At 40.1% G+C, this 131,123-nt stretch overlaps 10 protein-coding genes across 12 annotated transcripts in view; all 10 read left to right on the top strand.

The window, feature by feature from the left end:
- Positions 1 to 27,682: 27,682 nt before the first annotated feature.
- hoxb13a (homeobox B13a) lies at positions 27,683 to 29,074 on the top strand. The gene is made up of 2 exons (XM_061224682.1): positions 27,683 to 28,334; positions 28,818 to 29,074. Exons 1-2 carry the CDS (start codon positions 27,683 to 27,685, stop codon positions 29,072 to 29,074), a joined length of 909 nt encoding a protein of 302 aa, XP_061080666.1.
- An 18,147-nt stretch (positions 29,075 to 47,221) lies between these two features.
- Positions 47,222 to 49,729, top strand: hoxb10a (homeobox B10a). The gene is made up of 2 exons (XM_061225032.1): positions 47,222 to 47,834; positions 49,455 to 49,729. Exons 1-2 carry the CDS (start codon positions 47,222 to 47,224, stop codon positions 49,727 to 49,729), a joined length of 888 nt encoding a protein of 295 aa, XP_061081016.1.
- Positions 49,730 to 56,557: 6,828 nt separating this feature from the next.
- hoxb9a (homeobox B9a) lies at positions 56,558 to 60,599 on the top strand. Its single transcript, XM_061225033.1, has 2 exons — positions 56,558 to 57,191; positions 60,114 to 60,599. Exons 1-2 carry the CDS (start codon positions 56,678 to 56,680, stop codon positions 60,347 to 60,349), a joined length of 750 nt encoding a protein of 249 aa, XP_061081017.1. The 5' UTR covers positions 56,558 to 56,677; the 3' UTR covers positions 60,350 to 60,599.
- A 6,220-nt stretch (positions 60,600 to 66,819) lies between these two features.
- On the top strand, positions 66,820 to 68,750 carry hoxb8a (homeobox B8a). Of its 2 annotated transcripts, none has more exons than XM_061223976.1 (2): positions 66,820 to 67,526; positions 68,220 to 68,750. In XM_061223976.1, exons 1-2 carry the CDS (start codon positions 67,097 to 67,099, stop codon positions 68,531 to 68,533), a joined length of 744 nt encoding a protein of 247 aa, XP_061079960.1. In that variant the 5' UTR covers positions 66,820 to 67,096; the 3' UTR covers positions 68,534 to 68,750. The 2 variants fall into 2 exon arrangements, with proteins under 2 accessions (XP_061079960.1, XP_061079959.1); XM_061223975.1 differs by having other exon boundaries at positions 68,217 to 68,750.
- A 1,643-nt stretch (positions 68,751 to 70,393) lies between these two features.
- On the top strand, positions 70,394 to 74,168 carry hoxb7a (homeobox B7a). The gene is made up of 2 exons (XM_061224007.1): positions 70,394 to 70,839; positions 73,423 to 74,168. Exons 1-2 carry the CDS (start codon positions 70,437 to 70,439, stop codon positions 73,680 to 73,682), a joined length of 663 nt encoding a protein of 220 aa, XP_061079991.1. The 5' UTR covers positions 70,394 to 70,436; the 3' UTR covers positions 73,683 to 74,168.
- Positions 74,169 to 82,575: 8,407 nt separating this feature from the next.
- Positions 82,576 to 85,139, top strand: hoxb6a (homeobox B6a). Its single transcript, XM_061223860.1, has 2 exons — positions 82,576 to 83,017; positions 84,288 to 85,139. The coding sequence occupies exons 1-2, from the start codon at positions 82,591 to 82,593 to the stop codon at positions 84,545 to 84,547; spliced, it is 687 nt and encodes a 228-aa protein (XP_061079844.1). The 5' UTR covers positions 82,576 to 82,590; the 3' UTR covers positions 84,548 to 85,139.
- Positions 85,140 to 87,089: 1,950 nt separating this feature from the next.
- On the top strand, positions 87,090 to 89,294 carry hoxb5a (homeobox B5a). Its single transcript, XM_061224798.1, has 2 exons — positions 87,090 to 87,751; positions 88,397 to 89,294. Exons 1-2 carry the CDS (start codon positions 87,169 to 87,171, stop codon positions 88,642 to 88,644), a joined length of 831 nt encoding a protein of 276 aa, XP_061080782.1. The 5' UTR covers positions 87,090 to 87,168; the 3' UTR covers positions 88,645 to 89,294.
- Positions 89,295 to 102,110: 12,816 nt separating this feature from the next.
- Positions 102,111 to 104,961, top strand: hoxb4a (homeobox B4a). Its single transcript, XM_061223500.1, has 2 exons — positions 102,111 to 102,607; positions 103,441 to 104,961. The coding sequence occupies exons 1-2, from the start codon at positions 102,196 to 102,198 to the stop codon at positions 103,761 to 103,763; spliced, it is 735 nt and encodes a 244-aa protein (XP_061079484.1). The 5' UTR covers positions 102,111 to 102,195; the 3' UTR covers positions 103,764 to 104,961.
- A 1,430-nt stretch (positions 104,962 to 106,391) lies between these two features.
- On the top strand, positions 106,392 to 127,971 carry LOC133114265 (homeobox protein Hox-B3a-like). Of its 2 annotated transcripts, none has more exons than XM_061223498.1 (4): positions 106,392 to 106,489; positions 119,196 to 119,262; positions 124,237 to 124,834; positions 125,788 to 127,971. In XM_061223498.1, the coding sequence occupies exons 3-4, from the start codon at positions 124,345 to 124,347 to the stop codon at positions 126,549 to 126,551; spliced, it is 1,254 nt and encodes a 417-aa protein (XP_061079482.1). In that variant the 5' UTR covers positions 106,392 to 106,489; positions 119,196 to 119,262; positions 124,237 to 124,344; the 3' UTR covers positions 126,552 to 127,971. The 2 variants fall into 2 exon arrangements, with proteins under 2 accessions (XP_061079482.1, XP_061079483.1); XM_061223499.1 differs by lacking the exon at positions 106,392 to 106,489 and adding an exon at positions 117,379 to 117,463.
- Positions 127,972 to 130,484: 2,513 nt separating this feature from the next.
- Positions 130,485 to 131,123, top strand: part of LOC133114644 (homeobox protein Hox-B2a-like) — a 2,525-nt gene continuing 1,886 nt past the window's right edge. Inside the window, exon 1 of the mRNA XM_061224195.1 lies at positions 130,485 to 130,896. Within this exon, the coding sequence (XP_061080179.1) occupies positions 130,485 to 130,896 (412 nt within the window). The remainder of the gene's footprint in view (positions 130,897 to 131,123) is intronic.

Here is a 131,123-nt window from a genome sequence, read left to right as displayed (position 1 = left end):
GGCTTTGATGTGTCCACACTCATAATTTGAGCTATTTACTATCTGGCGGCTGAGTCGAAGTGGCTGTGTGATTTGCGAGGAGCTCGTGCACGCGGCTTATGCAGACCTTCCGACAGCGCGATCTGTGTCTCCCAGCCTGTAAATACTTTGAGCGGGAGGACACAGAGTAAAGGACAACAGAGGTCAAAAGAGAACATTTATCTCAATAAATATTAGCTTTTGCTTCATTTGCTGTATTGTAAGGAACAAAAATATTTTTGCATGATGCTCAAAGCTCATACATTACATAAACACGTTGTGTACACTCTAATAACACACATGGATCAAAAAGCTAAAATAAAAATGATAAAAACACTGAAGATGAAATTAATACCATGATTCATAGCGTATTAGCTTATGGTGGGTGTACAATGCATAAACAAATGCTACCACCAGCCACAGGATCTATAATGAATGTAGGCTAGCTGTATATTTCTGATGATATCTCATATGTCCCCAATTAGAAACCGGTTTACTGCAGTTATGTGAAGCCGCCCATGTTTTCCTAAAGCAGGGAGACCTTTCTCTGCGGCTCTGGAGACAGTTGTCCCAGATTAAAACGAGGGCCTTTCACCTACAGCCAAGCGGAGTTTAATGAGTGAATTCAGACTCTTATCGCCCATAAAAAGACAATTGATGAAGTGGGATGAACTCGGGCTGTCCTGGCAACGTGGCGCAAGAGTTACGCTCCTGCTCGGAAGAGGGCGGTTCACTCGCTTGTTGTCGGGCGGTCGGCGGAGGGCAGCGCGGGAGCAGAGGATGCTGGGAGTTGCGGGGGGGGGGCACAGAGACATGTGTGGGCCGCCGCCCCCCCCCCCCCCCCTCGCTCCGTTGTAAAGACAGTGGGTGGCGTGTGAGCCGGCAGCAGTGCTCTCCGATTACAGGACCGACCTGCCCCATAAATGAGTTCACTCTCTGAGTGTTACCCTGCGCACACTCACACTCACTCACACACACACAGAGTTCACTCTCTGAGTGTTACCCTGCACACACTCACACACTCACACTCACTCACACACACACTCACACACACTCACACACACTCACACACACTCACACAGAGTTCACTCTCTGAGTGTTACCCTGCACACACTCACACACACTCACACTCACACTCACACACACACACAGAGTTCACTCTTTCAGTGTTACCCTGCACACACTCACACACACTCACACTCACACTCACAGAGTTCACTCTCTCAGTGTTACCCTGCACACACTCACACACACACTCACACACACTCACAGAGTTCACTCTCTCAGTGTTACCCTGCACACACTCACACACACACTCACACACACTCACAGAGTTCACTCTCTCAGTGTTACCCTGCACACACTCACACACACACTCACACTCACACACACACACAGAGTTCACTCTCTCAGTGTTACCCTGCACACACTCACACACACACTCACACACACACAGAGTTCACTCTCTCAGTGTTACCCTGCACACACTCACACACACACACACACACTCACACACTCACACACACACTCACACTCACTCACACACACACTCACACACACACTCACACAAACTAGCACTCACACAGAGAGTTCACTCTCTTCAGTGTTACCCTGCACACACTCACACACACACTCACACACACACAGAGTTCACTCTCTCAGTGTTACCCTGCACACACACACACACACACACACACACACACACAGAGTTCACTCTCTCAGTGTTACCCTGCACACACTCACACACACACTCACACACACAGAGTTCACTCTCTCAGTGTTACCCTGCACACACTCACACACACACTCACACAAACTAGCACACACACACACACACAGAGTTCACTCTCTCCAGTGTTACCCTGCACACACTCACACACACACTCACACTCACACAAACTAGCACACACACACACAGAGTTCACTCTCTCAGTGTTACCCTGCACACACTCACACACACACACTCACACACACTAGCACACACACACACAGAGTTCACTCTCTCAGTGTTACCCTGCACACACTCACACACACACTCACACACACAGAGTTCACTCTCTCAGTGTTACCCTGCACACACTCACACACACTCACACAAACTAGCACACACACACACACACAGAGTTCACTCTCTCCAGTGTTACCCTGCACACACTCACACACACACTCACACTCACACAAACTAGCACACACACACACAGAGTTCACTCTCTCAGTGTTACCCTGCACACACTCACACACACACACTCACACACACTAGCACACACACACACAGAGTTCACTCTCTCCAGTGTTACCCTGCACACACACTCACTCACACACACACACACACAGTACACACACACAGCTCAGAGTTAACTCCCCCAGTGTTACCCTGCACACACTCACACACACACTCACACACACTCACACAAACTAGCACACACACACAGAGTTCACTCTCTCCAGTGTTACCCTGCACACACTCACTCACTCACACACACTCACACACACACAAACTAGCACACACACACAGAGTTCACTCTCTCAGTGTTACCCTGCACACACTCACACACACACTCACACAAACTAGCACACACACACAGAGTTCACTCTCTCCAGTGTTACCCTGCACACACACACACACACACACACACATGCACACACACACTCACACACACACAGCTCAGAGAGATTTTGACAAACCTGTTTTATTGCTGCTTCTTGGTGGGTAAAAATCAATGTGGTCACTTCTAGTACTTGGAACTGTACTTCCCTCTAGGGTTTTCAGCATACTTGTCCCTGGTTATGTATTTTAACTTTATTGTACATTGCTCTGGATAAGATGTCAGGATCTGCAGTAGAACCTAGGTCACATCTCCACTTAGGACTGGGACTGGTTTGATGGTACATACTATATCACCCAAACATAATACTCATGATGAGGAAATTGAGTAACGTTCAAGATTCTAAAAAATCTTTTTGTCACTGACTGTGTAGACCAGTAGCTACACAACACCAAACCCAGCATTGCAACACCAAAGCAGTCTGAATACTGAATGTATTCGGTGCATAGTGCATTAGTGATGGTTGAGGGCCAGTATTTTGTGACTTTTAGGGTTTTCAATTTTAATTTGTAAATAAATAAGGGCAACCAGGACCCAAAACACAAAAGTACAACTCACTGAGTCGATGAGATTTAATATCCCCACTTTTAATTACTCTGAAAAGATGTTACAACAAATTTACTAAAGTTTTTAATCGAGATAGAAAACTGAGAATTTTTTTTTTTTTGTCATGATGGGAGGTTGGAGTAGAAGTGGAATTATCCTCATTTAGCCTCTCATATGGCCAGAGTGTTTAAGACAAAACAACACAATACGCCACAGGACTAGCAATGAGGAAATATCTGGCCTATTGAACAACAGGCCTGCGATGTTCTCCCAGACTGCAGAGCCAGGATCCAGACCCCAGTGCAGTCCTCATAAATACGCTTTATAGAGCATTTGTTTACACCGTCCTTTGACATACACCGATTTTATTGTGAAACAAGAAATGTTAACAATTTTGGACGCAGCACATCGTGCACATGATTCAATTCCTTGAATTAAAGTTCTCAGATGCAGTTTACAAGACAAATACCTTAAAAGCGTTATGTTGGCGTCACATGGTTGAAAGTTAAAATGCTCTCAGCCATGGTTTGTTACTTCAATAGCCCAGCTCACAGTGTGCGGCATGAGAGTTCTCATCTTTAAAAGCAGCTGCTTACTTATGAATTTTTTTTTCTCTCAGGTAAAAATGAACTCCTGCTTTTCAAGGTTACCTGTGCTGTTCACTTAGTACTCAAACCACAGTGACATTCCTCAAGCCAACATCACTATATAGGGGCACCTCCACGGATATGGCACATCATGAAAAGATACACCATGAAAAGATCTACCACACACTACCCCCCCTTACAGCGGCCCTGCTGTCACTACATGTCGATTCTTGTTGTCAGTTAATTAATTTTGAAACACTTTCCCCTATCAAACTAAACCATGATTAAATCTACAGCTAGCTAAATCTGCTATAAGACTAGAGTCTTAACTCCTTTGACTCAGTTTTGATTTCAAGCCACCGTTTTCAGCTGAGCTATGTGGCCAGATCACTTAGTGAGTGTGTTAGCATTAGGCTAGCATTTAAACCCAGCTGCCGTTGGGATGTGGCAGAGGAGGTGAGTCACGTGCGACGACAATGTTAGCGGTTGACGCTCATCCCCTCGCCTTCCGAGGCTGCTCCTTTGACTGCAGACGTTTTCGCCGGACTACCTGAGCGCAAACGTGTATTTACGCACCGTAAGTATAGTTTTACCGGCTGGCCTGAGTTCATCTGCCGTTGATACGGATAACTAACCCCTCTGAAGCCCCACTCCAGCTGGTCACCTGCCGATGTTTAGTCTTCTGCCATAATTTGTCACTATTTTGGGCCTGAAAAGAAGACAGCGTTGTCTATAATGTTTATAATGATAGGACATAAATACAATTCTAACGTCAAAGCACAACAATTTAATTGACGGCCTGCGAACGGGCAGTCGGTGTCTGGGCTTACCGTCACAGAACGCAGGTGGCGGGTAGCAGTCGCTGTAACAATGGATAGGCACTTGTGGTTTCCTCAAAACCACTACGGACACACAGCCGCAAATAATACAACTACAGAGCATATGATTCAAAATAACACGGTGCAGAACACCGATACACCACATCGCCATCCTCTCGCCCTTGGCCCATAGAAGATCCACCCATTTCTGTGCAATTAAACAAGGCTAGACATTAATATATAACTACACAGCTGTAGTTAAGGCACTGAACGGATGTGTTCCACCTTTTTTGCCGCCTCTTAGCCAACGACTTCAACCATTGTGCAAGTATCGTGAATACATTTATTTCTGCAAAGAATCAAGAATTAATGGTTTAGTATATATATATATATATATATATATATATATATATATATATATATATATATATATATATATATATATATATTAAAACATATATTAACAACAATTAATGTAACATTAATGATGGGAACAGTTATGATGGGTTTATTTTAAAAACGTTTGTAGCTCTGAGCTATATAACCTATATATTATTATACAACACATTAACTTTTTTAGTAGAGTGTGTTGATTCATAGAAAAATAATTTAACTCCACAAACATATTAAAATAGAGAAGGTGATCATGTTTCATAAATATTTTATTAATAGTATTTACAAATTCACGACATATAGAGTATAAATCATACATAACTGGAAAATATTCTGGCACAGTGATGCTACATTTCCTTTCCCTGGAGAAGGACAAGAGTGCAACTTTTTGCAAATGCAAATGCAAATGCAAAACAAAAAAAAAATAGATAAACGTTTTCTGATTTTATGGCAGGTTTCATGTTCAAACAAAGTGGGGAAAACTATCAAGTTAATATTCAAACATTTACTCAATAAAATGTGCCGTATATTACAGTACTGTATTGCATAATGTTCTGCATTATTACTCTCCTAGAAAACATTTAATATAATTCCAACCAGCTATAAGTTAAACTAAAGCACGTCTAAGTGATTTCAACTGATTTCACAAACACAAAAAAAAAAAAGAATTACAACCCAGTTTGAACAAATATTCAGGAAAAAATACATTATCAAAGAAACATCTAAATATCGATCCATAAGCAGCTTATTCTTGTACCTGAGTCCAACAGTAGGAGGCATGTGAGGGTTAGACGACATTCATTCTCAGTGGTAACTCTAGCTTGGTCAAAGACACACACTCTAGCTTGGTCGAAGACACACAGGGATTCAACAAAATAACAGAAACACCACATGAAAATTGACTAAATCACCATTACAAAGGCAGCTACACTGGTGACGCATATTAAACTGAATGCTGGTTAAACAGTATGAGTCAGCCGTACCAGGCCTGACAATTAGTCCTGTGATATGTGAGTTACCAGAGCAACATGAGGCGGCCAAGTCAACAGAGCTCCAAAGAAGTTGAGCCAAACAGTTGGTGCTCACAAAAACCGTGAAATTATTTAATGTGGCAAGGGGAACGGTGTCAAGAATTCTGATAACCTCTGCCAAACAGGCACAGGCACTGGCACAAAGAAGCAGTGGTCCAAGATGAAGCTAGTCGACAAACAGACACAGAACACCCCAAACCTACAGCCTCGAAAGTGACCGCAGAGTTTTGTGAGATTCTCAAGGCTGGTATTTATGGCAGTGGCCACCATTCTGGAAACCGCTGCCGTCCAAAAGGCTCATGCACAAAGAGGTGTAGCCTGGTGTATTGAGCAGAAACCCTGCAGCGCTGAGCAATGGAAAAAAAGCCTCATGATCTTACGGTAGTCAAACGAAGCATTCGGCCCTCAGTGTCTGTGGGTAGCCGTAAGACATGGCGAAGGATCTGGAATGGCATGGAATCACTGGGTCTGCAGTTGAATATGAAGCCATTTCACATGACCAGGTGCACTCTCTGGGGCAAGCACTGTTTCCTCCTGATGTCCCCATATTGCAAGATGATAGCACTAACTCCCATACGCACTACTAAACAAATTCAAGAGTGGTTTCATGAAAACCAGAACTCAAAGGCCTTCCATGGCCTCCACACTCACCAGATTGAAACATCGCTGAACCTTTACAGGAAGCTCTGGAGGACCAAAAGATTCAATAACTATAACATGCCGTCCTTTCCCAAGAATGGTCCAGTATCCCACTACACACAGCTCAGAACTTGTATGGCAGCTTTCTGAGAAGGACTGAAGCTTTAAGGAACCACACCAGTGATTCCCAACTCTGCTCCTGGAGATCCATTCCACTCTCCTGTACATTTTCGCCACAACCCTAAAACAACAACGCACCTCATTCCACAGATAGAGATCTCTTTGAGCTGTTAATCAGAATCAGGGGTGCCAAATTAGGATGGAAATAAAAACAGTTGGTGTCCAGGGACAGGGTTTGAAATCACCGCCCTACCCCTTTCCGTTTCCTTGATATTAATATTCCCGTATTCATAGGTACTGTCATTACTTTGTGCAACCCCTAACCCACAGGACAACCCTGAAGGTGAACTACGGTCTTTCATATTCCTAATCCATTTGAGGAAGTACTGTGCATTATGTTCTTAAGTTCTACTTATGAACTTGTGAACATTACAATTCAATTTGATGGTCCTTTGGAGTTAACCTGTTTTGGTAAAAAAGGGATTATTTGAAGGTATGATTAGTTTTGTCTTTGAGCTACTCGTTTTCCCACACATACAACTATTGTTCTTCATAACAATACACTTAAAATTATTTTTACTAATTTAAAAGACAATTATTTGCCTGTATTCACAGAAGAAAGCAAATACTTCTTTCCTTAACATTTGCCTTCTTAAACCACCTTATAAAATGTTACTAATTAGCTCTATCATATGTTATACTCGGTGTGTTACAAACACTAGCTTCCCGCACTTGCATTACTACAAATAAATAACATTTAAACAAAACAAGCAAACATTTAATATCATACTTTTCTTCTCACCTAAAAAAACATCTGTTACGATCAGGACGTGACTGGGCAGGCACTTTGGATGCAAACTGGAAAGGCACGTCACAACATTTGCCTTATTTGCTTAGTCATCTACTCAACTGTAAGTCACTCTGGGTAAAAAGCGGCAGCTAAATAACAAATTAAATTACCAATACCCCTAAAGACAGCTAAGCCAACGTCATTTGGGAAGGGGTGAACCTTCTGTCTTCACCAGGGCTGCAGCTTGGGGCTTGGGATTGAGAGAGGGCCTGAGAACGGTCTCCCCCCGGCTCTTGCGGAGATGGTCCGGCCCCCAGTGCAGGCAGACTGTGCAGAGGCAGGTGGCGGGATGGTGCATTGCGTGGGCGGGGGGGTAGAGCGGGGGCTGCGGCAGGCCTCCCAGCAGCTCGTGCCGGGGGTAGGGGGGGTGGGAGAGATGCAGGGGGTCCAGGGGCCGCCCGAACGGGGCTGGCGGTGCGGGGGGCCCCCCGGGGCCCATGGGGGTGTACAGGTGCAGGGGGATGGGGGGTAAGAAGGGGTACGGCAGGCTGGCAGCCGCCTGGCTCATCATGTAGGCGTAGAGGTTGGGGTCCAGCGGGTGGGGCCAGCTCAGCGTGTGCCTCTGTCGTTTGTCCTTCATGCGCCGGTTCTGGAACCAGACCTGGGTCGAACAGAACCACAACGCCGCTTAACGTCATCGTTCCGCCACATTTCACTCACGGTTAGACGCACGGGGGGCCGGCTCTGCCACCGTCTGCTTTCACGACGGCTCTGAGTTTGCCGTGTTGGCGAAGGAAAAACAAACAAATAAATGTGTGCGTATTTGTAATTCACAAAGTTAAGGATGTTGATTGAGCCGCGACTACACAGGTAAGAAGCATAATGAATCACCAGCCAATCAAAGCTCAGCCTCTCTGAGATTAGAAGTCATGGACCTCGCTATCTCCACTGTCCCACACCACACTCTCAGAAAAATTGGTTCCAAAAGGAACCCTGTGATTCCATAGAAGACCTCTGATAGAGGGTTCTATACAGAACTAAAAAAGGGTCCCTCTATGGAGACAAGCCAAAAGAACCGTTTTCAGTGTTCAGTACCTTCACGTAACAAATTATCTGATCCAGAGCCTTCAAATCCCCACACACAGCTCACCTAATACCCATATTTTCTTAGGTCACTGACCTGCTCCTGTGGATGGTCCTGACCTATGATTCTGTTCCGTAGCACCAAGTTCATTACATTACATTATTGGCATTTGGCAGACGCTCTTATCCAGAGCGACGTACAGTTGCTCCCCAGGAGCAATGCAGGGTTAAGGGCCTTGCTCAAGGGCCCAACGGCTGTACGGATCTTATTGTGGCTACACCGGGATTAGAACCACCGACCTTGCGTGTCCCAGTCATTTACCTTAACCTAGTTTACCTTTGCCCTAGTTCCTATGAGGAAGCCTTGGGGGCAAATACACACCAATACAACAAGCTTGGAAATCTTGACTGGGCATGGGCCTCTTGACTGGGTTGTACCCAATGTTCTCCAAACCCCAGGATAATCCTGTATTTTGCACTGACAAAACATACAGCCAGCGTTCTGAAGTATGTCCTTGTATGTTACAGCTCTACAACAAAAAATACCGCCATTCTGTATTCTGTATTCGGTATAAATAAATAGTAAATAGTAATGCTTTTCACAGCAGTAATCCATGCATTGCATTGCACGTGTTGCAGTGTCATCTCGCGGAAGAGGAAGTGGGGTAGTGAATCTGAGACTGCTTCCGGTGGGGCCCTGACATTGTACCCTGGAGCGAACAATTTAACGACTAGCTCCAGCAAAACAGCCAGCATTACGAATGAGCAGTAGATAAACGTAACATTCGCGTTCAGATTACGTACAATAAATGAGACAATAAGGAACGAATCAATGCCTTATTTTGAGCAAAAATAATGATCTGCCTGATGAATATGTTGCTGATAATGATCAAATTACCTTGTGCACTTATCGACAGGGGAAAGTAGCTTCCATCATTGCCAACACAAAGTTCCATTTGCAAGTACCATTCCTCAGCAACGAATGCCTGTTTTTTTTAATGCATAACATAATTAGAGCCTACTAAAGGCGAATCGGGGGGGGGGGGGGGGGGGAGGCAATTCAATATAAAATTCCCATGCCGTTACATCCTCGAAAAACGAAGAAAATCTGAAACCCTCCGACATAGGATGCTGTGTCAAACATGTCCAAGTCGCTCTGGATAAGACGGTTAAATGACAGCAAAGCAAATGTTTGGTTGTTCGCACGACCTTTCTTAACTGTCTGTAGCCTACCTTTATGGTCGTCTCTGGTAGGTTCAACGCTGCAGCCAACTCGCACCTCCGGGGCCTGGACACATAGCTCTCTGTACAGTACTCCTGTTCGAGGCGGGACAGTTGGTCCCGGGTGAAAGCGGTTCGGTGCCGTCGGTGGTCTCCGCTGGAGAAGCAGTGTTTCTCCGCTCCTTTTTCGGGCCCTGAGTGAACGGTTTTAGTGATGGGCGGCTCCCTATCTTCTGTCGGAGGAAGAAAATCACAAGCCTAAGTGTGTGCTTCGGACGTCGTTTAGAAAAGGAAATGTGTTCATATAACACTGTAAACAACCAGGCTACACCAGATAGCATATAGCCTACTTCGATACATGTCATTGGCTATAGCAGAACGGGAATGTTTCGCTGGTCGGTATTCAATCCAACCGCTATGTGTAGGTAGTCAACGAATTAAGCAAGTACCAAATACGGTATTACATTTTAGCCAATGTCTCCCGAAGCCCAGTTTAAAATTAAAGAAAAAACAGCATTTGACCACACTATGAAGCAAAGGAAACAGCCTGCAGGAGGTTAAACAACATCTTACGCATTCAGAAAATGTAAACTATGAACTATATCAAAATATATAAATTATATGATCAAAAATAATATTTGCCTCTGAAAATGGACCACTAATGAATTATTTATTTACGTGAATATAAAATCAACACAATCCAAGCAATAAGATTCAGACCACGTGTGCAAAATTAAAATCATACTTACGCATATTGTGCTGATATCTGTCATCAACTGGTTACTGACCATATATTCCAGCCCGTGAGGGAATTCACAGTCAGTTCTCAAATGTTCCCAATATCATCTGTTTTCTCCAGGGGATTGCCTTTCGGAATTGACCCGACACTGATTTTAAATCGTTAAAGAGACGGTTTGATATAAGGATTCCCAGAGGAGCAGGAACGTCGCAGGTATATCTTCCTTGATACAGTGGCGCCTACGCAACTCTTGACCTAAATTCGTTCGCGGCAGGTCGACCTGATTGGTTTTCACGCAACCCCAGTGCCTCCCCTAGTTCGCTCTTTTATATCTCACACGTTTCCCCATCCTCGCTAATGAGAGACGCGGTCTATCCGCCGAGGCGCCGCCTGGGCGCACCGTGAGACGGAGGTGTTAACTTGTTTAAGGCCCCAGACCTGCTGTCTTTGTACTTTTGTTATGGAGAATTAAAACAAACCTCCCTTTCTTCACTGTCACAGAAGCTATTCCAGAGAGATAAACCAACTCGTATTGCTCTGCGTCGTTTGATGTTTGTATTTTGGAAGTCAATCATTAGACGTCTAATGTCTGTATTGTACGTCTGTGTCACACACACACACACACACACACACACACACACACACACACACTCGACTGAGCAGTTATGCCAACAACCCCTTGTTGACGCCCGGCCTAAGAATGGATTTTTCTTTTCTTTTATCAAATGACAATTCGACAGCGACAAAATGTCGTTGCCACAAGTCTGCTATTGCGAAGTGCATCTCTCTGTAGCATGCGATTATCACTGACGTGATTACTCAGTTGTTGATCCCTTTGATCTATATCAGTCAAGTATAATTGTAGCGCCTTGGAACAGAAAAGCTTTTCAGTGGTTTCATTATAGAAGGCAAGAAAACTACCTATTTCAATCTGTATATACTTAATAACCGTCATATGAAAAGGTAGTGGAAGGTACTGAATTTAGTTTGTAATTTAAAAAGTTTTGAAGATAATTGCACTGCAGGAAGCTCATCATAAGCAACAAAATTACACACAGATATCGCGACAGGAAGCATAGCTATATAGCGCGGCAAACCCACATCAGATGCGCAATTGTCCATTATGAATTACCAATTTAGTTGACTGAGAAAAAAATATAAACTTTAATATAAACGGCTACCATCATAATATCCGGAATAAACTAAGGCAAATATATATTTGTGATTTCCATCTTAAAGGACATAGAGTTGAAAATGAGCCAGCTGAGTAATACTGGCACATTTGAGTAATAGCTATTGATGAGGGAGCAATATTCATACAACAACTTAAACCAAACAAATAAACAAATAAATAAATACATCAATAAGTAAATCAATAAAAAATAAATAAATGGTTTAATCGTTGCAATTAGATCACTGAAGTCTTCTAAAGTATAGGGGGTATATGTCTCAATTAAGCCCATACATCTTTGCATTTCTGTTAGACTTATATGCGCACGGTATCCAGACTTCGGGTCGGAAGAATTAGCGCACGCAATACAATTGATTTACTGATTTACGGATGGTTGTTAGGTGAAATGTTGCACGGGATTACGTTCAGGCGTTAATTACTTCTGACTGTTCGCTAGCCTGCAATTAGCCTACCAGTCAACAATAACTTTTTCAGACGCGGTCATCGATTGTCGGGGGTGGAGAGCGTCCTGACGTGTGAGTAAAGCTTGGGAACGGCGATTTCGTTGATATGGGCATAGAGGAAGCGCCAGTTCGCCGATCGCTCTGCAAATTAGTTGTCTGTAAAGACCAAAGCGTGGCCCCCGGGGATGCCAGGACCGCTGCGACACTTTTGTCTCGGTCCTCGGCACCAATAAACGTTACAGCCACGGCGAGCAGGAAGAACCACAGCGACGGGGGAGCGCCGTGGACGGGTGTGGCCAGTCACTGTACTGTCGTCAAGAGCGTGCGGTTCAGCAGGCGACATGGCACGACACGGGAATCAGACGAATCATCTTTGTCTGGGTCTAGATGTTTGCTTTAGCCTATTGTTAAACATCATCGCTTTGATACCATCTTGCACTGGCGCAATTAATGTCTGGTGCTCTGCGACTTCTGCGGGTTCACCGAACGAGAGACGCTCTCAGTTGAACAATTGGTGTTAAAACAGTTTATTGTGTGTGTGTCTGTGTGTGTGTGTGTGTGTGTGTGTGTGTGTCTGTGTGTCTGTGTGTGTTGCAATGTGAATTGTTAATATAAATACAACATTTATTCTTACAAAACGTTATAATTTGGCTAGTTGACCAGTTGTCTCCCGTTGTTTGTCTTATTGCAGAATCATTTTATATATTTATGGGAAACACGAAGGCCTGTGATCTCTTTTATTACAGATTCAGGCTCCAGAATTATTGACACCCTTAATAAAAATGTAGAGAAAAAACTGTATTTATAAAACAACAGATATGAAACTATAAGTTATGTTAAAAGATATAGGAAAACGAAATAGTTACAATAGTACATTTATTCTCACGTTTCAATCTTTTTAAATAAGCAATCTATTTTTTTCTGAAAACCATATGTATCAAAATTATTGGCAACACAATCACAATTATTGTAAATGAAATCAAACAAACTTAAATTTGCCATCCATCAGCAAGGGAAAAGCCAAAGAATTCAGAAGAGTTCAAAAGAATTCAAAAGAGACAGATGGTAATAGACCATGTGGTCATGGGTACAAAATACATATAAACAGTTAAACATACCATGTATCACTGTAAAGGCAACAATAAAACAAGAAACCCATCCCACCCTGGGTGTGTCCATGTGTCCCTGAGCAAGACACCTAACCCCCAAATGCTCCTGATGAGCTGGTTGGTGCCTTGCATGGCAGCCAATTGCCATTGGTGTGTGAGTGTGTGTGTATGAATGGGTGAATGAGAAGCATCAGTTGTACAGCGCTTTGGATGAAGGCGCCATATAAATGCCAACCATTTACATCAGGAATGGTTGCAAACTTGCCAGGAATACGATGCAAGTGCACAATGTTCCCACTGATGGTGAAGGAGGCAATAAGAACCCATTACATTACATTACATTACATTATTGGCATTTGGCAGACGCTCTTATCCAGAGCGACGTACAACAAAGTGCATACCCATAACCAGGGATAAGTTCGCTGAAAGACCCTAGAGGGAAGTACAATTTCAACTGCTACCTGTACAACAAAGATAAGGACAAGGGCCATTTTTTTTTTTTTTTTTTTTTTTGAACAAACAAACAAACAAACAGAGCAAAAGTGACCAAAGTTAACTATCCAAACACTGCTTACCTAGCCAACTAAGAACCCAAGGATCGCAGTTCAAGAATTGCAGACATCGGTTGCATCTTGGGGTCACCAAGTCTCAAAAACAACTATAGGACACAACCAGTATGTTTGGCAGTAAACAAAGAGTACATACAAGGAGAAGCACCTCTTACCAGTCAAATATGGAAATGGGTCATTAATGTTCTGCTGCCAGTGGTCCAGGGGCACTATTTCCGATCAATGGCACTTTCAACAAAGTAGCCTCTGCTAAGAGGATGGCACTTTGTCATTTGTGGACTTCCCAGCAGGACAATGACACCAAACATACTGATCAAAATCCACACAGAAATGGTTAGGTAAAAACAACTTCCATGTTCTACAATGGTCTGAACTGAAGACGGCAGTCCATCAGTTATATGAATGATCTTGATATGTTCTGCATGGAGGAATGGTCATAAGTCCCTCCAATTGTGCTCTCTAACCTTTTCACAAACTATAGGAAAAGACTCACAGCTGTCATCTTTGCCAGGAGTGGTTGCACAAAGTGATAAACCAGGGGTGGCAAGAATCGTGAACCATGGAAATTTGGAAATTCTTATTTGAAAAACGTAAGACAATTAATTGGTTGAATTAATTGACTTATTAATAAAGCACACTACCTTACACATGTTGGAAAAAAAGTTTATTTCAATGAAGGTTAATTTTTTTAGTTTACATTATTTTGCGCTTATTTATTAAACGTACCAATAATTCTGGAGCCCACTGCATGTTGCAAAATACCGATGAGTGATATCAAGGAAAAGCAATATTCGGCATGCACACGTACCCACAGGCACGCAGATTCCAGTGATAAAATAAAATGGAAATGACAATATGTATGACACAATAATAACATAGTGTAGTGGGCAAACTTCTCGAGTCCCGGGCCGAAATATGGACCTCAGGATTAGCAGAAAGTAGGCTGGCCAAGTTTGAGCCCCGTTTATATATTTGGCCTCCATTTTGGGCATTCAGTCGATGCTTTTACCCAGAGCGATGTGCACAACGTACCTTTCAACACATGTAATCCATTTAAACAGACATGCACTAAAGCAATTAAGGACAAGTGCACTCAAAGTGATTACTGAATATAATTATAGACAGTGGTGGCGCATAGTATTATTAAGCACACGGGACTTCAACAGATTAAGCACCTGTACCAAGTCTTTAATCAGTTGACATCACATACTTAATAACATTACATGCAGCCACTGTCTATAATTTCCGATGATTCGTTTTTCAGCGTGTTTTGCTCAAGGGAACAAAATTCAACTAACCAATTTACACAATTCCGGCTGGCGCGTGCATACAATCTTTAGAGGCTCCCTGCGCCCGCTTTCACACCTGGATAATATATCTTAGATAAGGTATTTCGTTCGTATAAGCCAGGCTTTGGACGGCTTACATCATACTGGGCGTCTTTTAATCTGTGTGAATATTTCACGAAAATGTCACCACGCTACAGTATTGCTTTATTGAATTAAAACAATCAGGCCTTGTCTTCCCATTTTGTGTGACGGGATACTGACGAGTTTTCGAAACGGAGAGGAAAAACGAAATCACACATAAAACAAAACGGAAGCCGGAGAAAAAGATCCAAACACGTTGTTTGATTTCGCATTTTTTGACACTTAAATGCATTTACAATGTAGCACAACTTCCACATGCTACTGCATACAAATGATAGCCTACATATATTTGCTTTTATATGACCAACCGTTTCCGAAATTGCACATCTTTCAATGTCTTTAAATCACAGTTAACCAAACTGCTTGCTTTTTATGAACTGAATTGAGGATATTACGATAGATCAAAAGTTTTATTTTTTTATTTACAAATAAATAAATAATGCCATGCCATGTTGTCATTGTACTGCTGCATAAGACATTTCAAATTCCATTACGGGTTTGCATTGATACCTGCTATTTGACTTCTTCTTTTCAGACTGACACAAAGATATTTTGACGGATGATTCAGACCTTTTAAACGAAAGTAGGCTTGGTCTATGCCCTTTTGAAAATTGGCATTATCTCTCAGTTTAATAACGTTCGAACACACCATCACTTGCTAGGTTAACTACCCATTCATTCATACTATTTTGCATTCTGCATAACTCGACTTTGCAACTGAAAATAAGTTGTCGCCTATTTGCGCAACACTAACATCAAACAATTAAAACAACGTTTTGCTTTACAGAAAGATATGGGCATATGCGGCTTAAAAGCAGTATCTGGATATGAACTTTTTTTTATCGGCAGTATTTTTTTTAATGATTATTTTGTATTGGCTAATAATAACAACAAATATTTAAAAAAGATAATGAATCTTTAAAATGAAATATATTCCTTTCCACCTGAGAGGAATAAAGTAAGTCCTGTAGCTGTAGAAATATGTTCTGTAGCTGCTTTGCACGATTAGAATTACGAAAATATTTTAATTCCTGTAATATAGGAGTACACGCCAATGACTGTGTGCATTTGATAATTTATTGCATATAAAATAAATCTTAACTGTCGAATGTTTACTGTTAAACTGATTTGCTAGTTAAACTACAATTTCAAACTGAATTGCAAGCGTAGCAACATTTAAAGGGGACAAAAAAAGTAAACAAAGAGATTTAATTTGATTGATAATTGCTTACATTAACAATGTTGCTTCTTCTCCATTAAGATGTAAAGAACATGCAGATTTAGCCCTGCTCAGTGCCACCCAAATATTCAAAAGGTTTATGAAGAGACTGCTAGTACCGTATGTCAATTTCTGTTTTTGCCTATATCAATGCCAACATTTCATATTTGATAAAACTAAGATTCTGGTTAATCGATGATGACCTTTGTGTTCAATATTGCAGGTGAGGGCCACAGAATGCTAACTGATGTGCAGAGGCTGTCGCGACATCCGCGTGACGTCCGAAGGCAACACCCGGCATCCGCCGCAGCGACGGATGTCAAAATACTTGATTAGAATGTTCTTCACCGCATATTCTAATGTTGATTTCACAATCACGACTGGTGCAACGGAGTTCTACTTTTGAAGAAACATTCCAAAAAACCAACAACAACCTGCTCTTCAAAGGGTTCCTGCTAACAGTAAGCATAAACAGATATACAATAAAAACTCATAACATAATTTAGCAAAGGATTTGGAAAGTTGATTAGGATAAGGGCAGTTTACAAGGAGGGTGCATGATTGTCAAGTTCTTTTGCCATGTTGGATAGGACAGGGCTGTTTTCAGAGATGGTCGCATGAATATGGCCAGAGACGATGTTGGACAACAGGTTACCTGAGTTTAGATACAGTTAAAGTGAAAGTCAGTGTGTATCTCATTGCCGTTTGATCCCTCTTCTTCTCTGGTAGGCAAAAGGCCATCTGTGGATGATTATGCTGCTGAACAGAGAGCAGCAGAGAGTCCAGTGATCCGAGCATACAGCGATCCAGTGATCAGAGTGTACAGTGACCCAGTGATCCAAGAGTACATTAATCCAGTGATCCAAGTGTACAGTGACCCAGTGACCGGAGTGTACAGTGATCCAATGACCCGTATGTACAGTGATCCAATGACCCGTATGTACAGTGATCCAATGACCTGTATGTACAGTGATCCAATGACCCGTATGTACAGTGATCCAATGACCTGTATGTACAGTGATCCAATGACCCGTATGTACAGTGATCCAATGACCTGTATGTACAGTGATCCAATTACCTGTATGTACAGTGATCCAATGACCTGTATGTACAGTGATCCAATTACCTGTATGTACAGTGATCCAATGACCTGTATGTACAGTGATCCAATGACCTGTATGTACAGTGATCCAATGACCCGTATGTACAGTGATCCAATGACCCGTATGTACAGTGATCCAATGACCTGTATGTACAGTGATCCAATGACCTGTACGTACAGTGATCCAGTGACCCGAGTGTAGACTCTGTGGAATTGGATGGTACTATACACTTTCCTGCTCTGTTGCTGTTTTCTAAACTATGCCACAAATTGCCACAGTTCAAACCACCTTTGTTTGACTTATCACACACAGAAGAAGACATAGTCAATTTCAGGTGATAACCCTTCAATCCCTTTTGAAAATATTTCCATCTCTCCCACAGCTGTTTTACATCTCCCAGGCTGTCAATCTGCCCCTTTTTGTGGTTTCAGTATGAAGCAAGTGCATACTAGCTGGTCACTCTCTTTCTTAGGAATGTTAAACTTAACTGACTGTAGGTAACTATACAGTATGAGAAACATGTTTTGATTATGTTGGGCAGAAATTACACCATTTGAATGTAGCCTAAATGGTAAATGGTCTGCAATTATAATGTCTTTATCCAAAGTGCTTTACAATTAAAGCCTCTCATTCACCCATTCATACACACTCACACACTCACACACACACACACACACACACACACACACACACACACACTCACCAACGGCGTTAGGCTGAAATGCAAGGTCTCAATCAGCCTACATCCATTATGAACAAATTGTGTGTTCAAAAACCACCTGTGAACACCCGACATGTAAAGAGTCTACATGTGAACTATAAAAATAATGCTACTGATTGACAAAACTCAATGTCACCTGCTTTCGCATGTGAAAATATCCAGTTGACTAATTTTCTTTTTGGAAGAGATATTTACATACCACAATGAAACAACAAAGGCACAGATTGTGACAATATAATAAGTTGCTGAAAGTAAAGGGCTTTCAATCTATCGAACCACATGCTGATTATTTCTGTATGTCCTGGATTTTGAGTATATTTGAGTATTTCTGTATGTCCTGGATTTTGAGTATATTTGAGTATTTTTGCATGACCTGGATTTTGAGTATATTTGAGTATTTCTGTATGTCCTGGATTTTGAGTATATTTGAGTATTTTTGCATAACCTGGATTTTGCGTATATTTGAGTATTTTTGTATGACCTGGATTTTGAGTGTATTTGAGTATTTTTGCATAACCTGGATTTTGAGTATATTTGAGTATGTCTGTATGTCCTGGATTTTGAGTATATTTGAGTATTTCTGTATGTCCTGGATTTTGAGTATATTTGAGTATTTTTGCATAACCTGGATTTTGAGTATATTTGAGTATTTTTGCATAACCTGGATTTTGAGTATATTTGAGTATTTCTGTATGTCCTGGATTTTGAGTATATTTGAGTATTTCTGTATGACCTGGATTTTGAGTATATTTGAGTATTTTTGCATGACCTGGATTTGGAGTGTATTTGAGTATTTCTGTATGACCTGGATTTTGAGTTTATTTGAGTATTTTTGCATGACCTGGATTTGGAGTATATTTGAGTATTTTTGCATGACCTGGATTTTGAGTCTATTTGAGTATTTCTGTATGACCTGGATTTTGAGTATATTAGAGTATTTCTGTATGACCTGGATTTTGAGTATATTTGAGTATTTTTGCATGACCTGGATTTTGAGTATATTTGAGTATTTCTGTATGACCTGGATTTTGAGTATATTTGAGTATTTTTGCATGACCTGGATTTTGAGTATATTTGAGTATTTTTGCATGACCTGGATTTTGAGTATATTTGAGTATTTCTGTATGACCTGGATTTTGAGTATATTTGAGTATTTTTACATGACCTGGATTTTGAGTATATTTGAGTATTTCTGTATGACCTGGATTTTGAGTATATTTGAGTATTTTTGCATGACATGGATTTTGAGTATATTTGAGTATTTCTGTATGACCTGGATTTTGAGTATATTTGAGTATTTTTGCATGACCTGGATTTTGAGTCTATTTGAATATTTCTGTATGACCTGGATTTTGAGTATATTTGAGTATTTTTGCATGACCTGGATTTTGAGTATATTTGAGTATTTCTGTATGACCTGGATTTTGAGTATATTTGAGTATTTCTGTATTACACCAGGGGCTCGGATGACCCCGGGGGGTCATTAAAGATACAGTTGGGGGTTCCTGGCCAGACTTGGTATGCAAATATATTTTTCAATATAAACAATGAAATATAACCCCTCTGCTGATTATGGGTCACCTGAATGCATGAGTTTGGATAGCAGTTCCCTCAATCAGAAAGGTCTGAAAGCCCCCTGGTGTATGATACAAGGTTCCATGAATTGGCATGAACTAATGTAGTTGTTAACTAACTACGAGGGAGATGTGAATCTGTTCAAGGGCGGCCTGTAGCGTAGTGGTTAAGGTATGTGACTGGGATGTGCAAGGTCGGTGGTTCTAATCCTGGTGTAGCCGCAATAAGATCCGTGCAGCCGTTGGGCCCTTGAGCAAGGCCCTTAACCCTGCATTGCTCCAGGGGAGGATTGTCTCCTGCTTAGTCTAATCAACTGTACGTCGCTCTGGATAAGAGCATCTGCCAAATGCCAGTAATGTAATGTAATCTGTACCTCTGTTAATGTATTTGTACGTCATTCATTCATGTTAACAACCACATTAGTTATTGCTCACTCATATTGGAATAAAAAAAGTCAGTTAATGTATTTGTTAATGGTTAACTAATGACAAGTTCATCCTATGGTTAGCTAATGTATAAATATCATGCAACAAATATGCAAGTTAGTTGTGCAACAAATGCAGTATTGAATGAGAAGTTAATTTCACACTTAATTAATGATAGCAACTACATTAGTTAATACTAATTAATGAACCGTATTGTGAAGTGTGACCAGAGCTTCCAGTCCTGGCTGTGGGGTCAGTTTGAGGCGGGTCTACTGTTGCTGGGTACTGCCTAACAAAGCTATGAGTCATGACACAGTTTGAGCAGATAGGAGCCTGGCACTCAGCAATACGTGTAGCTGTGCAGTCTTCTTAAGACACACAAAGCTCTTCGCAAGTAATTCATTATGTGTAACCAGTTTTTTGCTGAGTGAGTGGGAAGGATAAACTAGAAGTGAAATGTCATGGGTCACTGGGAAGTCAGTGAAGCCGAGAGGGAGACATTTCTTTACCTGTTATAGCCAGCTTCCCCCAGAGAATGGACAGACAGAAAGAACACAGAGAGATAAAAGAGAAAGGCTGACTCCTCCCCTGTGTATTATTTACGTGATGAACATGGTGGTATTTACAGTTGATATGAGACAGTTTACGGGGTACTGTCTATAGGGAATGGTTAAATTTGGTGTGTGGGCCAGGAACTGTGATGCCACAATGTCAACTGACTGGCAGATAAAGGGCAGGTTTGATTGCGTTGGCATGGGAACTGACTGGCCGTCGGTGAACCTACACGAGACATGGCAAAAAAACACAGCCAACTCCGAAGAGGTCCAGCGCAGCAAGTTAACCCTTTAAGGTGTGAGGTCACAAATATGTGATTAGAATGTTCTTAGTGAACATTCTAATGCTGATTTAACAATCACTACTGGGCTGACAATGGAGTTCTAGAACAATGAGCACTGAAAATTCTAGAACTACAATCTTTTGGGGTTTTTTGGGGGTTTTTTTAAATCCAAAAAACCTTCTCTTCAAAGGGTTACAGGTTTGGGATAGGAGCCAAAAGGAGGAGGCCGTCACAAAAGGAAAGTGCCATATCAGGAGGTGGGGTACTCAGGCATACATCTTTATTTCATCCCCGTTTGAATTGTCTTGTTTTCTTTAGGCGTGTACTGTCTGCATAGCTCCTCGGGGTGGGAGTCGGCCAGTGCAGTCCCTGGGCCGAGGGGAGAGGCTGGGCGGGTTCTGTTTCTGTATGACTGCCATACTGACTTCTGTGCTGCGGGCACCTTTAGTGTAGACTGGTGTCACGACAAAAAATAAAGCACATAAAACAGAGATGTCTGTCCGACTAGCTGTTTTGGAGGCAGGAAGTGACGTCATATATAATGATATTTTGTTTGGGCACTGTCAGAAATCTTTGGAGGCAGGAAGTGACATCATATATAATGATATTTTGTTTGGGTGCTGTCAGAAATTCTTGGAGGCAGGAAGTGACATCATATATAATGATATTTTGTTTGGGCACTGTCAGAAATCTTTGGAGGCAGGAAGTGACATCATATATAATGATATTTTGTTTGGGCACTGTCAGAAATCTTTGGAGGCAGGAAGTGCTTCTTTGCTTTTTTAAATTTCTTCTGGAGTGAGAAGATTAGAAGGATGACACATGTCAATCCAGCTCAGAGGCACTAAGACTTGGATTCATGCTGTATTTAAGCACAGGGAAATGAAGAGGGCTTTCAACAGTCCTGAGCATTAAACACCAACGTAATAAAGTAACAGGAAACTAACAATCAACAGTCAGTTGAGCTCAGTTGACAACATGGTTAGCGGCAATGCTAACCAGCTGGCGATTTCCCCAAAAATACTGTCAGGGAAATACATTCTATGAGTCTTTTCATAGCAACTGACAATACATCATGCTGTTTATGGAGAAAAAATATATAATTTTTTACACTGATAGCCAAAATTATATTGTCTTTGAATATCTGTGGAATTAGTTTGATCCCAATTTTAATTAACGTCATTCTGGTATTACACTCAAGAGCATTCAAACTATGAAATAAATGTACAAATCAACTAACCATTCATGCTCACCTCTGCTGAAGTTAAACAAAGCAAACTTTCTATTTAAGAAATGTACTGATAAGTGGAATGCAACTATTTGAACATGTCAAATGTATTTTACAAAAACCTTAAGGAAAATATATTGATGAAAAGATTGGTGCACTGGACATGTTACAGTAAAATTCTCAGTCGTTTAATATGTCAATAAAATATTTAAATACGCATTCATAAAATCTAAACAAATATGCATGTACAGTGCAGCCTGGAATTATTGGTACCCTCAATAGAAATTAAGAAAAAAGGATGCATACTAAAAGATAATAATCTGTCAGTTATGTTCAAAAATATGGGAAAACTATACTTATATTTCAGAACATTTTTACTCATGCTTCAATGTTTTTTATGATTTTTTGGAAAACCATAGTCAAAATTACTGACACCCCTAGCAATTATTGGAATTATTGAAATTGCCAATATTACTTAATGTCACTTAATTTAGTAAAAGGAACTAAAGGAACTGCATTGTGTCATTCCATCACTTCCTCTTTCACTTGAGTACAGAAATGAGGTAACAATCATGCAAAATCCCTTTGTCATCCATCAGCATGGGAAAAGCCAAAGAACTATCAATTGAGAAGAGACAGATGGTAATTAACTGTCACTGGTACTGGGTTTAAAAAAAAAAAAAAAATACATAAGCATTTAAACAATATTGGAGATGTTCTGCTGCCAGTGGTCCAGGGACACTCTCTAAGAGCAAAGGCATGATGAATTCAGAAAAGTACCTGAATTCAGGAAATTTTGGCAGAAAACCTGGTTGTCTCTGTTTGGAAGCAGAGACCTGGTCATCGGTTGACTGTTCTGCCGGACAATGACTCCAAACAAACATCAAAATCCACACAGAAATCCTTCCCGCAAAATGTGTTCTCTAACCTTATCACAAATTTTGAGAAAAGACTCACCAACTTGAAAATGTATTGAAAATCTTTTTGCGCATATTTATTAAGGGGGGCAATAATTATGGAGTCTTTTGTATTTTGTAGTACCGTAGAAATTACAGAAGGCCTATTATGCTGCTTGATTATGATACAATAAGAAACATACTAATTGGCCAACAGTAATGACTTCACACCCGTTTCCAATAATAAGTGGTACTCTTCAGGAATTGTTTTCATTTAAAAATTAAATAGAAATGATCATACCGGTCATAATTAGACCTTTGCTCGGGGTTTTAAAATTGATATTGTTATTACGTAATGTTCTGGGCAAAGGTTGTTTTCACGAGATGCTTACTCATCAAGTTAAATATTTTAACCATAATTCGTCTTCAAAGTCGCTTTAGGTTATCTGCAAATAGCCTACGAATTCTACCGTGAGTGGAATACCTTAAAGACTGACTCAATACAATCCCGTCCGTATCTAAAGAAATAATAGGCCTTCTTGATAAGACAGCTAATTGTGCACGATGAAAACGGAATCACAAGTGGGAGGCGAAAATTCGATTTACTGCAAAATGTAAGCTATTGTTTAAACCTGCATTTCACTTTTAACAACTTCAATTTAAAGTTTTAATATAGCCTACACTGAGACTCTATCGAAATGAAATGTAGTGCAAACTCACACTCAAAACCTAAACCTGAAATATCAGACTGTTGAATCGAATAGCCTAATGTCGAAATAAATACTCATTTCGAACTTAAGCGATGAAATGTGTTGTCATTGAATCCACAAATTTCATCATCACATATGAATGCCGAAATGGTGAGTGAACAAGTAGTCAAGAAACATTCCAGTTTCGTTTTTTCCCATATTAAACTTTCCCAATCTTCCTTATTTGAATAAAATAACAAACATCTGTCGTCCCTGTTACAATCAAATATCACCATCTTTGTTGTACCGTAATGCGACATTTTTTTTTGTTTGTTAAAGTGTAACAGATTGCAGGACCAATATTATAGGTTAAAAGATAAGACTACATAGATTGGCTTGGATGTTTACTTGGGACAATGTCCTATCCCAAAACACAACATGGAAACGACAGTGCGAATACCTGCATACTAAATTTGATCAAACACGGTTTAACTTTCCCCGTGAAAAGCATCTGACATCTGTACTATAATAAGTTAATTCTATTATATTGTATGATGTCATGCCTCGTCAGAAGGTAGAAAATGTAGGCTATCCCATATGAATCGTTGCAGATGCATTTGAGAATGAGGTATATTTATAATACTCACAAATAGTCATAACCTAGCCTAGGCGAACATTCGACCAGTTACGCAATAATACCTACTTTCTTTGCCCCCTCTTCCATCTCGTAACACAACTAGAATGCGACTGACAATGTCATTGCCATTAATATTGAGAATTAACAACGGTCGTTGTCAATGAAGTGGGAAAGGAATAGCCCTACGGTGGTTTCAATGGCTATCTTGACGCCTGCAATGCGTTTCTAAAATTGAGGACTTATTGATAGACGTGTTATTACTCTGCGTGAACAAATAGCTTAACAAACATCTGCCTCGTCTTCAAATGCACACTTGTCATTCCGTTGTTTGGTGCTCTGACGCAGCACTTGCAACGCGAAAATTCAAGTTCAAGAAGATGTCTTTTGACATCGTAGTACAGACTGTGTGCTGTGCGCGGGGGACAAGCCAGGCATCGGCCTGTGCTGCAAATGTGGAAAATGTTTTAATTTTATTAGCAGTACATATGCCAAACAGACACATATAAACTTTATATTACCGCCCAAGCTACTTTGAGGTTCGAGAAAATATGAATGTATTAACCAAATATATTCGCATTCCATAGGGCCAATATTAAATATTCCAGTGTTTCTATAATTCATGTGAGATCATTCATATGCGAAGATTAATTCCGACCATTTTTATCGTGCCTGGGTTCTGAGAGCGAGAGGGAGAGAGAGAGAGAGAGAGAGAGAGAGAGAGAGAGGGGGAATATGTTTGCACTGAGTGGCGTTGTACAGATGTGTCCATGTTTCTGTGTGTTTCTGTATACAGTACATGCAAACTATCACTGCGTTGCTTTGGCAATATGACTGCAGTTGCCCTGCTAATGAAGCGAATTGAAGTTTAAATTGAGAGCGAGGGAGATATAGAGACAGAGATTGAGAGAGGGGGGGGGGGGGGGGGGGGAGAGAAAGCGATAATGATTGAGAAAGAGAGCTAGAGGAAGAGAGAGAGGGGGGACTGATAGCTGGTAGGCCTAACACAAGGTAAAAGTGACCTCAAGATTATTTTATTGAGTTTGATCTAGTTTGTGGTTGATTTTCTTCGGTGTAAATAGTTTCTGAAAACAGAGGCGAAACAGGGGTCCGTGCGTTCGGAGGGACTGGCCTGTAGAGCTCGCTGGAATGGAGGCTTCATCGAGGCTGTTCGTTTTAAACTTGGCCTTGACCTTCAGGGTCATGTCTGACCCTTTATGTTCAGACCTTCGTCTAGGATGGAGTTGTGTGTCTGGGCGAGAGGGGGCAGGGGGGGCGGCTGGGCCGGTAACAGGGCAATAATAACTCCCAATAAAGCTACTCAAGGCACAGACCAGGGCTAATGAGAGGACTGCACCACTCAGGTATTATTATTTTGAACATATTTTAGTTCAATAAACACATGTGCCCGATAGTAGGTGGTCGGCCGCTTGAGTGGGTGATGGTGCGCTTTAGAGCTTGGTGTTGAATCACATTTATCCCGGAGAATACACAGGCGCAATCAGAGAAGCATTGCGCAAGATTCCGAAAAAAACATTTTTAATCACTTATTGTACTCTTACGTCATCTGTGTATTGCTGAAAGCGTCGGCCACTTGTACGAACTAGCAGGCTGTATTTTTTTCCTGCACACTCTGATATGAATGAATGTTTATCATAGCAACAGCTGCCGCAGTTCTCCATTTATTAGAATTATGTTGACGAAATGTATGTGAAATTATTCAATGTTGGCACATGGAATTGAAATAAGCCACGCCGGAAAATGAATAATTATTTTCGGAATTTGAAATTCAATCTGTAATATATACAGCCTATATTAATATAAAAAGGCCTACCACATATCCATGTATTGGTTACAAACGTACAATATGGAGTAAGTGTGAAGCAGGTTTAATTTAATTGATAAGGCAATTGATATTTTGTGAATTGATTCAGGTTTGTATGTCAATTTATTCAATTTGGCAATGTTACATTAGTCCCGTGGGCCTATACGAAACGAATTCATCTAAAACGGCCCCGAACTTCAACAACAATTAGGCTATTATTTGCAATACAACAACTACCACTAATAATAATAATAATAATAATAATAATAATAATAATAATAATAATAATAATGTTCTAAGATCACAAACAATTATACCCGTGTGGTGCACGTGACTGTTCAGTTATGTAAGCCTATCTGTTCACCGTCTTATCAACATTTAAACCGTCAGGTATCATTTACATATTGACTTAATTTAATTACAAAGTTCTGAAAACTATTGTGGTTAATATTTGTATTATCCACAATATACAACTGCTTTCATGGATAGGTTACAGCGAATAGAGTAATTATGTGGTGACGAAAATTGAGGGTTTATATGTGTGCGCATAAGTGTAAACATACAAACCGCGAAAAATAGTTTCTGAAACAGCTGTATCCTGGAACATATGCATACAATACTATTGGTGTATTTTTTTTCCAGAAGTATGACTTATGAGTCAGTTATTAATTACTAACTGAAAAATACATTACGATGTATATCCCCCACAGCTCGTGTTGAGAAGCAGTTATTTAATATATTTTAACAATGCATCTTAGCCAGCTATTTTTGATAGAAGGGATACGTACAATAGGCCTATACAAATATGAATATTGCATTTTTAATATATTGTATATTACTTAATATGCTCACTGAGATTTTTTGGTTTCTGTTTACATGGACACATTGGACTTATGAATGCATTACATGTCAAATGTATGAAACAACATTCAACTTTTCTGTCTTTTACAAACTGAAATGACGAATAGCAGTCTGACCCAAAGAAACCGAATTCCTCAAAACTCGTTTGAGGATTGTGCGGTTTCTCCGAAGCGATCAACGTTCCTCATTTTACATATCACGTGGCATGCTGCCGCCCAATGGAATCCCTGCCCTGGCTCCACCGAGTTGCGTCAACACAGCCGTGTGGATGTAACCGGGTGTCCGTCTCCGCGCGTCGGTCTTCGAAATCTGTAGACTGAATGGTGAGCGTGATATGACCACCTCCTTAGTCCTGAATCCTCGCTGGGCGGACACAGTCATGTTTGTATACGAAAACAACCTGGACGAGCTCAACAAAAGCATGGACGGCCTGGTTGGCACTGGCAATTACGCAGCCAGTCAGTGCAGGAATCTGATGGCCCATTCCGCGTTAGGGGGTCATCCGTCCAGCCTGGTGCACGGCTACGCCGCCGGGGACGTAGCTGGCTCCGGATCAGGCGACGCGGGAAAGCAGTGCCCAACAGTTCCTCAAAGTTCCGCAACGACCCCACTGCCATATGGGTATTTTGGCAACAGCTATTACCCTTGCAGAATGGGGAGGGGCTCGCTGAAGTCTTGCACGCAGCCTAGCCCCCTCAGTTACTCAGCAGAGAAATACATGGACACCCCTGTCACTTCCGAAGAGTACTCCAGCAGGACCAAAGAATTCGCGTTTTACCACGGTTATCCCAGCCCTTACCAGCCCATGGCGAGCTATCTGGACGTTTCCGTGGTGCAGACTCTCGGCACAGGGGAACCCAGGCACGACACACTGCTGCCGATGGACAGCTATCAGCCCTGGGCGTTGACAAACGGATGGGGCGGCCAAATGTACTGCGCTAAAGACCAGGGCCAGGCTGGAAGTATTTGGAAATCGGCGTTAGTAGGTAAAGACACCCAGAACACTGCAGCATGCATTCATTCGACTGTATTATATTCATTATCGCAGTAATAGCCTAATAGCCAAATGCATTCACGCTGAACAATATGCAACTATGGCCTATCTGCTTACATCAAATGCAAGGCGGTACGATGATACTCGTGGCAGTCTAAATATGCCGATCCGGTTTTAATTTCAGCAGTTGCATACAAAAAAAATGTAAATAGTATTTGCTGGTGTTTTATCTGGAAAACAAGTAGACAATATTTTATTCACATTATATTCGCCGCTGTTTCATGCATGTGTCTGTGGATAAACTATTATTGTGATAGGCGACAACATGGCCTGCAACTGTTAGAGCAAGATGGACATTGAGTCGACGGCTAGACCTGGAAAATTATTTTAACCATTTGAAATGTCATCTTTAAAATATTTTGAAACAAACCAGCCTATTCCAATCCAGTTATGCTAATCGTGTTATTTATTCCAGACGTAGTGGGTCACCAGCACGACGGAAGCCCCTTTCGCCGCGGAAGAAAGAAACGGATACCCTACACCAAGGTGCAGCTAAAAGAACTGGAGAAAGAATACACCGCCAACAAGTTCATCACGAAAGACAAGAGGAGGAAGATCTCAGCCGTGACCAATCTGTCCGAAAGACAGATAACAATCTGGTTTCAGAACAGGAGGGTTAAGGAAAAGAAGTTCAGTGCTAAAGCCAAGAACCCTGCTCCTCCGCTTGGTTAACCGATTCCCTCGGAACTCGCGGCTGACATTGAAGAGAAGGACTTTACTGAAGAGAAGGACTGGATTTGTGCCCTGTCGCCTGCACAATTACGCTGCATTCTCTGCGAGAAGAGGACGCACTCGTGGAAATCCAGACCCTCTAGCTGACTAGATGTAAACGGTCTGTACATACAGCAAAGCATGTAGCGAACATCTGCGTTGCAACATAACTTCTGCTTTCATGCATTTTTACCGAGTAACGTTAGACGTGCCAATGTTATCATTGCTTGTAGAGTAGAGTATTGTACTATGTATTGATTATAATCCAGGTACTGTGCCGTTTTGAATATGCATGCACATTTTTATTAATATGTATACTATTAAGCAATTCAATCATATATTAAAACATACATGACATTTTGAAAATGTGTTACACCATATTAAACATAGGTACCTACTGCTCTGCTGCTAATGCACCAGTGACGTCAAAAAAAGAAAAAAGAAAGTTGATATAATTTCTAAAATATAAACGTTTTAGTGACAGAGAAAGTACGTAATCTTTGTATGCAAATTCCTAAGGTGTGATTGTGTATCTCGCTTATGTGTATGGTCTCTATATGCAGACGTGTCCGTGCATGTGCGTGTGCTTGTGGTTGTATGTGTGTGCCTACCCGTGTGTGTATAAGTAAACATTTCAGTCTAAAAAGACAGTTTATTCCTTCATGTCATATTTTTTAAATGGGCTCGCAGTTTGCTGGAAAATGTTCCAATTGCATTTACAATAGAATATAGAACTCCGCACTTGACTCGCCACCTTGCACATTAATCAGAGATACAGTGTGCAATAGCAGTTTTAAACAACGTCTAGGCATTATCTTCACCAAATATAAACATTAACGTGAATATTAAGATTCAATGAAGTTATATGAACATTTTGAACGATTACCTATAAGTTCTATCTGTTGTTTTAGAAAGGTTTAATAGGATACCTACCGGAAATGGGCTAGGCGAAAGCTAAATCACTCAGCTACCATACTGTTAGGTATTACACCATTTTAAATAATCCCTTCATAAATGCCTCTACACTACTCTTACATGTAATATGACCTTGAGCTGCTTATAAAAATAAAGATGGTCTGCGAAATTGCCCTCTCGCAAAAAAAGTAAATAACTTCCATATAGGACGAGTTCAATTACGAGTTTGCGTTTCTCCGTGCACAAGGTTAATGAAATATCTTTCAGGTGACTGTGTAACTGTGAGGATGTTCGTTCGCAGCAGGGGAATGTTTGATGTTTGAAAAAAGGAGCACAGAGGTGCAGGCAGCGACCATAAATCAGCCCTTAACCTTGGCCTTGGACTCCAAATACTCAAAAGATAAGATATGACCTTGACTTCTACAAATTCATGAATAATCAAGCAGGGATCGTCAGGGACTGTTTATGTAGTTGTCTTGGCGAGTGATCGACCGACCACGACCCTGCTGTTTCTGCATCTGCTTCCTTTTTTTTTTTTACAAGCAAAATGTTTTATAAAATGTTATATTCAGACGCAGAGATGAAAGCTCGCCACAAACCTTGCCAATCCGGTCGTCTGTAAGACGTCTTTTCGTGACGTTTAAACTCGCCTACATCCTACATTGAATGGCATAGCCTATTTTCTCAGAGTTTCGGCCCGTACAGGTAAGTTGATTTGCACACTATAATCTGTTTTTATAGCCGTTTTGATGTGTGATTTACGCATCTGTCCTGTCCCGAACAGTTTAACGAGTGGACAATGAGCAGAGCAGAATTTTCACCCGGTACCCTATACTCATCGGCGTCCAGGCGCGTTTGGATGTAAAATGCACGTTGATAAGCATATGTCTAACATTACCACCAAAATATAATTCAGCTCCTTGCGCTATTTGTCGCGTCCTGCTTTAGAGTGGCCGCTGACGCGTAGCAACAACCGACATTGACAGGCCTCTATTGGTGTAAACAGTAGCCAGTGTATTTTAGTACTTTGCCGGTAGCGCGAGACAATTGGTAAAGTAAAGGGAAACGACTAAAGGCACCGTTACCCCGAGACACGTTCAGAGACCAGTTGTAAGTCAAGGTCTGGAAATAAATGACGCATTTCCGTAGTCCCTGTGTTAAACACTGGGCTACCATTCGTTTTCTCAATGAGTAACCTACTGTAAATGCCTACGCTGAAACTACGTCTGACGAGCTTCTGTAGCAGTAAGGCGATCCAAGTGCCAGATAGGATAATTCACTGTATATGGCCTATTTTCAAACCAACATTCATTACACATCCACAACGTTTTCTATGGAAATCTATACGAATGCAGCCAATTCATTCAATTTTTTTATGAACTGAATATTGGATGAAACAATTTATTGAACTCATCGATTAACTTGTTGTCATGTTCAACTTGTATGGCAGGCGAGCATATAGCTATAAATGTTTAAATTACCTGCATAAAAAAAAACATTTAAATACATTAATTTAAAGTGGATAATTTAACATGGGCTTTTGTGAGTTACATTTTGGTAACTCAAGACAGACGACACACATCATTTATTATATTTATGTAGTTCTTAACTTTCACTTTCGTTCACAATCTTTATATAAAGGGAAATCGTCGACAGACCATGTAGCATGTTACATTACATTATACAGCATGGGAAATAACTTGTGCTTGTGTAGTCCAAAACAAAGTTTTGTCGTTCTTTGATCATTTAATAAATATATACTCATCTGCTACTTTATAATAGATAATGAATGGCACTCCACTCATAGCTAAGACTGACATACATACTTGAAAGAGGCGTGCTTTGTATTTTGTCATATTGTGTGGATTAATAGTGTCTTCTATCCTCTTCAGACAACGAAACAGACAATTCTCGCATATTAACCTATACGGTAGAAAACGGCCACTATCAGTTTATTAAAGACGAATATTTCTGCCAAATTATTTGCCAGATATCTAATGATTATAACTGACAAGTCTTATGCATCTCTAGGCCAAGATGTTGTCGACGTCACATTTTCAAACTGAATGGAATGAGGCTTGAGTCGAATTTGGGTAATAATAAAATAATATTCTGTATAGCATTACATTCATGCTAACACGTAAGTAATATACCGACTATGTTTGCTAGTAAGCTATTTAAATTGAAACATTATTCAAAGACATTTGTATTCCATCTACTTTACCAATCGCAACTGTTTGGTTTATGTCGACCTATACCTACATACCAAAAAAAAAACAAACAGACAGACAGACAAACAAAAAAACAAAAAAAAACAATTAAGCCGGCATGATGGAAATGTAATTCCACCGTGTTTTTCTGCCTGCTCCTGTGCCGTTCCTCATTTCCATGAAAATTGACAGTAGAAGAGTCGAAAAGACTTATAAGTCTTATAAGACTTATAAGTTGTTCGTAACTTTCCAAATTGTATATATATTTTTTCAACCAATTGAATCTTTAAAATACAGTAAAATAATTTATGACTACAGTGGGGTATTATATAAATAATGTATCTACTTTAACATTTCAAGTTCAGAAGAAATAATAATACTGGGGTTCAGACACCATTTTTGTTCATGCCAATTTGTTTCACGAATGAAAATATGTCCAGTAACATGGACAGATACGCCAACAAAAGAGTCAGAAATGGATTAATATAAAAGACCAAGATTAATATGAAGATAAATATACTTTTTGGCGTGCTGCTATAGACTTTAGCCTTGTATGCCCGTCATAGACTCGTAGGTCTACACCCGTGAGCATGCTTCAAAGGGATGTTTCTCAAGTTCACGTCCACAGTCGTGCCCCCCCCCCCCCCCCCCCCCCCACCACCACCCCTCTCCCCTCTCCCTTCAGACACCCCCCACCTCCGTTTTCCGCAGTTAGGGTTAGTCTTTTGTCTCCTCGTTGACTTTGCAGTTGAACTTGAGACATCTTGTAAACAATAAGTTGTCTGGCCCCTGTCTGGCCGGCGTTAGTCATTGAACGCGGGGTGCAAAGGCTGATCTGGGAAACACAGGAAAAAAAGGTAACACACTATTCCAAACAAATAGCGCAACGGAGAGGAAACGGATATAAAATATATGGTGCCAAGCCATTTTCTACTACCCGATACAGCTATAGGAAGAGGTGTGGCGTGAAGAACAGTTAAAACACAACACGCAACAGGCTGAGGCAGACGAAAGAGATTTATTTCACAAACATCTCCCACAAACGACGATGTGTGCAGTCGTTGCATAACCATTTTATAAACATAAACATAAATTAACCATAAATGTCCGAAAGCATGTGTTTCTCATGTGCAGTTTAGCTTTTTTTTTTACTTTTAAAGTTGGATTCCAACATTTGTCAGTTTTACCAAAATTGGACTGAAATAATGATTTTGCATTGATTTATGTTTTCCTATTTGTTTTGCTGTAGCCCAACACAAGTGTCATAGAGGCCTAAATTCAGTCGACATGTGTCCTTAACTTGACTTAGAAATAAAAGCGGATGTTCGGCTATTTATTTATTCCCAGAGTGGTAGGGAAACCTCACAAAAAACAAATACAAATGGACAACGGCATTTTGTATAAAAGGTAAGCACATGGGCGGATTGAATAAAAATGTCCATTGGCGCGCTGTTTCACGACCGAAACAACAACAAAAGCATTAGACGTAATTACCAATGTATAAAAAATATTAACGAACGAACATATTAACGAAGTCTTCTGAAAGAATGTTTTCGCTTTTTATTAATCATGAGTTGCATATTGAAAAATAAGCCTATATCTTACTGAACACATTTCGGTTGAGCAAAACATTGGGTCTTAAAATATATATTTTTTAAATACAGGTCTCATTTTAAAGGCAGCACTGTGTTCTGTAATAATTCATACAACGACCTATATCAACAAAGAATTGACAAAGTAACAACGTAAGTGTTTAAGAGACGCACGCTTCAATAGCCTAAGACCGAACCGGTCTGGTAAAGACTAGAATCGTTACCGTTCATATACAGCCCTACTCTCCTGGAGCATTTTTATTAACTTAAGTAGGCCTAGGGCGTTTATCATGAATTTTAAACATCTTGAAAAATCTTGCATGCGCTTATACTTTGCATTTTAGCTCTTCTGATTGTGAATATGTGGCATTACAGTCGAAGTTTGGTGCACTGTGATATGCAATAAGAACAGGCGTTTGTGTTTGACGTTTCCTCGATGTTTGCAATCAGTTTATTTTCCCCACAGGACAGAATGTTGTGCACCAAAATCCAAAAATCCGTAATCTGCGGTAGGTCTAACATAGGCCTAATTAGCCTCTGTACAGCTCCAAACATTGAGCATACATTAATGTTCTCACGTTTTAAGTGACAAAAGGTTTAAATTCAATCGAGATATGCCATCTATCTTTGTGTTTCAGCCGCACGCAACGTGGGCCACGAAAATAGAAAGTATATGCATAGAGCAAATACAGGATGGGTGAGGACTAAGAATTCGACTGAAACGGGAGGGGAGAAGGGGAGAAGTCAAAACTGCGTTAGCCAATAGACCAAAACAATTATTTATGAATGAAAATTATTCATGACTCAGGAACAAGTAATCCGTTTTGGATAATGATTCTTAGTAATGAAAAATAGTTTCAGAACAATAATGTTCACAGCTTTCATAGCAAGATTTGAACATAGACTGCAGAAAAAAATATTTTAACCAATATCTTCACTTCAAATGTTAAGCAATCAGCAGTATCGCCGATACATCACATAACGTTACAATGCATTTCAGCCAGTAGCCTATATATTGTATTCATATGTTATATCTTGTGCAATGTGTGTCAGCTATCACGAGAATAATCTAAAAACATATTTTGAAAGTCTAGAAGGCCTATATATCCTAAAATGTTTACAAACGTGCATCCTACAGTACACACGATGGAGTAGGCATATATAAAAACCGATCCAAATCTGATACTATTAACTGATTTGGATACGACTCAACTTGGACTTTCGTATTTTCTGGCCCGATCGCAGAAATAGTCTTTACTGCATTACTGTAATTGGCCAGTCTTTGCAAAGCAAAACGTGCTCAAGTGAAGCTCGAGTGTAATTAAAATATTGAAATAAAAACGCTCAGGTGCATTTATCATGGCTAGGTAATAGAGAACCACTTAGAGCTGGAGACGAGTAGCCAAGCTACGATGAACCATTGCCTCCAGACATACAAAATCAAAGGGATGAAGAAATAAATATTTAACAATAATAATTAAATTACTGTGGTTCTACTAGTAGAAAGATCAAATAATTAAGCAAAATAATGTTTTGTTAATCGTTTATATAGCGCCATCAAAATAGCTTAGCCGAACCCTGATCATTTTAAATCCACCATTGAGATACCAAGTAATCTTATTTAATAATCGCCATAACTTTCACCATCGGCCTAGCCTACACCACAGGACAAGAAACAGCAAGTCGCTTTTCTTGTCCAAGGCTTTGATGGATTTCCTCCAAGCTTCTAAACCCCAAACCTCAAATTGGCAACGACAAAAGCTGAAAAAAACTGTTGAACGTATTTAGACAAAGGCATAGTAGGCTAAATGCAAGAAGGCAAAATCAGGAAGTATACTAGCAAAAGAAGCCAGTCAGTTTATTTTTTATTTTATTTATTTTTTTAGCAAGTTCATATGGCTGAGAACCTTTTCTTGAGTTTCAGAATCTTCTCAGATTGCCGGTTAAGATAAATGTATTCAGAGGATAAATTGTGCTCGAATGTGAAAAGAAGAGAATCCGTTTGACTTCGGAAAACAGAACTAGAGTCGCAACAGTTCTGGCGACTTAATGAATAGGCGAAACAGACCATCCTTAGCATGATGTTCATTGGAAAGGAATGTGCGCTTGCTTAAATCGAGAACAATATAATTTCAAGGCTATCCTGTAAAATAGGCACGGCGTATTGGCATGCAAAACACAACTCATCTGTGAAATTTTACGGGGCACTCCAATTATGCCAAGCTTATAAATCGACGTTGTTTGTGGAAATGACTGAGGCATTGCGTCGTGATGAACTGGATGCAGTTTCGATTAATTTATTTAGCGTGATGTACTTACATTCTAAATAATTGATCATCATTGCGCTTTGACGAATGTTTCCCATTTCGTATCCTATATGTTCATACGAAACATTCTGATCGCACGCAGCCTGCTCTGTACGTACATAAAAGTACACAACGCGTCAGAGGTTGGCAGCTAGAATTTGAAAGAAGGCTTTCTGAAGCGACAGCCCGTGGAAAGGGATTCTCGACATGGGGCAATAATTAGCACACATTCTTTAGAATGAATACTCTAAGGACGATGGCTTTTGAATTTTACCCAAAGTAACATTACAACACAGAAAATAAAAACATATTCATATTCAACCAGGCGTGAAATTCTTATAGCCTATACCAAGACTAAACATAGATCTGCATTCATGAAATGCAACATGTATGCTAACTCAGAGCGTTGTTTAGCCAGCTGGATTAATGATGTAGGAGTAATGATAAACTCAGGGATGTTGTGGCGGCTACAGTGCCCGCAGGCGGGAAAAGGATGTGGTGCACATGTACAGCGGTCGTTTTTGCGAAGCACCTTCAAATCCAAAGAGCAATTGACCTCCCTCCGCCTTTTGTCACCAATATGCACATTTTGGGGTGTTGTAAAAAGGCGCAATTTTGATTTATAGCGTGGTTGGCGATGCCAAAACTTTAGGATACCAATTAGGAGTGGAAGCCCGTTGCGCATGAGCAGGTGGTTGAAGTAGCGGATAAAAATGGAAGGAAAAATGATACATACTCATCGGTGAATATACCAAATATTCAAATTATTTCTATGTTCAAAACCTGAAGACAGAATGGAGTTTTTTTTAATAAGAACGCACTGAAGCGGGATAAGGCTCAATGATATGTTAAAGTGGCACACTCAGCTTTTGACATACGTCTAATTCCGCAAATTCTACTAATTCCGTCTAAATCCGCTACTTCAAACTTCATTGCAACATGTAGATATTTTATTAAATAAATTCACGATAATAGAACATTTTATATCAACTTAATTGGTCAAAAATGACTTTCCGCTTTGGAATAAACTGAATATTTCTATGCGGTCGAGTTTATCATGAGCAAGGTACTTGTTACGTCACGCAACGTGAAAAAATATTTCACAGAACTGGCTCACTAACGCCATCTCTTGTCCAGATGGAAGATATGCAGTACAAAACAACCACAGAATTCACAACTATACACTCAGTGAGCACTTTATTAGGTATATATTAGACTTTTTATTGTTATTATTATTATTATTATTATTATTATTATTATTATTATTATTATTTCTTTCTTTCTTTTTTACTTCGGCTGCTGTAGCCTATCCTCTTAAGAGGTTTGATGCGTTGTGTGTTCAGAGATGCACTTCTGCATACCACTGTTGTAATGTGTTATTTGAGTTACTGTCACATTCCTGTCAGCTTTGACAAGCCTGGCCCTTCTCCTCTGACATCTCTTATTAACAACGCCTTTCTGCCTGCAGAACTGCTGCTCACTGGATGTTTTTTGCTTTTCGCACCATTCTCGGAAAACTCTAGAGACTGTTGTGTGTGAAAATCCCAGGAGATCAGCAGTTTCTGACCCTGTCTGGCACCAACAATCATTCCACTGTCAAAGTCACTCAGATCACATTTCTTCCCCATTCTGACATTTGGTCTGAAAAACAGCTGAACCTCTTGACCATGTCTGCATGCGTTTATGCATTTAGTGGCTGCCACATGATTGGCTGGGACACACCTGGGGACTGCTGGAGACGTTAGCCCAGGATCAGGATGCTTAGAGAACCCTTGTTGATGGCCTATGCCCCAGAAGGGGTAATAGGCGTAAATCAAAACCAAAAATCAAAATCACATGATTGGCTGATTAAATATTTGCATTAACAACTTGTACATGTCTACCTAATACATTGCTCAGTGAGTATTTTAAAAAAAAGAAAATAGTAATTGCAATTCTTTGACTGCAAACATTTGAATGTATGAGCTGAAAAATCCTTCCCTACTTGTATTTTTAAAAACCGAGGTGTTTAAATTACAGCGGAGATTCCACACCCAAACTAGAAAACTACAGAATTGTTCCTGGTGAGGGCAGCCATATTGGCAGGATCTAGGATGCACCCGTGACCCGGGAACTAGACCTGTAGTCTGAATTGGTGTGTTCTGAGTTAGCATACAAATTCCTTCAGTTATTCTGCCATTTTAACTGTTGCAAGCATCTCGTTGACTGACAGGGTGGTCGTCACGGAGGAGAGGTTTTTGGGATGTGGTAAGTGGAGCCAGATGCAGGTAACACCCAAATCCCAATCATTTATTCATGTGATTTATATGTGATAGTACTGGGGTTTCCGAAATGCTATATATATAACAGGAAGGCTACCAGGCTATTGTCCTCACTTTTGCCTATCTATGAATCTCTGATGATGTTACACATTAAGATCAGTGTTCATGTGTCTCTTTGTGTGTTCATGTGCTCTTCATGTGCTCTGTCGTACCTTATTTAAAGGTACAATAGGTTATTTCAGACTTCCAACAGCCAAGAGAGGAATTTTATCCCTCCCCCTTCTCTGTGAATGTGCTGACATCAAAACGCCACTGGCTGCGGCAATTAGAACCAATTTTCAACCAATGAGCTTGAATTATTGTCCCGTTAAGACAATGTTTTGGTACCGAGTGTTGGGCTGTCAACTGCCTATTTTGAAACCCAAATTTAAAGACTATGAACACAGGCAAAGGGTGAGTCACCATGTCAGTGATCGGAAGGGATTTACAATGGTCTTGGAACAATGTTTTAACACAAAAATCTTACCTAGTGTACCTTTAAGAGCCATCATATTCTGTGATTATGGCCTACCGTGGCAAAGTTGTAGCCAGCAACAACAAAAAAGGCAGGAACTCTGACCTCCAGCTTCATAAACGACACTCTCTTACCAGTACCCCCTTTTAACACAAAGCAATTGAATGTTTGGCCAAAAAAAAGAAGCACGTGGCTTTATTTGAACTATTATTATAATCGATTATAATGAACTGTAACATTCAAAATACATGCAGTTGAATGGCCAACTTAAGATCGAAGCGTGAAGATGCATTTCTACACACCATATAGAGTGAATTATTGGCACCCTGGAAAAAAATGCACAAAAATACTGTAAACTAAAAAATAATAGTTGTTGACATGAGCTTTATTTTCCAACACGTGTGAAGTAGTTTGCTTTGATACTTATTCAATATAAATAAGAACTTTATTTCCCCACCAAACAGGTTTCACACATATTAGCACCCCTGGTTCAATACTGTGCAAACACCCCAGGCAAAGCTGTTAGTCTTTTCCTATAGTTTGTGAAAAGGTTAGAGAACACATTTGGAGGGATTTTTGACCATTCCTCCGAGCAGAACCATTCAGAATCATTGATATCCTTAGGTTTGGGCTTCTGGACGCCAGTCTTCAGTTCAGTTCAGGTTTTTGATGGGATTTAAACATCAATGTTTGAACATAACATATCAATTATTATCAGTGTGGTTGATTAAGGGTGCCAATACTTCTGGAGCCCACTGTATATACAGTGAACTCCTAGATTTGTAATCAGACAATTCACATGTGGTTAAAGTGCAGATTTTCAGCTTTTATTATCGAGTATTTTTATATATTTTGGTTTCACATATGTGGATGTAGAAATTACAGCACATTCTGTCCATGGTCCCCCCATTTAAGGGCACCATCACATTTGGGACAAATGGCTTCTGATTAGTCTGGTCAGAAACAGAAGTCAATCACTTTCTTAGTGCAGGTATAAGAGAGTCTTCCTTAGTGCAGGTATAGGTATAGGGTGGCCTGTAGCGTAGTGGTTAGGGTAAACGACTGGGACACGCAAGGTCGGTGGTTCTAATCCTGGTGTAGCCACAATAAGATCTGCACAGCCATTGGGCCCTTGAGCAAGGCCCTTAACCCTGCATTGCTCCAGGGGAGGATTGTCTCCTGCTTAGTCTAATCAACTGTACGTCGCTCTGGATAAGGGCGTCTGCCAAAATGCCAATAATGTAATGTAATAATAATGTAAAGGTATAAGAGAGCTTTCCAGTCTTGATTCTAGGCTTTTGGTTGCTTTTGGAAACTGTTATTGGCATTTGCCAGCACGGGGACCAGAGATGTGCAAGGCAGCAGGCCTTTCAAAATAAACTGCTTGGTACATCTTTAAAAAGGGCCCTGCTCGTGGGGGTATTTTCTTTTTTTATTAATCATTTTTTTAATGTATCTTTTGGGCCCCATTCTCACACTCATTCACACATTCAACGCTCAGCTCTGTGTATCACTACTATTAATAAAAAGTGCATTGCTAATACTTCAATACAATTAACATGAGCGCAGGACTTCACGTCAACTGTGGCTAAAGTGCCATTTTTAGTGAAGGCCATCATGATAATATTCAACTGGACGTATCCGGTCCTGAACCCGTCATAAATGGGCAAGTACAGACGAAGCGATGCAAAAGCGCGAATATAGCACAAGGGCAAATAGTCGTCTTGAAAAAGGTTATAGTCCCTTTAAGTAATCTCAGTGCAATGTGTAGAGAGCAACTATCACCTCCTTCACACGCTGATGAATTATGTGGTTTGAAACGGCCTTTGAAGGAGCGGCTTCCTAAACTGTGTTACATCGCCACCTGGTGGTCACCATTCAGTATACCAGTCTGAAGGCAGTCACCCTCAATTTATTCCTTTTACCATTTAAAGGAAAAGGCCTATGTCAAACGCTACTCGGTTCTTTTTCTCAGTGACGTAGCTGCACACATAGTATTTACAGTAAGTGCTCTCCACCTGCGACCTCTGGGTAAAATGTGGGGGTTATTGCCTATTGACGACAAGCCTATCAATTAAGATTCCAAATGTAAACGGGAGTTATAATTTGTAGTGTTAACCTAAAACAGTTGGCCAGTGTGTACATGAGAATTGTACATAACTACTTCATAAACACATGCACTCATTTATGGCGACCGTTTTTTTTGCATGACTCCATAAATGAGCACCAACGTGCATTTAAAAAAAATAGTTGGCCTGTAGCAACTATTGTTTGATGTTCGCTTTCCTGCTCAGAGTACTCGTAAGTACGTTTCCTGTTTGTGCGCAGACGATACTCGGGTTTTCACCATTGTGTAAAGGCACTTTCCTCTGTAATTTGTTTCTCTTTTGCAATTAACCCAGAAGATTATCACATCGCTAATTTGATTGTACTTGGGCAAGGAGATACAGTGCAGCCCCGGGTCTCCATGTTCACGGTGAAAGCGAACTATTGGCTTGAGATAAAGAGGAAACCTGCGAGAAATAAATATTGTTTTGCTTTTTTCTTTAATTTCTAAAATAATGTTTCGTATCTAAACGATGAATTCTTAAATGATTAGATTAAATACAAACATTCCATGCCACGTTACTGCAGACTGCACTTTGAAATATATTATTTTACCAGTGTTTTAATCACAGTTTAGGCTACGCAGTTAAACCATTTTTATGCATGTTTTCAGTATTATTACTCTTTGTTAAGAAATATTAACAATATAGCTAATAATGTATTTATATAGACTATATATATACATATACACTAGCCCACATAATTAAATAACGGGGAATCAGCAGAAGGCCAAACGAATATTTTTATATATTAATAATTTTTTAGGAACAAAAGTAAGAATACCAAATATAAATATTATAATAATTACTCTAGACTCATCCTAACATCTCTTGGAAGGTCAATGCTAAATGAGACGACAATCAAACCTAAACTCAAGTACTGAGTCATGAAAAAAACTATTCTATTTAAATAATATCTAAACTATACTAAAATATACTACTATAATATCTATTTCAATATGTGATGTTCCGGTGGGAATAATATTCGGCTTTCTTGCTGTGTTGCAGGCGGAAGTTGACGGAAAAGTCATTTTTATAAAAACATTTCCGAACTGGCGAAAGGAATTATTTTTAAAGAAAAAACATTTAAACATTTCCCACACTAAGGGTACATTTTGTTTAACAGCAGCCAGTAGTTATTAAACCACCCGATTAACCGGATTCTTATTTTTTACTAATTTCTAAAATATCCTCTGAGTAATTTAAAATGCTTTGACTAAAATTGGATATCTATTTTTTAAAAATTAAAAAATAAAGAAAACGCACACACACACGAAGGGGTATGCATGTTGCCTATGTACGTATACATATGCCCATATAGACACACACACACACACACACACACACACACATACACACACACACACACACACACACACACACACACACACAGTTCCCTGGCCGCGTGTCTGGTGTTTGTGTGTTGTTTAGCCTATTTTAGTTCCGCATCAGTATTATTTGAATTTCTGATGCTCTGGGCGAACAAAAACGGAATTGTCTAGTTTGTCCACAAAATGCTAAACATGATTCAAGTGTCAAATGCGTGTGGCGCGATACAGGGTAATGTTCAACTTCAAACATATGAATGCGAACTTGCATGATTCGTTCAGAGTGTGTTGGCTGAGAATGCTCTTCTTCCCAAAAAAAGTCCGTTTACCTACACACACCTTTGTATTGTGCAAAGGCTGCTTATAGGAGCATCTATAAAGTCTATCGTGTACCGTACATCTACACTACAATACTACGTTTTACCTTTTGTCTGTACGGCCCTATGACTGTCTAGTTTGATCTCTTTTGGGGATGGATCAAGGACGAGCAGTTGCTTGTTTTACAGATAGGCAGATGAGTAGATTTTATCGGATTATTAAATATTACTTCCAATGCTACCTTTTTAGTTTTCCCAGGAGGTCAATCTGTACACGGAACTGAATGAAAATTTGTATTTGTTCACTAGGTTCGGGGGGGGGGGGGATATTGCAATTTGATTGGTTACTGAAACGAGTGCCCTTTTTTCCTTCCTAGTGCGTTCAAGGACGGAAGCCGAGCTTGTTCGCGTTCATGTCCGTGGGCTACCCTTTTGTTATTTTAGCCAGTGCGTTATGCAGGTAACTGTAATGTCATTCCAAGCTGGCTTTTCGACCAACGTTACGAATTCCAAGATGGAGCACCATGCATCAATAAGTAACTGCATTATCCTGCATTACCATGATTATGAGACGAAAACAGCGACATTTTACGCACTGTAAGCAAAGGGAAGGAAACGCAGCACAATAACATGTTGGGCGAGCTATTTCAGTGATGCAAAAGAAGGTATAGAGCTGGAAAAAGAAATGGATACGACTTAACCCGCAGATTCAGATTCCCAGCTATGACGGTAATGCGTGAAATGTAGGCTATACTATGCCTACGGACAACATTCGCTATTTTAGTTTTTTTTTCCTGGGTTTATTTATCCAAGTAAAGTGTAACATATTTGATCGCAATAGGCCATCGCGTCATATTTTCTCAACATGGACCTGCCAGACATTTAAAAAAAAAGTTTCAAGTTTACTAGAATCTGTGTCGTTAACCTGTAGGTTTCTGGTAGCTATCGATATATGGCTATAGTACGATTTTAGCCTTTTCTAGGCACAATTAGACTAGCAAAAACTAAAACAAAGACAAACTAATAATTATTTGTTTTTACGCATGAACCGTTTTCTTTTACACAAATCTTTAATTATCATGGTTAGCCGAATTATTTAGTTTAAGAACCTCACACGGACAAGTATAAAATAACTTTAAAAGGAAAATAAGCCACCTAGATGTAGGCTAATATCGGTGCTTTTGGGAAAAGGAAACACATTAGTATGTAGTATTACTTTACAAACAATAGCCTCTTGCTTGAATTGTCCAAAATACAACGACACAGGGTAAATGTAAGATTTTAGAACTAACTGGACGGGTCGTACATAATATTGGCTTGGATGTCATTATTCTTGTCTTTAATTTTTGCTAACTACATTGCAAAGTCTGTGAAGAACGCAACAAACGTCAAAGCCAAAGGCGAAATCATTTTCAGAAACCAATATTTGAGTGCGACGTAGGCCTAAAAGAAAATTAAACATTCTCACACAGAAAATAAATGAAGGATAACTTACAATTTAAGCCAAGCCTCGTTTGGTAACCTACATATTGCTTGGTAGTGGTCCCGGGAACCATTAATGTGCTGTGCCATCAGATACATTTGTACAGATCGAATAATAATAATGCCAATACGAGATGTTTTGTTTTCGGGATATGCGCTTCAGTTCAAAATGGGGAATCTTCAGTCTTCGTGTCACGGGAAGCTGCAAAGCAATGCGTTTGTTTTAAACCTGGTGTATAATAGGTGTATAATAGGCAATTGTGTTTAATCAGTGTTACAATATAACTTCTACGACGTGCCCTTGTGCAACGTGTTATTGTGAGTGGGTTTTCCGTACCTGTCTGTCAACATGTGCTCTTGCAAATTGTCAGTTGTTTATGCGTAAAATGCAGGGTAACAATTCATATAGCACATGCACTTCATAAATAAAATAAACGTCTTGAAACATATTTTCGTTTATTATAATATGCGCTTCTTTGTTTGAAGGTCAGTATGCATACAATGTGATATACACTGTACCCAAAAGGGAATGTCATACTTGTGAGGTTATGAAAAATTATTACAGTTGCCTTAAATGTCATAATGGTATCCTTTCAAGATGGCCCACGTTCATATAAAGAACATTTTGTTAAAATAAGATTTGTATAAATAAATTCGATTCTTGATTGATGGCCGGTTTCCCTCTGAATATGAGGCTATTCACATTAAAATTATACAGAGAAATAATTAATGAATTTTAATCACACACTATTGTGTGCTTTGGAAATAGCTTCAGATTCAGCATTTCGAAGGTTCTAGAATTCTCCCAACGTGTAGGAATGCTGTCTATACGGCGCTCCCCCAATCTGCATTAATATGCTTGTTCTCGCTCTCGTATATGCATTCTAACGTTCTTTAGAATTATAGCGACATCTAGAGGTGAACTAGTCCATTTTTTGGCTCAGCCTTTTGTTTATATAACATCTTAATACAAAGAAACGGCTTGATCATTGCCTATGTCTTTTTTTTGTGTGTATCTTCTTTGTGATTGCCTATCTTTGTTCAGTGCTATGGCTGAATTTATAATTTTAAGTGAGTTAGTCGTAGCAGCAAATATTGCCCTGTAGGCCAAGTTGAATCTCGATTATTTTGGCAATAAAATGGCTAGTAATGTATCATTTATCGCACAATAAAGATATGGACACTTCTGGGTTTATAGCGACAATTTAGTGGACTATTCACGTATTATTTCTAGTGACTGAATGGGTGGAAAAGACAAGACTGTTGCACAGATAAGATTGAAATGATAGATTTGATGGAGCGTTTAGATTTGTCCCATTGCGCAGAATACATTTCATACCAATGGCAGATAGTTTTGGTTAATATCTGTTATCAACGATAAATAATGCAGCCTAATATGTAGACAGTCACAACATATTTTGCAGCTTTAGATTTAGGCCTAACGTATCACAATTTGATACGTCCGGAATTTAAGGCGGGACGTTCATTTCGTTTCCTTGGACATTAGTCATTATATTTCAGTTGCAAACGCAAAATATGTTACCACAAATGATTGTGCACAACAGACTAACAGCGAGGATTGTGTGTAGAAAAAACCATTTAAGAAACTACCTTCTATCTCCGCCGAAACACACTCTAATTTATTGTGGCAATGTTGTGATTAGAAAATATAGATTTTTAAATGTACCTTTCTTGTAGCTTCAGTCTCCCAGTTAAAATGTGCATGGTAAAAACGGCACGGCGGGCTCCAAAATGTTTTGATTAGCTTTTGATATCGGCCTGCTTTAGTGGTAAATGATTAACTCGTATTATCCTGTTGATTAGTTGTCCAAAACGGCGTAACTTGTTTCCAAGCTGTAGTTTTACTTGGTGGAACTATTTGTACTAATGAATTATTAGGATTTTAGCACTGTTGCTATTTTTAGACTTCAATATTTCAGATACAATTACTTTTTAAGGGAGCATGTTCCAATTAATTCCTAAAAAATGGTTTTCTAATGATTCAATCTTTGGTCATTTGTTCTTCGTCGTCAGACATCTGTGGTGCTATATTCATTTTCTGTGTATTTTTATTTAACCGCGTGAAGGCTCAAGCAAAATGAATTGAAATACATAAAACAAAAGCCAATATTTAATCTGCAGTTTCACATGCTATTTATTGAACTGTCGACTGCAATCACAATGTGAATAACCCATTGCTGCATTTGAAACAAGCAATAGAGCACGCATTTTGCAATATTTGCTGGTATTTTTCTATTCTTATTTTTAGATTTGAATGGAGAGGGGGATAACCCTCTGCTTTGCAGTTTCCTATATTCACATTGCTTAGCATCCAGTACAATAGGAGAGGTCCCATATAATTTCAAACAATATTACATTTTGCAGGGAAACAAACAGAAAAGGGCCCTTGAGCGCACGACAGGGGTAAATAACTACTAAATATATTGTCAAATGTGCACTGCAAAGAATATATTCATCTGAATATGTTTATTTGATCATCGTTGTCTTTGCATAGCCTCGTAAACTGAGTAGATGCTCACGAAAGAATGTGGCCGGATGATGTTCAAAATAGTTTTGGTAAAGGCATATCTGGCTGAGGTGATCAAATAGCTCCGTATCCGTGGGTTTTCTTCCAAGTGTCCACACCCCCCAGACGCGATACAGTAATCGTGTTGGAGGGGATACGAGAATAAATATGACATCTGCAACCCATTATAAAAATCAATTAAGCGCGAGGGTATGATTTGGAGACGCTGCGTCTTGAATTAAAGTAGCACTGCAAGGGGCGGAGTCTTTCTGTAACCAATGTCCTATTGGCCCCCTCACAGGAAGCAGCACGCAAACGGCTGTCTATTTGAAAAGCTGATTGTGAAGGACTCAGGTTTGCCGTTGCCAAAATATTTCCCAGCAATGTCATGCTCTGAAAGATCCGTTTTCACTGCGTTTTCCGTTAACTCTTTAATAATCGGCGAGCGAAAGGAGCCCTCCGACGCCACCTATCAGCCCGGCAATTCTGACGAGCACTGCCATGTCCAAAATAGCTGGGGGTCTGTTCCAAATGAAAGCATACGCGGGGAAATGAACCAGCACCAGGAATCGCCACCGCAGGAAGGCACGGCTCTGCTTCGACACGAATTCCACCAGGGGCTGGCAAACTGGGGAGAGCCGCGCGTGAGTCCTGGCCAGGTCGGCGCGTGCCATTACAGTGCGCCAAACAGGAAAGACGATTCCTCCTACTTCACACTGGACTCGGACAAGCCTTCTAATAAACCACTGGCAGACGTTTCAGCCTTCGCCAGACTAATGACAGACGCTGGGTCCATGGGCATCGGCGCGGGTCCCATACACAACTACTTCGGTGCAGAACAGCAATCCTACTCTGGGCCGAAATTCCTCGAGCACAGAACTCAGGACGTGTCCTCGGCGTGTCTCCCGGACGCGTCTCAGTTAGATACCCGACAGTTGTACAACCTGAGCTTCCCCGTCAAGCCTTGCCTTGATAAAAAGCTCGTTAGCGATGACTTAGAGGTCTGCAACACCGTGTGCCCAGCCCAGAGGAACAATACTACTATCATCCTCACCCTCAACAACAATCACAACAACGAGGAAGAAGTAGACCTAGGTTTACGGCAAGAAAAAGCCCTCTCAGAGAGTCCCGACGGCAATAAAACTCCCAGACAGCAGACACAAGGTGGGTAAATAGAAACGTCCTAAAAGAGATAAAACGGAATCATTGGCAACAGCCACACAGAACACGATTCTTTTCGGCTGAAACAAGGTGATTTTTATAAAGGCTATAAACGATCCTTCCTGGTAGAACAAAAAGGGTACCACGGGGTTCAAAATTAATTTATTGCACGGAATCGCCCTGGCTAGACTAAATTGCACTCAATTTACGGAGCTCTTTGGAACATCAAAACAGCGGAAGGCTCTTTGTGCGGCGGCAGTTAGAGGAGACCAGGTATGCAATTAGATTGAAAACAGGCATAGAATGGGAATACGCTTCAACTTACATCTCCAAAATATTCAAGGCAACTTCGAGGTTGCCGTCATTGCGCGGCGTTATACAGCGGTATGGACTAACGCAGTCACATTAATTAAATGAATCGTTAGCTCCAAAGAGAAGGGTGTTGGGGGGGTGGTGGGGAATCAAAGAATTTAAACGTTATATAAATTTGTCTTCAATTACCCTTTTTTCCCTGACACCACATCTGTGTGAAATGTTGTCTTGTTTATTTTAATGTAATAATACGATTTTCTCATTCCCTTCGATTCAACATGGTCATTATTGACACTATTTATGTTTTCCACATGCAACATCGGGTTTTAAGCTCATCGTGTGTGTGTGTGTGTGTGTGTGTGTGTGTGTGTGTGTGTGTGTGTGTGTCAAGGTTCATAAGTGAATGACATTACATAATTTTGGACGGGATGTAGTTACTGTAGCCTACTGCATGTTATGTGCAAGCTTCTTCAATTGTACTGGTTTCAAACTGTACACTGACAAAATGATAAGTAATGTTCAAACAAACAAAAAATGCACATGCATTTCTTGCCATTTCCTTGAGTTATAAACCTTATGCAAAAAAAAAAAAAGTATCACACGTACACCCCCCACACACACGCACGCAGGCAGACACACACACCCACACTCACTCTCTCTCTCTCTCTCTCTCTCTCTCTCTCTCTCTCTCTCTCTCTCACACACACACACACACACACACACGCGCTCGCGCGCGCGCACACATATTTTCTCACATGCAATTCATAATGTTCAGTTGCTAATAATATTGAATAATTCAGTCATTCAATTAACATTTGTCGTTAACTTTGAACTACAGAATAAAGAAAACAACTCCTCTTTTTTGTTCGTCAAAGTGAATGACAGATGTTGATTGAATCCCAGTCATGGCCTTCATAGTCTTAGTGAGAAGGAACAGTCATTTAAGTCATGTCTAATATATATGTTGATAAAAGCATTTACAAAACATAAATACCTTTGATAGTTTTACTCAATGTACTCTCTGGTCTCTCTTTATGGTGTCGTGTGTGCCAGATGTGGGATTTATTCCTGTCCTTCAACGTATAAACAGGGTAAATGTTGAGACCTTGAGAAGGAACGGTGGCATGAATATAAAGAATCGTAGATTAAAAACCTGTCCCTCGCACCATAAATGCAGAAGTGTGCACGACTTCTGCCAATCTTTTATTAGCTGAAGTGTTAGCCTTAGCTAGAGCGGCGTCTCAATTACAGGCTTGTTCGTTAAAATGCTGATGATACGTTTTTTATTATTATTTTTTTTCCATTTGACAGAAGACAGGAAATTGGAGAACGTTCCAGGCGGATGGTTGTCAGCGAAAGTGGGAAGGAAAAAGAGGTGCCCATACACAAAACAACAAACGCTCGAACTGGAGAAGGAATTCCTCTTTAATATGTACCTGACTCGAGAGCGCCGCCTGGAGATAAGTAGCTACGTCAATCTCAGCGACCGTCAAGTTAAAATCTGGTTCCAGAATCGCCGGATGAAGCTTAAAAAAATGACCAGAGAGCATAGGACCCTGGGCGTAAATGCACATTACTCTATCTGACACAGTTCTAGAGAATCACAATTCGCACGGCACAAAACGAAAACAAAAATGCTAAGCGAAGATGGAAAATGGAAAAAAAGGGTAAGGTTAAATGAAATATCCTACAATGAAGAACAACAGTACATATCAGCATAACGGCCTACATGTCTGACAAAAGGACACGGTCTTCGCTCCGTATTCCAGGGCCACGTGTGCCCCGCGACACAAAATACAAGCCCCTTTTAGTACATTTCCAAGCACTTGTCATTTGAATGTTTTTCTCTGTCGTTTGCATGGATTCAGTGGACACCTCAAAGATATTATTTGGCGCTCTGAAGATGTGTTGTTTACAGCTCGTGAGTATGAAAACACAGACTAATGCCTATTCTCTTTTGAAAACGACCGTTAAATAGCCTTTATTTCTTTATGTTCGCACTATTTTATTTATTTCAGATACTAGAGATATTTAAGGAATACTCATAAAATGTCAATAAAGGAAAAACAAATGTAAAATGTTTACCAACTTAAGCACAGTGTAGTATTGGGGGGAATTAACAGTGATGCTTTGGTTAGAATACGTAGCGGATACAGGCCAAACTGAAAATATTCACCAGTTCACTGCTCCTAATAACGGGGAGTTCTGTGAATTCAAAATGCGAGCTCGAATGAATGTACTATAATGTCTATCGCCAACTGGTTTCTCGTATTTTGCATTTTGAATTTTGAAAATCCCTGTAATTTTTTTATATATAAATGTTCTTTTTATGTTATGACCAGTCGTTGCGCTGGGTAGGCCTATAATGTGCTGAAGGATAATCTCTTCTGATTCAAGTATTTATAATTGCGTACATTTTTCAACGGTTTCTAGAAATTTGACAAATCCAGCATATTTGTTTCTAAGGAATTTGTCTTGTGTAATTTAATATCAGTGATAGACATCTTAATATAATGCTGTGCTAAGGATGATCCATCACATTGGGGAACTGTAGTGTGAACCCGTGGGCATTGGCCTATATTATTAATTTTGTGGAATGTGTTTTGGAACGCAGTGCTGCTTCCAATAAAGTTAGGTTTAAAAAAATAAGGGTGTACAATTCGTCGACCAATTTTAGTATGACCACTGTTTTCACACCTGAACTTTTGACCACTTTGTTTAGCTTTGAATATGATATAGAAATGATAGCATCCGCCCGACTGATTTTAAGGTTTTTACGTAGGCCCAACTGGTTTTGAGGAAGGATGGAGAGAAGGGTGCATACAGACTGAACAATTGAAGTAATATACATCAACATTTGAAAATATATAGACAAACTGTCAAACATACATATGTATGGCCATTCCGTATAAGACAATAGGACCATGCACAATATACACTTTACGAATGGCCTGGAATGTATTCCATACTACACAGAAAACGAGGAGATGGAAATTATTCCTGCTACGTGACAGAGTATGCGCGTGTGTGTGTATGTATGTGTGTGCTATATATATATATATATATATATATATATATATATATATATATATATATATATATATATATATATAGTGCAGGTAGCCGAATATTGATTACTGTTCTCATGTGATGTAATTACATTTTAGAATTGTATTAGGAAAATGTGCGTTCTGTGTTACATTCATGCGACATTCTGTGTTGTATAATTGTTACTCTTTTGTCTGTCTGTACCTTTGTGTTGTCCGAACCGCCATGTTGAGACTGCACCATTTTAAACGTCACCGATTGGAGGAGACTCCATAAAGTGAAGGGTTTTACTTCGTGGCTTGCAGCATCTGAGACAAGCTGTATGTATCTGTAAAATACATTTTGGGAGCAGGCTATTTTAGCTGCAACAACGTCGCCTTCTGAAAGCATCAACACAGTGTTTTCGTGCGTAATTGCATTTCGATTAAATAACATTGACTATTTTTTTAATTCGAAATTGAAATTCGGATGTCGGTTGAAATTGGTTTTACTGGAATACTTTGATGAACAGACAAACTTGTCTATCAGACCTTGGTCATCACTTATCGACTCCTTTATGGCTAAAGTTACGTATTCCGGCGACATTTAATTCGGGCTGAACTGTAACCTAGCAACGGTGTTGCTGGACTGACGCCGGAGGTATATCAGATGTCACCGTGGAGACTTGTCCAATGGCAATCCTGCATCGTCTGAGTCCGAGCAACTTTTCGCCTTTGAACCCAAGGAGGACCCTGCTGCTGTGTGTGATTTAGGTAGTTTCGAGTTGTTGGGCTGCAAGTTTAATATCACAGGAACCTGAAACTGCCTGAATGACGCCAGTTGTGCGCCCGGTGCAACGGACTCTAAAACGGCAACGTATCAGTACCAATATGAAGAAACTGGAGTCTTATTTTTCTTTGGAGGGATGAATCTTCCATTTTGTCCAAATAAAACTGAATAAAATCACATGTCAGTCTTTCAAAGTACATGTAGATGGTGCCCTTTTCTTTTTCGTTTGCCATATGCTTTATACGAAGCTTTTTGGAAACTTGAAATATTGCATGATATTTTTTATTTATGTTCCCTGATGCACTTGGGTATGATGAGCATCCATTTTGCTATCATCGGCGTATTGAAGCACAGCGTATAATAACACTAATAACCGATAATAAATCAACACCTAGAAAACATAGAACCCGGCTTACTTTCATTTTCAGAGTATTTTTCACAGCCCGTTGGGGAATAATAAGATAAAATGTGTTCCATTTCCTAACACAAATACACGAAGCAGTATTTACACGTATTCGGAATTACATACCTGTCAGTGTGTGTCATTTAAAGAAAAATCAGTGACGTGACGTGTTCCGCAATATTTACCAACGAAACACAAGATAGCAGATTTTCAAAATAGCATGCAGTTTATTTGGACAAAGAACTTTGCACTGATCTCTAAATTGAGTACACCCTATTGATACGCTGTAAAGAAACAAAGACAAACAAAAATCCAAATGAATCCATATCACATTTATGATTTGTACTTCTGTGTTCTGCACAATGGCGACACCACCCTGTTTTAGCCTATTAATAAATTATCGCAGTTTTTCTATACAGTTGTTCTCGATATCTACGCTAGAGACGTAGCCGAGGTGTTGGTACCTCTTAAAAAAGGCCCAACTGAAATATCAAACAATCTTTATAATCTTCATTTAAAAATAAAGCAAATTAAGAATATATAAGCAAAAAACCTTTGTGGATAATTGTGTAATGCGTGTCATATACATACATACATACATACATACATACATACATACACACACACACACCTAACTGAACAAGTAGTAGCATATATGTTTTTGCTGACGCTTGAATTTTTGTTTTGCTTCAATCCGCAAAAAAAAATCATGTTATATCTTAAGTATTAAGTCAATGATCTTCTCAATCTTGCACAAAATAGTGTTATACATCTTCTCAATACGTTTTCTTGCACGAAATAGACGCTGACCACACATTTTTATATTTACTCTTCTGAAGCGAAAATGAATCACTGTTTCAGTAGGCTATATACAATGATCGTGGAGGTGACGATTATAGTCATTTGTAATATTATTATTATTATTATTATTATTATTATTATTAGTAGTAGTAGTAGTAGTAGTAGTAGTAGCAGTAATTATTATTATGAATATTATTATTATTAGCAGCAATAATAGTAGCATTAGTAGTATTTCTAGATTTATTTTATACTATTATTATTGTTGTTATTATTCTATATACATATTATTATATTATATTAGTATTATATTATTATTATATTATTATTGTTAGTAGTAGCTTAGCCTACAAGCTCCTATTCTAAAAAAAAGAAATTACACAATGACATTTGGAAAGACACTACATCCTCTCAGTTTTCAATTATGGAGACCCATAAGGCATGTTTTTGAGAACGGTATCCATTTAATTGCACATAAACATAAACATTCTATATTTTACCTTCGATTCTTTCGGCATCAGGAAATGTACACAGTATACAACTAACATGTATTTTTGTTAAAATATTTTCTGACGAAATTGCCAGATCTGCCAGATCCGTCGTGGAAAACAGTCCGCGCTGACCTTCGAGTGCGGGCCAAAGGTCAAACGTTGCACTTAAGATAGGTTACATCTTCACCATCCACGCGGCTAGCTGACTTTTTTTTTCCCTTCACTTTATTTTTTGGTGCAATCCGGTTGATAGCAAACAATCCACTTTCAATATTGTCACCGTTGCATTAAATATCCACAAGTAATAAGTACACCGAGGTCTAGGAAATCAATGCCAATATATCTTTATCACGCGAGGGGTCCATTATTGTTCCTTCCCGTTATACTTGCATTCTCTCTCTCTCCCTCTCTCTCTCTCTTTCTCTCTTTCTCTCTCTCTGTCTCTCTCTCCCTCTCTCTCTCTCTCTCACACACACACACACACACACACACGGTATACTGATGGATCACGGATATAATGCATGCTTCCCTAAATGATATTGGGCGAGTTATTTGAACCCACGATTTGATTCTAAATAGATATAGGCTCTACTAAAATTAGATTTTAAACATTTAGTTCACGGAAACCAGGTCGTAACTAGAATATAAATGCATAATATATTATTTATAAGAACGGAAAGGGCACAATACCTAGACTGCAATGCATAAAACTGAAAATACATAAGGAGCTACAGAACGCGCTATACACAAGGCATATAAGAACGACATAGTATTCACTGTAGTCACGGAGTTGGTTTGTATTTAACAGATCCCAAACTTCCCATGAAACTGATTACACAGTAAATGAGGAATATTCCGCGGAAAATATAGAACAATCTAATGAAACACGTGTAATTTATTATTTGTTTGGCATGAGAACAGAAATGCACGAACGATATGGATATTTGTTTGTGAGTGAATGGGCTGAAATCGCATATTTATGGACGTCTGATTTAATAAAATACGACCGAGTCATACTTTTGACGTTTCCCCGTGTCATTCACATTCGAATAGTTCAAGCCATTCTATTTTTGTTGCAGAAACCCACAAGGGCAACGCTATGACAATCTGTTAAAATGACCAGTAAACATATAGACTATTCAACAGTTTACGCTTTTGATTTTTGAATGGCAAGAGTTTATGTGTTTATGTGTTGGTGAAAATATGTATCTCGTAAAACTGCCGGGAAAAAAAATGTTTTCCAAAAAGCTAGGCCTATGTAACATATTTTCTGACTGAATGTGTCTAAGGCAGCTATGTGATTGAATATAATATATCGAGCAAACGGTGCTAATTGCAAACGGCCAGTGTAATCCTTGTTAATTAAACATTTAAATGTATTTATACAGGCTGCATTATGTTGGAATATTTAGATGTCATGTCAGAAAAGGAATGTTGGTTGGATTTGTTTGCCTCCTCCCAGTTTAACATTGGGACGATTCATGCAGTCTGAAACTCAACTGGATTTAATTAAAACCCTGGGCTTATGTAACAAGTGTGGTTTGTAAAATTATTTCATGAAACATTCACTGAACATTTTGATTTGTAGGCACTTTAAAGGTTTCAAATTAGAACGATACAGTCGATGTCACAATCTAACTGAACATTTAGAAACTCACAATCAAGTCGAATAATTTTCTCCCTAAGGATTCGATGGCTAATGCATGGGCATAGAAAAGTGATTGTTTATATTAGCGCACTGAACACTCGCTGTATCTTTTCCGTTTCCAATGCCACTGTTGAACGCAAGACCACCGCAGCGTGGATTCTGGTCGTCCCGGCGCAGAAATAAAATGGTTCCTTGCGCGGAGGGACTTGAGACCAGTAAAGAGCACATTCGACAGCACCAGAAACGCTTGGGTGCGCAGTTGTGCCAGGTCATCCGAGAAACGATCAGAAAAAAAAAAATGAAATTGTATTCCGTTCCCGACCCGCAATGCCCTCTTTAACATTTTTTTGTTTGCATGTTACAGTTTAAGTCTCACGCGTTGTGAATCTTGATTCTCCTCGTATTTACATTGTCATTGTGGGTGTGAATGCAGCGAACGAACGTTTCCTCTTTTTTTCCAGACGGAATGCTACAACGGTGCCTTTTACGGCTCTCTCCACAGGCTGTATATCAAGTCTATAAAAATCAAAGCCGCCCGATGTAGTTTTTATTATACTATTTAACTACTGAAAAGTGTAAGTAGTTTCTTCCACAAATACAGAGGGGACGCCAAGAACTAGTGTTTAACGCACTCGTTAAGAAAAATGACAGTTAATTTTCCCCAATAAATCGCATTTTACATGGACGTTCCTAACGTAGAAAAAAAAAAAAAAAAAAAGCTGCGAAGCAAATTTGAAACGCATCCAAGAAATGCTATCATGAAACCGATAACACGACTGAATACACTCAGGTGAAAGTGATAAATAAAATAATAGAGATCTTAATTAGATTTTAAAAACGTCACTTCAAGCGCTCACACGCCGCATGCAAAGTGTTTTAATCATCCCCGAGTTCAATCATAATATCTTGTCATTTTGCGAGGCATGTATCAGTTATACTCGGGTGCCATTCTCGCGTTCATATTTGCGCTGTCTGGGCTGTAATGGTTTCCATATGCATTCTATATAATAATGTCAGAGCGACGCATAATTTAACGAGATAGACTATTTGGCGGATACTCTAGATATGCCGAGATATATGGGCTTAATCCTGTTTTGCATATTACATAAACAAAGCAATTTATTTAGAGAGGGAAATATGGATAGCGCGAGAAGAGGAGAGCTCTGGGCAGCCCCTCGGCGGATTGATTTACGCCTCATTGACGCTTTATCAGGCTCACGAAAAAAAAGTCTGTCCAATCAGTTCGCTAGGAGCGAGCAGCTCTGCATCCGTGGCTCTACTTTGTTGGCGACCAAGTTGAGAACAGTAGCATACAAATTTTAGTTCTGTCCTAAACATTTTTACCCTCAATGAACCGCGTTTTGTATAATGTCCGAGAATGTCAATTTCTGGAACTCTCAGCAATTATTATGTCGATTCCATCATAAGTCATGAAAGCGAAGACCCGACTACAGCCAAGTTCTCCGGTGTACAGTACTCCAGTTCCAGGCAGACGGCAGAACACAGTGACCATCCCGAATTCCCCTCCTGCAGCTTCCAGCCCAAGCCACCGGTTTTCGGCGCCTCCTGGAATCCTTTTAGTCCCCACGCCTCCAATGGTTTGCCCGCAGTCTACCATCCTTATATTCCGACTCAGCCCGTGCCGTCGACGGACTCTAGATACCTTCGCACTTGGCTTGAGTGCGCCCCAAGGTCCGAGTCACTGGCCGGACATGGGCAAGTAAAGCTCGAACCGCTTTTGGGACATCTCGGGGAACCCCCCAAAATCGGAGGACACGAGTACATTTTGGAGTCTTCCTCGGCTAGAGAGTTTAATTCCAATCAAGGCTCCGGCTTCGAGGACAATAAGGATGTTTGTGAAGGTAGCGAGGACAAAGAAGGTGCAGATCAAAGTAAGTTATAAAACGAGGAAGTAAACAGTCTGTAAAACGCTGTCATAAAAAAAAGAACAAAGGGCAAGACCTAAACGCACGGAGAAAAAATCGGCTTGTTGTAAAACCCATGTGTTACAATGTTAGTTCAAGTATGCGCATTTTCAAACGAAAACTCACGTCCACAGATGCATTTGACGAGCTGTTACGCAATGCACTTGCTTTAGTTTTAGCTTCTGTGTGCCGCGGTGTGTGATTTGCACGGGATTGCACGTGTTTGATGTTTATTATTTAACTTGTTTTGTATGCATAAAAGGGCACTTCGTGCCAAAATCGTATTGTGTTGTGCACTCTGAAATACTACTTTGTGAATAAGATATTTTCTCGGGATCTCCGAAGACTCCGAATACTGTTATTATGGTTTCTGAAGGGCCGGTTCGTTGTAACCAAGCAACTTTTAGCTCTCAATGACAAGGTATAACCAGCGTTATTTGGCGACAAAAAAGGAAAATGCTTTAGAGTATGAAATTGTTTTCTGGAAGTTGTCCAAGGTTCTACACGTGTAAATGCATATACTGGAGAATGGGACTGCGGTGCTTTGGGAAGATTGATGTTTTACGCCACACGTAAACCGACTTATGGAAAGGGAGTTAATACGTTGCCAGCCTTGTAGTATACGTGAACATTTCTTTTCCATCAGTAAACTAAAATATTTCCCCACGAGAGACAAGACAACTACTGGCAACAGCCAGGTCTGTATGTCTGCTTAACAGACCCATTCTAAGAATGTCACATCGTGGTGGTTGAATGCTTGCCCTGCCCGCATCGTACAGCGTATTTGGGGGACGATAGGTTACGGTAAAATAGAGACACGTTTTAAGAAATCTTTTCCAAGCCTGTTATCTAACAGTTGACTGCGTGATTCATTAGGCCTTGCGCTGAGCCGGGCTTGGACAAATACTGGGAACCAGAGATAAAAGAAAAATAAGATATTGGCGACATAATTCAAATAAGAGGGGGGTCAGCTTCCTGAATGGTGGTCATTTCGATATAGCCGTCTTCGACTGGTGTGGAAAAACACTGTTTATAATTCAATAAATGGCCCTCATACAACACGAACCATAAAAGATAGTGAAAAACAGCAATTCCCTCTGTGTTTCCCTGGGCGGGATTCCAGGATAAACTACAAGCAAGGGCAATGAAGTTCAGAATTATACGTCCCTCTTTGTGCTTGCAGTGGCCCATGAGCGAAAAACCATTATTTGCCCCTGAAGTTTATTAAGCTATAAGGGTAACAGGCACCCACGTTAATTCTGAAATGGAGGCACCAAGGGACATATAGCACACGACGAAAAAAGGAAATAAAACACTACGCAAACTTTACGGGGAGAGATACACGAACAAGCCGCAGCCCGGAGGTGAAAAAGGCCATTGTTCAGAACACTGCATCGCAACAGCGACTGGACACCTTCACAAATGTGACCGTGGCCGTTTCGTGCTGTTATGGTTACTTGCCAAACAAGTTTGCGTTTTTTAAGGACACAAATCTGTTTACGTATAAATCAGAGATCCGGGCTGTCTTCAAAGTATTGAGATAATATGGCCTCCCCCGACTTGTCTGGGGCGCATAGTGTTGCGGGGCATATATCATCCTTTGAAGGGTATTTCCCTTTAATCATATGAAGAGAATTGCGTCAGAACACTTGGGATATTGGAGACAGGTGATGTGCACGGTCAAAGCGTGGGTTTTTGGAATTTGAAGGAATAGACATTCCCCAATTGTGAAATAATTTGGTGGGGGGTTCAGCCCATACTTGTGCATCCTAAAGCTGCCCTAAAGCGACATCTTTGTAAGTTATATGACCTATTGGACAACCGAAAATCAACCGTTCACTCATATTTGAACCCCAAAGGTTGTTGGACTGGATTACAGGTATAACACGGCACATATGCGATTTTGGGAAATTGTAGAAAGGAAACTTATTTGCGTGGTACAAAACCTACTTCTCCCTCACTGGCCCCTGGACAGTCGCGGTAGCCGTGTTGAAGGCCATTAGATGGAAGTCTGGCGCTGTGTGTTGAAAATGCGTTTGAAATCATAATGGAAAAGGGCTAAATTGACTGCGTCTCCCCTAATACCATAGTTCTGTGCGCAATCTTTTAGTGGATGTTCGTAAAGGAAACATGCATTTGGATATGCAAGTTCATTCCTGCCAATGTCTCAGAGGAGACCAGCATCCCTGGGAAAGACAGCCCATTACAACCGACCGTGTATCTCCCCAAAAAGAACTGCAAAAAAATGTGCTGAGGGCAGCTGCATTAATGGTTGGGTTTCCGGTAATGGTCTGACAAGACATTTATAGTTTTAACACATTTGCTTCTTACAACGCGACGAAGGCGCCCACACTTCTGGTCAAGAGGGTGCTATTTTGCGAGGACTTTTCTTGTAGTGCTATAGAATGCTTAAAATGAATTTTATAGAATGCTCAAAATTAACCCGAGTATGAACAAGGGGAACGCAGAGCATTGTTCAGTCGTAGCAGCGTTGGCAATGCGCATGCATCTCACTGTTTGGCGCTGTGCAAGTACAAATACGCCAGTAGAAGCCCATTTGAGGTATTCAGAGGGGCATCGGTTATGAGTTTCTGAAATACCTAGCCCGAGTTTTGATTACTCCAGTCTTACTAGTATCAGAAGGTTACTTTGGAGCTGGCGGGGTATAGCACTGTTAGCGTCAGTTCATTGTTACATACACCCACAGACAGCTCACTGCGCTGTACTTGCAATTCATTAAACGCAAATAAAGCATATGTCATAGGCCTACTTTCCCCCAGACAGGTACACATGTCAATTGCGTGCGAGTGGTTTGGAATTAGTTGTATGCACATTCCCGTGTTTTTTGATATTGATTCGCTAAAACCCTGCGTTCGATATTGTTTACAGATGACCCATCTGCCAACTGGCTCCACGCCCGGTCATCTCGGAAGAAGCGGTGTCCGTATACGAAATACCAAACCCTGGAGCTGGAGAAAGAGTTCCTCTTCAACATGTACCTCACCCGGGACAGGAGGCACGAAGTATCGCGCCAACTGAACTTGACTGAGAGACAAGTTAAAATATGGTTCCAGAATCGACGGATGAAAATGAAGAAGATGAATAAGGACCAGCCCAAAGATTAGTCCTGGCATGGTCAACAACCCCCCTCCCCGCCCCCAACTACAAGGATGGATTCCGCTCTAAAAAATCTCTCCCTCTTCCCTACACCATGAACAGTTAGATTAGTAGAATCTTGTGCGTTTGTTTTTCATTCATATTTTCGAAGAAAATCCCATTATAATGTTCTGTAATAGTTTGTGAGTTGACCTTAGAACAGGTGTTTTTTATTTTAAATATGTAACGTTGATTATTAAAAATTCATATAGACCTAAATTGCTTTTTTGATGATTCAATCTCTCTGTGCTTGTATATGAAACGTTTGTAGGTAGATGTCATTTTAAATAACTGCCCTTTGTATGAACAATGCACGTATCGTCAAAAACGCCATATTAATATTATCATTATTAGGCCAAATTGTGATTGAGCCGCCAAACCATTTTGAAGAAAGTATGCAGTGTTTGAGAGACGGTGGTAGTGATCAATTTCATATCAGTTTCACATTACACATTTTAGACAAATAAATACATGAAAATATACCTCAAGACTGTCCATTCCTAAGTATAAGGTAGGAAACTACATTTTCAATTTTAAACAAACGGGACAAATTATGCATCCTTTAAAATACATCGGCCTGTAATGTCAAATACATAAATTCAGCAGTGGAGATGCGCGTAAACCGCACATACACCCAGTGGTTATTTTTTATCTGATAACTGTAAACTTGATATAAGGCGCTACAAGCACGATTACAAGCGCATTCTCATCAAAGGACCGTGTGCCGAAAATTGGGCCTCTAGGTCCGAAGTGGTCAGCAGAGTGGCACAGTTTGTCACCGTGGTAGTACATACACAGGCCCCAGCTTAAATTAGATTGAACATTGTTTTTTTTTCTTTAATAAGAAATGTTGCGCAAACATTGAAGTGGATATTTAGTTATTACACTAACCCAACTCTGAAGATTCCTGTATTCAAAATGCTTGCAAGGGAGATTCAGTGTGTCCTTAAATGTATAATAACTTGTTTGTAATAGAAATTCCATCTCCTTTATGAGTCAAATGTTTACATTGTATCACCACGGAGTCTCATTCTTTAGTTAAGTGTTAAATGTGTTGTGGTTTGACATCCCATATTAAGAAGATATCATAGATGAAGTTTGATAATTTATTGATTGAGCGTAGCCTATAACTTCGATTCATTCAGTTGCAATATATTTTTCCTCTATACTGGATAGTAAAACTTAATGAAGCCTACTTTAATGAAGTCTAGTCTTTAATGAATACATAGAGATCATATTTCTCAGTTTTAAGCATTTACGTTTTATCGTCCAGTTCACATATCCAACTACTAGACTTGTACAGTTATGCGGTCAATAAAGACCATCCCAAATGCTATTATTTGTCCAGGTTGTTTGAATGTATGATACAGCTTGTAAGTGATCTCGTTATGGCTCTAGGATACTCTCGGACTGGTACGAATGGAGGTCTCACTTATTGGTGTTTCTGGAGTGGCATGGCCTTTGTACAGTAACACGCGAAAGCACGACGCTTTTCTCCAAAAGAAACGTGTCCCATTTTCTACAAAAACCCCACCTCTACCGTCTGATTTTCGGTCGGACCAACGCAAACGAAGAACGGATATTATTCCAGAGACTCGTTCCTTGCAAACACGCATTTTGATGGCGCTTTTGTGTCTTGCCTTCTTAACCGCAGTCATCTCCCTTCTTCTAGCATATGTGTAGTTTGGTTTATCACTGCAGCTGACATAGAGATGTTAACGCTGAGTTTTGTATTAAAGAGTTTATAATCAATCCATGTGTTGGGGCTTTAATTATGCGCCGGGCCTGTGGAACACTGAGGGAAAATATAAGAATTTGACAAACCATCCTCAAACCACCCCACTAAACAGTCAGTACATCCCGCACATGTAGGCTACTTGTTCCCAAACGCATTCTCTTTGAACGTAATGCCAATATGCCATGGCTTTAATACAGTTATATTTTCATCTCATTTTAATTAAAAGCACGTGTTTAAAATATGCACACAGCTGCAACATTTGCCTCCAATAATAGATAAAGGGAAGTACGACTTATGGAAAAAAACCAAAACTATTTTAAACTAATTAAACACATTAATTATTTGTTGGTTAACCCTCACAAGACTAATACCCCAGTATCTTATTTTGCAACGTGTTACCTAATACTATTCATTCAGGGACCCGGGTTTGAAATCGAAGTGTTCATGTCGTTTTGGAGTGCTTGAAGCAATATTGGAGACAAAAATTCAAGTAGTAGTGTTTGGACTACATAGTTTCTTGCAATTGGTAGGTTATAATGACGTGGGGTAATTGTAATGGTTGTTTTCACCAAGGGCAGCTTCTTCGTGAACGTGTGACTTAGGCGAATAGTGGACCCGTTGTGCCTAAAATGTAACGGGACAGCACTGTGATACAAAGCACTATGTCATTATGTTTTTAGAATGTGATTTTATATTTGTATGCAGCATTGTGTTGCGAGACCTTGGGTCACATATTCCCAAAAAAAACAAAAAAAAAAAAAACATTAACATCTGTTTCATTCAGGTTTAACCTCAATACATTGCACGACTATCAGATACAATAATTATCTGAGATGAAACCCGTTTCATTGAGAAATACAATATGTAAAATACCGAGAGGTATATATAAATATTAAAATATCTTCGCACGGATTTTCCTCTGGGAACGAGGCCTAGTTGGACATAGGCGCGTTTTCTCTCCTTTTCCCTTTCCTCTATCGGCTCTTTTGTTTTATTTTGGTATTTTGAAACGAAACAAACCGAAGGGCTGTGCGCGCTTGCTTTGGAGGAGGGGATGGGAAGTCGACTGTCATAAAAAGAAAAGAAAATTCGATGTAGTGTGCCGCAGTAAAAGAATATGACTGCAATAAAACTTTATAGGGTATAAATTTCTGAGGGTTCAGAACTAAACGGTTGTAAAAGCAAACACTGGGGAAGGAAATGGTACAAAAAACCTCCTTAATAATCGTTTTGCGGGACTATTGATTGTCCGGACCAGGACTTTGTTTTCTTTGCATTTCGCCAGCATTTGTTGTTTACAAATTCTTCTCGGGGAGGGGGTTTTGCACGGAGAGGTCTGGCCTTCCAGATGCTTTGCTAAGTCTAGTCTTAGGCTGCGTCTTTTGTTTAATTTCAGAGATCACCCAGCCTACCAGATAGTGAGCCATAAAATGTTTCAAAAAGGTTCTGGCGAGACGTCTGGGATAGCAAACCTTAATCTGTTTACAACCCCGCGCGCATACCCGGCTCTCCATTTTGTAGCAAACGCTCAATTGTCTCGGAATGGTCTCGGAATCAGAAACAATGGTCTTGTCCGAGGAAGCGTTTACCCTACTTTAAAACGGGTTATTTTATCTGCTCCCGTGCCCCCTTCACTTATCCAAGTATTTGTATTTATTGCTTAGGGTTTGAAGAAATGAGAAATAAGAGAAAAAATGTCATGTAGCCTAAAAACCCCCCCCCCCAAAAAATCGCCGAACAAACGCATACGAAACAAATACAAGATAACGGCAAAGGCTATGATAGGATTAAGACTATTACTGTTGGTAGTAGCAATAATAATAATAATAATAATAATAATAATAATAATAATAATAAGAACAATAAGAACAATAAGAATAAGAGTAACGAAATTAAATGCAATTTATATTGTGCTGATTTCAGATTTGGTTTGGCTATATCTATTTTACGTACATATAACTACACACCTACACACACAACCTATTAGTCTACTTGTTTATATAGATATAATCAATTGCTGTATAGTTTTATTTGTTTATCCCGTACACGCACACAGACACACATATTAAATGTATGGAAACTACTTTTTAATTAGGGATATTCTCCTTTATTCCAACTGTCTCAAATAATCGTATTTATAAGCACATGTATTGTTGCTATACTAATAACAGTAACACCTCATAATAATAACAACAACAACAACAATAATAATAATAATAATAATAATAATAATAATAATAATAATAATAATAATAATAATAATACATTACATGCATATGTGTGTGTCTGTATGTGTGTGCGTGCGTGTGTGTATCCATAAAGAGACACGCGTAGAAATGATTTCGTGGGTATAATGCAACAGACAAATAGACCTAAAGATAAAATAGACCTAGAGATAAATTCGGGAACATATACCATATTATTTCTCATTTAAAAATATATAATTTAATATGCTAAACTTAAAATGCATATGCGTATATGACTGAGACACGCTGGATTATTTGCGTTGCACGCCTTTATTAAAAAAACATGATAGACTTTCGTACAACATCGTGTAACTACCTATACATGGCCGCATGATGGCAATGTTGTTCCACCGATATGTTCTATCATCTTCCCCTCGCTCCCAGGAGACTTCCGGCTACAGAAAGCCAGTCCTGCTCAGCAAAACTTCATATCCTTGAAATTCTCTTCTGGTCCACCATGGTTTTCCAAAGAATGCAAGTATATGAATTATTAAAGTTAATATGTTTAGGTAAGCTGATCAAATAATGTTTTTGTTATGTGTTCCAAGTGTTTTTTTAAACGTCGGTATTTTCGACCATGGCGATATTGTTTTAGGGAAAAACAACCAAAACATCAATGTATGATATTCTCAATGAAGCCAAGTTAATTATTTTCATGCTTGATATATTGTAGTCGACTGAAAGTAAAAATGTAACCACTGGCTTAAAAAAAACATTTCCTTTGCTGTGTGTGTGTGTGTGTGTGTGTGTGTCTGTTCGTACACGAACCCGAGTGATTTTTTAAATTGCATTTGTTAACTGCATTTATGCATTTCACACATTTAGATGTATTCATTTTCAAATGTCATATTCAAGTTCTGTTGTCAAATTATTTCGTAAAGCTATTGACATTTTCATAAGGAATTTTCAAGGAAATTAGGAATATAAACTCAACAAAAACAATGAACACTTTTTGTAATAACACACAGCGTTGTTTAGTTTCAGATTTTTTTATTTCAGAATGATAATTCATTCAGAATATCTATGGTATCACCATTATCAAATATCTGGTATAGGCTTTTGCCTGTCTGATCGGTGCGAGAAAAAAAATGGTATTACACACAAACAACTCAATGCCTCTAGTACAAAATCATACACACACATAAACAATAGATTCCAAAATATATGACATGTTCGTAAAACAACAAAAATACACACATTTTCCTTCACTTGAATAAGTAATAAATACACATTAAACACAAAATTACATTTAAATATGATTATGCACGTTTTTACGTCACCATAGTTACACCTCTAGCTATTGGCATCTTATGTCCATACATACAGAAATACATGTTTAAAATATCTTTCAAAAACCAACATAGCTACCATTTCCTATTCCTAATAGCTTACTTTTATAAATGATAGAAATTCTATAGTACACGAGAAATGTATTATATTTATAACCTAGATATTGACTATTTATTAATAACTGTCATTACGGAGTGAAAATCTGTTTGCTAAAAAAAACGCATTAGCAAATCTGTCGTCGGATATTGAACGCTGCAACGGTTATTGAATGCTGCTCACATCCTATAAAGTGCTTTGCTCATAAATATTATTCTGTACAAAATCCCTCCACAAGCTACCCCCCAGTCCAACTACACAAAACTCAAATTAGAACAGACAATTTACAGTTAGAATATTTAAATACACAAAGGTGTTTGTAGAATCTACAAGACTGTCCCAAGGCTTAAGGTGTTGGCCGAGGAACCACATAATAACCGTTTAGTGCACGATGTAAACATTGAACTTATATTGTCGTTTATACATGCGTGGTCTGTTAACACTCGCTTTCTCAAACATAACGGCTGTTTCAGTGGTATGTAACACCACATCAGTTGCATTCTATACCTTTGATGAGTATGACCATAATTATTGCTACCGCTTATAGTTTGAAAGCTAGAATCGTTTAAATGTTGTTTTGGAAAATCAATCGCACCTATAAGATCTGGAAAAACTGGCACAAACACAATTCTGGACTCATACAATTTACCAACGGAACTCGGCTCTTCAAAAATGTCTATCATTCCATCTTTAAAAATTTGAAATTGACGACTAAACTGTCTCTTTAGGCTTCCTATTAGCTATACCCCAAAATCAATCTTTTTAAAAGGGTTTGGCGTTGATACAGCGAGGGGACTTATGCACTTGATCTAAAGCGAAGCGGCAGATATCCCATTAACTTACCCGGTTGAATATATTAATGCGCACATTCTCCCCTCCTCTCCTCTCTCTCTCCCTCGCCCCCCTTTCTCTAATACTCCCTCTCTCCCTCTCTCTCTCTTTCTCTTTTTCTCCCTTTTTCATTCTCTCACTCTCCCCATATCACAAGCGCGCAGTGCAGTGTCCGTAAGGAAAACCTGAAGCCAATAGGATGAGGATCCGATAATAGATGCAAATGATCGTGAAAAGACACTGCAAAATATGAAACAACTCATTTGCGGAGGAGTAAATCACAGAAAACTGTTTATGAACTGGCACCACATACTGGAACTGTAATGCATGGATACTTCACTGGCGGGGATTTTATGGAATCGGCATGATTGTGGCTTGAACGTTTACAAGGGCTGCTAAATACTGTATTTACCTACATTGGGAACTACAAAGTGTTATTTCTATTCCTGAGAAACACTGTGTTTTTAATACTCAACGCTAACTGAGTCTTTTAAAACACGAACAAGCAGCAAAAAATGAGTTCATATTTTGTAAATTCTCTCTTCTCCAAATACAAAAGTGGCGACTCTTTACGTCCCAGCTATTATGAGTGCGGATTCCCACAGGATTTAGGCACTAGACCCACGGTAGTTTATGGACCCGGTACCGGAGGAACTTTCCAACATCCAACACAAATACAGGAGTTTTATCACCCCGGCGCGTCCACGCTCTCCACCGCCCCTTACCAGCAGAATCCTTGTGCCGTAACTTGTCACGGAGAACCCGGCAACTTCTATAGCTACGACGCGTTGCAGAGGCCGACCCTTTTCGGAACCCAAGACGCGGATTTGGTCCAGTACAGCGACTGCAAGCTGACCGCCAGCAGCCTCGGCGACGAGGCGGAGAGCGCGAGTGCTGAGCAGAGTCCGTCTCCGACGCAACTCTTCCCGTGGATGAGACCACAAGGTAAGCGGAGCAAAACCACACACGGACGCGATAGCTTCCAGAGCAGGGTGAGAAAAAGCTCCTTGAAATGCTCGACCGACACGTAAGAAGTACATTTCCTGTTTGCTGCGAGAGAAACAATAACCGTTTTTACTGTTTTATGGTGTCCAAACTTGTGACTCACTTTACAGTTTAATGGCCCCACACTCTCTATGCGAGAGCTACTAACTCGCAGCTTACTCTCGACTTCTCTTGCTCTGGTCAAAGTTTTATTGCGGATTTTATGACTTACAGTCATCCTGGGGTTTCTTTCACTCCATGGTGATGGTTTCTACCCCCCACTTTAACGTCTTTACTTTGTTCTGTGCGCGCCTGCACCAACATTTGTTACATATCATGTACGCTCGTTCGTGTGCACGGCTACACATATTGCTCGCATGTTTGTAAATCACGATTGTGAACATCTTGTGTGTGACGCACACTTAAAGTGATGATTATAATCCGAATCTAATTTGCTACCCTTATTTCGAGCTTACTTCCTCGCAGCCTAGTAAGGGAAAAAAAATGTTCCGTGTCAAACGAATCAACGGAAAAGGGCGAGCTCACTTCTTTAAATGCTAGAGGCAGCGTGTGGTTTCAGGGACATAAGGGAGTCTGGTTTTGCCTTCATATAGCTATGTTTGGCTAAAACATGTACCTTTATTTTGCCAGTAGCTGCCGGACGGAGGCGAGGCCGACAGACGTACAGCCGCTATCAGACACTGGAGCTGGAGAAGGAGTTCCTCTTCAACCCCTACCTGACTCGCAAGCGGCGGATCGAGGTATCGCACGCCCTGGGACTGACCGAGAGGCAGGTCAAAATATGGTTCCAGAACAGGAGAATGAAATGGAAAAAAGAGAACAACAAAGACAAGTTTCCGAGCAGCAAGACGGAGCAGGACGCCATCGAGCACGAGAGGAAAGAGAAGGAGCAGAGTGGGGGGACCCAGTCGACGGAGGAGGACTGCGACAAAGCCAAGCAAATATAGAGGAACGACGGACGTGGGAATCAGCACCGCCAGAGACAGTCAGAGAGAAAGAGAGAGAGAGAGAGAGAGAAAGAGAAAAAGAGAGAGAGAGAAAGAGAGAGAGAAAAAAATCAGCAGGGTTTGAATACTGTTGAGAAACAATGCAATCTTCTGATGATGATCACCGCTCCTTAGAGGACACAAGCGAGGAGCTGAAAGTAAACGGCAAAATCAAGATTATGAGGCCAAAATCAAGACGGGGGGGGGGGATGAAGGATTTTTTTCTTTACCTGATGATCTTGGATATATTTGTAAAGTTGTAAACTAGCTTCCTCGACTTGTGGAACAATTCATGTGGGACGTTTCTCTTGCTATAATATTATCTTTAACAGTTACATTGGCAGCTGTATTTTATTATAAGTTAAATTGTGCACTTTTTACTGTTCATACTAAGTGTTTTAACGTAGAAATTAATGAATTCCAACAACATGAAACTGCCTATTTATGCTGTAGGTTATCTCTTCCGAGGTTTGGCCTTTATTACTTCGTTAATGGTATTTTGTTGTCTTCCGTTCTTGGGTAAGCATGCGCACAGTGCAAAAAAAAGAAAAAGAGAAAAAAAAAAAAGGGACGTCATGTGACCCTTCCTTTAGCCTACTGTGAAACAGAATGTGTACTGTACTCGTGAATTAGTTTATGGGGACGTAATGATATGCTTCGGTGTTTTTCATCACTTTGTTCTATTGTTTAAAGCTGGAAGCGGCGGAACAAAGAGGTACAATAAAGTTTACAACTGAGAATCTGTGACGTCATCATTGTCCTCCGCTTGATTTCCCCCCGAGCCGCTCGCTCGCCTGGATTGCCGACTGTCACTGCACGAGCGGCTACAACAAAGGTACTTCGGAGAAAACAAGGCAAGCAAGTAGCCAATTGCCCCTAGCATTCCTAAAACATCACTATGTGGCGAAGCGGCTCAATCGCACCAAAATAAAAATATATGATTTCGTTTATTGGTTTATTTTATACATGTCTTGTGACATTTCGGATGTAATGCACTCTGTGGCACATGTTACTGCTGGTGCGTCATTTGTAATTGTGCACATGTAAGCCGACGTCTAAATAGTTACTTGGGAGACAACATAGGCTGTACAACGAAAATACAGACTTAAATTAAACAGGCCTTCGTGTAAAAGGCAGAAAACATTATCAATAAACATTTGGTTTGGTTATGGCTTCGCCCCAAATTCAGCAAACTTCGCATTAGGTACTGATGCCAAGGTTTTCGCGTGCTTGGTCACGGTAGTATTACTTGATACCTGACGCGCTGAATTTAAGCCCCTGCTTTAGGAAGGTGATGATACAGTCTCTTTCCACGGGCAGCCGTGACTTACAAATACGAATGACACCCAGGGAGAATCCACTGGCCGTGCGAGGCTTTTGTGTAGGCTACGTTCTAAAAATAAACAAAAGCACATTAAAATAACATTCTACGTCTATTTTTGTTCATATGCAGCGCAGCAAATGTTATCTAGGTATCTTGATATAGCCAATACATCAGCTGTAGGTTACATTTGAAAGCAGCTGGATCTACGCATTATAAAGGCGACATTATTATTTGTGTGTTGTTGTTTTTTTGTGTGTGTGTGTGTCCTTTTTCGTTCAATTTTCTTGTTCACACACAATATTCGCTGACTTTAAATAACGTAATACGTATTATCAATCCCGACTGTGGGATACATATCCCTTATTAGTGGAGAGGCGCTTCAATTGGATGACTGTGCATCACGTGTCCGTTATCATGTGGCCTCCGAGGAAAAGGGGCCGATTTTTTTGTGTAAATCTGGTCTGGAACTCAATAATATATCACTGTACCTCGTAAAACCGACACTAAAACTTCCAGGGCTGCAAATCACCCGGGCAAATTATGAGTTCATTGTATTATGCAAATTCTTTATTTACTAAATTTCAATCTGCAAGTTCCGGCTTTCCAACAGTCTTTCCAGAGCAAACTTCTTGCTCTTTTGCGTCCAGTTCTCAAAGAACCAGCGGCTATGTGTCCGGGTCCAGTGGCACCGCCTTCTCTCCCTCAATGCCGGGGCTGTACGGCAACGGAGGGGCCGTGCTATCCCAAAATCAAAGCCTGTATACGGAGGGCTATGGTCTTAACGCCAGCTCCTTCAACATGCACAGCTCCCCGTTTGATCGTAACCTGTCCGCGATGAACGCCGGAGACCCGTCCAAACATTCCAGGTGCTGGAAAGCGGACCAGGGCGACTGCCACCAAGAAAGTGAAAGTTTTCGGATTTATCCTTGGATGAGAAGCACAGGTACGTCAATAGCCCCTACTTACAAAACATAATATAAAAGCCCACTCTGGCATTACGTTGTAAACCGTCTGATCTTGGGAAGCTAGCGCAGTACAGTACAACTCGCTCCCAAAAAGCAAATTTACGCGAGAAGTGTGACATAACTATAGGCAAATGACGCCCGAATTTCTGAGCTTTAACTGCGCATAAGACGGTCTTGTATTAGAACTGGGAGGGGCGCATGATTATCCAACGCTGCCCTAAGCATGAAGATAAACAAGGGTCGCTCTCTGTGAGTTTCTGTTTTGAAGGAATGACACGCTCAAGCGCCCATCAAAACTGTGTAATTTCCATACGTTCTTACCAGAGCGGACGACTGTAGGATCCACGGCAATTGGTTTATGTAGCCGAGGTTAGTATTGGCCAGAAGAATCGTTGAGCTTTAAAGAGATACCTCGTATCTGCTTCAGTCAGCGTATATCGGAAGATACATTTTTTACAAATGGGTTTCCGTCAGCAGAGGGACACCGTTACGTAAAGGTCACGCACAATGCCCATCTACATACAATCCATATCATTAACCGTTTTTAGAATGCTGTTTTAGTCCAAATAAACGATCTTCTGTTTATGTAAAGTAATGTCGGCCACTTATTTCTACGAATTCGTTAGCAGGCGACACCATTGAACATTTTTTAAATTATTTTTTTAATTTCCTTTCACCGTTGTTTGAAACGTAGCCTAACATTTCTATGCGTTTTGGCTTCACGCAGGAAGCTACGCCACATTCACATTTAGTATTGACCAAAGCCTATTTATGTAAAATGAGCCGCTCTCCTATTGTGAATCGAATTTCAGTCTTAAGCTTAAATTTGTGGGCTCAAAAATAGAGAAGAAAGGGGCCTACACTCTGTGTGTGTGTGTGTGTGTGTGTGTGTATGTGTGTGTGTGTTCGTGTGTTATATTATACTTTATTTATTACTCACCGAAATATATATTTTAATAGCTAAGAGAAGAACGAAATATAAAACACTTGTGTGCATTTCTTACAGACATGTGACGAAAACACAAATTAAAAGATTGAAGGGTGTTGAGAGAAGTTTGCAACGAGGCCACCACCGCATATAAATTATGCGTTACGAACAATGCGTCATTTGGTGTGTTTTTACTTTTACATGCGCGTATATTTGCCTATTAGTCCTTGACTATATTTACTTATAGGTACATGGGGGTCAAATTGTTCAAAAAAATTGACAGACGAAGGCAGGCTCGTTGTGAGCTTCATCACAGATTCCAGCTGACGAAGGACATTTTATTCGGTCTAACATTTAACATCTCATATTCACTGTCGGGGACGGTCGTTTCTGCGAGTTATAGATCAACAGATTACTGTTGTTGAAAGGTTCACATCCGAGACAAGAGACTCCGTAGAATAATTCCAACGTAAAGGAATGCTAAGTGCGCATAGCAGTCCAAAATCAGTAGAATATATCGACTGCCTCCACCACGTTAATATTTTTTGCTAGGGCCCGTTCACATTTTCCCCCTTTGACAACTCTGAAATCTGTGTGCAAAACAGGAAGACGCGCTGTGGCAGGACCTCTCACTACAATACACGCCCTTGTGAAACCTTAAACGGGACATGATCGTGTACCACGCTCTTTATTCAAGAACACAGAACAAGAAGACAGCTGAAAACGACACATTACCAAAGAAGAAGAAGAAGAAGAAGTTAGGGCCAAACTAGCATCTGAGGCGTCCGAAGACGCGTTTAGAAGCTTGAGGCCTTGATCTTTAGGTGCCCTTTTACAAGGACAGGACTGCACATATCCGTCCAGTTCAAGCTGTTTTCACAACATTTTTGGGAGGAAAATGGCTGTGGTGTTTGTATTACGTTTTTCTAAAGATGTACGACACCACTTGGTTAAAACATGAATCAGAATGACCGTTGTAAACCTATTCTACATTTCACCATATATTCACAATTTCTGCTAACGTAGATCGGATTATTACATCACTGACAAAAAAAAGAGATATTTTTTAAATGTAAAATGTAAAATTGCTTGAAATCCATTTATTCGGTTTTTTTTTACAGAACTCTCAAATGTACTCCAATATTAAAACAATATGTGGATTCAATTAAACAACCAAATCACAGAAAGGAGATGTGACATTCAACACACACACACACACACACACACACACACACACACACACACACTCTCTCTCTCTCTCTCACACACACACACTCACACGCACACACGCACCACACGCACACACACACGTATATCTTAATTTGGTTTGAAACTAGAGTAAAAATGTTTTTTGTTGTTCTTCTGGCTGCTTATTGTACGTGGTTTAATTTTTAAATCGTATTTATAAGTAGTGACCGGCAGTTCTGATCACCTCGACAATTGTTGAGATTGAGTTGAGTAGTGAACACAACCGGTGCAACATTATCTGCGAATACATATTTAGAATCGATCCACTGTTGTTGTTGTTGGCTAAATCCCTGGGCCTTATGTAAGCATATCTCATATTCGTGCACAAAACCATCCTCAAATAATGCAAATTCTGAAAAGTAAACACGCCTTTTATCATTCCCAGGGTCTGAGAGAAAGCGGGGTCGGCAGACATACACCCGGTACCAGACCCTGGAGCTGGAGAAGGAGTTCCATTTCAACCGCTACCTGACCAGGCGGAGACGCATCGAAATCGCCCACGCGCTGTGCCTCACGGAGCGGCAGATCAAAATCTGGTTTCAGAACCGGCGCATGAAGTGGAAGAAAGAGAATAAGCCGGCCGACCAGAGCTCCAACACTGACGACAAACCAGGGGACGACGAGGAAGAGGATGAGGAAGAGTAGCTTCAGAAGGAGGCGGACACTGAAGGGAGATAACGACTACCTTACAACAACAACAACAAAAAAAAAGGGGGAAAAAATTTAGTAGAATTTAGTAGAACACACTACCTATCATGTTTATCGGTTTGTACATGTAAGTATGCGAGGTCTACCTAGAAATATATGGTTTAGTTATCGTAAAAAATAAACACTAATTTAATTTATTTATATTTTCATGTGATGGAAAATGCATTTTCTAATAGGGAGTAATAGGCCAAAAGGGAACTTTGTTAGAATGTTAGTTCTGTAGGCCTACCTAGCCTACTTCTAAATTCAGCTACGTGTCTCTAAAGGATTCTGTGTTCGTGTATATAAATATATTTCATTTGCTGTATGTATTAGGCTGCTTTTCTTTTAATATTGTTGTAATTATTAGTGGCATTATCTGCATTTAGTTATGTGTACAATGTACGATCTGTACAGTGGACCACCACGGGAACTTGGAATGGATATTTGTTGGGAAAGATTAAATATCTGTAAATCCCTCATTTGAAACTACACAATCATTATTTCAGCGATAATAACAACGGTGGCTTTTTATCTTCACGACTAAACACATCCGCGCTGTGTATTTTAAGGGACACCTTTTATGCTATTACCAGCAAAAAAAACGTATGGCCGATAACACTATACGGATTATTATTATTATTATTATTATTATTATTATTATTATTATTATTATTATTAAACAGTCGAAATCATGATCAATATGGGCATTTATCTAAAGGCCTATAAAGAGTTTCTATCAGCGAAAAAAAAAAGAAGAACCGGAAACTCTCCTTCCTTTGAGCTGTGGGAATATTGCTGTTCTTGGGAGATAATTGTTATATTGTCGGCCGTAATTCCCTAATTGCAGCAATAAAAGCCGGAACCCACTGCAAAAACAACAACGTAACGCAAAAGAACAAAATAAATGCGACGTGAATGGAATCTCTCTCTACACCACGAAAGGTCATTCTCTGAAATAGAAGTTTTCGAATGGAAAATCTTTACGTTCACACAAATTCGTCTTCTATCTCTCTCTTCTATAAGCCTATATTATTTATGTAATATACCCGTCAGGAGATCATTATAATATATACTATATATTGTATTATACTGCTTGTGTTCGTGTTTTCGAAAAAAACAAAAAAACAAAACTATATACTACATATATAGCTGAAACAAAATGTAGCTCCCTTTCTGAGAACACAGTACATTAGAATTCTAGACTAGAATTCAACTAGAATTCAACAACCTAGAATTCTCTGTTTGGCATTGAGTGAAAAAGAAATAGGCTATATTAGCTAGTATTCCAAAGGCATACAGAATATGTAGGTGGAATCTGTGTAGGCCTATGGTCTGTTGTTAAAACAAATCATGTATCTGCGCTATTGGACAAATAACAGAAACGACGGGTGCCAACGTATGTTTAAATAATAATAATAATAATAATAATAATAATAATAATAATAATAATAATAATAGGCGTCTATGCATGCGATCACGCCAAATTGCATTAAAAGAAAAACCAACGGTTGAGCCCCCTCGTAACACCAAAAGCGCACTGCATTTTTTAAGTCGGAGAGCTTTCAAAGCAAATCGCGATATTCGATTATTTGAAGGGGAAAATAAAACGGTAAATCAGAACCACAAAATAAAACACGAAGTCTCCTGGACAACCTTTTTATTTTTTTTATTTCGTTTTCGTGCAAACACACGGACAAGCACGTTTATGGGGGACACGATACTGGTTATACAAGAGCCCGATATGTGTTTGTTTGTATGCATGTATGCATGAATGTATGTACGTACGTAATCATGCATGTACGTATGCATGTATGTATGTAGGCCTATGCATGCATGTTTGTTTGCAGCCTATGGACATACCTTCACACTTGTGCGCACATTTCGCAAGTCATTCATTCTGAAGCAAAATATAATAATATTCCATTCTGGAGTAAGAAAGGTACCAATGAATTTAATTTAATGGCACGACCAATAAAGTGTAAACGTCTTTATTTTATTTTTCTTGTCATTGTAAAAACCGTTTTTCTGAAACGGCTATCTGTGTCCATGTGCTCGCGCCCTTCGTTTCAATCGCCGTTCCTATAGCAATTATCAAACAACACCTCAAATATGAATGTTAACACGACCATTCAATTTCCTTGTTCAGGAAAAAAAAAAAAAAAAAAAGATGGCGACGGTGGGACGACTGCTGCTGAAGCAGTCATGAAGAAACGCAATAAATTCCTTGTTGTTTTATGAAAATTTACAACTTTGTGATAGAACTTTATGAGTGGCTGGGTTCTAGGATTGGCCGAGGATGGTCATGTGGATGGGTAACCGTGAACATGAACTTTTTATGATTTCCCAAGTGGTTATATTGCAGTATTCTTCTGGCCACTGCACCTTCTGTAGCAACACTGTGCGCCTTGTAGGTTCTTGCCTCTTTTTTTTGGGGTTAAAACATACATATTTCTAGAAACGAGCCATGATCAGCTCCTTGATTACTTCGTTCCCTCTACAGACAGAGCCAACGAACAGCCTCCCTGCGCTCGGCTATGCTAATGTGGCCCGCTCTGATTGGGATTTCCGCCGCAATGGAGGCTGACTGTGAAATCTGGGCGCGATGGAGAGATCTCCTCATTTTTCATATAGGGACCCTGCTCTTCTTCCTCTATGTAAATGACCGAGTGGGACAGTGCAACGCAGTGCTATTATAGTCGCGGCTTCACGGTAATGGTGGAGAAGATTGGAACGACAGCAATGTCACACGAAAAGCAAGAACGGAACGGTTTTGACATGGCTCTCAAGAGATGGAGTGACGGATTATCAACAAAGGTAGGACGTGTTGTGATGCACTTTTCGGTTTCCTTTTTTGCGGCGCGGGGGAAGGGGGAGGGGGGGTAGGAAGTAGGTAACATGTGTTGCATACATGGACGAAAAAGTATTAGTTTGCATTGGGTACATGCCCATTAATGCGTAAAGTTGTGCTTGCCATGCGCGCAGTCAAGTATTAGTCATTCGTGAGTTTTAACATTATATTATTGATTTCGTTTCCTTGCAATGTATGTTGTGGAAATACATCAACATAGAGTGGCAAGGCGAAAAAAAGCTCTCTGCAAATCGTGGCTGACTCTCACGAGAAAGCGCGCCGTCCGTTGTGTTCAAGCTGGAAAGACGAGACGCGGTGGGGTTTGATGGAATAACCCTTGAAAACCCGGTTTTGCCGACATGTCTCTCTTACGTGGATTGCTTAATAAAGAGGCAAGCCGCTATGCGACATTGGCTCATTCTTGACCTCGTGATATGCAGAGAGACATGGGGGGTGGGGAGGTGGGTGGGGGCTGGGGGGGTTTGTATAGATATGTATAGACTAGTTTTTTATCAAACATTTGCATATTTCTACTGATTTAAGAAAGCTAAATGTGTGAGAAATGTTCAAATTAGACTGCATATGGGGACCACAGTCTGCGCAACGAAGGCGAGGCTTGTCATGGTGCCTTGCAATGCAGCTCTGCAGCGTGTGACAATGGTCGCCATTTATTGCAGATTTCCCACTCTCAGCTGACACACGGCGCCTATAAACCAAACTATACTGTTTGATGTCCATTTGCTTCAGATACCTCCTTCTGACCCCCCTACTCTTGGACCCTCAGAAAATCAATTTTAAATGTTTATTATGTCTTAGATAAAAACTCAAATTCACAGATGTAACATTACTACTAATATTAGTACTAGTTTATTTACTTGGCTGAATACATTACTAATTCTTGAAGAAGAATATAATTGAAAAAAAGAAAAAAAACTGGCGCCCATTGCATTTAAAATGACTCCATTTTCAATTTCCTTTTTGGCATGTATATGAATGATGCGTTAACAGCATTGTAGTCTTATCCAAGCAACCACTGTCAGTGACCTCTGAAGGTGAAGAATTATAATTCTTATTTCTAGCAAATCTACCAGAGTACATAGACACCTAGAACGGCAACATATATCTGAAAATAATACAATGGACTTGTTAGAAGTAATAATAATAATAATAATAATAATAATAATAATAATAATAATAATAATAATAATAATAATGAGAAGGAGAAGAAGAAGAAGAAGAAGAAGAAGAAGAAGAAGAAGAACAATACCCATAATGATGATACTAACCACAATAATAAGCATTTAAATATTAATATATTGCAATTCAATTTTTCTTATTACAAATATGTATCACATTATCCATAGGTAATTGAGAGACTGCGCATCATAAGTAGCATACATTTGTACAAGTATCACATAGTGTGAAGAGATGCTATGGTAATCCGTCAGATTTGCAGTGGCCACTACTTATTCCGACGCGCTCTCGTGACGTAGTCATTTTTGTTGCAAGAGTTCCTTTCCTTACTCTTTGGTGCCATCTAGCGTTCACTTTACAGCACAGAAAACGTGATAAACGATAATTTGGCCTCTGCCTGCGTGTGTGCGCACATATACAGTTGTTATTTTACAGTGCAATGCATCGGTTACTGGCATGATTTTCGATGTTTCACTGTCCTTTAAATGTGTGCCAGCGTTACTCGCAGCGGAGCAAACAGAGAGGCGAAAGATAGGAGCGAAGGGGAGGGGTGGGCCTGCAGCTGGGCGATACTGAATTGGGAAAAGAATGCAGTGGTTGTAAATTCTTAGGCTGTTGTTGCGGGTCTTTGATGTGCCTGCTTCTCCGCGAGGCTTGCACCACAAGCAAATGCAGCTAAACAGGGCTTGTCCTGTCTCCCGTTTTCCTTACAACAACCTCCACAGCATCAACAGGGACATTTTTAAGCACACTCTGGGTCGTCGCCACACCGTGCCTGTGTTGGAAGGATGCACACTCACACAGTGAGTTCCAAAAACTCTTCCAGATTTTTATTTTTATTTTATTTTGCTGGTTTTCTACACAGGCCCGAACACACGCAATAAGCTGCAGCGCGTCTCTGCCTATATGTAATGCAACATTTGTGTAGAAAGGGGCGTGTTTGGGCTGAGAAGGGGAAGGGGATGCATGGAATTTGAGAATGGAGTTTGTGTAAATGTGTGTGCGTGTGTGTGTGAGACAGAGAGTGTGTGTGTGTGTGTGTGTGTGTGTGTGTGTGCTTGGGGAGGGGGTGCCAAAGTGAACACTGTTTCAGGGAGGATTTGTCCTTGGACCACGCATTAGTTTAATATCATGTCTGTAGAATACTGGCAGAAGGATATTATGCTATTATGTTTTTCGAATATCATAGTATGCTACTGGCCAGATGTTTTCAAGAATTACGTTCTGAAAGAGTCATACTCGCACATTAATTAAGCCTGTATTTTACCAAAACAATGCTTGCATTTTGTGCAAATGACTACTGCCCAATGTATCGGTGGTGTAAAATGTATTTATGAACGTATTTATTTATTTATTTATTTATTTATGCAGCAGAATTTTAGTCGCTCTTTTAGAAAAAATAACTCAAAATAATGGACAACTCTTTGGTAACTATTGTTCGGCTAAATGCGCAGAACACTGTTTCAAAGTTTCGAGTCTTTGGACGCTTCCATTAAATTCGCGATTAAGCGGCCAGGGACTAAAGTACATGGACTAAAGTGTATGGACGGAACTCAGTGAAACGCAATGGAAAATTGAATAGTTAAGCCTTATCTAAAGGCATGGGAAAGGAATTATATCAGGTAACGGTCTAATGGGGCCGCACGAGCTCAAAGCCTGCGAAGGACGAGTTATCACAGTAACAATTATGAATAGCTAAGAAATATTCAGTCCGGTCTACCAGAGACAAGAGTCATTCACCCGCCGGGCAACTGCTTGCCTTAACGTGGCCCTGAAACCCGAATAAGCCTGGTTTTCGTTTTTTTTTTTTTCCAAGAAAAAATGTTCTTCTTTTTTTCTTTTTTTCTTTTTTTTACCGAGGAACGTGTTTCGAATTCTTTGCGGGTGTCTTTAGATATAGAACACACCTCCTTTAGAAACGTGCAGCTGATGACTGCCAAGGGTTGCTTATTATAAATTACTTTTTTTTTTTAAACTTATCCCATTTGTTAACTAGCTACATCTATCCACTTACAGTTTAACATTAGAGATTTCAACCAACAATTGTCTGTATTTTAAACAAAAAATAATTAGTGTATAAACATAGTTGTCACATTAAAATGCAGTCGTACTTTAGGTGTAGGCTTCATATATGGATTAAGCCAAAGGCGCGCACTAACAGCAACACGTTTTAACCAACGTAATAAATTTATGGGGACAAATATAACGTTATGCAATCACTTCCATGAAAAACCTAATTTCTGTTCGCCAGCAATTAGAATAAAGACACAGACGCACACACATAACACAGACACAGGCGCGCGCGCGCGCACACACACACACACACACACACACACACACAGACACACACACACACACACACACACACACACACGCAAGCACACACAACTATAGTTTTGAAAATGTACTATTATTTAATGTATTATTATTTATATATTATTATTTAGCTGTTTCTGGCATTACAAGTGGCTATGTGCTATCTAAAATACATATGGCGAAAATAACAGTCCAGCATGTGTGTTTTCAATTCAGTCGCAACGGTCTGTTTGGAATTTAGACTTTCCCTGTGAATATGTGAATATTCCCGCCTACTCCTACAAATACAGCTAACCTTTCGACGAGAAATAAAACATAGTGAACTCACACTAGCAATCTTAATATGTTAATAAAATGCAAAACAACGGAAATATATTTTTGCAAACTTTAATGTTTCAAATGTACAGAACGGAAAATAAATGATAAATGAACAAAGTAAGTACAAAGGTGTAAAGACTACATCATTATATATATATATATATATATATATATATATATAGTATATGGTATACAGCCAAATTAGTAGCTGAGAGCTTATTTATTATTAGCCTGCTTTATTGTAATTACCAAAGTATGTTACGACGGTAACAAATACATGTACAATTAAGTAATTTGCAGACAAACGAATAAATATATTAAAAACTATGAAGTCTTGAATCATACTTACAGGCAATGCACACTCAAAAGGTCTTCGTGGCAGTTATTCGACACACAAAATAGACTGACACGCATGTTTCTCTGTTTGCCTTAGCAAAACTCAACATATTATAAAATGTCCGCCTACGAAGTGCTTGATGGAGTTCCAATCCGGTGTCCATTCTGGTGCTATTTCGAACGATTTCCTTGTCGGTGTGTTGTAGTTCGGTCTTTTTCATTCGTTGCAAATGCTGTTATTTCCACCGGAGTGCTGCCAAATATGTTGATATGCCTCCGAGTCCAACCAATTTCCTCAAAGGGTGAAAGATCTGTAACAAGAATAAGACGTGTGATAGAAACGGACTTGAATATAAGTGCCATTTCCTGTAGGATTTTCCCGTTATTTTAGTTATGAATTATTAGTCATAGGAAGCAGTTAACAACATAGTATTCGTTAACAACTAGAACAAATACAGGGGACTTGGAAGGTTAGCTCCCCAATGTTGGTTATGTATATGCACATTTTTAGTTTGGAAATAACTATTAGAATGGCGGAGAACGGAAAAAAAATTCCATATCCTATCTCAGAATAATAGTCCCAAGCCTGCTGAAAAGTACTTTGGTTTATTTCTGGGGGCTGGGACATAATAATAGCTCATAACTGAGACGAGCGACTAGCCGTTTCAGCACATGTGAACCTGACTCGGTTACATCAACTTTATAATTTGTCCTTGTAGCCTAAAACAGGCAACTCACGACTTGTGGCGCACACCAGAACCAACAACAACACGTTTATGTTGCTTTGGGATATATAGCCTACATGTGAAACTTACCGGGAATGAAACGATATTTCTGAGGAAATGCAACCAGGACAGATACAGTAATACACAAGTGATATAATAACAAGGGAAATACGCTGTAACAATCAGTCGAACAGCGTCACTCACGATTTACAACCGGGACGCTGAATTATGACGATAATATAACTGGATATCCCTTAATCAGTCGAACTGCCTCAATGACCGCTTACCACAAGGACGCGGAATTATCGCGATAATGTAACTGAATATTCCCTTTCACGGTTAAAGAGCAGACGCGGCAAAGACACCGAGTAGGCCTGTGGGTTATGTTATTGCTGCCACAGTCAAACTTACTTTATTATTACACCGATGAAACGGAGTGGATGAAATTCAACTAAAAAATAGAAGATATAGTCTTACACTGGTAGGATACCTGTACTTCATGTATTCAACAAAATTAAATTAATAGAAAAATATTTTTCAGTGTTGAGAAAACCTTAACGAAAGATACGCAAATGTTGACAGTATATAAACAGAATCTGTGTATGGGCTATGACATCATTTAAACCTTTTTAAAAAAAAAACCTTGAATTTTTTTTTCTTTTTTTCTTTTTCACGGTGAGGATTAGCAGAAGGCGATTCATTCCCAAAAACAATTAGGCCTAAGTATATGTGCACGCACTGCAGACAAGTGGAGTGTCGATATATTAAACTTAGCGCTCTGAATCCCAGCATGATTTGTGTTGTGTAACCTCATTGGTAGGGGAGACGGGGGGAATAAAAAGGCGAGCTCTGGTTTGCACCGGGGTCCCTCGCGCATGCAATCAGAGTCCCCTCATGGGTGCTATTTTGCTCTCGAGGACGCACGCGATTGGTCAGCCGCTGATCAGATGGTACGATTTCCCTCTGTCCCGCACTGGCACTTCGCCACCCCCCCTACCTCTCCCCCCCACCCCACCCCACCCCCCTCCAGCTAAAACCCAATCTCCGATAAACTACTAATAGCTAAACCACTTGGACTATAAAACACAACAAATCAAAAACCAAGGAAAAGCACTGTACCCTCCCAATGAGTTCCTATTTTGTAAACTCAACTTTCCCCGTGACTCTGCCCGGCGGACAGGAGTCTTTCTTGGGACAGATACCGTTATACTCCTCCGGATACACGGATCCTTTAAGACACTACCCCGGCGCCGCGTATGGAGCTTCCACGGTCCAAGACAAAGCTTACCCATCCGCGTATTATCAGCAGGCGAACGGTACCTACAGCCGGCCCAGTACCGCCGGTGCCTGCGACTATGCGGCGGCCAGTTTTTACAGGGAGAAGGACCCCGCCTGCGCGCTCACCAGTTTAGAGGAGCACTCGCTCGTCTTAAGCCAGGATCACCGCAAGACCGACTGCACGGGGCAGGCTAAGAGCATATTCGCCGACGGTGACGACCAGAAGCCGCCGACCGCGGTCTACCCGTGGATGCAAAGGGTGAACTCTTGCAACGGTAAGTCTGTTTATCGTGAACATTTTTCAAACGGTTGGACAGTTCGCTGCTGTGTTGTTTTTTTTCCGTTTGCTTTCCGCTGCTACCATAGTCAGCCTTTTGCATGAGATTTCTACTGTACAGAGCGGACAGACTAAACAGTGGGGAAATAATGTCGCTCTGCCATTTAGCTCCACAAATCCACAGCCGTAAGCTAGAGGCAGCATAACTCAACCAGTAAACTTTGTCGTACTTTCAGTATTGTGTCGCCTAGTTCAGAATAAGATTTTTTTTTGCTTTTAGAGCTGCACATGCATGCGTTCATATCCGGAAATGAAAGTCGTAGAAATAATCATAAATAATCATAAACCATAACAGAAGCAACCACAACAACAAAAACAACACTTTTGCCGTTTTGACAAGACAGAGTCTCCTTGTAACAGCGTCCAGCCATCATAACAAACACTGCTTGGATACTATCAGTACCCACGCCACACGAGCAGGGAAACGCGCTTAATTCTAATACGCGTTGACAATAATACGTGTTGTACATGAAAAATGACAGAGGAACACGCCGAACACAAAAGGAAAATGAATGAGAGCAATTTATTTCAAGTGGCATGGAATCTCACTTTTTTTCTCTCCCAAGTACAGTGGGGTTACTGTCTTTGACAGCAAAGTAGACTATACACGCCATAATCAAAAAGCCACGAAAGTGTATCTTCGTGCGTATTCATGTTTTAATACACACGTTAGTCTACATTAATACTCGAATGTACCACTCTGATTTGTTTTATAACGCAAGGGGCAGTACTAGAACACACAAATAAGTTCATCTTCCATGTTGTGCATCAGAGAACATGTACTGTTTTAAGACTGAGCACTTGGCTATGCCTGATTAATTTAAAGATATAGCCCATGAAAGGTTTAATTTTCTGAATATAATATAGATTAAAGTGGGGCCGACGCTGGTTCATTAGGTTAATATGTGTGTTTTGTGAAACGAATTGTACTAATCGCATTACGACGTTGAAATCTGAAGCTAGCAATAACAATAAAAATAATAGCCGTGCTAATACCCTGTACATTTGGTTGAAGAACTTTGCGGGATTCGTTTTTTTTTTTTTGTTTTTTTTTACTATCTTCGCTGAACATAAGAGAAAGGAGTTAGGGGCTACGTTGAATCACGGAGGCTATTACAGTTCCCTGACAGAGGCTGACTGTCACCGCTATAATTGCCCGCACGACGTTAATGTTTGACTTTCCTTTTTTCCCCTTTCTTTTCTGAAAGGAACCTTCGGTAACCCCGGCCGCAGGGGTCGTCAGACGTACACGCGCTACCAGACTCTCGAGCTGGAGAAGGAGTTCCATTTTAACAGGTATCTGACCAGACGGCGCCGGATCGAGATCGCTCACGCGCTATGCCTGACTGAACGCCAGATAAAAATTTGGTTCCAGAACCGCAGAATGAAGTGGAAAAAAGAAAACAAACTTATAAATTCGTCGCAGATCAGTGGAGGAGAAGAAGAGGAAAAAAAGAGGACAGAATGACAGAAGAAGAGGAAGAAGAAGAAGAAAAAAAAGGAAAAGAAATGCAGCTACAGCTTGTCATCGTAGAACTGAATGACGGTTTCTTTTGTCTTGAAACTTGCACCAGTGAAGTTTGTGTTTGGTAAATTCGTCGTAGCATTCCAGAAGTCCATCTAACTTCGCATATTTACTTGTTATTTTTATTTCTCATATTCTTGTTTTATATATTTTGTAAATATTTCGGGAAGCAGTGACGGGTATTGTTGTGGCGCGTCTCCCCTTTCTCTGCAATGACTAAAATGTCCATTTAACGAACCTATTCGAAATATATGTTATATTCGTGTTCATATTTAAGCTATATAAAAATAAAAGGACATGGTCCTTGTAAGGTGAATTGATGTATTTCCTTTGTATGTTAAATTCCCAGAGTCTAATGTGTTTTTCTTTTCTGAGGGAGAAAAGATGATCTGCTGAAAAAAAAATCTGAACTACCTACACTGGGACAAATGTTTATTTTTTATTAATTCTGTACATTGTTGTGTTTGTAGTTTTGTTGTTTCACAGAAAGTTTTCTGATGTAGAAGTCATTCAATAAAAACAATGTTTCAGCTTACTCCCCGATGTCTGATGAAAGTTTTCTAAGTTTTCTAAGGGGGTTAGAATATTCTTACGGCTACCTGGGCATTGCTAAGGTAATGCAAGGTTCCAACTGATTTCTATCTACATTACAACTGAGATATTTTTTTTAAACAATGTACTCCCCCCCAATCAGCCCAACATAAAGAACAATTTTCTGTTGTACGTATTACCACATGTGGACCGCACAGCAACAGTAAAGTATGTCTCAGACAATTAGGCATGGCCATTCATATTATTCAGGCTAAAACGAATGAACACCTCGGGGAACACAGGTGTTTACTTAGGGATAGATTTGCCCGAGGGCGCTTCTCATGTTGAGATTTGCGCGCGAGCTGTAGGGCTGCAGGTAGGGAGGCACGCGGCTATTAACAGCCTTTCCGGTATGCAAGGTTAATTCCTGCGACTGATTACGTATCCACAAAAAGTCTCAGGCAAGCAAGTTTACAATCCAAAAGTGAAAGTGACCTCGCACGTCGTAAAGTAGTCCATAACTATTTAGAACGGGGGGCGAATCCTCGCCACTGAACTCTGAACAAACTTTGCAATGTACGAGCCACACGTTGTATCCGTGTATATAATCTTTCTATACACCAGGTTATTTAGTGAAACTGTGAGCTATGTTTATTTATACACGTTATGTAATGACCGATACAGGAAGAACAGCGTCTACAACCTCAACGCCGCACCCTACTTCCATGTTTGTGACATAAAATACTTTGAAAAGAACACCGTGCGATTGTCCCTCTGCTACTGAATCTAAGTCAGAAGTATTACATGATATAACTTACAAATGTCCATGGACATCTAATGGTTTTGTCAGATGCATTTTCATACTTTGACTACTTACTTTTTATGCTACATCTGCAGCCCCGTACTAAAGACCGGTCAACAATGTCTTTCCTTTCTAAATACATTTAACTACCTGTATTGCGTACTACCTGTGTCTTTCAATTATACCTGGGCCTACATACACGTATATATTCGAGAATTCTATTGTTTGTCCGTTTAGTTGTATACTGAGAATAACCACGTAGGCTATATGCGCGATAGCAACCATGCATTTAGCTTGACTCTTTGATAAAAATGATTTGGCTAGGAGATTCAGGTGAAGATGCAAAATATTATGACAAACAGCCATTCCAAACCGTATTTGCTTGCATGCAGAAATTATTTTCTTCAAGCGTTTATACATTCCAGGCTTTGCAGTTTTAATTAGAATGGTGATGTATTTTGGTGGAAAGAGATCCTACTTCTGCATATGTCAAGAGTATGCCATATTACATTTCCTTTGCTCGTTTTGTTACCCATCTTCCTCTGACAGCTAGACAACTGGCAACACAACTAGCCTTCAATTTAATTTGAATTAAATATAGCGGAATTATATTTTGCAAAAAAGCAACGACTTCAAGGGCATACTTCCTCTGTCAGATGACATAAAACTGATATTATTGTTAAAGTGGGTGTATTCTTTTTCATTAGAGTAATATTAACGCCTTTTTCCGTGGCTTTATGCATCGCTTGGCGAATGGGTCAATAAAAACAATAAATATGTAGATATTGTTATTCTAACAGTCGATAAGGAGGATAATGGGGAGGACAATTAATTTGCATCATCATCTGATGAGGAGCTAAAACCGAAATAAAATGGAAAAAGGTCCTCCTTGGCTGCAATAAACTTTATTCCCAGTAGGTGACGCTCTCAGCCAACGCGGAGAGCAACTCTGCTGCGAGGAGGCACATACTGACTTCAGCCTAACGACTCTCATCTCGTCATCGTTTGTAACCATAGAGCATGAATTACCTCTTGAAGTCATCAGTGAGAATTTACGACTGGTCAACAAAAGCACGTGATCCCCAAACGCACCCCCACCCCCATATTTGGCCGCATACATAGCAAAAACGAAGTACAGTGCATTGCTATAATTCATTAATACATCATAAATCGTGAAGCACCGCGTTATAACGACCAAGATCTACAAATCAAGCCCTCTAAAATACCCTAAATGAGCTCTTACTTTGTAAACTCGTTCTCAGGGCGCTATCCAAATGGCCCCGACTATCAGTTGCTAAATTATGGAACTAGCAGCAGCGCTATGAACGGTTCGTACAGGGATTCCGGCACCATGCATTCGGGCTCTTACAGCTACAACTACAATGGGATGGACTTAAGCGTCAACCGCCCCACTACCGCCGGCCACTTTGGAGCAGTTGGGAACAACTCCCGAGGTTTCCAGTCTCCAGCCCGGGAGACGCGTTTCAGACAGCCGTCGAGTTGTTCGCTCGCGTCTCCGGAGCCCCTGCCTTGCGCCAACAGCGAGACCCTGGGACCCAAAAGCTCATCGCCCCCGTCCGATCAGAGCGCTACCGCGGCGGGCGGTAGCCTCGTCAACACCAACAGCACACATTTCACAGAATTAGACGAGACCAGCGCCTCTTCCGAGACCGATGAAGGCAACCTCCGAGTCAGCAACCCCGCACCCCGGACGCAGCAGCAGGAGTCTACAGCAACCTCCACGACTACAGCATCAGCGGAGGGGCAGGCGCCACAGATATTTCCCTGGATGCGGAAACTACATATTAGCCATGGTACATACATGTCGTATGTTTTATCTTTTATATGTGAGTCAGGCAGTGCCTTGTGTTCTATTTTACCCAGCGGCTGCTCTGTGGTGTAGACCCTGGAACTGTGGGCTATGCCACGAAAGCGCCATAAATCTATCGAGAACATAGCCAGGAGGGAATGGGGAGGATAGGGGGAGAACAAAACGGCAGAGAAACTGTGAAGTTAGTATTCCTATGCAAACTTAGCTTTAGCCTATGTATTGGATAATGCTGCAGTAACGATATGATAGTAGTAGCATTTAAGCACATAGGGTGAAATAAATCTTGGAGGTGAAAAGGAAAGAAAACAGAAAAGTTATGTTCTGGGCAGTGGAGATTAGAAAAAAAATGAGACAAGAACGTGGTAGAATATTTAAACTCGTGGACTGCAAGTAGGGGTGGGGGTGGGGTTGTTTTTAAAGTAAAAATATTAAAAGATTATAAAACGCGAGTCGAATATGTGCACTGTACGGTTTGACAAGTCGTTTGACGTGCGTTGCGAGCGAGTCGCGATGAATACATGTATGTAAATGATGTGCATGATAAAGTGGTTCGCATTCTCATTTTTATTATGTAGCAGTGGTCCTCTCAACTAAATGCTTATTCCAACGTTTTGTCCACACTGTTTAGATATGACTGGACCGGACGGGAAAAGGGCCCGAACTGCCTACACCCGCTACCAGACACTTGAGCTGGAGAAAGAGTTCCATTTCAATAGGTATCTAACCCGGAGGAGGAGAATAGAGATAGCCCACGCGCTGTGTCTCTCGGAACGGCAAATTAAGATCTGGTTCCAGAACCGCAGGATGAAATGGAAAAAGGACAATAAACTGAAAAGCATGAGCCTCGCTACCGCAGGCAGCGCTTTCCAGCCATAAGATCCCCTCATGTTATAATATGCGGATTTAAAAAACAAAAAAAAAACAAAACAAAGAAAAAGCAAAACAAGAATGAATTAAGAAGTAGGACAAGATGACATTATTCCTAAGTACTGTACAGTGCGGCACCTTTCGGCATGTTGATGTTTTAGACAACTTACAATATTACTGTGGTACTGATAATACAAACTTGTGTTGAGCTGTTGTTTTATTATTACTGTAGTAATTATTATTTGAGAAGAAGAAGAAGAAGAAAAAAAAAACTCTCCAGTGTCCGTTGTTGATGGTATAAATATCGTTTAGGTGTCAAGTGGTATGTTGATGCTTTCCAGACAGTTAGCATGTGAGCTCTTAAATGTCATAACTTATTTACAATCTGTAACAAGTGTGTAGTTTTAAGTTTAAAACACAGAGGCTCCTCTGCCGAAATAATAAATAAAAAAATTAAAATAAAAGACATTGCATAGGCTGCTATTCACCGATCCCCACAGTCTCTGTGTCCCTGATCCCTCAACTTTTATGCGATACTTTTTTGGGGGGCTGTTTCGTTAGTTTGTCATGTGTTCAGTTCGTTTATTTATTTTATTATATATATTTTTTCAAATGATAGCCGGAAATAAATCAAGATTAGATTATCCTGTCTCCATTCACACGTGTGTATAATTATTTTCCAAGCTGTAAATGTATATTCGTTCTTAGAAAGGATGTATATATTTGACATTTTTAATGTGACTAATAGGCTATTTGTAGTAGGCAGAGTTAATGACATGCGCTCTGTGAAAAAAGCAATTGTCAAGTCCAACTGCCTGTAAGCATTTCGCCAATAAGCTTTTTGTATTTGTTTGTAGCTTAACTTGGAGTAAAAAATAAATAAAGTTTCTCTAAATCAGACCAAATGTTTCAAGCACGCTGGTTGTATTTATGAGACCCCTGCCAATTCATGAAAAATAATTTGCACATCAGGTGTTAATCGTACCAAAATGCGAGATACCGTATCGTCTAATATGACTAAAACGGCAAAAAACAATCGACAATTTTAATTAAAAAAAAAATTCACAAGACATGCAAGGTATCAAAACGTTTCCATTGCTACGTTATGCGCCTTGACAACCCACCAAATTTGTCCAACTATGCCGCCAACTTGGAGAAAAAAAATATTTTCAATGGCATCTACTATGCCCAATATAATTCTGTACGTTGGCCCACTACTACATTATGAAGTAAAGTTCCGTCATATGATGGAACCCTCATAACCAATGGCGTACCTTGCCAGCCAACAACGTCAAGTTAGAAGACGCGCTCCTGTTCCTGTTCCTGTTTAGTTAAAACTATTCCCTTATATCTAAAACAAACTATAATGGCTCCGCTTTTGTTAATGATTTTCCAGATAGGAAAGACAGCCCCTCCCGCACTATCTAGCCTATATACTTCCCTTTCAACAAACAAACACTGAACTTTTAAACTTACCGTTGAATCCACATCGTTATGCTACTTCTGACGCTACTTTTGAGAGATGAGTGGAGTTCCTGCCAAGAAGCCCTCTGCCTCGTCTTTCCTGGCGGCCTACGTTTTCAAATTTTGCTTTACCCATTGCCAAACTACACCAAAAGTAGCTATGACATTTACATGTCAAACGTATGAGGGTTTTATCTTGAAGTTAGATCGTAAAAATCTCCCAGGCCATAGACAGATAGCCCTTACTGGTTCTCAAAAGTCACGTGGGGTCCATAAAGTTAGTTTTATGGTTTTGGGGAGTTGACAATGTACTATATATTTCACATTCTAGAATACAAGTGACGGTTTAACTGCTTCGAAGGGATTCTAAAGGGTCAGTAACGAGAGAGCACACCGCTAAGCCAGTTCTGAACCATTGCTTGCTGTGTCTACTCCCTGGGTTTGTCAATGCGGGGTTTTAGAGCAGGAAAAGCAGACGAGAGACTGGACCAGCACTCAGTAAGTAGACTACATTTGTTCCATTCTTTACGCGATGTGGATTCAACTTCCTCGTGTGCGAGTTACTGAGAGTAGGAGCGAAGAATGATCGTACTTAATTAATTTGGAATCTTCTACCGTCGAGTAGTTTTATTGTGGTGGGGAGCGCATCGGCTTAAGTTCATTTAAGGATTTCAATTATGCTTTGTGTACGTGAAGGCCCGGCAAGGATCCCACATGAAGTCTATGTGAACTGTGTGCTTGCTGTATTATACGTGTGCTTGTACAAAACATATTCTTCCTGAAAATATAAAAATCAACATATTTATATGGGCTATGTACCTTTCTTTTTTCCCTGATCTTTCTGGTGTAATGAATGTATTCATATTTGGCTGTGTGCTGTTACAAACAAATGTACATGTTATGTGCTTGTGACTTGCAACTTGGATAATAGTGGCTCAATGTATTGAAATGGTATTAAAAACAAGTGAAATACCTAAATATACAGGCTCCAAGAGCAATATTTAGCTTTAGACTACCTGACTTGGCAAAAACAACCTGGGCTAATTGTATAGGCTATGACGCGGATACACAAACTAGAAGCCACTTTACATTGCCATTGCTCATTTCGCCTCAACTCATCACAATATATTGCCTCCAAAAACGTGTGAGCGATTAATTCATAATGAACATGGAAAATGCATTTCAGTTGACATAGGTGCTTTCCTGGAGATATCAATGAACCCGCCTGTGCTCCAGTGGTGAAATGTCATGTTTGTACTTACATGCAATAGGCCTATTTTTGAAACAGCACAATATGACACAGGACTGCGGAAAGGAAGCGAAACAAACGGCAGTTATTTCAAAATAATAATAAAGCGCTTGAATTTTACCCGCAAAATATTTATGCGGGGGAAAATAAGGACACGCGCGCATGCGCGCGCACACAGACGGACGGACAGATGAACGCACACCACACGCACACTCATACAAGCGTGGTACCTAAATACATTCGTTGCTTTTCCCCTTATTGTATATATTTAATAATCTCCGAGCGCACATGTAAAGTTGGAAAGATATCCTTCACATTGAACTTCTCTGTTTTGTCACCTCAATTAAATAGTTTGGTCACTGAGCGTATGATCCTATAAGCGAGATTGTACATAAGAGTGCATGCATTTATATTTATGTAGATATACTCATTTTAAATAGTTTATCTGCATTATAACAACATATATATTTAACATATATATTTCCAATCCATTTATCGTCTCAAAGGCCCTTATTAGCCAATGAGTTTTCAAACCAAAACGTTTTTCCGAAATTCGTTATGATACCGGACATAACCCTTTATCTATTCTGAATGGATAACACTATTTATAAGCCTTAATAAGCTTGAAGAGGTAGTATTCCAATCAACATATCTGTTGGAAAATAATATATTTTAAATAGCCACCGTGTTTTAAGATAAACACATATCTCATTTTAAGAACGTGTTCTGTTCGAAACTACGCATCAAATCATCTGTTCAGATATGTGGTTAATGAACTGTTCATTATTCGGGTAATTCTTTTTTTAAAATACATAACGGGTACAGTATTCGTGCAATGCTTTTTAGCCTACCTACCTATCGCTCAATGCATCCGCACTTACACATATTCAACAACGATCATACATTTGAGAATCGAGCTGTTGAAAATCATTTAAAAATCATATTCGTGAAGTGAGTTTGTTTAGTTATAAGAAAATCTAGAATAAGGACAACGCACGCATTAGGCCTACTCGTCGACAAGTCGGGTACTGATAGCACAAACCAAACGGCTGTGTTTTATGTTTCAGTTAAAGTTCATTTCGTTTTTCTTTCATGCAAGTGTATGTCCAGAGACATTATGAGAGAAAATACACAGCATTCCCAACTGTCTCGCCAAGAAAGACAGATTCTCTATATTTTATGGCCGATCGGGCCTACTGACTTCATAACCAGAATGCTTCATATAGAGATGGCGTGTAAAGTGTGATTTTGTTCAGATGCCATCAACAGTCAAGGCTGACAACATTCTTAAATCCATATCCTCAAATTTTCAACTTTATTGCCACAAATTCTGCTCTTTCCGACTCAAATTTCTTAACATGGGTGAAATTGATATTTCTACTCTTCCTAGTTGTAAGGGTTAACGTCTTTAAGTTGGTGTTTTATCCCCTCACTTATAATATGAAAAGGAAGTTCCCAGGAGTAAACAGGAAGCTGAGGGAGGTCATCCATTGCTTTTTTTCCATCGGCTTCCTTTCTTTAAAGATACAGTGTGGCCCCCGTGCTGAACTTCCAGAGACGCGTCTCTTCCTCTTAAAACTTCCCTCCTTATCTTAGTCTTAAATTCTCTTCGGTCACATTCGGACGGCACAAAAGTAATCCAGAAAATCCCTCCTTCTTACCCTGAAGTCAAACAACAGAACAAAACTGTTTACGCGACTATACGTTTTTCAATGACTACAGGTGAGTTAATACACGAGTGGGAGTCCTTCACAAAAGGTGCCTGCGAGTGAGCTGTTTGAGGTGTGGTCCTGTTGGCCAAGAAACAAAGCATTTTAAAGCTGTAGCAAAAATAATTGGAAACATGGAATATCAAGAAAATGGAGCGTCAACATTTTCTTTAATTACTGAATAATTATAACAACAACACCACCACCAACAACAACAACAACACTACTACTACCACCACCACCATCACCACCACTACTACGACTACTACTAATAATAATAATACATTGCTAAAAGGTGGAGTGAGGTACAAGGGACAACACGGCACATATCTGTAACCACTGTTTTTTCGTATCCAAAGCAGAGACTCTGATCGCGCTGCAATTGTATATTGTTTTCAGATCTTGGAAAAATAATTTAAGCTCATTAAAAAGAAACATGGCCTCTGAAGATGTGAACGCAACGATTCTGAAGGATTAAATAGCCATTTAAACAGTAGGCTATAATATGTTTTGCATATTGTTTGGGGTAATCTGTGAGCATATCTCATCAATAATTCATAAGGTAGGGATCATCGAGAGGTCAGCAGACGGGAGCTGCGCAGGTTCTCGACCGAGGCGCAGTTTAACAGCTCGCAGGTTTATCGCACAGTCGCGCCGTCCGCCCAAGCCAGGAACAAAAGGAAACAATACGTAAATAAATACATAAATAAATTACATTAAATTCATCACTGTTCGTCGTTTTATTCCCAAGTTTAATTAAAAAATATAACAAAAATGCAATCTATAACAACTATAGTAATAGAAATAGTAATATTAAATGATAACAATAAAATAATGATAATAACAATAATAATAATAATAATAATAATAATAATAATAATAATGATATAATATGGAATAACATTAAATAACATAGCCTATTTTAATCAATACAATGCGTGCTGTCAGCGTGCCTGTTTATTTAGGTCTTACATTGGGCACTGAAGCCAACACGTTGTACAGTAATGCGACGATATATGGCTATAATTAAGATACACGCATTATGTTCAGATAAGACAGTCAATACTGATAAGATCCGAGTTTGTGTAAGCAATATTCCACGATATGATTATTGATGCAAATATTTAATTTTTTTGTCTCCAGCCTAGTGCCAATGACAATAGCAAGAAACCATGAAAACCGTGTATAAAATACTAATATTTGATCTGAGGGATTATGGACCCGAAAGCTTACATAAAACCTTAGCTTACCTAAAAACAAATGAAGACAATCAATATTTACATACCTTTTTTTTTTTTTACCTAGGAATATAATTACCAGTTGTAGCCAAGGCTATTTAAGTAATAGCAATAGTAGTAGTAGTGATGGTATAGTATAATAGTATAGTAGTCATCGTGACAGTACCCTGCCTACTAGGACTAATAATAATAATAATAATAATAATAATAATAATAATAATAATAATAATAACAACACATATATATTATATAGAAGCAATCTCTAGACAGGACGAATTCTTTAAAGATTTTCACATTCGATATGCTGCACTGTTTGTTTTCATTTCCTGGGAAATACGCCAGATACCCGAGAATTGCAACGCTGCCCTATCGCCAGCAGAGCCCGCCTTAGACCAAGTTCACAGCCACGGAATGCGCGCTGCCCAGCACCCGCTCACGACACATATCACACATACACACACACACACACACACACACACACACACACACACACACACGGTGAAGTATAACCAAGACCACCGTTTATTTAAATGCAATATTTCCAAGTGTGACGAAAATGTAGGACCGTTATCGTAACCTTAAGCCGGAAGTAGAATGCATAGAATGCCGATCGCTTAAACAGTCCCTTGAACATATTCCATTGTACTTTTAAAAATGTCGTTCACTTCCTCTTCCTTTCATTGTGAATAGGACACACACACACACACACACACACACACGCACACACACATACACAATAAAAGCCAAGCAAAAAAAAACCCCAAACACACACACACACACACAAAAAAAATAGGTGGCAAACAGAAACATGAAATGCAAATGTGAACGCGAGGAGAGGTGCGGTCCCGCAACGCTCTTGTTATGAGACAGCGAAGGTGAATTTAGTCTCGTTAGTCTCGTTATAGCTGGAGGGGTCAACAAGTTGAGGGTCAAAAGTTTACGTCGTGCGTGATTCGGCTGTCGACTCCTTCTAGACCAATTGCTGCATGTCAGAGGCAAAGAATGAGAGAGGAGAAGGGGGAAGAGAAAGGGCCGAAGGGCCACGGCTTCCCTTATGATGAGAGGAATGATAGGGAGGCGAGGAGGAGGCACCGGGTTGACCTTCACGGTGTACCATACGGCCCCGACCGAGAGAGAAAAATGGGTAGAAAGTGCCGGAGATGCTCCCAGGGAAGACATTAGGCGCTGTTCCTACGCAGTGCGTCGCCTTGCCCCTAATAACGTTTCCCACGACTGAAAGGAGGAGGGCATATGTGGGGCTAGTGAATTGGCATTTTTTACATTTTATATATATATATATTTTTTTTTATTAAGTTGACTTTGGTTTGAAAGTGATCAAATGACACTGCTGGGTGCCTAACAATAATGACATGAACACGATGTGCCGTTGATGTAAAACGTGTGTGTGTGTGTGTGTGTGTGTGTGTGCGTGGAAGAGAGAGTGAGAGAAAGGGAGAGATTCTGTCAAGAAACGTTGTCATTAAAAAGAATATATACACTCCTTACAATGCAAAATGCGCAATAAATTTCGCTCCTATGCATTCTTTCAGTATTGCCATTGAATATGCTTTCGTTCAACGTAAGTCATATATAGCTAAGCACTGCATAGCTATTAAAATAATATTGAAAACAATAAACATAACTTTAATACAGTAAATTAAGGTATTTCACAATGAATCTGAATTCAAATCACAGGTTTAGCGCAGTGTAACACATATGAAGCGACCTCGAGAGCTCTTTCCACGCGCAAGTCTATTTATCGAATTCTATCATTCATCTGGCTAAGCTAGCTATAACGGTTTTTATCGTGAAACATACCTTTAACCATAAACTGAAATAAACAACAATTTAGAGAGGCGCAATTTCCCCATTCAGTCCTGGTTACTGCTTTATGTCCTCGATGTCTAACTATAATAATAGTAATATATCTAATACAGCCATCAGCAGAAGTAGTTTAACTCGACTACTGGTTGATATAGGACTGGCAATAATAAGAATTATATCAATCCCGAGAGTATGACTTCAATTTCAATGCAATCCTTTTCTGGGGATTTTTACCTTGGTCATATTTATTAAAAATGTTTCACTCGTCACTATTGATGCATTCAATCATTTTCAAAACATTTTGAAGAAACTTGAGAGTAAATATTGGTAAATATTTGTATTTGTGATCACAAAAAAAATCCCGTCGGGATGCAACGGTTTCGCAAATCCAGGATAGTCTGATGATCAGTTTTTTAAACATTTTGACTGAAAAATTGTAGGCCAACAAATAATAAAATTTAGTCGCAATAATAATAAGATTCCGTGAAGAAAAATTGACACATTTTGGGATTGTGACCATGAACTGAGTACTGCCATTTTGCAGCACGGTACATTTAGCAATTATAGCCCTGCACAGCCACGCGGCATGAATAATAAAACCAGCGAAATATTGTTAAAAAAACGACCTCCCATTTCAACGTTTTTACTAATGCACTGTAATCGAATAAGCCTAGCGCACGTGCTAGTTAATGGTGCGCTGGTACCAGGCCACATTGTTTATTTCCAAACGTTTAACACATGGGGGATATAAAATTACTTATCGCATAAAACTGTACAAGGAAAGAACAAAAAACATGCGTATTTCTTTCTAAAATAGTATCTTCGAAGTGAGTTGATTTTGAAATCAGTGAATTCAACATAAAGCACATCATTGATAGGCTAAATCATATTTAAACATTATTTATCTCCCTACAACTGGCTTCAAAAAATATAGAACTTTACTAAATATCCTTCACTAAAAACTCTACATGTACACATTCTTACACATATTTTATCCTAATCTGAACGAGTTCGCTTATTCCATGAATACACAACACACGGTTCGAATAGACGGAACAGAGACAGAAAAAGGAGAGCTAAAAGTGGCTAATAATTCAAACACATAACTTCGTTATCCTTCCAAAAATGCCATAACGTTATAACGTTAGTGCACGGATTCCAAATGACCCTGGATTCCAAAATAACGTACATAAATGGGAATCTATTGTACTGGAAAACACGTCCCATTTGGAGTTCATTCGAAGGTCACTGAATTAATTTTGATTCCATTGTAACCTTCACCGTTGCCTGGCAGAGACACACCATGGATTTCACGCGAATCACATGAATCACTACGATTTGAACTCAATAATTTATTTTTCGTGCGCAGATTAAGCGAGAAAAAAAAAAAACCTCACAATAATTTTTTTTAAGTGAAATTATTTTCCCAACACGTATTCTGCGTTGTTTAAACGGACTTAATTATTGGATTACCATAGCTATATTTCTAACAAACCGACAAACGTTGAAGGAAAAAAATGTCATTATATTTAAGAACGGACCTGGACATCGGACATGAGACAGTAGCGAAGTTTTTAGTTTTTGTTTATACAAGTATATTCAAAATGCACATGAACATTACGCATTTATAACGAAATACGTCGGACACATTACAGCGTTGTTGAATAGTGTATTAATAGTACATCTAAGTAAGTTATCTTCTGGTGGGCCGCTGTTTAGAATGCAGAATAACACCACCGCTGAATTTTAGCTATCCCGCTATTTGGATAAAATAAATATTAATGCAACAAAGAAAATGAAGAAATACGCTCGAGCTGTTCTTCAGACTCGGGCCGAAAGTGACCCTCCCCCACTCTCAGCCATTTTTCTTCAAAGTAATGACCTGGGCACAATTCAATATGACCAAGCAAGCTATGCATGCATTACTAAAGAAGTGGCAAGTGAGGCACCCAGAGAAGGGGTGAAACACAGGTCACCGCGTCTAACAAATATTAAAATCTACTGGGGCTTTACGACACGCCTAGCTGTTTAACAAAGACTTCCAAAGTATGAGATTAATACGAAAACTTGAGACTTCAGAACGAAACGCTTTTTAGCACCTGACGGTTTGTCACGACGGGAACGGTCGCGGCGTATTGTGACTTTTAGATCTATTGGGAGGGACGGTGACATGGCGAGGAAAACGGCGCTTCTGTTTGCGGTGGAAAGATCAAGGCAACAGTAGTGAGAAATCATTCGGTCGACCGAAGCTGCTTCGCGCTTTGTATTTTTTTTTTTTTTTCGCCGACTGTAGCATAAAATTGTAATATTGTGGTTACACGATTAGTATGCGGGTGGGGCGGTTTAATACATATCTTCGCCGAAGAACTGTGAGCAGAACTGACGTTAAACCACGCGGGGAGGGAGCGCGATGTGCTAAGGTATCACGGGGAGGTCAAAACCTGTGGCGCAAGAGAAAAGAAAGGGGGCCAAGGATCTCAATGCGGGGGGAAAAAAATGATTGGAAACGACAGTAACCGGAATACGATCGCTTATCGGGTGCGAAAAAAGAGGAAACGGGGGAAATGGCAGGAGCTGAAAAACTGTGCGAAGACGAGAGTAAGTAGAAATTTGGTGCTTCATTTACATATTGCACGGGTCTGCAGCAGGTGCCTGCCTGGACAGACCACGTGCTGAATACTGCAGCGTACCCCCCTCCCCTCCCGACTCATCAACTAGTTAGGCGATTACGTTAAATATATCGCTGGTTTATTGCGTAGTCCGTTGAATTTCTGTGTGACGGTTATGATTTGCGTCTTAGCTCTCAGCAGGATTTTGTCTGGTGCCTTATTTTGAATGCCCATCTGTAGGTCGGCTTCGTTAATCTTTAATTGGCATATAATGGCATGCTAGGTCTTGCTGCTGCTGTTTCGAAGAGACGGGTTTGGGGGCGAAGGCAAGGTCGGGGAAATCGGGGATGAAAGAGTTAGGAAATGCTGTTTGCATTGCCTGTTTGTTTAAAGGAATAATTATAAACGATAAAGGTTTCGGGGCCTCCATAAACATCCCTCCCAGAAAAGACACAACTCATTATAGCTCATTGATTAGCGCAAGATAGCTTGCATATCTGGAAATGCTGATCAACGATACGAGAGCGGTGCAGTAAGAGAACAGGGTAATGCAATTCAGAGTTGGTAAATGTGAGCAGGTTGTCAAGGTCCTCCGTGGAATAAAACAGGCCGGGGTTGAGTGTAGACGCTAGGGGTGCTGCTGTTTTTAATCTCGCTCCTTTCCTATGATTTCTTTTTTTCCCCTCACTGAATTGTAAAACGAAAAAAAAAAAAAAAAAAAAAAGGTCATTTCCTGGAGACACATTTCCTACGATTTGATTGTTTTTGTTGTTTTCGTAGATTTCTTGCTTTTTGACTGGCATTTAGTCAACCAACAACGAAACTGGCCTAAAGATAATAACAACAACAACAACAACAATAATAGCAATAATAATAATAATAATAATCGACAGCGACTTTTATGAAATGTGACAATAAATAAATCTTACATTTATATCGGCCTAATTTACTACACTCGAGCGGTATTATGTGAGGGCCACGGACATAGGCCGGTCCACGAAATCTCGCGAAAACAAGAAACGGTCCAAGCATTCCGATTGTGTTTAGTTTTGAAATATGCTATAATTTATTTAAGACGAAAATATTTCACTGAAAGACTGGGATGGCAAAGGTCAACCCACTGGAAACATTGCTCAAAGCACTCAGCTATGAGATAATTCAACCTAAATATTTCTTTAAAAAGCGTTCAAGTCCTACAATCTAAGAATGATTCTGTTTTTTTCCCCCTACATAATTCATAATTCAAACAAAGACAATTCATCGTTCAACAGCTAATGTTATTGATGTATTTACTCAAATACTTACACTCTAACTACGTACTGCAGTGTAATTATATATAGCCAATTACTAACACTTACACTTAAATATAGCAGTCTTGTATATGTACGTTTTCTTTCATAAAAATATTATTGTTAAACGGCCAAAGAAAGTCTGATCCTACCTTATCTGATACCGTATACTGCGAGAGTAAATAATTATTAGTCTGTCCGTCCGTGAGTTCGGAGGTCCTGTATCAGTGTCATGCTCGAGACCTGTTTTAAGTTTGCTTGAGAACATGTGAGAAAAGTCGTAAACAGTGCTCCTGTGCTCTGAGGACTGAATTTGTGCATATTTTATTGTTTTATACCCCTATCTCCGGATACCGAGTGTGTGTGTTGGGTGTCGCAGACGAGCAGTAAACAAAAACTACCTGTCATAAAACCCATATGTTTTATTTCACACTCCGGTCAAACATGCCTGTTCTTCCCACTCCGCTGCAACAGATTTTGCATTATCCTTCAACTCTACAGAGAATCAGCGCCCATTTTATCTGAGAGCATGGTCTACAAAATCTTGCTCATGTTAAATTAATGGATTGGCAGCAAACCCGTGTATTCTCCGTGTAAAGATGACGAAGTAGGATTCTGAATGAGAATTGTGGCTTTGGAAACTGGTATGTCTTTTATTTTGTACAAGTCTAGCTCCATATTTAAAGTACGAACGAAATAGACAATGTTACACGTTTTAGTAATGCAAGTGATATCTCAAATTGACCTTAAACTATGTATATAATAATCATAATGTTCTACAACGAACATTCATCTTGTTGTATTTTCTTTTTTTTGGAAAATGTCGTTTATTTTATTTTTAGAGGTATAATTAGGCTACAAGAGCTTGTAGGATGTTTAGCGATGAAGAGTTTTATAGACGCACTGTCCAATCAAGGTGAACGCAGCCCATCTGATGCCAAAGAATACCTGTCATCTATATATACCCTGTAGATCCGAATTTGTGTGAACTGACACTCTGTCACAAATTCGTATCTAGGGGAGTATGTAGTTGATACATACCCTGCGACAACGTGGAATATTCAATATACACTGTCATGTTTTAATGTGTATTTTATAACTGACTTTTATTTTGGCATTGGAATAACTACTAGTAGTCTCCTAACGGGTGTTTTGTTACGATGGAAAAGCTTGAGAAATGTTCGTGATATATTTAACTTTTACAAAACATTTTTTTATATAAATATTGAAATATTTTATTTGAATCTCTGATTCGATATTTATATTTACATGTATATACATGCGGTTAGCAGTAGCCTATATACTAGCGAATTACATACTTTTTCAAGCAGTATAAACTGCTACAAACACGCACGTATCATATAAAGGTCATATATAGGACTAAGCCTTATTGTGGTCTTTCTTGTTATGCTGATGTTGTTTGAATGTTGCAAATCATACATTTGATGCATGGGGGATTTTTAACTCAAATATATCTTACGTTTTATTGAGTTATTTTGGAATGTATGGTTAAAGCAGTCTCTCTAAGCAGGGCTTGGCAAAATCGTTGCTGTAATGCAAAGGTGATTTAGGAGGCTTGGCAACCCGAATTACCGATGAATTTTCTATCGATCCTAACAAGCTGAGATTTATCTCTGACAGGGTTTGGCCATGGACTGCTTTGGCCATTCTCTGGGCGCAGTTAATGCGCTTAAATTATTTTCATCAACGTGAGATAGATTTAGTTAAGTTAGAATTTCGACGTGGATGCACGGTAAGCGACGCTCCTTTCTATAATTTCGTTGATAGGATCAGTAAAGGGAGAAAGGGGGGAGAAGATATCTGAGCGAACCACACTCCCGCTTGAGCAAACGCACGCTATACGGCGACTTATTACTACGACTGTTTGGCGTTGATATTAAGATTATTTTGCCCTGATACAATGCACGTGCCAGCAGGAGAAAAGTTTGCAATATCTTAACATAACAAACTATGCACAGATTGCGTTGAGGGGGTGCTACGCCTACCACCGTTTCCTTATCCGGGAAACGTAGGGAACCACACCATTGGCTCCCGGTGTCACATGGATTCTTAACTTTGTTCACTTGACAGAAAGTAGGAGGGTTTTACGAAACAGGAAAACGGGTAAAGGGATAGCAATAAATTTTAGTATATTTTGTGTGCAATTCAAAGAAATTAATGGCCATGAGTTCCTTTTTGATCAACTCCAACTATGTGGACCCGAAGTTTCCTCCCTGCGAGGAATATTCGCAAAATGACTACCTACCCAGCCACTCTCCGGACTACTACAGTGCTCAACGGAGAGAGACGGTATTTCAGGATGAACCGATGTATCACCAGCGGCCGGGCTGCGCCGACCCGCCTTATACGCCGTGCCAGGGTCCCGGGCACCCCACGGTAGTGATGTCTCCAAGACCTCATGTCCTTCCCCAAACCGGGCTCACAACTCCTCTCCCTGAGACAAATAGCCATCACTGCCATTCCGCCACCCCAAGTCCTCCGCCCTCCGTCAACCAAAGCAACTCTTCGTCTAGTTCGTGCAAAGATCCAGTGGTTTATCCGTGGATGAAAAAAGTCCATGTAAACATCGGTAAGTGCTGCTAACTTCAACTACTCGTGGTCTTAAGCGTGTTAATTTCACCCCAGGCGGAAAGCAGAATGTCCGGCATTACGTCGGTTGCTCCCCTTGTAAGTGAGCTCTTGGTTGAGATTTACGATCGGCTTTTCGCAGGGTAGTATAATTACACCCTCCATAAATTTTTATTGCACTTCTTAGCGAAGTACCTTTGAAGTCTATGCAAGCTTCCTCTTCTAATTTCTTGTAAGGAAGGATTTTTATGACTGGCAAACCACGGGTTAAGTTTTATGTTTTTTTAATATGTATTTAAGTGGTTGGACGCATAAATGTGTACCCTCTGTCAATTTTCAGTTGTTCGGGGGGGAAAGTTTATGGAAGTTAAAACAACAATGTCCATGTGACAAAACACTAATGTCAATACAACGGAATTGTTCTGTTCGTAAACCATATCATTGCTATGCTACTGTTTGTTGTTGAAAAGCCTGGTTAACACTCGGCAACTAGGCTACGGCACGCGCTAGTCACCGTTTACGACACAGTACCGGGCGCCCATTTGATTCTCTTCTTTTACTGAGAATTTGAACGAAATACTGGATATTATTTTTTGGTTGAACAATTTCACGCATGCCCATTCGGTGTCTGCATGGTGTCTTTTACTACTGAATACAGTTTGCAAAAAAAAAACCCTAAAACAAAAAACAAGATAGCCTACGTCTTTATATTATTTTTGGGGGGAGATATTATTTTTCTAACAGGAATATTAAGGCCACGTCATGAATTTAAGGATAGGTATGCAGTCAGTCGACTTCATCGGTTTAGTGAGTGTTTTGATGTCTTGTCCACAGTGAATCCAAATTACACTGGGGGGGAGCCCAAGCGATCTCGGACAGCCTACACAAGACAGCAGGTCCTGGAGCTGGAGAAGGAGTTCCACTACAACCGCTATCTGACCCGGAGACGCAGAGTGGAGATCGCCCACACTCTCTGTCTCTCCGAACGGCAAATCAAAATTTGGTTTCAGAACCGACGGATGAAATGGAAAAAAGACCACAAGTTGCCCAACACCAAAATAAGGTCCAACTCCAACTCCTCCGGCTCAAACACGAGAGACAGCCAGCCACACGGGACCTCTCAGAGCCGAACCTGTGGACCTCCATCAAGCCTATAGCTCCAAAATACCTCAGAACTCTCTTTGCGGAGGGGTGCTCATGGCTACACGCCGTATGAAAACGACTTTATTTATGAAGCGAATGGGGCGAAGACTTTACCCAGACACAGATACGTGTTTTGATGCTCCCACCCCATACTATTTTTCGGCACTCCTATCCCCTGTTCTCTCCCTCCATCGAAGGCAACCGATAGTAGTTTTCAGATCTGGTGAAGATGGAACCGTGTTTCATCTTTAATCACGCCAGGCCGAGACTCATTTGTCATGTTTACTCCACGGTACAAAGGATGGGCCGTGGGCCTGCTATTACCTCGACCTATAATGTTGTGCTCAATAAATAAATCCCGGTTGCGTTGAGGGGAGTTGTTTAGAATCAGTTCACATCACAAATTGAAATAGCCAAAATCTCAAAGATTATTTATGATTTTCTGGTGTTGTGCTTTAGTCTGGTTCGCTTACGCATGACATGGAAGTTCTTGTGAATTTCAGCTAATTCCTGGTGCGACTTCTTTGCCGTTATGCGTTTGCTGAGCTGAGCGTTCTTCAACGTAAGGTTATTGAAATGAAGCAAAAAATAAAAAAAATTAAAAAAAATACAAAAAAATAAAAAATAAAGAAATAAAAAAACTCCGGAGATGTGCAAAATAAAACGAACTCAAATATACAGGAAGCTAATCCTGCACATAGATTTGTGTTTTCAATATTGCAGTGAAGTACTTCAATATTACAGTTACCTCTATTGTGATTATGTTGTATGTATTGGTTTGCATTCTGAAGGGACAGTTCACATTTCAATCTATTTTCCTGGAAAGTATCCGGGATTAGGCTAGTGTTTGTTCACTCATTGTAAATTATATATAATTCAAGTAAATATGTGCCCAGATCTATAAAATACAAAGCCGCGTAGCCCATATTGCATGGCTTAAGCAAAATTAATAGGCCTATTTTCTCTCATTCTGTCTATGGCGTACAGTTGCAGCAGAAAACACGTGCACACTCTCCTCTCCAATTGTATTAATTTTCGGAAAATATATATAATTGTCCATTATATTCCGAAGGAGAGTTATGCCACAGCTCATATTAGAAATGTTTGTTTTTTTCCTTAATGAAATGGCTCTTTTCACCTTGTTCCTCTCGTGCATTTACCTTCATATTTGTAAATAGAGATAGTAAAAAAAATAAAAATACAGTTTCTCTCTTCGCGTGTCCTGTCCTTCTGTCCCTGCGTAGAGCATCTTTATTCCACTCTGAGACTGTAATGCTACATTATGACGATATTATATTGATGGCGAGTCATTTAATCGGCATGCTCTTCTTTACGTAAAAGGCGGTTTGCTCTTAAGAGTAAAGTTGTCTTAGAAGTGCCCTCTTTCTGCACAATGATTTGTATTTTCTATCATCCAGGCATGGATGTAGGCCTATAATCTATCCAAAAAACAGCCCTTTGTTTCACCGTCCTCAATATTTATTTAAAGTTGCTTTATCTCAGGGGTTTGGAGACGGTGAGAGGCCAATGTAATCCAGGACACCCGATTTGAGAAGTTTAACCGTGTGTGCTAGCTCAATATCATTAAATGTATTTAAGTTATGTTTTTCTGCACAGCTGTTTCGCTGCGTTTCTCAGTTCCAGTGTGTATTTTTACGCTACAAAGGAACGGGCAGCAGCCATAGCTCAAACCCTGACAACTAAATAGATAATCAAGAAGACAAATGGCTTCTTTTGTGAGCTGCAGCTCATATATTAATTTTCATTTGCTTTCTTAGACCCAAGAATCGAAAATGTTGGAGAAAATAACATTCTTGCTGTGTAGAACTTTAAACAGAAGTGTGGCACCAAATTGGTTTGCAAGCATTCCATGGCGGTGAAAAGATGGTCTATTACACCGGGCCGTCGATATCACCCAAGGCCGGCCCTGACACCATGCCTCGCTACCCATTTAGGCCCAACCGTGTCTAGCCCTATTCAAAAGGGAAAACGAATATAATGCATTCCAACACCGTAAAAGACTAACGTTTTATGTGCCGTCATTTATATATTCATTTTCTTTAAATATATATCGGCTATATGAAGTGTGCGCTCTCCCAATGCCACGAAATATTGCGAAATAAAAGAGATAAAAGATATTTCAAATTGACACGAGGCAATTTCATTTGTTCATCTTCTGCACAAATTTTAGACTTCTCTGAGGACGATTCAGCTGCGCTTCAAGTAGCCTACATGTCATTTTTTATTTAGGGAAATACTTTTTAGATGAGTGCTTGTGCATGGATTCGTTGCTATTTTCACCATACAAAAAGTCTACAAAGGTTTTTGAATTTGTTTGTGGTGTAACATATAATAAACACATATGACGTCTGGTTTTCACCCCATCTCAAAACGCTGTCCCAGATGGGTGAATAGAGCGTAAGGAGCACATTTCAATGGAGTGAAAAGTTCACAGACATTATTTCAAGACAGACCCAAGAAAAATGCGAGAATTATAAAGAAAAAAATCATTAATCACCCCTTTCTTTAAATACCTCTTCTCTTCTATTGTTATTCAGCAGCAAAATGTGGACAGACCTTCTGCCAGGAGGGAAGATACGTCTTGGAAGACGTGAAGATTTTTTTTTTTTCTTCCCCCCCTCGCAACATTTACCAAGTCATGATAAGATTTTAAAAGGAAAATCCACCTAAGTTGAAACGCAAGTGAAACACGTGGGGAGAGAAGATGGGGCGCGCGAAGGTAAGAGCATTTGCTGGTTTTATTGCTGGTTTTATTGCTTTATGGCCCTGTTTTCACAGTCGGCTACCAGGAGCGCATTTGGCGCGGGACAGAATTAGATTTTATGGCCAAAGTTTTGTGCAAAGGGTGCCGTTTTGTATCTGGGGCATTTGGATTGGGTAGTTTTGGCAGTCGTCTGAAAACCTGAGAAATATTTTCCCTTAGTCTTATTTGACGCCATAGTTATGGATATTTAACGAAGTACATTGGGGGATCCTTCAAAATATGTCTGAATTATTAATGGGTCACCCTTTTCTGTTGGCATATTGTACTTTGTCTTTCCTGGAACCATATTTTCGTTTTGTCATGGGCTAATTATGAATAGACGGTAGATGTAATAAGACACACGTGTGAACTGCGATTTGGCATGGAAAGAAAAAAAGCTGAGGGACAATTATTCAGATAAGATTTTAAAAATCTTGGAATGGTTTGAGTATGTGTTAAACGCACTGAGATAATTTTGACAAAGCAAAAATGTATCTCCCAACAAATACAGCCTTTACCCTGCGATGATAGTTTTGGGTTAGTGTTTAATTTCGTGAACATGCCACAGAACGGCCCTGACCAGCTTTTAACCCCGGTGAATCAATCCCTCATTTAATCCCGATGCAGAGGCCAGGCGAAACGCGTCTAAGGCTTCCCTCCCCTCCTGTCGCCCGGCGTGGCACGGTGCTCGATTTGGTGCACGGTCTCGAACAAATGGCCAAACTAAAAGGAATTGTACTGAGGAGCGAAGGGGGGAAAAAAGCTGAACACAATCGATGTGTAGAACGGACGGCAGAACGAGCAGCTGGAGTTCAACCAGGGGGCAGCTTTTCTGCGCTATTTGGTCCGTTGCAAAATCACTGGCTGCCCCCCTGGAACCCTTGACCCGCCCGTACACTGGACAGCACTCACTGTTATATTTCCAACACAAACCAGAGCGGAGTTAGTCATAACATTCTGGACATGACACGACACTCGGACGCGATTGTACTATTACATGCGGAAGACCGCTGCCCACACAAGAGGTTATCCATTTCCATTTAGGACCAGCATAACAACATTACCGGGCAACATATTAACTGTAAGACCATTCCTTCACTTCCTCAGAATTTAGTTCAAGTTAAATATTTCAAATTCACGCGTTGTCAAATGAGTACTATACAGTTATGTTAACATGAAGAACATTGAAGAATGATACGCGGTAAAATTCTCAGTGTTAATTCAACCCTTAACATAGTACATATGAGTCCAAATGGGATCATATGTATCCAGTAGGAGTGTATTTAACTATGTATATAATATAGAAAAGAACTGAACTATCTGTTTTGCAGAAGACTGGCAATTAAGACAAGCATTCACACTTTTCAAACAGAAGAACAATTATAATTTATTTCCTTGCTACTTTTTACAATCATTTCAGACATGCCAACACTATAATAATAATAATCATTAGTAGTAGTATTGACTGGAAACCTAGAAACCACCTCCACTGTAAATCCAACGAAAACAACATTTAGTTTCAAACGCTGAAAATTAACGAACCATTTATTTAATCTGGATGGGCCTTGGTAGTTTTCTGAATTTCTGGTTTGATTTGTAGCTGGCGGTGGGTAAAATCACGATGTGAATTGCAGAAGAATGCGTCTCCTGAAGAATTTAACGCCAAAACGTTAAATTTGTTTACCATTTACGCAGTGCTTGCTTGGACAGATTTATGATCCCAAACAACTGCAAGGATGTTGGCCTTGTAAATCAATCTCTTACTCGCTATATAAACCTCCCTTTTGCTAAAAGCAACATTGCATGAACTGATATTGATACACCCAACTCACAGCTTAAATCCCTCTCTTTCCCATGCATGATCCTCTTATTATTAACATTACAACTACAATAATAATGATATTATGATATAGAATAGCTACCATAAATGTTCGCTTGTGGCAGATTTGTAAACTCGACATATCCCTTTCTTGTGTAGTGTACACCATTGTTTTGGACTGCTCTGTGGTTGATATGCAAATCAATTGGATAATGTGCCTTATTGCGGATGTAATAATGACATTAACAACCGCAATAATACCAACAATGATACGAATAATTATTCTACTACTACAAATAATAATCAGAATCATAACAATAATACATTTACCGTCACAGGTCTCACGGTTGTCTTTGCGGTTTTTTTTGTTTTGTTTTTTCACCACAAAGGAAATATAAGATGCGAGGTGACAGATTCTGACAGTGAATAGTTTCACTTTCGAAACGGTGTCTCACTGCATTTCGCCGGCTCATTATTAACTTTTCGCATGACTGTAAATGCACCTTCAGGGTAAGGGTATAGCGGGGCTTATCTAGCCCTGCTGACTTTTGTTCCGAGTAGTTAGAATGATTGCTGGTACACTTTTATGGGTGAAGTGTGCGGCTGCTGCTTGTCATTGTTTCTCCCTGGGCTGCGGCTGTTTGTGGTACGGGTGTTTTCCGTTAGATTCCTTCAAGGGACACTGCGTCGGCCTATTGTGCGACTACTTCCAGGATTTTTCATGATACAAGATATGTCTTTTATCAACAGTTTCATGCCTATTGTTATGGGACGCCGGGGCCTGGCAACAGACAAGAGGATAGGCAATAACATTATTATGTGTACTCGGCCATCAGGACTTGTGAAACTGTATGTTGTCTGCTGGTACCTGGTTCTCTTTCCACTCTTTAAACACGCTTCGTGCCTCAGCAATCTTTTATTTGATGATTTCGCTTAACTCGCATATGACTATGTTTTTTTGCAAGTACTGTAAAATGGTGTCAGACTAAATTTTGTGCATTCTTCTGGGTTAAGAACAGACAGCAGACAATGTTTTATTGTCTGGGATCGGTTAATTCGTTGATAGTTTCGTGAGTGACTAAAGTCACCTCGTGGGCTATTCCATACAGTCAGTTGTACTCTTGGAACATCAGAAGTGGTGGGTATATTCTATAAACTACAAGAGTACTGGCGGCCAGAACAATAGCTAATACTAGTAGAAGTAGTAAAATGCAGTTATTTATATCGTTACTTGCGGATATAGGCTACTGAATGGCACACGTTCTCCTTTGGCTATCATTCGGCTAATAGCTGCATTTTCATTGTCAAAGTAAAATTGCCTACATAAAAGCACACAAGTTGAATAATCCACAGTAATGTGACATTTGTAAGTGCAACAGCAATCACATTCACTAATATTTGAAGCCAATAGAAGGCTCGCCGTGATGTGCTTAGCCTAAGTGGAAGCAAAAAGACAATGCACTTGACATAAATGAAGAAAGACCATTATTTCCATCACCATGACTACCGTTTCTTCTTCAAGTAGGCTAACAGGCGACTGCTTTTCGTTGTACACTGACTTACCGTAGGCTATGTCTGTTTCTGGACATAGAGGAGTCATATTTCCTTAGTAACATTCGTGCAATAATTGTTTTATAGTGTGTGTTCCTATCACTACGCTCTAGTTTGCGCTTGGAGCTTGAATGTTGGGTCAGAGTGGTTCTGCGATCTTCCACAGAGCCGACCACCATCCCCCTCGCGGTCACGTGATTCATTAAATAATTAATGCAGAGGTTGCAGAATAGATATGTATTCGTCAGGAATTTCGCCGACATGGTCTCCCTGTGTCTGACGTGAAATTCAACTGTCCTTTCAAAAACAAGCGTATAGTTGAGAAAAAAAGACAAGGAGAGACACACAGAGACTGCAATAAAAAATTGAAGGGGAGAGTCTCGCCTTGTGGAAATTGTAAGTATTAAGAAAAGGGCAGCCCTACCTGCTGCCTTGTTTTTTTTGTTTTTTTGGTGCTTTGATGTTCATTTATTATTTCCTGTTTGTGGTTTTGTTGTAAATATATCAAAATACTGACCTCGAAATATTTTCTTCTTACGTTGTCATTCCTTCCGCTTCTTGTTCATCGTTAATATTCAACCATGGCCGCATGATCGGGAGGCACAACATGACATCTTGCCATTTTGTGCGCCATAAATATCACTATATTTGTGTGTTTTAAAAGTAACATTCTCTGTCCCCCCCCCCCCCTTCTCATCCCTGCCGTTTCATGGATCGGTCTCTCTCTCCTCTTCTCCGCCACCTGCTTCCGTTGATTTATAGCGAAATGTAGGCACCGGCAGTGGTAGTTCGACTGCCATTGTATGTTTGTGTGAGTTGTGTTGTTTATGGCCGTGTTCGCGATAAATCATTTCGCCGGGGAAAATTATGTGCAATTGATGATACATACGGTAGGATTAGGACGCGGTGTCTTCTCGACGGATTTCCCCCAGTTAGTCAGCCCACCGTTTGATGCCTGTGGAGGACGTACTGTAAGCGAGCTGCGTATATTATGAGATTTAGTGCGATGCCTGGAGTTGCAATATATGCGATTTCGAGATGAGGAAACATTTGTTTATATTTGGAAAAATGGGAACTCCTCGTCACCATATAAATTCAGAAGTAGGCTACTGTAACTGGGGCGTTACTATTTGAATATAGGAGGGCTATTTGAACGATACAGCATCTTCAGCATCTTGCGTGTCACTTGCTGTCAAGGATATATGTACGATTTTATATTTATGTGAACTGCTGAGAACTTATAGACTATAGTTTTTTTTCTTTAGTGTATTAGTTATTTCATAAAAATGTATTTCAGCAAACGTTTCCAGAGCATCGTGCACTAAAACAGTAGCCTAACACGAGGATGGAGACGTATGAAACTAGTGCGTTTGTTGCACTGTTTTGAACATGTGCCTCATTGCCCGGACATCAAAAGAAGGCATTAATAGATGCAATTGTAATGTTGGCATCTAATTTTTTCTGCATGGTTCACTATAGCGAAGAAGGCTAGACATGTTGTTACGGAAATGATTGTTTAGCATTGCTTCGTCAGGAGGCAGACGAATGTTCGTGCTGTTACACTTGAAATGTTCCTGTTATACATTTCTGCTGTATGAGGCGGAGAAGACAAAAAAAACAATGATTCACACAAAACAATGAACGGTCTTCCTAAGATTTGGCATTTGTCTTTCTGGGAATGTATTGTAGCATTAAAGCATGAGAAGATTAAAGTGAAATTAAAGTACATATTAAAGTACCATTATCAACAAATAGTTGAAACAACAACAATTCATTATTATTATATTATTATTATTATTATTATTATTATTATTATAATAATAATAATAATAATAATAATAATAATAATAATATATTTAGTTGATTCCTGTAGTCCATCCATGTCTAATATCAGCTAAACACCTATGTAAGTAAATAAATAAATAAATAAATAAATAAATAAAATGTAAGTAACCCCTTGGATTCCATCAAATATTAATGGTCCAAGCAGCAAGAAGCATGAATTCCAAAACGTATACTTTAACGGGGGTCGGCATTCCTTGGCGCTTTGTCTTTCAGGAGATGTGTAGAGTGACGACAGAACGTTTTACTGGGGGGCATCAGTCGTGATTCTTTAGACTTTTTCATTACAAGTATACCTCAGCGATTTCAATTACTTTAAATCACCATGAGCACACAGCGCACTCGGACAAAAACACGCACAGACACTCGGATACAAACACACAGTCAAATTTATTCGATCCATTTTTATAGGCTTAGAGATCAATAACGTTTATAAATATGGGAAATAAATGTATATAAATAGCATCAAAGACGACCACAATAATAGAAATACCAATAATAATAATAACAATAATAATAATAATAATAATAATAATAATCGTCATCATCATCAAACAGAACGTTTTTATCTCAGTCCAATTTGTCTGCTGCGTTTTTGGAACTGGTGGAAAACGGGTTTTGTCGACTGAGGTAGATGGATCTTTGAGAGCCCTCCAGTCAACACTAACCCATATTTTACCTGTTGAGCATCTGTCGAGCGCGGATGACCTGACATCCTCGATTCTCAGAAAGCACGATTGCACCGAGGCGGGCTCCGAACGGCCCCGGCTCACAAGGAACACGAAGCCAACCTCGCATTAACCTGAACCGTATGTCATACTCATCGTCCACTCACGGCGGGCTACACGTTCGCTTGTGCTGGAATGGGGTGGAATCCACAGAACAAAGCACAGAGAACAAGCGGCCATGTTTTCCATTTCTCGGTTTCACGGAAGTCAGGCCGCCGTGTCGCGGTTTACATTTTCACATCGCCGCGCATTCCTCTCCTGCTGCTGCGTAGTACGAATCTGCTGTAATGTGCAATATTGTGACCAATACAGAATGCATCGCATTTAGGTTCATCTAGCCTGTCTGTGTGTGCTCCCACGCCTGTTCACTGTAGATGTTCTATGTCTTTTGCATCGCTTGTCCTGCCATTCCTGCCAATATTGCATAAAGGAACCAGGGCAAAAACAAAACCTCTATATCCCCATCATAATACCAGCCTAAATGCCCACCATTGCACCGCATGAAGTTGTCTATTATTGAAAGTTGGTTATTACGATTCAGATTCAAAGGACAGCAATCACATTACGCATTTGTATTGTCAAACGTCCAATTCATGCTTGCCTTTTCCCCAAAAACAGATTACAGGCATTGGTCCTAATAGAAACGACGTTCTTATAATAATAATAATAATAATAATAATAATAATAATAATAATAATAATAATAATAATAACGCCACTTTGACGATGCTATTCAGGCATCCATAGTATTATTCTCATCAGTCTGATGCTTTCATCTGCTATTAAAAGTGAGTGTACACATATTAGCAGGTCTAAAATGGCATTAGAATCAAGCTTTCCCCGTATTAATAAAGAGGGAAAGGCTTCTATTCAGAACCAAGCGAGTATTAGCCGTGAAAACGCCGTGAAGCGAGGCGAGGGTATTTTACCTAGCTCAGGAGTACGCAACAGCTGGATGTGCTCAGGCTAAGGCCAGGCTAAGGTTTAGAACATTTCGACCGCACCGAGACAAATAGGCTAAGCCACAAAGAAAACGTGTGTGCGAGGCATTCGTAGGAAACCTACGGCAAGAAGCAAAACCGATGAGCGATCTACCTTGCAGGGGGGGAATATAAACGGGTGCCTCTCGGCAACACATCCAAATATTCGCAGTTTGACTGAATTTTAATAGAAAAAACAAAGCAAAAAAAAAACAAACAAAACAATTGTTGCCCTTCTGGAAATCTTTGCTGAACAAATATACATGTATTTACGGCATATGGGCAGTGTGCTCTGCTGGGTATTCTTGAAACAATATTTTAAAAAAACAGCCATCGGAATTCTGCTGACCTAGTACATTAAAACCCAGTCCAAATCGACGAGTACATTCACCATATGGCCCTTGTGTTGGCTTTGTAGCGGAACACATCCTCTTTGGACAGTATACCATAAGTCGTGTTCATTTTGTATGCCTTAAACGTGCACTGCAGCAGGCCAAGGTATCAACCCTCCCCACCCTGTGGAAACCACAAGGGGCAAAGTAAAACGCCAAAGAGGAGGCCTCGCTTCCTTGGATTTCGCAGAAACCGAAGATTCGCGGAAGAAAACCGAGCTCCCAAGTTCGCGTGTCCTCGGCTGTTCGGGTGCCTCTCAGTCCACTTCGCTCCCAGTGGATTAAACGCAGCATCGTAAGTTTATTTTGAACGACACAAAAAGGGCGTATCTGTTTTCATAATCCATTAGGTGCATTCTTTTATCGCGAGTATCCAGTGCGTATAGAGATATATCAAAGCAATAGCAATGCACGGTGGCTTTTAAAAAGATATTCCAAAAAACGCACGGCCAAATCTTCCGCGTACCATCCAGAAGCCTTTGTGGAAGACAGGTAAGCTTTGCGGGCTGATACCGACTCACGGTTCTTCCCCCCGTTCTACAACGGTTCCAAAAGCGACAAATGTCATCAACTGGCGTATTTATCCGGTTTGTGACCGAGGCAAGAGCCGAACTAAGACCTGCACGCACTGGTAGACTTTTTGTGTCTTCGAACAGATTAGACTGATGTCTTTAAATAGGTAACTAAGAGGCACGATGGCTGCTCGTTACACTCTCTCCCCCCAGCCAACCCCGTCTCCCCTTGTCTCTCACTCTTTTATTTCCCCCTCTCTGACTTCTTAAGACTCTTTCAGTTACGTTATTAGTGCCTATCAGCGGTTTATTTTCACAGTGCCAAAACACCGGCCGTCTCTTAAATCGTTCAGATTCAGAGAACGGGACTGATACAATGAAGTGATTAATGGGATGAGTGATTATTAAGTAATTCATGTCTCATTTGAGTGAGAGATTAAAAAGACACACGAACCGGTGAACGTAAATCGTGTAAAAAGATGCATGTGGACTTGACTCACGACAAAGAGGAGGTCCGTTTACTCATAATGTGTCCATTCGCCTTTCATCAAAATTATTGACTTGCAATGCCCTTTGTGCTGTCGATTCCACTGTTTTTAAAGCATACTTAACATAATTGGTCGTTTCTAAATCAACCACCGTCATAAAAACGTCAAAAAGCTGTTGAAAGGTGACAAAATATAGCGTTAGCAAATAACCCAGGGTTAGCCGAGAGAGTACCGCCCTGGCTTGAATCATACAGGTACATTATATCCGTTAGAATACATATGCTGTATGTGCGCAAATTAATCTGCATCTGCTCCTCCGGGCAAACAAATGCCACTTTATTTATAAGACCACATATATGTATATTCCACACGTATATCTAACCTCCCAGTTAAGCTGTATTTTGTAATTTTAGTCCTAAAAGTAGGCATGGTCCTTCCTGTGCGGGGCAAGCGAGTTTTCTGAAAAAAACAGGAATGTGCTATTATTTCTGACACCTTAATGCCATTAGCTCTTATGAAGTGGGTGCCCATTAACACAGACCTCTCGGCTGTATACTTGAGAATTAATCGCAAGGAGCGTCATGGCGTTTCCCTGCTTTGCACCATTGGTCGCTCCAGACTTTTGTCTTTCACGAATGCAGCCTTACTTTGTTGAAGAAAAGTTTTACAAATTGCCTCGCGAGTCTTCTGGCGCGCGCGCGCAATCACGTGGCTTGGCCCGCTTTCCCCCGGTCGCTTGTCTTACAAGAAAATTGTTCTGTATTAGGCCATACTCAAGCCTTTCGAAATCAGTTACGGTTGCCCCAAGCAAAAATGGATATTCTCACTGTGGTGCACGGCCCTCGCGCAACAGGAGCAAACCACAAACCCCCATTTGGCTTTGGTGTAATAGATTTTATCATAAACAACATCAAGTATACAAATGACCAGGAGAGAAAGGATTACTAAACAGATTGATGTGCCAGTGTGTAAGAGCTGGCACTACTCGGCAGCAGTTGCCGTTATGTATATTTTCGCTGAAGAATGAGTGTATGGCGTTCTCTCACGCCAGCAGCCACGCGTACTTATGATTATCACGAGAATAACTGTGCCAATAAACTTTCAAAAAATGCACAAAATATAATTCAAGATCTCAATGTATGAATATCGTTTCCATAATTTGGATATTCGAGTGGATCAATCGGTGTATCCCATCAATCTATCTAATCTGAAATAATCTATCAGGAATAAGAATGCAATTAAATGTAACCCTAGTTGAAAGTTACAAAATGTAAAACGTTGTTTTTTTATTTGGAGTTGTCTCCTAAGGTTTCCCCTTGTCATATTTTGTCAACATACACAGATTTAAGGTCCCGGGAGTTGTGAGGGCAGTTTCATCCAAGCCACTCCCAGTCAGCCTGGCCCTTTGTCTACAGCCTCTCCTTTCATTCCCAGTTAAAGATTATTCCTCTGGACTCGTCCAAGTAAAAATTAACTAAACCTTCTATGGAATATGCTGTTATAGGAATTTTTGGCTCAAAAGAGCTGAGCCAGGCAGATCAGACCGTTAAGGGCTACTCCATGGGGCGTATGTCCGCTAAAGTCATAGGAAACGTCCACTTGTCTCCGATTCACGAAAATACTGGATTTACAAATGAATCCTGAGATACACAACAGGCCGATCAGTCCCTTGCAATATGTTGCACTGTGGCTAAAATAAGTAATAATAATGCCAGGGTAACATGAATATAAATTATTTAAAAAAGAAAACACATCAATCTCCTGACCTCTAAGCACCAGTGGACAAAGGGGTTCAGGAATAATTTGTTCCCATTAATAAAAAAAAATATGCAGTTCGACAGAATCTATATTGGCATTAAGAGAAGGATCGCAAGGCTGAAACTAAGGGTTTAATTGTAATCCATGGATAATTAGTTGAGGGATATATGCGTGGGTGTAAACCAAGCCCCCTTCTCTCTGCGCTCCAGTGAGGAGTGCAGAAACCCCTGTTATCAAAAGATTGTTTCCAGAGACCTCGCATTTCTCTTCTTCCTCACAAGTCAGAAGTGTTGAAAGTCCCGTGTCATCTGCCAGAATGGGAGAGAAAGAATAGTTTCTCATTTCCCCTTTAAAGCAGAGTGGATTTGGACAGCAGCGCGCGCAGGATTCGATTCAGTGGTGGAATTAATTGAAGAAGTCTGGTGAAAACGCCTTCGCAGGGACAAGGGAGATATGATGAGATTTATTTTTTTTCTTGCGTCTTGGGATGGAAAGAGGCTAAAACTGGAATAATTTTGGAAAAGTAAAGAAAGCAATGGTTTAAGGACTGAAGGGAAGATAGTGTTTCTTCGGAGAATCACCTTTAAAGCGAGATTATGTTGACGCAGGGGGATCACGTGATCACACGAATTTCTTTTTAGGCTTTATTTTTTTGGAATTTGGAAGGGCCCTTATCATCATTCGGTGTAAAATACCCAATCACGCATTTTGTTAATATTAATGTATGGCAATAATAAATCGGAACATCGCTAATTTGCAGACGCATCGCTCTAGTCTTTCGAAGGCCTGGAGAAAAAAAAAAGAGAAGCAGGATTAATATGTAGCTATATATTATATTTCGAGGGAATCCAAAGTACTTCCGCTGGTTGATCATTAATCTGGTGAGTTATTGCTCTTCAACACTTAGGTCACTGGAAAAGCCGAGCCACCAATCCGTCAAACGAATCTTCACCGCGTGCACCCTGTGTTTATGTCTCGCGTTTTACTCCCAGGGTTGTTATGCGGGTAGGATTGACAAAGGCACCACTTCAGATGTAATTATGAATGTATGTTGAAAATTGCTGCGCGGGAGAATTTGGGAGCTGAAGATGACGGAAAAGCCAGTATTTAACTTCTCAGAAACCTGAGGCCGTGTATAGTTTAGGCTGCCCTGTTCTATACAGAAGCAAACAAACAAACCAAAATCTACCCCGGGTATTGGTATTTGGGTAAATTCAGCCCTTTTCAACCCTAACCCCTGCAAAATAGTGACCATATTTCGTTTCTGTGTCATAAGTCCATACATTCTGCCCAATTTAGGAGTAGGATATTATTATTGCTTTAGCTGAATTAATGCTCAGATTGGAATATTCTTAAATGGATGGGGTGGTTTCTCTCAGGCAAAAGGCGCACGCTTTGTTCTTAAAACCGCGCTGCCCCGAAAGCTCTAGCCTATTTTAGATAGCATTTTGTTGGGATTCTCTTCCTTCTAAAAAGCACCGAAAAGCCGACTGGCTTACATCACTGAAAACACAGCGACAGGGGTGGAGGAAAGCCAAATCACTGTGTGGAAGCAATAAATAACTTTATAGCGCTATAGGCCGCGGAGCAGAGGAGGTCAGGGAATCCTCTTTTTGATTTATGTGCTTGGGTAGCTGTCACAAGCCATGCAAGCAAGACCCTGAACGTTTTTATTCTTGTTTAATAAGAGCTATCATATTCAAACGACCATGCTGATTTCATTTATACCGCCACCAGCTCTGTGTGCGCGTGTATGTATATGTATATGTATATATATATATATATATATATATATATATATATATATATATACACACACACACACACAAACATGTTTCTTCTCTATTTCACTGGGAGATTGTGGACTGCATTTTCAGACTTTCTCATTCGTTCCAAATTGGCTATGTGGCTTTACTTTATGGATTTTACACGGCTATGGCTATTTATACGGTGCCGTCGCGCGCCTTATTTCACATTATTGTGTAACAGCGATGGATTTTGTGCGTGAGTTTGAGTTTTTAAAATGTGCTTATATTGCATTATTATTATTATTATTATTATTATTATTATTATAATTATTATTATCATTATTATAGTGGTGGTCGTAGTGCTGATAAGCTAATTATGATACTGAATAAATTCTGAACCACATTTCCTCAATGAGCTATATGGGAACTCTCTTGTTATCACTGGTGTTTACGGAGAGTAGCTCGAGGATATGATCTCAATATTATATATTTTCTGTGCTTTCCTAATATTGCGAAGAAAAAACGAAAAGTTCTTCAAGTAAGAAGTTAAAGTAAGAAAAAAGAATGTTTGTTTTCATAAGCTAAATTCACGTGTGCATACAATTGTGGAATTGATTGAAGCAAATTTAAAATGCACTGTCATTTCAGTAAAATGGATCAATAAAAAACGTTTCCAGGCAGCGCTCTGATCGCTTTCTACTGTAGAACATTAACTTTTGCACATATGAAGGATTATTTAGGTTGACCATAGCAGAATGTCGAATAGTGTTTCCGTTCGATTTTTCTACAAGAGGTCATGTGTACTGTATCGAACTTTCTGTAACCCCTTTGATCGCATCTTTCTGGGTTTTTTCTTCCTTTCTAGCTTTTACGCCCCCCCAAGACACGTTATTCCCGCACGACATCCAGTCCTGATAAGCGGTATTATCTCGGTAAGTCATCACTTTAAGTAAATTCATACGTTGTGCAATGTTATTGATCTTGCTTCGTGTTGTGGACGGTCGGGACAAGCATTTAATGATTTTGAGCCATTTGTGACCATATTTAATGTTCATTTGTTAGATATAGTAAGAAATTGTCCAGTTGGGGATGCATCTACTCATTTTGTACACACTTTTAAGCTGGCATGGGGAAATTACATGCATTGTGTGGCGTTGTAGAACAATTAATATAGATGTTTGTTTTCAGTGGCCGTGCAAATAGACTTTTAGAGTTTTATTCCAGCAGCATAAGCGAAAATGGTATTGGAGACTTTCCTTGTTTTAAGGTAATGGAATTTAAACTTATATCGGCCTACCTAGCATATATTATTCGTTTTGGAGTTAACGTAACACTGATGTAGCTCAGCTAGTTTTTATTTTATTTTATTTTTTTAACTGTTCCATTTTGAAAGAAAAAAATCTCACCAGCCTACATAATAGACTCATACATGTATCCTTCCTGGACAGAAAAGTCATAGATTTTCATCTTCTGATGTTTACTTTAAAGAATGAGAAAAGAATAGGCTTCTGCATCAGACATCAGTCATGTTTTTCCATTGCAGTTGAATGTATTGTGGCTGAGCAAACTACAACCCAAAAAATGAGATTCTATATACATACAAATACATCAGCAGCTCAAACAGGAAGGCTGCATATAGTACACACCAAATTCATACATTTTAATATACTCACTCGAACAACCTATTCTTTATTAGTTTCATTCATACGTCTATTGTTGTCCAACTATGAGAAATGCTTCAGGTCATACTGCATTTACTATCGTAAATAAAACAACCAAATTCACGCGAAATGTACAATTAAGCCACACGCCTGCTCCTGCATCGGTTGCTTTGGCTGAATTTCAGCATTGTCTGGGTCAGCTCGTATTCCACTGCGAAAAAAAATAAAATGCACATGCATATCCTGTTCCGAACAGAAATCTTCCTGTCTAGACTTCCATCATGAATCAGCATACTCTTTGCGAAAGTACACTTTGCGCACACTCACTACTTGATTTTCAGTCAAAAGATAACTAAAGTAAAAAACAAAATGCGTTTTGTGATTAGTAAGCGTTCTTCTTTGGCCTGCTTCTTAGTCATAGTTGGGGAATCACGAACAAAGCAGGGAAGAAAAGTTGCCAACACCTACATTTTTGTCTCCTACCTTCCTCCTACACCGCTCCGGGACCATTCTATTCAAGTGCCAACACGAAATATATCTTTTAGGAGTTGTATATCTGATACAACACGGTTTCGTTCAAGCAAGACGGTTTTTTGGGGGGTTTAAAACAATACAGAGAGTGAAAAAAATAAATGAATAGAAAGTGAATATTGAAATTAATTGTGAGTGTGTGGGGGCGGGTTCTTCTTTACATCTAAGATTTGAAAAGTTAATCTACCTTTTCTGCCTCTTGAGTGTCAAAATCACACGCACAAAAAAAAAACCCACAGGGAACCGTTGTCTTAATGCACCATTATTTGACCTATAAAGTTGTGGATGACGTGTATGGAATGCTGTGAGCCGCTACTGCTAGCCCTTTCCCCTTTACTTTTAGCGGCTTGTTTTGACACCCCTCCTTCTGTTTTACCGTTTCGCCAGTGTCGGCTTCCCCAAACATTATCCTGCGTTTTATCCCTCATGAATTACTGGCAGGAGTGCTGTGTGTGTGTGTGTGTGTGTGTGTGTGTGTGTGTGTGTGTGTGTGTGTGAGAGAGAGAGAGAGAGAGAGAGAGAGAGAGAGAGAGAGAGAGAGAGAGTGTGTGTGAGAGAGAAAGAGAAGAGAGAGAGAGAAAGAGAAGAGAGAGAGAGAGAGAGAAAGAGAAAGAGAAGAGAGAGAGAGAGAGAGAGAGAGAGAGAGAGAGAGAGAGAGAGAGAGAAACCATGAGGTCGTCAGGAACCATGAACACACTATAGATAGCTCCTGACTATGTGTGTCTGTGTGTGTGCGTCTGTGAGGAGGGAGGGAGGGAGTGGGGGGTATTATATAGCCTAGCAGAGTGTCGAAATTGGAGACTGCTCATTTAGGAAACAAAATGTGCACAGATTGACGCCTTGTTATGAAACGCTCGAACCGAAAAGCACCAAGTTACGATCCACACTGTAGGCCTCTGTCCACCATGTCGGTAATTAGCATAATTTTTCCACTAGTGACGTTGTTTGATGGGGATTCACACTCTTACCCGGCATTCCAAGCCAGCAATACCTTGATTTCAAAAACCGAAAAGGCCCTGTGTTGACAACACCCAAAACAAACGACTAAAAAAAGAACAGACGAAAAAAGAAAGAGATGCGAAGAGAAGCGCACGGGGTAAATTTCACCGCGAGCCAGTGTTCTGTTTGGATTATGATGTTGAGCCTTGCGCCGTGAAAGACGGGGGGAAGTCTGAGGCCATTGTTATCAGCGAGCAGGGCGTACCGTCGACAGGGCAGCCTGAATCTCACTGCCTGTCCATTCGCAGCCCCCTAGCTTTCCTCAGATATTTGATGCCATTCTAGCTTTTCCTTCCAAACGGACATAATCTGTACGGGAATAACCAATTTGGCCGGCGGCGACCGTTGTACAGACACCGGCGGGGTTTTTTTTCTACATATCGGTACTAATTTCAAAGAGGGAACTCTCGTTAATTGATAGCGCCGAAGCTGGATGCGAAAAAATATGATGTCTACCCGTACTTCCCACGTCGGAGGCTAAGGTAAGCTGGACTAGAATAGGCTATCAGTTTGTGAATGGCGGAGTATGTCCCAGTGATTTATGACCGTATGACTCCAATCGCGGTTCAAGAAGAGTTCACAATGCTTTAAGCTTCCTTCCACGCCGCAACTCCTGTTTCTTTCTCTCTGCATCTCTATCCGGCTGATTCAATTTTGCTATGGTATTTCTTTGCAAAGCAACTGGGGTAATCGTTTTAATGCGATTTAGTTTGGCACCTCTCCGTTAATCAGAATTCACCCGTATTTCACGACAGAAGTCACCCCCATTTATAGCCTACGTGTATATTTCTCGTCTTCTAACCGTTTTGTACAAAAAAATACATTTTCCTGTCATTTTAAGCGGTGTCGTCGTTACAGTCAAGAACAGGGCCTATGTCTTTTTATATTTTAATACACGACTGAGCGAAGATTGCTGGGAGATCATGTGTAGAATTCGCTATTTTAAATGCACTTAAATATTTACCCTCAATTGAAAACGAACCCACAGAACAGAGCTTTCCTTGCTTCTGCCCCCAAAACCTATTGATTTATTTCTGATTTTGAAATAGACGTGCTTTCATTGCAAAGAGAAGTCGTTGTTTTGGTTCTTGCATTCGAACAGCTCTTCAGCGTAATCACTAGTTTTTTCCAATCGAGATGACATGGATCTCCAGAAAACAACGTATTTTACTGCAGTGCACGGGCCAGTGCATTATTCACTCTTTTCCAGGACAAAACAATTAATATGTCTAATTCCTCCTGCTATTAGCTGTACGAACAACCCCGAAACAATTATTTGGAGTAAACAATCAGGATTCCAAACGTCAACTGGAGAGACAAATGACCGACCTTCGTGACATGTTGAGAGTTGGGATAAATTGTTAGGTTTCTTTTACTGTAGGACCAATTCCCAGACACAAAATATTATATGCATTATTAGCTCCAGTCACCTCGCTTCACATAAACACTGCTCTTAAACGTGTATGTTATTGCTATTAAAAAAATATTTTACGCAACTGTCGTCCGTTTTAAATCTCAGGCAACCATTCCAAGGAATGCTTTGTTTTGTATATTTCGTGTGGATTACCTTTCGTTTGACAATCATGCAATTGACGTGCATTTATAATAATCCCATTGGTTGTGGTTCGTGGTCTATTTTTTTTTTACAGACAATATAGAGTGGTCTTTTGTCAAGTGTTCGATGATATTAATTGATTATTTTAATGCGTGATATGGATTTAGAGGAGGATACGTTTATTTGGTCTTTCGTCAAATGAAGGATGTATTTGGGAAATTAAATGAACTCTACTTGTGTAGAGTTGGGCTGCAATGGCCATTATAAACATACTGTATTTAGCTCATGAGCACGAAATATGAGTCCAGGTGGAGAAGAGAGGACTTGTACCTTGGACCTCGCCACACCACTATATAAAGAGCTCTTGGTCTTCAGAGGATTGTCTATTTGGTCAAAAGACTCTCGCCGAACCGTGCCGGTGTTCATTACCCAAAATTCGAGAGAGCTTAGGGTGAAAACGCGGCTGCTAGGCTACGATATTTATGTGTAATATTACAAATTTTAAACGCATCAAAGTAAAACAAACAAAACTAAAAAATCAACACGGAATTCCCCCAAGGTCACGTGTGCTCTGGTTGTGGCCTCTGGTTAAATATTTTGACGTATTTCACAGCATCATAACCTTATTATGTTCGTTATTGTGAAATACGTCCGAAGTTATTTTTGTTTCTGGTACATGCCATCTCACTGTCTCACAATTGTACATTTTAGAAATGGAATGATTCACCTCAATCAAATTAAACGTCACTCGATTTTAGGATGCAATATTTTGGCAAACAAGGTATTCTTGAGCACACGTCATAACCCATATACTGCCCGTAAAATGCAAAGCCACCATTATTCGATCGTAAGTGATATAAGGACAGGAATTTAAATTACAAATGAAACAAGAAGGGGTATTTATTTTTATCACAAGCGTTTATTGCAATGGCTGAAAATGACCAATAACCTAAATTAATGTTGTGAGTGAGAATGAGTGTCCTGTGTGTATGTGACTAAAATGAACAGGGGGAGGAAGGGAGGTGGGGAGAAGCGCCCCTAGTCTGACATGGCATCTGCGAAACGTGTTGTGGGAAAGCGCCATTCATGTCAGGAGGCTTTTCAGTGCCTAAGATGGATTTATGCCCGGGTCTCTCATGTGCTTCTTTAAAACCTTTCAGGTCAGCTTCCAAGAGGCCACTGGAAGGAGACTGTCACGTGACCTCGGGTGCCAATGTTCTTCCAGAAGGTCGTCGGGACCCTGGTAGCCAGTGACACTCTTTTCGGAAATGCAGAAAACAACCTATTACGACAACTCAACGCTTTTCGGAGGTTACTCGTACCAGGGGGCCAACGGCTACAGTTATGATGCGCAGCAGCCCGCCTATCAGCCCTCGGCTCACCTGGACAGCAGCTACCAGAGGTCCGCGTGCTCGCTGCAGAGCCTCGACAGCAGCACCGCGCAGCACCTGCAGGCCAAGCCAAAAGAGCTCAATGGGAGCTGTATGCGACCCAGTCTGCCACCCGAACACCACCAGTCCACCCCCGTGTCCCCACCCCACAACCCCACCAAAAACGCCAACAGCAGCGCAGCGCAACAGCCGGGAACCAGCAGCAGCAACAGCGGCGGAGGTGGCGGAGGCGCGACGAAAACAGCCCCCAAGTCCTCCTCGAACGCCTCCAACCCCACGCTCAACAAGCATATATTCCCCTGGATGAAAGAATCCAGGCAGAACGCAAAGCCGAAGAGCAGCTCGCCCAGTGTCAGTTCAGCTAACGGTGTGTCCCCATCTCTGATCCTGAGACGTTATATAACGAATGACAAAATGCACAACACTTGTTCACTGCTCATTATACGCAATTCAACCCACTATCCAGACAGAATATTCCTAAATGTTAACAGGTAACGACGTCTTAGCCTACCTGGAAAAAAAAAATTATGTTTCAGTTTGATATTTGCATTTCTGCGGTCTTATATCAGCCTATTAATAGGCCACGCCCAGAAATTATAGAGGGTAAGGACGTAATGCGGTAAGGTGTGGGGCCGTGAGGTGATTGTGGGACACAAGGCCACCCTAAATACACCGTTTTGACATCAAAACCCTCTTAGATATTTTGCTGTAGGCTAGTGTGTGTTTAAAATGTAAAATGTACACACAGCCAATGATAAAATAAGAATGATACAACAGATACGGGATGCGGTCAGGTACAGCGCCTAATATCATAGAATGTTTTCAAAGGTTGACAGTTACATTCAAAAATATCAAAAGCATCAAGAAGTAGCATGTGAGCTTTCTACTTGATGCCATAGCATAAATACGTGTCATGCTTTAGAAATACACACACCGTTATAGAAATGTTCACAGTTCTCATTTTTTTAGTAATCCTGATAAATCTTTAGCATATGGATAAAACCGAGATGACCACAGAAAAATCAATCTTAACATCTTTTAACGCGTTTTTTTTGACGTTTTGGCTGCATAAAATGAAACCAATCAGGCACGCCTACCTTAGGCCGCTTCTTAGAGGACAGAGTTGCCCGAGCGGCGGGTGATGTAATCTACATACACCGGGTCAGTGTCGGGGCTCAGATCTCTTAATAAATGCCACCGTTATGAAGTGGCGACTACTAATATCTAGGGTTAAGTTTCATCGTCTGTTCCATGTTTATTAGGGAATGATGCATTCAATTTCTGTATGTAGTAATTATGTTTTATTTCATTTACACTCAGCGGAGAGCAGCAGCGGCGAGAAAAGCCCCCCAGGCTCCGCGGCTTCCAAAAGAGCGCGCACTGCCTACACGAGCGCGCAGCTGGTGGAGCTGGAGAAGGAGTTCCACTTCAACCGTTATCTGTGCCGGCCGCGTCGCGTGGAGATGGCCAACTTACTCAACCTCAGCGAAAGACAGATAAAGATCTGGTTTCAGAACCGCAGAATGAAGTACAAAAAGGACCAGAAGTGCAAAGGAATGGGCTCCTCTTCGGGCGGGCCGTCTCCAGCGGGTAGTCCGCCTCTCACAATGCAGTCGTCATCTGCTTTCATGAACTCCATGCACACAATGGCTGGTAACTATGACGCCCCCTCTCCGCCATCTTTTAGTAAGTCTCATCAAAACCCTTATTCGATATCCTCAGCTTATCAGACCCCCATGAAAAGCTGCCCCTCCCAACAGAAGTACACCAACGCGGCGTCGGAATACGACCCACACGGTCTACAGGGTAACGGTGGTACATATGGAACGCCTAATATGCAGGGTAGTCCTGTCTATGTTGGAGGAAACTATGCGGATTCCATGCACACTTCCGGTCCATCTATGTACGGCCTAAATCACCTGCCACACCACCAGTCTAATAACATGGACTATAACGGTGCCACGCAAATGCCTACGAGCCAACACCATGGACCATGCGAACCGCATCCAACATACACAGACCTTGCCGTGCACCATCCATCTCAGGGTAGAATCCAAGAGGCCCCTAAGTTAACGCATCTGTAGCAGGCCTGGAAAGAAAACCAAGATTGTTGGGCACTGCAATGGGATTGACAACAGAAAAAAAAATAGCCCAGTGGTTTCTTGTTGTGTCAGAAACACAATCTGTGTTGATGTTGCGCGGGTTTTGTTTCGTGTGATATTCGTCTACAGTGTATTTCCCTTTTTCTTATTTTTAAAATCACGTGAAACACGACCCAGGCCCTTAGAATAAAGATAGTTCAACGAAACGTAAGTTTGGGAAACGTTTATAGATGCTGTAATGTCCGTATGTTATCCTTATTGCAGCCTTTTAGGATATGTCCTTATATAGAGCAGGCGGCCTTCTGCCTCAGCAGAAGAAGCTAGCCTTGTTGACGTCATCGATGTGCCCAGATAGCCCGTTGTGGCTTGGAATAATTCAAGACTTCAATCCTTTCAAGTATCTTTAACTGGAACAAGAAAACCACTGGATTGTTTTCAGTTAATTTTCTTTCTCATGTTCCCTCTTTTTCTTTTCTTAAATGTGTCGCTAAAAATGTTATTATAATTCATCTTTTGGCACCAGCTCTAGCAATAGAGGTGTCGCTTTCTTGTGGTCTCACATAATGCCCTTACGTTTGTCGTTACGTTTTACGGACGGTATAAATATCGAATTGTGTTATGGGTATATGCATCAAAGTCGTGTGGTATATGCACAAGCCATTTGGGTTGCCATCAGCCAAGTGTACGAGTTGGGAAAAACCATTACCAGAGCCTCATCGCCCACTTTCCCCACCTTTAATACCGCTGACTCACTCCGCACAGTTAACGTGCACCAGCCAGCTCATGAAAAGCCCACCTTTTTTGAACTCTCGTGAAAACAGGGTATATTTGAACATGCCCAGGAAACGAGTCCTACGTGAATTTGTGTAGGCATTCACGGAGGCTCTCTCGCCTGGACATCTCAGTTGCACTTAGAGTTTACATTTTAATGGGAGATAAAAAATATTTTGGAACGGAAGGCCTCCAATAAGCTCAATCCTGGACGTCTGTGTGAGTGTGTGTTCAAGTGAACATTAATAAATATATATATTTATTTGTAATAGACCGTTTTAATAATTCTTATTTTGTATTATTTATCCCCATGTATTTATATCAAATGTACATTTTAGTATTCACCTGTTATAAAGACATTGTGTTATTGTCATGGTAACAGATTTATTTCAGTTATTGTCTTTTAGCGATGAGTAGTTTTATGTTACCCTTGTATATATATATAGTGTAATGAGTTATACAGGAGGAACGCAAACGGATTCAGACCGTTATTGAATACTCCAGAAATAGACGAAGTGTTGCTAAACCCTTTTTGGAAAACCTCCTTAGTTCTTTGTAGTCACTTTTGCTTCTTTGTTAAGAGTTGCCTGTTAAACAATTCTTTAATAAAAAAAAAAATCATGTTATTGTATTTCATCTAGCTTTCTGAACCACACAAAACGTCAGTTTGCGACATTCTCTAACAACAAGCTGAAGCTCAGTCACACAGACACACAAAATCACAACACACTAGTGTGTGTTTTTCTGGCGCACACACAGGCAAATATCCGGTTGCTCGAGAGCATGTGTTCTGTCTCTACTCTTGGCAGTGCCAGAGCAACCGCGAATCCTCAGATCTGCCCGTTTCAACCACGTGGTCCAGGGATGTAGCAAGCTGTAGGCCCGCCAGGAAAACACACAGCACAAGAAAATGCAGATAAATAAAAAATACAAAAAAGAATCAATACTAATAACTGTAAATTATGTTGAATTGCGCTTTAATCAGTTACTTGTATATTGCACATAAAGGTACATTTTCTTAATCTCCAACAGAACACATTTACATTTCATTAAAACCCGTCCGTGTTAAATCACGACTTTAAATAGAGACATTGAGCATCCGCTACACTCATTGACAGTAGGAAGCTACACTCATTGACAGTAGGAAGCCGGTGGAACAAGTGTGTCATCCACAACTTGTTTTAAGGTCATCATTCAGAGACGATGCATTTTACTAGGCCTACTTGTTTAATTGTCCCAAACCGAAAAAAGTGCACGATATCCCAGAAATTAATTATTTTTCAGGCAAATACATACAAAGATTGACTAACCTCACAAGTATATCGCATGACTTGTGGACAAATTATTGAAGTATCATGGATGAAATAATAACAACAATAATAATCCACATTTAAAATAAGTGGTTCCATGCATTTCCATATATATTCCACATTAGTTGTGTTACAGTTTCACAAATGGGAAACAATAATAGTTTATTGCGCTCTCTCATAGCTATTATAGGTACATGTATATTTTAATTTTCTTTATAGCTAATATACCTTCGCTAACGTTGGACTAATTCCGAGCTGAAAGCAGATAATGGGTTTCAGATGTTCAATGTTCCTAACACACGATCGACTCCAAATTTCAAAATGGCAGAGGGCCTCCATGATGGCACAGGGTCGGTCCTCTGCTTCTCACGGCTCCCAGGAAGAGGAGCATATCTTCTGCTTTCTAATTTAAAATGCAGCTCACACCCACACACTTCTTTTAACGAAGAAAAGAAACGATGTTCGATTCGCAATTTTTAAGACGTGAAACATTTCAGTCGACAGTTCATATAAAACACATTTTAATAAGGCAAAACAACGGAATATATTTCTTGCGTGTGTATATATGCCTGTTGTACGCTTCTCGTGTAACGTCACATTCCTGGGTACAAATATATAGACTCACAAAGCCAGAGCGAAGGTTTCCTTTGTTATGATCAGGGGAGAAGGGGACAGATTCCTGTGGGCGGTTGCAGCGATTTCTGTCAAGCGTTTTTGTCGAGAAAAAAGATTGATCACTGCCACTTTAACCATTTCGTTGCTAAAATATCTATACCTCAGCAAATTCGTTAAACACTACAGATATACATCTAAACGTATACACACCTTTGATATGAATCTTAACGAAAACGTATTATATCCACACATAAGCGACTAAATATAAGAAATGCATACACGCACTCTTGATATACACTGAACTGAAGAATCTCAGCGACCTCGCAATGAACTTTTGAAAGACAGAACTGTTTTTAAGCAGAGGCACAGCCGTGCCTTGTGCCTGTGCGTAGATGTGTATGTGTGTGTGCATACATATAGTTTACACACACACATACACACACACACAAGATAGAGAGATACTATTTCCAGATAAACTTACACTGTGTGTTCATGCGCAATATCCAAATCTAAAACAAGTCCAGCAATTTAAGAAATATACAGAATTCAGTTTAAAACACTGCGGTTTGTTGTGAGAGTGATATAAAAGCCTGATCTTCGGTGTTGTAGAACACATATTTTCAGCTTCTTGCCCCAGTAATTTCCTGTCGTTATTTATTCTTTTTTTTTAAACTCGGGTATCTGTTGCCCAGAACTTCTAAGATTAACCACACGCTCGTGAACAACCAGATCGGTGAACAACCAGATCTGTGCCTGTTCTTTACAATCACAAATACAGACTGGTATAGGCTACTAAACTGTACCACAGCCAGAGAACATCTTTTGTTTAGATTAAAAGCCACACACAGCTACCCGCGCGCTATGGCGCTTACAGACGCACGGCCACAAAAAATATATATTTTTAACCGCAATCTCAGCCTTTGTAACGGAACCGAAATCCATATCCCGTGTTTTTATATCAATTTTAGAAAATATTGTTTCTTTTTTACACCAGGCCCTGGTTCACTATTGGATGATTTTGATCATGTGACCAAGAATTGGATGCAATTTCTCCCAGTGTTCAGTTTAGTATCCAGGTCCCCATACGCCAGTAATATCATCAATATATACAATTATTAAAGCTCGCAAATACATAATTACGGGACACGTACAATTACTAATTTTTTTCTATTTATTTCACCTTTAATATACACCGCCTGCTCGCCGATCAGGAGAAGATATGAATTTTGAATTTGAGAGGGAGACTGGATTTATAAACAGCCAGCCTTCTCTCGCAGAGTGCCTGACGTCCTTTCCCACTATCCTGGAGTCATTTCAAACTTCATCAATCAAGGACTCGACATTAATTCCTCCTCCTTTTGAGCACACCATTCCCAGCCTCAATCCCTGCACTAACGGCCAGGCGCGACCGAGGAGCCAAAAGCGAACCGCAAATGGCCTCTTGCTCCGAACCGCGCACCAGCAGGGCCCGGCGGCACCGGAGAGCAACAGCCCGCTGGCACCGGAGTTCCCATGGATGAAGGAGAAGAAATCCTCGAAAAAGTGCCAGAAACCCGGCTATGCTACCGCCTCCCCCTCCCCCTCTCCCGCATCCTCCGGCTTCGTTGCTTCGGGACTCGAGTCTCCGACAGGTCAGTGCACAAAGTCAACACACAGTTTCATCATTTATTTTTATTTAGTATGTACACAGCGCCGTGGGTCTGCGAACCGTCGGGGACTGTGATAATCTGCAGAGATTGCACTGCTGCATTTATGTTTTTTTGCAGCATCTTGTGAAATATATATTATTTTTTATTGCATCTAAATGTTACCACAAACATGTATTTGTATTAGATGGCAAATCTCTTTTTTCAAGGAT

This window comes from Conger conger, chromosome 16 (assembly GCF_963514075.1).
Source record: "Conger conger chromosome 16, fConCon1.1, whole genome shotgun sequence".
Taxonomy (NCBI): Eukaryota; Metazoa; Chordata; class Actinopteri; order Anguilliformes; family Congridae; genus Conger; species Conger conger.
This window is presented reverse-complemented; position numbering and strand designations above follow the sequence as displayed.

Excerpts from the sequence above, each read along its gene's own strand:
- hoxb7a (XM_061224007.1), top strand. The coding sequence starts at position 70,437 with ATGAGTTCATTGTATTATGCAAATTCTTTATTTACTAAATTTCAATCT. Across the intron at positions 70,840-73,422 it reads TCCTTGGATGAGAAGCACAG|GGTCTGAGAGAAAGCGGGGT; the intron begins GTACGTCAATAG and ends TATCATTCCCAG.
- hoxb5a (XM_061224798.1), top strand. The coding sequence starts at position 87,169 with ATGAGCTCTTACTTTGTAAACTCGTTCTCAGGGCGCTATCCAAATGGC. Across the intron at positions 87,752-88,396 it reads GAAACTACATATTAGCCATG|ATATGACTGGACCGGACGGG; the intron begins GTACATACATGT and ends CACACTGTTTAG.
- LOC133114265 (XM_061223498.1), top strand. The coding sequence starts at position 124,345 with ATGCAGAAAACAACCTATTACGACAACTCAACGCTTTTCGGAGGTTAC. Across the intron at positions 124,835-125,787 it reads CAGTGTCAGTTCAGCTAACG|CGGAGAGCAGCAGCGGCGAG; the intron begins GTGTGTCCCCAT and ends ATTTACACTCAG.
- hoxb13a (XM_061224682.1), top strand. The coding sequence starts at position 27,683 with ATGACCACCTCCTTAGTCCTGAATCCTCGCTGGGCGGACACAGTCATG. Across the intron at positions 28,335-28,817 it reads TTGGAAATCGGCGTTAGTAG|ACGTAGTGGGTCACCAGCAC; the intron begins GTAAAGACACCC and ends TATTTATTCCAG.
- hoxb10a (XM_061225032.1), top strand. The coding sequence starts at position 47,222 with ATGAACCAGCACCAGGAATCGCCACCGCAGGAAGGCACGGCTCTGCTT. Across the intron at positions 47,835-49,454 it reads TCCCAGACAGCAGACACAAG|AAGACAGGAAATTGGAGAAC; the intron begins GTGGGTAAATAG and ends TCCATTTGACAG.
- hoxb8a (XM_061223975.1), top strand. The coding sequence starts at position 67,097 with ATGAGTTCATATTTTGTAAATTCTCTCTTCTCCAAATACAAAAGTGGC. Across the intron at positions 67,527-68,216 it reads CCCGTGGATGAGACCACAAG|TAGCTGCCGGACGGAGGCGA; the intron begins GTAAGCGGAGCA and ends TTATTTTGCCAG.
- hoxb4a (XM_061223500.1), top strand. The coding sequence starts at position 102,196 with ATGGCCATGAGTTCCTTTTTGATCAACTCCAACTATGTGGACCCGAAG. Across the intron at positions 102,608-103,440 it reads AAAAGTCCATGTAAACATCG|TGAATCCAAATTACACTGGG; the intron begins GTAAGTGCTGCT and ends TCTTGTCCACAG.
- hoxb6a (XM_061223860.1), top strand. The coding sequence starts at position 82,591 with ATGAGTTCCTATTTTGTAAACTCAACTTTCCCCGTGACTCTGCCCGGC. Across the intron at positions 83,018-84,287 it reads AAGGGTGAACTCTTGCAACG|GAACCTTCGGTAACCCCGGC; the intron begins GTAAGTCTGTTT and ends CTTTTCTGAAAG.
- hoxb9a (XM_061225033.1), top strand. The coding sequence starts at position 56,678 with ATGTCAATTTCTGGAACTCTCAGCAATTATTATGTCGATTCCATCATA. Across the intron at positions 57,192-60,113 it reads CAAAGAAGGTGCAGATCAAA|ATGACCCATCTGCCAACTGG; the intron begins GTAAGTTATAAA and ends TATTGTTTACAG.